This window comes from Sarcophilus harrisii, chromosome 2, assembly GCF_902635505.1.
Source record: "Sarcophilus harrisii chromosome 2, mSarHar1.11, whole genome shotgun sequence".
Classification (NCBI taxonomy): domain Eukaryota; kingdom Metazoa; phylum Chordata; class Mammalia; order Dasyuromorphia; family Dasyuridae; genus Sarcophilus; species Sarcophilus harrisii.
Window position 1 is genome coordinate 19,153,228 of NC_045427.1, and position 139,644 is coordinate 19,292,871.

Here is a 139,644-nt window from a genome sequence, read left to right on the forward strand (position 1 = left end):
TCTAAGTTTTTCTATTTCCACAGAAATGGTTGGAGCTCGTGTTCAAGTGATGGTGCCTCAAACAGGTCGGGGTTAGGTCCCGAGCTTCGGTGAGACATACGGCTAGTCTTTGTTGGAAGTCTACCACTCGGGGGGCACCTCATAGCTATTTAACTGGAGAGGGTTAGAAGAAGGGGGATAAAGGATTGGAGAAAGAGGATTCATCAGGAGGTGGGAAGGAGGGAGAGCATTATTTGGAAGAAAAAGAAGAAAGGAAGAGAAGGATGGAGGAGGAGGGTGAAAGTGATTGAGAGAATGGCAGTGAAGCTGGTCAAAGCTGAAGTGGGGGGGGAAACATAGGAGGGAAGGGGGAAAGGAGGGGCCAAGGACAAGGAGAAACGGGAGGAGGAAGAGGAGGAGGAGGAGGAAGAGGAAGGCAGCCAAGAGCCCAGGAAGCAAAAGAGAAACCTGCTGAGGTTTGTAAAGAGCACAGCTCAGGAGAGCTGGGTCTCTGTGGTTCTCTTTGTCCGCCTATCTGTCTCCGGCTTTATATTTCTCTTTGTCTCAGCTATTTCTTTCTGCGGATGTGTTAAATATCTCTCTGTCTCTGCATCTCTCTCTCTTCCTATCTCTGGCTTTATTCCTCAGTGTCTCTGGCTCTCTGACACACACTAGGTAGGTTTTAAGATAAACACTTTTAGAGCCAGAGTTTCCATAACAACCAAGCGAAAGCTGCTTGTCTGTGAGACATGGCGTGGGCATGCAAACAAACAAACAAACACACACACACACACACACACACACACACAATGCACACAAATACGTAAACACATACAGAAATACACACAAGCAGATACACTGAAAACACACAAAAATAGATAGTTGCAAATACGGACATGCAAACACACCCAGAGTTCACAGGGACTTGGAGACAGTTGCACACAAATCAAATGCACACAGATATGGCCACATGGAACCTTGCAAACCCACCAAGGCACATACAGAGATCCACCCAATCACACAGAGACACAAAGACACACCCATTGTGCACAAATACGGGCACACAGGTATACACTGATAAACCCGGCAGAGATAAACCCGAGAAACACAGCGATTCACCCAAGAAACACAGCGATTCACAGGAACACGTAGATCCATGACAACAGAGGGAAGGTAGACAAACAGGTTGAATTATAAACAAAGAACCAGTTCGACAAACGTTTATTTGACAAACATTTAAACAAGATATAAATCAATATCAGATCAATCGGTTGATTAATTTGGCCGATCAAAACTGGCCTTTACGTTACAGCCAAGATAAGGGTAAATATTTTTGGAGAAATCAAATTTAGACAGGACCTTCACTTTTGGAAACCATGAGGTCCTTGAAGCCATTTCTTTTTCAACTAGTCCAGGGACACTTCTTAGAGGAAGGTAAAAATATCAGTTTGCGAGACAAGGGGCCATTATCCTTGGGTGTATACTGTGTGGGTCCTAAGAACTAAGCCAGGGTAAGTAGGAATCAAAATGTCCCGATGGGCCAGATGTTGCCAGATCTTATGGCAGCCAGATGTAATGATGGAAGCAGAAATTGTCTTGTCTCCAAATCCTGGCAAGATCTAAGCCTTGGGTTTACTTGGCAGGAGGAAGAAGTGTTTATTGCATGAAAGCAAAAACCAGGAGTGAGCATGTCCTGTCACTGAGTGAAGTCGGTGTAGAACACGAGGGAGTGGGGGGTGGAGAGAAGGGGATCAAGTACACATCTGCCATGTGTAGTATGTGAGGAAGGAAGGCCGTGTGGATGTGGCTTCTCAGAGCTCATTCAGTGTCAGACACGGGGCAGAGGGGGTTTGAGGACCAGTCAGGAGCTGGCTACCTCTTACTGTGGAATTGGCTAGACAGATTATGGGAGCCTTGCCTTCCAAAGCCGATCCCCATTTGGAGAACACAATAAGGAAAGAGCCTTAGGCGTCTCCAAGTGGGAAAGGAGCACTCAAGGAAAAATCAATGTCCCTACTCTGGACGTGAAAGCCATTGGCAACAAGTGGCACCTACCTGTATAAGTGTGTACATGCACATACATATTTGATGGGGAAAATTGCACAACATCAGAAAGAATCTACAGATCTAAGTTCTAATCCTGCCTGCGTGATCTTGGGGCAGATGATCTCAAAGGTCCTGTGTCTAGCTCTAAATTGATCATCTGAAAAAGCAGGACTTCCCAGCCTTTTGGGGATCCTGATCCCCCTTAGTAGTGACTGGAAAAGTCCATAAACCGTGTTTTTAACTGCATAACAAACTTCCCAGGATTACAACTGAAAAACAACTATCAATTTTTAAAAACTCATTTTCCGGGAGGGACCCCAAATTAAGACTCCCTGCTGTAAAGAAGGGCAACAAAAAATGATAAAATAAAAAGTTTGGCCTCATACTGGAAGAATAGCATCAGGAACACTAAAGCTATGAATGGGTTGAGGATGGCAATCAATCAAAGGACAAAACAAAACAAAACAAATAAGGAATCCTTTTATCTAGAGTGAGAAAAGCAGAACTGGACTACTGCCCCAGGGAGAAGGGGGGGGAGCAGTAAATAAAGGATGATGGGAAGAAGATAGAATCACTGGATTCTTATTCACTTCCACTTTCTCTAGCAAAGAGATCGGTCTTTGGACTGGAAAGGACAGGACAAAGATGGTAGTCAGGGAGACAAAACCCAAGATAAGAAGAGTAAGAAGAAAATCTCTATCTATGTCCTTGAAGAATTCAAACCCTTTGTCCAAGATAAATCTTCTTTATAATTCATAAATGTCTGTTGAAAAGTGCCTGCTAGGTCCAGAATCCATATTTAGCATTAGAAAGAAAGGGCATTTAGAGAGAGTACACAATCCTTGACCATGGAGCTTGGATAGTAATGAAAGATGACATTGATATAGCACATGGAGTTGAGAAAATGCCTTACTTGCATTTTCCTTGCACTTGATCCTTAGATCCAAACATAGTCTTTCTTACTTAGGAAGCTCCAGTGACTCCCAATGGCCTCCAAGATATGAGAAAAAGAAAGAGAGAGAGAGAGAGAGAGAGAGAGAGAGAGAGAGAGAGAGAGAGAGGAATGAATATATTATGAATAAATCAATGAATACACAAAAAGAACAAATGAATGGTTAAATGAGCAAGTAAAGAAGTGAATGAATAGGTGAATCAGTAAATAGATGAATGAATAGCTAAATACATATGTAGTTGAATGGACAGCTAAATGAATAAATGATTTAATTAATTAACTAGTTAATTAAAAACCAAGCTCCCCAGTTTGGCACTTAGAGCCCATCAGAATTGAACTCCAGAGCACTTCCCCAGATTTGAAACACCTTCACCACTTTCTATATATCCTGGTCTCTTTGTGTTATTCCTAATAGTCCATCTCTAGTCTCCATACCTATACTCAAATTGTTATCACTCATTCCAGCCTGAAATGCCCTCACCCCATCTGGGCTGCTTAGAATCCCCCATTTCCTCCATGGTTCTGCTCCAATGCCATGGCACACACATACAGGTCTGGCCTACTTTCTCCTCATTCCAAATTCTGCTGTATTTACACTGAGTTTATTTCTCTGGTTCACATTGTTTCCCCCTTAGAATATAAACATCTTGCAGACAGGACTCATGATGGTTCTGCCTTTATATTTTCAGCACCTGGCATGTGCCTAGCATATAATGGGTGCTCAATACATTCTTTGACTGAATTGAATGTATAAATAATAATAAAAATCAAATTTCTATCATACTTTCAGCTTTGAAAAACACTTTTCTCAAAATTCAGTGAGTTGCTTTAGATGAGAATTAGTATTCTTATACAGGTGAGGAGAGAGGATTTGGAGGTAAAGGGACTTACTCACTATTCATTTTTTTGGCTGCCTTTCTGGAAGAACTGGGGGCAGGTGTCATTGCTGAGACACTGTTAGTGGGCTTTGGAAGAATATATAAAATGGGAAGAGGGGCCCTCGAACTGGAAAAGGGCAAACATCCCTGACTTCAGAAGCAAAAAGGGTAGAACCTGCAATCTGAGCTGGACTTAAACTCCTGCTAAAATTCTAGAATGTCTTATTAGAGGAAAGAAACATGAGCATCTAGAAGCAGTGACCACAAAGAGCCAAGATGGCTCCATCAAGAGCAAGTCATGCAAAATTCACCATGGTTTCTTTCCTGATGGGGTAACTAGGCTGGCATATGAAGGCAATCCTACAAATAGAATGTTCCTGCTACTTAGCAAAGTATTTGGAAAATTCACTTAAGTTTGATCTTTAACATTTTTCAATTTAAAATTTAAATTTTTTTAATTGATGAAAATCTATTTTCTCTCCCTCCCATTAAAAATAAGAAAGAAAAACAAAAAGCAATTGTTCTGTTATTCTTTTAGAAAAGATGGAGTCTGTTTAGGGCAGCTAGATGACCCTACAGGGGATAGAGCACCCACCCTGAATCAGGAGAACCTGAGTACAAATCAGATCTCAAACACTTCACTCTTACTAACTGTGTGACCCTGAGCAAATCACTTAACCCCAATACCTCCCGATAATATGGAGACATGTGATCTAGACAAGAGTAGAAATCTGATTGGATGACTGGCCTCAAACCATACCAGAGTCCCTTTGGATCTGTGCTTGACCCCACAGTGTTTGCCATTTTTATCAAAGACCTGGCCCAGCTGGCAAAATGTTCAAGTCCACAGGTGTCAAACTTTCAGGAGAGAAAGCTACATGCTGGATGACCAAATCAAGAGTCCCCAAAATCACACAAACTAGAATTGAGTCAATCTAACAAAATCTAAGAGACGAGCGTAAAGTCCGATGGACGGCTTCAAAAAATCAAGCTCCCAAGTAGAAGATAGAAGAGGCGTAGCCAGTGGCCAGGTTGTCTGAAGGGGATCTAAGGGTTTGACAGATTGCAGACTGCATATGAGGGAGAGGTTTGCTATGGTAGCCACTGTGGCAGCTGAGCCGAGTACCCAGGCTGTGGGAGATAATCTGCGTGGGATGCCCTGGTTAGACCACGTCTAGGACATAAGGTTCGTGGGAACATTTTAGAATGAATATGTATGGAGATCATACATAGGAGAGAGCCAGGTTTGATAAGAAGCCCTCAGTCCAGACCACAAAAGTATCCATGGAAAGAACTAGGGGTGTTTAGCCTGAGGAAGAAAAAGGAAGAGAAGACCTAAGGGGGCGCACAATATCGGTCCTTAAGAACGTGAAAGACTGTCCCATGTTTTTCTTGCGCAGCAAGATATGTACACATATGTTGGATGTAACATATACTTTAACATATTTAACGTGCATGGGACTGCCTGCCATCTGGGGGAGAGGGTGGGGGGAAGGAGGGGAAAAGTGGGAACAGAAGGTTTTGCAAGGGTCAAGTTGAAAAATTACCCAGGCAGATGTTTTGTAAATAAAAAGCTATTTAAAAAAAAAAGACCATCATATGGAAGAGTTAGCTTTGTTCTGCCTGGTCCAAGAGGACAGAACTTGTAGCTACGGGAGGAAGTTAAAAAGAGGTCTTTGTAGGCACCATATTGGAAAAAACCATCCTAACAGTGAGAGCTGTCTAAAAGTAGAATGCGTTGTTTTGGGAAGTAGACAGCACCTCCTTCTTAGCGCAGGGATTGGGCGGTCGTCTGTTGGTGTTGTAGAGAGAGTCCTTGGTCTGGGACAGGCCAAACGAGATGTCCTCGGAGATTCCAAGATTCTGTTAACATCCAACACACGGGGAACGAAACACATTGGGCCGAGAAAAGAGTTTTCCAAACTCACCAGGCAAAAGAGGAGATTTTTCCAAATGTGGACTGTGAAGGAACATTATTCTGGCAGTTGACTCGGAGGTGGGAGGCAGGGAAGGGCACTAAAAGCGTCAGGAAAAAGAAGCTGAGGAAGGGAAGCAGCAGTGGGAATACTGGAAAATATCAGCTTATATGCTTATAGCCAACATAAAGAGCATAGAATCAGGAAAGCAGAGAACAAAGAACCTAGAATAGCATCTAGAGGACCCCAGGATAGGCAGCGTTCGTTCACACGGCGCTTTTAAGGTTGCCTAAGTGAATTCAATCGATCCTCACAAGAACCCTGGAGAGCCAGAGCTATTATCCCCATTTCACAGATGAGAAAACTGAGGCAAACAGCAATTAGCCGAAGTCAGGCTAAAACTCAGGTCTTCCCGTCTCGGGCAAAGCACTCTATTCACTTTTCCACCTCGTTGACTGCATTTACAGGATCAATGGGAGACTTATTTTATTTAAAATAATGGAGGAAATGGCCCCAAAACTTAGACACGTTCTATGTTCCCATCATCCCACGTGCCGGCTATTAACGCATCACTTGCTGCCTGTCCCCTGTAAGGATGCGGCTTTAGGAAGCCCAGCCATTTCCTCCCAGTTTGGCCCTGATGTGTTGCTCGGTGGTTTCCCGTGAAACCATGTTTTTATCTGTGCATTTGAAAGCGCTGCTCCGGGAAGGGTCCCCGGGCTCCAGGGGAGGGGGTTCGGGGGCGCCAGGCTGGAGCCCCCAGCTGGCCCCGCCTCCCTCGCCCACAGAGATGGTGTCAGGGAGGTTCCACAGGCGGAGCCAAGTCTGAAAGCCCCAGCCCGGGGGCCCGGGGGCCTCGCTGCCTGCCCGGCTCACACCTGGGGGCGCCTGGGAGCGCTCAGAAGGCAGGGGGGCTCCGGCTGGCAGCAGCGGCGCCCTTTGCCCTTTGCCCTTTGCCCCGTCCCCCTCTTCGGGGTGACGGGGCACCACAGGGGGGCCTCCCTGCTGCCCGCCCCGCCGGCCCCCAAACACCCACCCCCCGGAACGGAGGGCCCAGGCCCACTTATAAAGAGCCTACTCTGTGCCGAGCACCGGGGGAGTGCTCCCGGACAGCTTGTCCCGCACCAAGCCTTGCCTCGGGCGCCCTCTGATGGTCACGGAGGGGCGCCGGCCCCGCGGCGGCAGGCTCGGCAGAGTCCTCCACGCGGGCCCGGGGGGTCGCCTCACGCCCTCCGCGGCTTCCCAGGCAGTCCCGGCAAACGGGGGATGGGCCGGGAGCGGGAGGGGGAGGGGGAGAGAGAGGACGGGTCTCCCCGCCCCGCCCCCGGCGTTAAGCACACCTGTACCCGCCGCCGGCAGGAAGGCGGGGTCCGGAAGCGCGCGGGGCCTGGCTGGGGCCCGGTCTGGGACCCGGGCCGGCTCAGCCAGATGACCGGCCCAGACTCCCCGTCCCAGAGGGGGCGGGTGCCGGGGCCCGCCGTACAGAGCCCCGCCGCGCCGGCCTGCGCCGCTTCCTCCGCCGGGGGCGGTAAAGAAGGGGTTCCTGGCTTGGGGGGGAGGGGCGGAGGAGAAACAGACCCGCGCAAGGAAACGAGGCCGTGTGAGATTCTGGTGACGGTCCCTAACGGGGGGCGGCGCAGGGGTCCACATCTGGGGCTGCCCGGGCGCGGGAGAGGGGGCAAGGTGGGGGGGGGTCCCGAAGGAGGAGGAGCTAAGCGGGCTCGGAGCGCCTGCGGGGGCGCAGCCTCCATCCCTCCCCGCCCACCTGCCTCACACCCCACTGGTGTCGGCCCTCCTCCTCCCCTCTCCCCCTCCCCCCGCGGCCTGGCTCTCCCGCGCTGCCCACCTGGGAAGAGGATGTGGGCTATGGCGGCGCGGAGCCGGGCCGAGCCGAACCCTGTGCTGGGAGGAGCTGAGCTGGAGGGTCGGCGGTGATGGAGGCGGCGGCGGCGGCGGCTGCAGGGCGGGTTGGGCGAGGGAGGGGGAGGGGGTTCCGAGCGCCCTGCCCCCCGCAGCCCTGACTCCGCCCCTTCGCCCCACTCCTGGCACATTCCTCCCTCCCATCCTCCTCCTCTTCTCCATCCCTCCTCCCTCCTCCATCCTCCTCCATCCTCCCTGTTTCACCCCCCTCCTCCCCGGCGGCGCATCTGTCTGGGCGTCCCTCCCTCCCCCGGTGCAGCCCCCGGCGGCGGTGGCGGCGCGGTCCGCTGCGGCTCCGCTCGCTGAGAGGACAGGCTCGGCCGCCTGCTCTCCCGGAGGGAAGGGAGGTAGAGGCAGGAGCGGCGGCCGGGGACCTGAGCAGGGCAGGGCGGGCGCAGGCACCGGCCCCGAGAGGTGAGTGAGGGGGAGCCGGCGGCTGCGGAGCGGGAGGGCGGGGGACCCAAGCCCACCCGCGCCTCTTCCTCGAGATCCCCCCGGCGCCGGAGCCGCGGGGCCTGGCGCGACCCGCTGCTCTCGGGAGGCTGGAAGCTGGGGACGGGCCTGGCCGTGCGGGAGGGAAGGGTTAATGCTCCCGGGGGAGGACGCGGGAACGGTCAGCCCAGAGGGGCCTCCTCCCCCGGCCCCGGGCCGACGATGGGGAGGGGACACAGACCGGCATTGGGAGGGGGCGAGATTTGGGGATGGAGGAGGGGCAGAGCCGGGCCCATCCCAGGGCCCTGAAGCCGCCGAAGCGGAGAGGGGAAGGTTGAGGCCGCGCGGGAGAGGTCAGCTCCATTCCTCCCCACCCAGCGGTCCTCCTGGTCTTCCCCCACCCCAACCTGCTTCTAGAACGGAGGGGGAGGGGCCGAGCCGGGCTCGGCACCTGTGTGTGCGCATCCGAGTGCGGGGGCATCGGCGCCGGGGGGAGGTTCCTCGGGGCTTGCCCCAGCGGGCGGGATGAGTGCACGTGTGGGGGTCGGGCCGGTCCCGGGCACCCGGGCAGCGCCCGTCTCCTGGCTCTGGGGGCGTCCCGGAGCAGGGCCGCTGGTGGGAGGCAGCGGGGAGCGGGCCCTGCCGGGGGGCGGGCTGGGTGTGTGGGGGGATACACGCTCCACCCACACCCCCGGGAGAGGGACCCCTGGGGGCAGGGACTGGAGAAGCTGGCCCAGGGGCCTTGCAGGGACACAGGATCTTTGTCCAGGCCGGTGCTCCAGCAAGGAAACGGGGCTTGCAAAAGGCTGCCGGCCGGGACCCCTCGAGGCCGGCCCCCGTCTGTGGCGGGAGCTGAAAAGCGCGTGGATTGGGACAGAATTCTGGTGCCAGCCGTCGGTCCGGAGCGTTTGGGAAGGATTTGCTGTTCTCAGGACACGGGCCCATCTCTGGGGCGCAAAGTGAGGCGACTCTCGAGGCCCTCCCGGAGTGTCCAGTCTGACGGAGAGCGGGGTTCCGATTGCTCTGCCCGAGGGACAGGGCTCTGAGAGCCAGGCTGGGAGAGGGGAAGCAGCGAAGGTGGAGGGGAGCCGGGGCAACCAAGGGCAGGTGTCCAGAGAGCCCCCCAGGACAGGTGCCAGGAGAGCCACCCAGGACAAATGCAGGGAGAGCCACCCAGGACAGGTGCCGGGAGAGCCACCCAGGACAAATGCAGGAGAGCCACCCAGTGACAGGTGCCGGGAGAGCCCACCCAGACAGGTGCAGGGAGAGCCGCCCAGGACAGGTGCCCGGAGAGCCACCCAGGACAGGTGCCGGGAGAGCCACCCAGGACAGGTGCAGGGAGAGTCACCCAGGACAAGTGCAGGGAGAGCCACCCAGGACAGGTGCCCGGAGAGCCACCCAGGACAGGTGCAGGGAGAGCCGCCCAGGACAGGTGCCGGGAGAGCCACCCAGGACAGGTGCAGGGAGAGCCGCCCAGGACAGGTGCCCGGAGAGCCACCCAGGACAGGTGCAGGGAGAGCCACCCAGGACAGGTGCAGGGAGAGCCACCCAGGACAGGTGCCCGGAGAGCCGCCCAGGACAGGTGCCCGGAGAGCCACCCAGGACAGGTGCAGGGAGAGCCGCCCAGGACAGGTGCAGGGAGAGTCACCCAGGACAAGTGCAGGGAGAGCCACCCAGGACAGGTGCAGGGAGAGCCACCCAGGACAGGTGCCCGGAGAGCCGCCCAGGACAGGTGCCCCGGAGAGCCACCCAGGACAGGTGCAGGGAGAGCCCCAGGACAGGTGCAGGAGAGCACCCAGGACAAGGCAGGAGAGCCACCAGGACAGGTCCGGAGAGCCACCCAGGACAGGTGCAGGGAGAGCCCCAGGACAGGGCAGGGAGAGTCACCCAGGACAGGTGTCCCTGGAGAGCCGCCCAGGACAGGTGCCCGGAGGAGCCACCCAGGACAGGTGCAGGGAGAGCTGCCCAGGACAGTGGGAGCCACCCAGGACAAGTGCGGAGAGCCACCCAGGACAGGTGCAGGGAGAGCCCCCCAGGACAGGTGCCCGAGAGCCCAGGACAGGGCCCGGAGAGCCACCCAGGACAGGTGCAGGAGAGGCCAGGACAGGTGCAGGGAGTCACCCAGGACAAGGCAGGAGAGCCACCCAGGACAGGTGCAGGGAGGCCACCCAGCCAGGGGTCAGGGAGAGCCGCCCAGGACAGGTGCAGGGAGAGCCACCCAGGACAAGTGCAGGGAGAGCCACCCAGGACAGGTGCCGGAGAGCCACCCAGACAGTGCAGGGAGAGCGCCAGGACAGGTGCAGGGAGAGTCACCCAGGCAGGTGCCCGGAGAGCCCAGGACAGGTGTCTGAGAGCCACCCAGGAGGGCAGGGAGAGCCAGGACAGGTGCAGGGAGAGTCACCCAGGACAACAGGGGAGCCACCCAGGACAGGTGCAGGGGAGTCACCCAGGACAAGGCAGGGAGAGCCACCCAGGACAGGTGGGAGGCCACCCAGGACAGGGCAGGGAGGGGCCCAGACAGGGCAAGATACCCAGGACAATAGGGAGGCCACCCAGGACAGGTGCCCGGAAACCACCCGGAAGGGCAGGAGAGCCCCGGGACAGGGCAGGGAACCCCAGGAAGGTGCCCGGAGACCCGGGACAGGTGCCGGGAGACCACCCAGGACAGGTGCAGGGAGAGCCCCAGGACAGGGGGAGGTCACCCAGGACAAGGAGGGACCACCCAGGGGGGTGTGCAGGAGGCCGGGAAGTGCCGGAGCCCAACCCAGGACCCCAAAGTGGGAGGGAGAGCCCCCAGGACAGGCAGGGAGAACCCAGGACAAGGTGGGAGGCCCCCAGGACAGGTGCCCGGAGGCCCACCCAGACAGGTGGGAGGCCAGGACAGGTGCGGAGGCACCCAGGACAGTCCCGGAGGCCCCCAACGGTGGGAGCCACCCGGAAAGGGGGGCCCAGGACAGGCAGGGAGAGCACCCGACAATGGGGGAGAGCCACCCAGGACAGGGGGAGCCCCGGACAGGTGCCCGGGAGGCCCAGGACAGGCCCGGGAGCCACCCAGGACAGGGCAGGGAGGTCCCGACGGGAGGGAAACCCCCAGGACAAGTGCAGGGGAGCACCCAGGAAGGTGCGGAGAGCCACCCAGGACAGGTGCCTGGAGAGCCGCCCAGGACAGGTGCCTGGAGAGTTACCCAGGACAGGTGCAGGGAGAGCCGCCCAGGACAGATGCAGGGAGAGCCGCCCAGGACAGATGCAGGGAGAGCCGCCCAGGACAGGTGCCTGGAGAGTCACCCAGGACAGGTGCCGGGAGAGCGACCCAGGACAGGTGCCGGGAGAGCCGCCCAGGACAGGTGCCGGGAGAGCCGCCCAGGACAGGTGCCTGGAGAGCCGCCCAGGACAGGTGCCTGGAGAGTTACCAGACAGGTGCAGGAGGCCAGGACAGATGCAGGGAGAGCCGCCCAGGACAGGTGCCTGGAGAGCCACCCAGGACAGGTGCAGGGAGAGCCACCCAGGACAGGTGCAGGGAGAGCCACCCAGGACAGGTGCAGGGAGAGCCACACAGGACAGATGCCGGGAGTCCAGAGGCAGACGGTTGCACTTCAGGACCAACAGCAGAGGCCACATCGCAGAATGAACGGAAGGAAGAAAGCAGAAAGCAAAAAGATTAGAAAAGGGAGCAAGGAGCCAGGGTGGGAAGAGCATTCAATAAATTGATCCCGGAGGAAGAGGGAGCCCCAGAACCTCACTGAGCAAGGGGCCGACGGGGTGAAATGTATGATCTAGAGAACTTCCTTGGCAGCTAAATGGAGAATGAGTCGGGGCGTTAATAGTAAGGATGAAGAGAGTTTGGTTCCTTGGGGTTTCCTGCGGGACAGACACTGTGCTGAGCCCCCTATGTTGTATCTCATTTGATTAGGAAGTGATGAGCCAGGAACAATAGTCAGAAAACCCTTGGAACCTCGTCAAGAGGTGATGAGGTGACTGTGAGTAGGAAAAAAGGGGGAAGAATGCAGGAGATATTATGAAGGTGGAAATGACAAGAATTGGCAAAGAGATGGGACATAATGAGCGAGGACCAACGGGGAGTCCAGACGTGGTTAACTAATAAGATGGGGGTGCCTTCAACAATCAAGCAGGAAGAGGGGAGGGTACAAGTGGAAAGAACGAGTTTGGGTTTGGACAAGTTGGGCTTAAGATTAGGACAATTTGAGATTGATATCCAGCTGGGGGGTGTGGGACTGGAACTCAGAGGAGGGATTGGCGGTGGGTCTATAGCTCTGGGAAGTCTGCATAGAGAGGTTATTGAACCCGGATGACCAAGTGAGAGAGTATACAGAGAAAAGAGCCTTTGGGGAAATACCCATTGGTTTAGTGGGCTTGACCTAGATGAAGGTCTAGCACAAGGAGCTTTCACAGAGGTAGGAGGGAAGCTAAGAGAGAAAAAACCTAGACTGGAGAGTCTCCAGGAGGAGATGATGCTGGACAGTGTACAAGGAGCCAAGAGATGGAGAAGATTGAGGATGGAGAAAAAGCCATTAGAAAATCATCGAGAGCTTTGGAGAGAGCTCTTTTAGTTGTTGAGGTCAGTGGGAAGAGAAAGCGGACACACCTTGTTGGTCTCATGGGTTTTGTCTAAAATGAAATGGAAGTTTGTGCTCTCTTGCCGAACACTAAGCCCAGCATACAGTAGGTGTTTAGTAAATATTGAATTTATATCAGAAATTAGTAGGACCTAATGGAGTTGAATTTAGGGGGCAGCACCACTCCTGGAAGGACCCTGGCCTCCAAATCTCCCGCCTTCAATTCAGTTTCCCATTTATTAAGCCCCTACTGTATGGGAGGTCCTCTGCCATCTAGTAGGGGAGATAGGGATTCAGGAAGGACAGAACTTTGCCCTAAAGGGCATTGTTCTCTAGTAAGAGGGACTGGACACAAATGTGACTGATTATTGTATGAAAGAAACCTAAGTGCTAAAAGCAGGGCTTTCTGAGGATACCATCATAAAGGGTACCAGGGAAGCAGGAGCTACAGAGGCCTCATGTCCAAAACTCGGGCAGCTGGTCGCCAAGAATGCTTAACTTGGAGTTAGGAAAACCAGCCTGAGCTCTGCCAGCTGCTTGATTCTGGCCAGGTCACTTATATTTCTCAGCCTCAGTTTACTTTTCTATAAAATATAAAAATGTCACCTACCTCTCAGGGCATTTACAAAGACCAAGTAATATTTTTTTGCAAACCTTCACTAACAATAGCTAGCATTGACACGGGGTCTGAAGGTTTGCAGAATTGACACATTTCCATGTTTCCTCAGTTGGTCCCCACAACCTTGACAGGTAGGTGCTACTATAGTGCCTTGAAGAGCCATATATATTGGCTATTGAGAGAAGTAAGAAGAATCCAGAATGTGGTCCTTAGTGAGCCCGTGTCGACTTGGGTTGAAGTGGATAGACAGCCACTGGTAGCATCATGGTATCAAGAGAAGTCAAGAAAGGCCCTCAGCATCTTGGCTGGATCAGACGTGATGGACTTGCCCAGAATGGACAGTGGGATGGGGAGGGAACACCTGAATCTCACGACTGCAGATCCACTGGAGTAGGCTTGGAGGGAGGTCTCTGATTGAGTACTTAAGGAAACTAACATGGCCTTAAGGTTTTGTTTTGTTTTTTTTTTTTCATTTTATTTTTTATCAGAAACTTAAATAAAGACAATAGAGGGCACATTATCAAAGTTTCAGGTGACTCGAGAGTGAAGGAATAAACAATATATTGGGTGACTGTCAGTTTCCAAAGAGATCTCACCTGTCCAGGTGATTCAGGCTAGAGCAACAGGACAGGTCTACTTTTCAATGTAAAGTTCTACATTGGGTTCAAGAAATGATTTTCACCAAATCAAATTTAATGGGATCTCAGGTTTAATAGCTGGGCTAGGGCAGGGAGTGAGATTTTAAAGATAATTCGATCACATCTCCTCATTTTAGAGAAGAGGAATTTAAGACCAAGAGAGTCCATAAGATTTGAACTCGGGTTCATGGACTACACAGTTGGGGCATTTTCCAGACACTGAGTAACCTCCCACATAGGAGAAGCCTGGCAGCCAAGGAGCTCATGGCCTTTTCAGCTGCATTCACAAAAACCTGTCGAGGTGGTCCGGTGGATAGAACATGAGAGCTGGAACCAGAAGACGTGAGTTCAAATGCAGCTTCAGATATTTACTAGCTGTGTGACCTAATTTCTATCTACCTCGGTTTCTCTATCTGTAAAATAAGGATAATAATCACACCCACCTCCCAGGATTGTTGTGAGGCTAAAACCAGATCCTATTTCTATATGTGTGTATGTGTCTTAGCACACAGTAGGTATGTTTCCTTTCTTCCTACTGTGTGCCAAGCACTGTGCTTATTGCTGTAGATATAAAGAAAGGCAAAAGTAATTTCTCCCCCCAAGAGTTTACATTCTAATGAGGGACATATACAAACAAATATATTGTACATATATATATATACAAACATACAGAATAAAGGGGTGATAATTGAAGGAGAGAAGGTGCTGGAAGAAAGAAGGGTAAGGGAAGGGTCTCATTCTGTCCACTAGAACTTGTGCCTACAGCTCTGGCCCCTCCAAACCTATTGCCCAGAAGCTCCTGGTCATGTGTTGGCCCAGAAGGTGGATGGGGAGGTGAGCTTGAGAGTTTAAATGTCCATGACATAATAAGAGGTAAGGGGTTTGAAAGGCAGGTGCTACTGGATGACAGACGGAAGAACTGGGAAGGTGCTAAGTTAATATGGGAAAATTTGGCCCTTTCACAATAAAGATTTGGGAAATTAGAGGAAGCACCCATACTATAGACTGTGGAAATATCTCTGTCCAATATTAATAAAGGAGAAGTAATGTGGCTTTGAAGTGAGAGCACCTGGGTGCAGATCTCAGCCTGGGCACTGTCTGAGTGACCTTTGAGCAAGTTGACTCGCCTCCCAGGGTCTCAGTTTTCTAATGAAGGAATAGACTTCTCAGGAGCTGGTTTGTGAGGTGCCCTCTGGCTCCAGATCCATGCTTCTCATCTCCATCTTCATCAAGGATTCTGTCTTTTTTGGTTCCTCCTCCTCCATGTCCCTGCCCCTCTCTGCCTGTGCCCCAGGCTCCGGGCATCCGCCTCGTGCCCGCTCCGTGTCCCTGCCTCTGTGTGTGCCTCGGTCTCTCTGGCTTCCATGTTCCCACCCACTTTGGACATCTGCCTTTTCCTTCCTTCCTTTCTCCTCTCCCATCTCAGCTGATCTCAGGCAGCTGGGCCTCCCAGAGAGATGTGTAAAATCCTGACCGAAATATCCTGAAGGATGATTCATAGTCATTCACTATCCATCCATCCTTCAGCAAAGGGGAGGGAGGGCTTAGGCTTGCTCTGCTTGGTCTCAGAGGCCAGGACCAGAAGCAAAGGGCGGAGGAGGCTCCACGGGAAGAAAACTTCCAATAATTGGCTCTGATGGAGAGTGGGAAGACTTCTCCTCCTCGGAGCTCTGCAAGCAGAGACTTAGCAGGGACACTAACAGGTTGATTAGAATGGGGATTTTCAGGGACAGGGAGATGACACTAGTTCAAGTACCTTCCCTGAAGTCAGGAGGACCTGAGTTCAAATGTTTCAGACCCCTGACATACACCAGCTTTATAAATCACTTAAATCCACTGCTTTGAAAGAGTGGGAGTTCCTTTGGTGTGGGCCTTTTCTCCACCCCTGCAACTCCCCTTGGACTATTGTCTTCCTCATTGAAATGGAAGCTCCTTGAAGGCAAGGACTGACACCTAATACAGAGTAAGTGCTTCATAAGTCCTTTATTTAGGAACCTCTTAGGACTGCTAAAGAAGGAACCTTAGTGATCAATGAAAAGAACTTATTTTATCCATAGGTAAACTGAGACCCCAAAAGGTGAAATGATTGCCCCAAAGTACAAAGAGTAAATAGCAGAAGACTTCAAATCTAGTCTTCTTTCCTTTATACCTTTTTATCCTATCATCTACAAGTATTAATTAAGCACCTGCTGTGTGCATTGTGATAGGTAAGATGGTTGTTGTTGAATTATACATGTCATTTCTGACTCTGTGACCCCATTTGGGGTTTACTTGGCAAAGAGACTGGAGTGGTTGGCCATTTCCTCCTAAAGGAGGAGGCTGAAGCATATAAGATTAAGTGACTTGCCCAGCATGAGACCCCTAGGAAATGTCCGAGGGTGGATCTGAGCTCACGAAGATGATTCTTCTTGGTTCCAAGCCCGGTGCTCTGTCTACTTTACTCCATAGCTGCCTGCTAGGCAAGATCACTCCTCCATATGTCTGAGGCCCTTCTCCGTGGTAGGAGCCATGTCTGGACATGGGCTAAGCTGGGAGCCAAACCACCGTAAATATCTTTCAGCATCTGGGGGCTCCCTGTCTCCCCTGACAAGTTCCATTTTGAACCTGAGCTTCATGGGGCAACCAAGATGGCAACCAGAAATGTGCTCTATCTAGGAAATCAGATAACCTAAAATAAGCACACACACACACACTCTCTCTCTCTCATTCTCCAATAGCTGTGTTCCTGAATGGTTTCATATAAACTAAATGTTTATCGGGATAAATCCTGGATTTTAGGGAATATCCTGTATTCACTCATTGAATTGGCAGTCAATAAGTATGTATTAAGCATTTTCCACATGTTGTACTAAGAGTTGAGGATACAAAGTCAAAAACAGTCGTTTATTAATTGCTTACTGGGAACGGAGCAAAATTTAAATGGAGAATGCGCTTGCCTGTTAGTGTTTAGCCTAGGAGGGAGCTAAAACACAAACTGTATCTGACATTCTATGCTATTGTGTTAGAGCGGCACAGATCGTACTGTTCTGTAAGGATTTGGGGTAAGCTGTTCTTAGCAATGGGGAAAATTGGAAGAAATCTTCCTGGAGAAGGGAGCGTCTGAGGTGGATTTTAAAGGACGGGTTTTCAGCGGAAGGAAACAAACTTTTATTAAGCACCTATTATGTGTCAGACACCGCTAAGCCCTTTACATCTATTATCTCATTTGATTTAGAAAGTAAAAAGATGGCGTTTTTGGCAGAGGGGGGTACGTGAGTAAAGAAGGGGGACATCAGCAGGTGAAAGTTCAGGGGGGGAAGGGAGGCAGGTTCTGGACTTCACTCACTAGATGGCAGAAAGAAGCTTGTTAGTTAGAAAAGCAACATGATCAGATTTCAAGCACCATAGAGTTAGATTTGGAAGTGACCCTTTAGGTCAGGTGTTCCTAAACTGGAATAAGTGAATTGTGGAGTTTTAATGAATATCTTGTTTTTTATTTAAATATAATTGATTTTCTGTGTAGTCCCATAGATTCTATTTTATGCATTTGGAAACATTATTCTGAGAAAGGTCCGTGGGCTTCACCAGCTGCCAAAAGTGTGTCTGGGAGTGCCGTGGTGCAGAGGGCATTGAGCCAGACTTCTCTTTCCCCATTGACTCAGTTTCCTCATCTGTAAAATGAGCTGGAGAAGGAAGTGGCCAAACGCTCAGTATCTGCCAAAAAATCCAAACGGAGTCATGAACAATTGGATGCAACTGAAAACGACTGTGCTATTTATAAATGAGGAAACTCAGGCCCAATGGGGTGGACTAAGTTGCCCAAAGTCATCCAAGGAGGGAATGGAAAGAGTTAGATTAGGGGTGACTGGATGATGCAGTGGGAAGAGCACCAGCCCTTACGTCAGGAGGAGCCGAGTGCAAATCCAGCCTCAGACACTTGACATTTCTGGCTGTGTGATCCTGGGCAAGTCACTTAACCCCAACTGCCTCAGGAAAGAAAGAAAAGAAAAAGTGAGATTGGCACTCGGTCCCTTTGGCTCCAAACCATCCGTTTTCCTGCTTGAATTTGAGACGGAGGGAGTGGGAGGGGAGGGGGATGTCAGGAGGACCTGGAAGGGGCCCTGGGGAGTGCAGGCAGGTCTGTTCTTGGGGACCCCATGGGATGGGATCCGAGCGGCGGAGGAGGGAGAGGAGCCGTTCCAGCTCCGTAGCAGGGAGAGCTCCCTCACGCTGTCCAACAATAGCCTTGGCTGCCTCCGCGGGCTCTCTCTGCGGAGGATGCTGTCCCCAGTGCCTAGAATGCATCGCTGCGTCACCTCTCCCCCTGGGAACGGGAGGCCGCCCCCCCCCAACCGCTCACAGGCTGTGGAGCCCCAATTAGCCGAGGGCCCCCCCAATCACTGGCTATTTTAACCATACGTGGGCATTGTGTGTGTGGTTATTGTGGGCGTGTGAGTAGGCGTGTGCACATACATGCGAGTGCATTACACGTGAGTGCTGTACATGTGTGTGGTTAGTGGGTTGTGGGAGTGCCTGAGCACATGCGTGTGGGTCTATTACACGCATGTGCGTGTTGCGCGCCCCCCTTGGAGCAGCGTTCTAGCCCCGGGGAGCTGTCTCTCCACAGAAGCCTCAGGGGTCCCAGGCGGCTGGGGGAGGGGAGGCATCGGGGAGGAGGGTCCAGGGCCGGAGGATGGAGGCCGGGGAAGTCCCAGCCAGGAGGGGCTGACTGAGTGCCCTTGCAGACAGCGGCCGGGCCTGCAGGCGGGGAGGAAGCACTTCTCCACCACAAGGTGCAGAGGCTTCCTCGGGCCGTGGCCAGGAGGCAGGAGGTGAAAGGAAGGACAGAGGCCGGAGGGGCTGAGGGATGCTGGTGCTGTGAGGAGGGGGGTGGGACAGTGCTGGCACCGTGCGGGGGGATCTCGGGGTGCTCCCTTCGGAGCCGGGGGTCGGCCTGGGCTCCCTGGGCGGGGCAAAGGGAAGCTTTTGGGGGAAAACAAGAGTTCCCACAGACTTGACAGTGGGTGAGTGGGAGGCAGATGTGAAAGGCGCTATATTTGGAGTCAGGGCCGGACTCACATCCAGGACACATTATTTTGCCTCTGACTCCGGGCCTCAGTTTCCCCTTTGTAAAAAGGAAGAATTGGTGAGGGCCTGCCCAAGCACATCCGCCGTCTCTTACAAACCGAGACCACGGCATCAGGACAAGAGTCCTGGTCCGGGAGACAGGAGAACCCGGATTTGAATCCCACCCAGATACTCTGTGTCTGTGTCTATGCCTTAGCCCCCTACCCTAAGGAGGCCACTGTGAGGTGCTGTGCACAAAGGGCCCTGCAGACTTTGGAGCATTTGCTGCTTGGGCAGACGGGCCTGTGTGGGCTTTCCCCGGGAGCCGGGAAGGGGCTGGCAGGGCCCCAGGGCAGGGGAGGTGGTGGGGACCCTCCCAGAATCCCCCATTCCTCCTTAAGGAGGCTCTAGAGGAGCCTCGGGCCTCCATCAGCCTCGGAGAGGGGTCAGGGCCGCAGGAGAACACTGCTAATTCTGCTTTTTCTCTTCCAGCCGCTCTGCCCGGAAGCCGGCCCGATGCCCTGCGCCCGGCCGGCCCTTCCTGCTGGGGTGCCCTAGCCACCGCCATGACCGTGCCCTGAGCCTGCCCCGGCCCTGCGGCTGACAGGGCGGGGCTGGGGGCAGAGGGGCTCCCCCAGGGTCGGGGTCATGGCCTCTCTGGACCTGCCTTACCGCTGCCCCCGCTGCGGGGAGCACAAGCGCTTCCGGAGCCTGTCCTCCCTCCGGGCCCACCTGGAGTACAGCCACACCTACGAGACCCTCTACATCCTCTCCAAGACCAACAGCATCTGTGACGCGGCCGCTGCTGCCGCTGCCGCCGTCTTCCCCCTGGCGCCCGATCCCACCGCCATGTTGGCCGTGCCCGGCGCGCGCCGGGATGTCTTTGAGAGCACCTCCTTCCAAGGCAAAGAGCAGGGGGTGGGGCCCCCGGCCCAGTCCGCCCACCACCTGCACCACCACCACCACCACTCCCCCCTCCCTCGCTTCCCCGGAGACCTGGTGCCCGCGGGGGTGTCCTGTGAGGACCTGGGGGAGCCCGGCCTGGTGCCCACCACGGCCCGCTATGCCCTGCGCGAGATCGAGATCCCACTGGGCGAGCTGTTCGCCCGCAAGTCCGTGGCCTCCTCGGCCTCCTCCACGCCACCCCCTGGCTCCGGCCCCGGCCCTGGTCAGGCCTCGGCCTCCCCAGCCTCCCCGTCCCCGGCCGACATGGCCTACGAGGAGGGCCTGGCCCGGCTGAAGATCCGGGCGCTGGAGAAGCTGGAGGTGGACAAGAGGCTGGAGCGCCTGAGCGAAGAAGTGGAGCAGAAGATCGCCGGGCAGGTGGGCCGGCTGCAGGCCGAGCTGGAGAGGAAGGCGGCCGAGCTGGAGAAGGCGCGGCAGGAGAGCGCAAGGCTCGGCCGTGAGAAGGAGGAGCTGGAGGAGCGGGCCTCCGAGCTGTCGCGCCAGGTGGACGTCAGCGTGGAGCTGCTCGCCTCGCTCAAGCAGGACCTGGTGCGCAAGGAGCAGGAGCTGACCAGGAAGCAGCAGTGAGTGAGCCTGGCGTGTGCACCTCTGGGAAGCTCAGAGGTGTTCTGGAGTTTCTCGGGTGTTCTGGGGCATTCTTGGGTGTCCTTGAGCATCCTTGAGGCTCTGGAGTGTTCTGGAGGTTCTCCAGCATCCTCAAGCTTCTCGAGCATTCTGGAGGTTCTCCAGCATCCTCAAGGTTATTGGGGGGGGGGAGGTTCTTGGGTGTTTTGGAGTTTCTCAGGCATTCTGGAGATTCTGAAGCATCCTCGAGATTCTCCAACACATGGCTAACTGTTATGGGCCAGAACTCTGAACTAAATTAAGGCTGCCTCCAGACACCCCAAGGAAACCTCAACAGAGAAAATTACATTTCAGAGAAGAATATTATATTTTGGCGCCCAATATCTCCCGCTTTCTTTTGTTTTAGAACATAGGTAGTCATGACCTTCCTGACTTCTCAAGGAGGTGAGAACTCCGAAAAGGTGATCATGCCTTCCCTGACTGCTCAAAAAAGGGGTGAAAACACCATAAAAAGAAGGGGATCACGCCCTCCCTGACATCTCAGGAAGGGAGATGAAAACACCAAAGGAAATGGGAAATCAAATCAGATTAGTTGGTTCCTAAAGGGGCTCACTTGAAACGGGTATACATAAATCCATCAATATGGGAGACATTACACATAATTACATAAAATACATAAGCTCGTAGCAATATAACACAGGCTTGTAGTAATCTAACAAAAATGTAACAAATAACATGAATCAACATGAGAATTTATACATGTCCATAAGTCCTAGAAATAGTCCAAAAGAGATCCATTGTCCATTAGTTCATGTACCAGGAATCCAATAATTCCTGCAAATTTTGAAGTCCTGCTATAGTCTCATCCTGTGTTAGGGAATCCAATGATTCCTGAAGATTTTGTTCTTAGATCTTCTCCTTTGTTTCCAGGTTTTTCTCCTTTTTTCTCTCCGATGGACAATGTGAATACAACTCGTTGGCATCCATCTGATTCCTTCTCCATCTGTAGGGATACAAGCAAACCCTCTCTCCCAGGCGGTTAACCTCTCTGGTCCCTTCTATATACCACTTTCTAGATTTTGCCTCTTCATCTAGCAATTATATTGAAGCTGCTAGCACTGCTCTGTTGGGTTAAAAGCCTGTATTCTCCCCAGTTGTTGTAATCCCTTTCTGTCATCTGACTGCTTTTTGGCTGATAGAAAACTCAGAGTCCTGAACGTCTAAGGGTGTAACCTTAGCTGCCATCATGCCCCACTTGTATTTTGTATGATATCTTGGAGCTGGGCCCTGCCTCTCATTTCCCTGGGTCAATCAATATTCTGAGGCCCAGTGGAAGCCTCGGTTGCATTTTGGACATGGGGTTTGAGGTTTTCTTTCACCCTGTCCTCTTACTCCCTCTCTATATCTACACTGACCTCTAAGATGTCCAACTTTTCCACACTGAAAGCATCGACGAGTTTCTCTAGAAGTCCCTTGCCAAGAGGGACCCTGTCTTCCCATGTTCCCATCTTCCCATAATAAGCATTTGTGCCCACTATGGCACAGCGTCTTATGATCTCCTCTAAAGGAGCATCTTTGTCTAGTCCCCATATCATTCTTCTGCAAACCTCATTGGCATTTTCCTTAGCCAGATGTCTGGTCATTATTTCTATGGCAGCTTTATCTCCAATGGTTCTGATTACAGCTGTTTGCGAACGTCCCACAAAATCTGCAAAAGGTTCATTGGGACCTTGCTCTATTTTTGTGGAGGCTTCCCCTCTATCTTTCTGTCAGGGAGGGAACCCCAAGCTTTTATAGCTGCAGTTGCGATCTGCTCATAAGCTGTTGTGGGGCAATTAATCTGTTCTGAATTCTCTCCATACTGACCTTCACCCGCTATTTGGTCAAAGGTGATTTGTACATTAACTCCTGTTTGCCTATTGTGTCTGGCTGGAATCCTACATAATTCATGATGCTCTGAAAGGCACAACAAGTTTTGTCCAGATTCTAAACATGTCCTTGCTATGGATTTCCAATCACTGGGGTTTATGATTTCATAAGCCAAACTATCTAGTAACATCTTAATGTAAAATGATGCAGCCCCATAAAGAGTGCAACCCTTTTTCAGATCCTTAATTTTTTCCAGATCAAAAGGAGTGTATCTTCTTTTTTGACCTGAAGAGCCAAGCTCTTCAATCACAGGGTATGCATGTATTAAACCAGATACATCCTGTCCTTCATTTTTTGCCTTAACTAGCACCTTTTGCAATCTCGTCATATTCTGCTTCATAGGTGGAGCTGATTGTGTTACTGCCTCTCCCCCTCCTCCTCCCTCCACCCATGAAGAGTTAATTGAGGGGGGAAGTCATGAGATGGGGAATGACCTAATGGCTTCTGCTGTGAAGCAGCACACTCAGAATTGTACTTAACTCCATTCTTATCTGATTCTTCATCCTTTTCACCTAGTTTATTTGGCTCCTCCCCCTCCTGCTCTTTCTTCTTTTTCCTTATTCTAATACTTATATAATTTCCTGAAGCCAGTTGTATTAAATTATATGTATTAAATGTGTCTTTGGAAATTGAGTCAGGTCCATTATCTTTGTAGAATTGATATCGTTGCTCTCCTACTAATTTCCACTCATCTAGATCCAATTCTTTTTCCATAGAGAACCAAGGAGATGTAAACTGTACAGTTTCTAAAAGTTCAGTGATCTGCTCCCAAATTATAATCAAACCTTGGCTTTTCATAACCCTGACAATGCTCTACACATTTTCCTTGAATTGGAAAAGAAGGCTGTTTTCCCATTTCAGCTGAAGTTTCCTTGTCTATTTTTGTACTCACCCTAATTTTTGGGTCGAGGAGACTTCCACTGAGATCAGGATCGTGTCTGCCCCACATTGGGCGCCAAAAAATAATATTCTTCTCTAAAATGTAATTTTCTCTGTTGAGGTTTCCTTGGGGATCTCTGGGGACAACCTTCCTTTCAGTTCAGAGTTCTGACGCATAACAGCCAACAGACTCATGCATGTGTCTGAGTGACCCCGTGGCTGCCACACCTCCTCATAGGGGGGCATGGGCTCAGAAAGGGGGGCTGGATCGAATGAGATGAAACGGAGGACAGAGAGTCAGTGTGTTCAAAAAGCATTAATGAAGCGCCGGCTGTGTGCCTCACTAAAACGGCCCCGGCCTCCCAGGGCCAGGAGATCCTGCACAGGTCGCTAGGCACTAGATAATAGGCAGCTGGAGGGGCGGTCCTCTCAGAGGAAAGGCTTTAGCAGGACTCTTAAAGCAGATGGCTGTGGAGAAAGGGCCCAGTGGGAGAGGAGAGCTGGGTGCGGATCCTGCCCCTGACCCGTCCTGGCTTGTGCCCTCCAGGGCAGGTAGGGCCCATTGGCAGGGAGTGCAGGGGCTGCTCCAGGTCCAAGTGCAGGCTGAGGGAGGAGCAGGCGTCCGTGAGCCCGCGTGAGGCCCCGGGGATGGGAAGGAGGCTGTGAGCTGCAGGGCCGCCGCCTTCCCCAGCCACTGAGGGGGACCAGCCCCCAGAGGGGGACCAGGAGCAGGGGGTGGGGGGTGCATTTCAGTGAAAGGGCCCCCAGACGGGGAAGGGGCGCTTCTCAAAGCCAGAGAGGGATGGCTGGTTCTGGCCAGACCCCGAGGCCTCTTCCTGCCCGGAAGCGCTGGGGGAGGAGCCATGTGGGGGTGAGTACATGGGGGTATTTCCCCCCAGTTGCCACAGATCCCCTCACAGGACAGTTGGGGCTGACTAACACAGAGCAGGGGTTCTGAACACCAGGGTTCGGGACTTCAGAGGGAACATCCCAGGATGGGCGAGTGGGCTCAATTCAGCCGGACCGAGCCCCCACTAGCTCTTCCCCCCACCTGTGGCCCCAGGGATCTCCCAGGCCGCTTGGGCCGGGGTCACAGGAGGGAGGTACAAGGGCCCTTGGGGACTCTCCCGGCCAGTTTGGACCCTGGAGAAGCCCCCTTGCTACATGAGCGCTTTGGTTATGCAGCCTGTGAAGGAAGGAAGCCCCCTGCCCCCCAGCAGGGAGAAGGAAGGGCCCCCGCCCCCCCCCCCATAAGAGAGCTTTTCCTGACATAAGTGCCAAGAAACCGGCCCCTGGCGATCTGCGCAGTTGCTCCGGCTACGGCCTCCGGACACTGTGATCATGGATGCGCTTCCTGAGCTGAGCGCAGCCCTTCCCTTGGGGGTGTTGGGGGGAGCCAGGGGTCGGAGGCAAAGGGACTTGGGGGGCCATGGAGGCAGGTGAGGCCCCCGGGAGCGAGGGGATTTCCCAGGGTCACAGATGTGGAGGATCCTGGGGGGCCACAGGGGAGGGAATCCCTGAGGTCCGAGTGAGAGAGCAGCCAGAGGCCGGGGGGGTTCCCGGGGTCCCCTCGGGAGTGGGGAGGGCATCCAGCGCCTTCCTCGCCCCCAGGGAGGTGGTTCAGATCGACCAGTTCCTGAAGGAGACGGCGGCACGGGAGGCCAACGCCAAGGTGCGCCTGCAGCAGTTCATTGAGGAGCTCCTGGACCGCGCCGACCGCGCCGAGAAGCAGCTGCAGATCATCAGCAGCAGCTGCGGCACCACGCCCAATGCCAGCCTGGGCCGCAGCAGCGTGCCCGGGACCAAGGGCACCGGCAGGATGGTGAGTGCCCGGGCTCCCGGCGCAGGGACAGGAGCGGCCCCAAGTCCCCAGCGGCCTTCTGAGGCGGGGCGCCCAGCGGGCACCACGGGGTCCCTGAGCCCGGCCAGTACCCGGGGGGTCCCCGAGCCCTGCCACCACCCCCGGGGGTCCCCAAGCCCAGTGGGCCCCCCGGGGGTCCCTGAGCCCAGCCAGGGATGCCCACAGTTCCGGCTGAAGCTCTGGGTTGGCTGCTCCCTCTGGCCTCCCAAATCCTGGGGCCCAAGAGAAGGAAGCGCCGCCTAGTGTTTGTGCAGCGTTTTAAGGGTCAGCTCCATTTACGGGGGGGGGGGGGGACTGAGGCAAGGAGGGAGGCTGAGTGACTTGCGGGGCCCCCCAGGCTCTGAGAGTGCCCCCTGTGGGAGCCTCCCTCGCCCCAGCCCCCAGAGGGTGGGCAGCCGTGTGGGGGCAGACCCAGGGACAGGCACCCCCCCCCCAGCAGAGAGAGCTGGGAGGGCCAGGACAGGGAGGGCCTCCTACAGACAGAGACAGAGGCAGGGGGGCGCACACCCACTCACACAGCCCTAAACCAGGAGCTGGGACTGGCTCAGGTCAGAGCAAGTGGGAGCAGGCCCGGGGTCATGTTCCGTCTCCCCCTTTCTCTGCGCGCTGAGAGAAGCTGGGGGGGAGACAGGAGGGGGAGGGGCCGTCCCACAGGCTCCCCTTTCTCTGAGGGGTCTGAAACCTCCCCCTCGGGCTCCCCTTTCCCTCAGGGGCGGCCTGTCCCCCCCAGCAGTGCCCCCGGGACCAGGAGCGGCTCCCTCTGTGGGGCCTCTCCCGGGCAGCCCAGGCCCAGGTGGGCCAGGAAGGGGGGGCTGAAGGCCCTTGTGGGACCCGGCCCAGGACAAGAGCAGGCACCCCAAGAATTTGTTGTGGACTGGGGTCCCTGTCTCTGGGTCCCCATCTCTGGGGTCTCTGGGGTCCCCATCTCTGGGTCCCCATCTCAGGAGTCCCCGTCTCTGGGGTCTCTGTCTCTGGGGTCACCATCTCTGGGGTCCTCCCTTCCCTCAAGGAAGAGGCTGAGCAAGGCCCACCCCAACCTCCTAGAGCTCAGGGTAGTGAGGGATGGGCTGGGGAAGTGGGGGCGGGGGGGAGAAAGGGAGCACACCGTGGGGGGAGGTCCAAAGACATGGCTGGGCCAGTGGCCTGGGAGGATTTCATGGAGTCTCTCTGGGTCTGTGTGTCTGTCTTCCTCTTCTTTCCCTCTCCCTCTTCATCCTTCTGTTCTCTTCCGTTCCCTCCTTGGACCTCACCTTTCTCTTCGTTCTTCTGTTCCTCCCTCCTTCCTTCCGTATTTTTCTCCCCATTCCTCTCAATTCTCCCTTTCTCTCCTTTCTTCCTCTTTTCTTCAATTATTCTGTCTTTTTCTCCCTTTTTTCCTCCCCCTCCTTCCTTTCTTCTCTCCCTCCTTCCTCTCTCCTTCTCTCCCTCTTTTCTTTCTCCTTCTCTTCCTCTTTTCTTTCTCCTTCTCTCCCTCCTTCCTCTCTCCTTCTCTCCCCTTTCCCTCTGCCATTTACTCTCCCTCCTCTCTTCCCTTCTTGTTCTCTCTCTCTATCCCCCCCACCTCCCACTTCTCCCTCCTACCCCTGTACCCCCCCACCCTACCCTCTGCCCCCCCCCCACAGCGGGACCGGCACTCGGGTCCCATCATGCACAACACGTACGCCGTGTCCAATCACCGCTCCTCCTCCAGCACAGGGTAAGCTCTTGTGACCCCAGCCCCCACCGGCCCTTGAGTGCCCTCCCCGCCATTCCCACCCAGCTTTTCCCCCAGGAAGAGCTACTGACCCCCACCCCCCCTTCCTCAGCCGTCCTGGCACAGCCTGCGCTGCCCCATCTGCTCCTCTCTGCCCAGTCTGGGAAGGCTTCCTGCAGGAGGGGACGGGGAAGACGTTGGCGCAGCGGCTCACGCCGCCTGCTCTGGCCTTTCCTGCCCCCACCAGGGCCTCCAGCCGTGTGAAGGCCTTGTCCCAGAGCTCGGGCTGCTATGACAGCGACACTGCGGACCCCTACCCCCCGGAGGAGGCGGCGGCTGGGGACGGGGCCGGCGGCGCGGGGGCCCGGGCTGAGGGCGGCGTGGGCTTTGAGAGGCCCCAGGCGCCCCGGAGCTCGGGCCTGAGACGCCAGGCCATCCAGAACTGGCAGCGGAGGCCTCGCCGGCACAGCACCGAAGGGGAGGAGGGCGACGTCTCGGACGTGGGCTCCCGGACCACCGAGTCCGAGGCCGAGGGGCCCTCAGAAGCCTCGGCCTCCGGCCCCACACCCCCCCGGGCCCTCAGCAGCTGCCGTCTGTCCGGTGAGTGCAGACGCCCTCGGGGGCCCCGTTTCCTGCCCTGCCCCTGGGGCTGCTTGGGGTACAGTGCAGAGATTCCGGGGGGCTCTCAGGCCTGCGTTTGTGTCCCACTCCTGACCCCTCCCACTGTATGACAGGGGCCAAGTGCTCCCAGGGCCTCGGTTTCCCCATCCCTAAAGTAAGGGGACCGCCCTAGATGGCTCCAAGGGGCCTCCAGGCCCCTCCCCCACCCCCAGGAGACGGGCCAGTCTCGGCTCCTCATCACCCGGCAGAGAGATGGCTGCTCCCATTTTACGGAAGGGGGAAAGGGACATGAGAAAGTGGGGGACAAAACCTGGCTCCTGCCAGTCATTTAGGTTCCAAAATCAGACTGCAAAGAGACCTCCTCAGCCAGGGGGCTCAACGTTTCTTGGCCCTGGCGGTCCTTCCTCCCCACTCCCGCCTCCAAGTAAAGGTCCCCAGAGGGAGCGGGATCTCCTCCCTTCCTGCCAGCGCCCTACCCAAGCCCTCCAGGGGCGTCCACAGCCCAGTCCCTTCCTCCCCCAGCACCTGATGTGCCCCTCCTGTTCCCGCCCAGCTCCCCTCCTTGCCTTCTCCTCCCCAACCCTGTGCCTCAGTTTCCCCACCGTGCACCCTGCTGACACTGTGTTAGGTCCTGCAGCCCGCTCAGAGGGGGGCAGTGGGCGGGGCCGGCAGGCTGACAGCGGCAGCCCCTCACGCTCCAACGAAGTCATCAGCCCGGAGATCCTGAAGATGCGGGCGGCCCTCTTCTGCATCTTCACCTACCTGGACACCCGGACCCTCCTGCACGCCGCCGAGGTCTGCAAGGACTGGAGGTTCGTGGCCCGGCACCCCGCCGTCTGGACCCGCGTGCTGCTGGAGAACGCCCGCGTCTGCTCCAAGGTATGGCCCGCCCCCCGCTCCCCTCGCTCTCCCCTCCCAGCCCCCGCTGCCCTTTATGTCATCTCCGTGTTCAGGGGACAGTGGCCACCAAGCCAGCTCCACTTTAGTCCTCATCATTCAGCTGTTTCTGATCCCTTGCTCTATGCAAAGCAATGCACCTACTATGTGTAAGTCCTTCTGCTTATTCAGCTGTTTCTAATCCCTTGCTGTATACAGAGCAATGCACCAACTGTGTGTAAGGCCTTCTGCTTATTCTGCTGTTTCTGATCCCTTGCTGTATACAGAACAATGCACCTACTGTGTGTAAAGCCTTCTGCTTATTCAGCTGTTTCTGATCCCTTGCTGTATACAAAGCAATGCACGTACTGTGTGTAAGGCCTTCTGCTTATTCAGCTATTTCTGATCCCTTACTGTATACAGAACAATGCACCTACTGTGTGTAAAGCCTTCTGCTTATTCTGCTGTTTCTGATCCCTTGCTGTGTACAGAGCAATGCACCAACTGTGTGTAAGGCCTTCTGCTTATTCTGCTGTTTCTGATCTCTTGCTGTATACAAAGCAATGCACGTACTGTGTGTAATGCCTTCTGCTTATTCAGCTGTTTCTGATCCCTTGCTGTATACAGAACAATGCACTTACTGTGTGTAAAGCCTTCTGCTTATTCAGCTATTTCTGATCCCTTACTGTATACAGAACAATGCACCTACTGTGTGTAAAGCCTTCTGCTTATTCAGCTATTTCTGATCCCTTGCTGTATACAGAACAATGCACTTACTGTGTGTAAGGCCTTCTGCTTATTCAGCTATTTCTGATCCCTTACTGTATACAGAACAATGCACCTACTGTGCGTAAGGCCTTCTGCTTATTCAGCTATTTCTGATCCCTTACTGTATACAGAACAATGCACCTACTGTGTGTAAAGCCTTCTGCTTATTCAGCTGTTTCTGATCCCTTGCTGTGTACAGAGCAATGCACCAACTGTGTGTAAGGCCTTCTGCTTATTCTGCTGTTTCTGATCCCTTGCTGTATACAGAACAATGCACCTACTGTGTGTAAAGCCTTCATTATTCAGCTGTTTCTGATCCCTTGCTGTATATAAAGCAATGCTCGGTAAGGCCTTCTTTATTCAGCTATTTTGATCCTTATCAAAGGAAAATGCACCCATTGTGTGTAAACCTTCTGTTATTCAAGCTGTTTTGATCCCTTTGTTACAGAAAATGCACCAACTGTGTTAAGGCCTCTGCTTATTCCCTTTGTTTCTGATCCTTGTTATACAGAAAATGCACCTACTGTGTGTAAACCTTCGCTTATTCAGCTGTTTCTGATCCTTGCTGTTAAAAGCAATGTACCTGTGTAAAGCCTTCTGCTTATTAGCTATTTCTGATCCCTTACTGTATAAGAACAATGCACCTACTTGTGTAAGGCCTTCTGTTATTCAGCTATTTGATCCCTTATAAGAAAATGACCCTGTGTTAAAGCCTTCTGCTTATTCAGCTGTTTCTGATCCCTTGCTGTATACAGAACAATGCACGTACTGTGTGTAAAGCCTTCTGCTTATTCAGCTATTTCTGATCCCTTACTGTATACAGAACAATGCACTGCACAGGGAAGGGATGGAGAGGGAGATACAAAGTCCATTCAGGTCACTGTTGTTAAGAACCTACTGTGTGTAAGGCATTCTGCTAAGCCGTCTAATGGTGGGATTGGACACTGACAAAGTCACTCTAATATCCATTACTTACACAAAGTTCCCAAAAAGCGACAACTGAGCAAACAGCTCTCGCTCGGGAGCCCCTAAAATCCTCGAGGATAATATTCACACACGTCTAAGGCGTCCTCGTCGCAAGGCTTGAGAAACGGGCCAACTTTGGTTACCAAAGCCCTGCAGCAGGCCACATTTTTATGGTAACCCAGTTGCCTAAAAGGCCCAGGTGTACAACATCCCACCGTGTCTCGCTGCTCCTGAACTATTTTTACAAAAGCCCTTGATTCAGAAGAACAAGATTCTCCAAGATGGCGTTTCCCGTGGATACAGCAAAATCACCTTGAGAGATCTGACGGCAAAGATCCTTTGGGGCCACCTTCTAATTATCACTATCATGAGATAGTTATTGCCGTCACCGCAGAGACATCTAACCAAGGCGAGCTCCCTGCAGGTGGGGAGGGTCTCCAGAGGCTCCCATTTGCAGAGGAAATTGTCCCGGATGAGCCAATGGCAAGAACGTGAGGTGGAGCTTGATCTACTACACACCCAGGAAACACCAAGTGGATAAAAACCGCCTGTCATCCATGTGTGTTATGTCTAACGGGCGTTCAGTCCAACTGGCGCTTGCCCGTCAGAACCTGCCCCATAAATAAACTCGGCTTAAGGGCAAGGAGGCAGGCTCGTAGTTGGAAACATGACACTGGGCCATATTGTCTTTGCCAGTTTTCAAACAATGGCTCAGCACTTTCACTGACCAAAAGTTCCTCCATAAAGTAAAGAACCGTCTCTTTCATTTCGTTATTGTTCTGTGGGTGCTACGTGGCTTTGGATCATGGGATGCCTCGGTCTCTGAAGAGCTAACGCTTTGTGCGTGTAACGTTTACAAACTCTGGGGACCCTCTCTCAACTTCCCGCTCCCGTTGCTGAAATGGTCCCCCAGGACGAAGGTTGGCTGTAGCCCCCCTCACAGGCGGTTAATGGTGCTCTTGAGGGGCAATGGAGTGATAGAGCTGACAGCTTGAGCCCCCATTCTGGGTGAAACACATGAAGCTTTATCATTTAACCACTTCAGAACCCTTTGAGAAAGGGATATTTTATGAGAATTTCTAGGGCGTTTCTCCCTAGAGCCAGGGGCGGGCTAATTAATGCCTTTCCTGCCTCAGTCTCTGGGAGGAGAGGGCCCGGCTTAAAGTAGCTGCTCTGTGCATTTGCCCCCTCAAGAGCATTTCTGCAGAACGAATGGGCTTGGCTCTTGCAGCTGATGCTCCAACGGGTCCCAAATGCCCCCAGACTTGGAGAGGTCCGCTCTCCCGGCCTTCCCAGCCCATGACATCGCGCCTCTTTCTAGTATTCCCCCACCTCCAAGCGAGAGAAAATAAACACAGAGATGGCCACGTTTGGGGCCACATGTAGACTCAGGTGGGGAGACTAAAGTCTGAGATCTCACTCCCCTCCCAGGGGCTTAGAGCACATCTCCCCTTAATTGCAGCCAAACAGGAAGGAGGACGAGAGCCGCCCTCTCCAGAAATAGTGGCTTTCCTCTCGCTTCCAGTTCGGCAGCTAATCAAAAGGCTTTTTCCTCACCTATGGTTAGTGGTCCAGAAAGCAGATGTGATACTCAAGGCTCCACCAAAATCACGAGCCAAATACTCAGTAAAGGCCGGGATTGGCCAAGTTCCCATTGTTGGGAAAGAGAAAAACTTGTGCACAAACAAAATTAATGCAGCTGAGAAGGGAAGGAGTCAACTGGGAAAAAATCCTGCTTTGTATGTCTTTGATATGCGATACCACAGTTATGCAGGATTGTATGGATGTGATATGTGGATATTATATAGATATATATGTGTCATAGAGCAGGGGTCCTCAAACTTTTTAAATAGGGGGCCAGTTCACTGCCTCTCAGACTGCTGGAGGGCCGGATTATAGTAAAAACAAAAACTTTGTTTTGTGGACCTTTAAATAAAGAAACTTCATAGCCCTGGGGGAGGGGGATAAATGTCCTTAGCTGCCGCCTCTGGCCCGCGGGCTGTAGTTTGAGGACCCCTGTCAGAGCTATTATGTATATGTGATATCGCAGCTATATAGGGATGTTTAGACCATTAACATCAATACAGTTCTATGGACAGCTAACGTAAATATACGGTGCAGTAGATAGAGCATTGAGCTTGGAATCAGGTCAGATCCATCCTCAGACAGTTAACTTGCTCGTTGTGTGACCCTGAACAAGTCACTTAACCCTGTTTACCTCAGTTTCCTCATTCATAAAATGAGCTGTAGGAAAAAAACGGAGAGCCACTTTAGTATCTTTGTCCCCCCAGCCCCAGATGGGGTCAAAGAGATGCAAACTACGACTTGAACAGCAGCATTAACGTAGAACTCCGAAGCCATCCTCCAATAGATAAGGGGTCAAAGGGTGTCAACAGTTCTGAAGAGAATTACAAAGTCTGGACAACCACAGGAAAGGATGCTCCAAGTCACCAATTGGGAAACGCACATTAATGCAGCTGGGAAGTCTCACTCACACGCAGCAAACTGGTAAAGAGAAAAGAGTCCCGTTGGTGGAGCTGGATCTGGCCCCTCCTGAAAGCAGTTTGGACTAAAAGCCGGTCTCCTTTGAGCCAGAGGTTCCACTCTGATGAGGGCGTCCATACAAAGGAGAGATTCACACACACTGGGATATTTACGGCAACGGTTTTCTTGTTGGCAAAGGTGGGAGACAAAGGAGATGTCTGTTGACTGTGGAGGGGCTGAATGCGTTGTGGGCCGTGGATGGAGGGACTGTTGCTACTCTGTAATTAAGGGCGCTTGTGATGGAGACGGAGAGCCACGGAAAGACCTACGTGAAGTGATGAAGAGTTAAGGCAGCAGAGCCGGGAAGGCAAATGACTTTCAGGAACTCGAATCGGTTAAGGCCAGATGTTCTTCCCGGCTGTGTGGCCCTGGGCAAGTCACTTAACCCCAATTGCCAGAAAGAAAAGTTGCAATGCGGGAGGGAGCATTATGGGTGGGGAATGCTACAGAGGATCCCAGACTTTTTCAACGGAATAATAATTTGAATGTTTTTTTTTCTTTTTGAAAATTCTTTGTCATGAGAAATGGCTCTCTACAAGCAGATGGGACAGTGGACAGAGGGACAGGAGTCAGAAGGACCTGCATTTAAATTCAGGTGCTTTCTGGTTGTGTGACCCTGGATGAGTCACTTAATGGCTTGGCTGCCTCCATTTACTCTTCTGTAAAACGGGGTAAGAGAGAAGGAAGGAGGAAGCAGTGGGAAGTCTAGATATCCTAAAAAAAAAAAAAAAAAAAAAAAAAGATTTTAAGAAAATTGAGAAAGAAATTAAAACCTTTAACCTTTGCCTGTTCTTGAAAGGCCAGCATAATTCCCATAATTCCTCACCGGTCCCAAATCTCCTGCCTCCCCTCCTCCGTCTGGCCTGTCCAGCTGAGATTCTCTATCATTCTCCGTCTCCTGTGCGGGAGGAAAGCTTCTGTCTCCAAGTAGACTTGGAGTTGGAAACTTCTTCCTAATTTTGGGTCTGAGCACACAGTAGGTGCTTGATCAGCGTCTGGGAGTGGACCGGTTTTCCCACCTTCCTCTGCCTTCGGCCTCCATTAGCCGGCAGTGGGTGTGTCCGGGCCCCCAATGTGGGACTCTTCTTCTCGCCCCCAGTTCCTGGCGATGCTGTCCCAGTGGTGCACCCAGACGCACTCCCTGACGCTGCAGAACCTGAAGCCCCGGCAGCGGGGAAAGAAGGAGGGCAAGGAGGAGTACCTGAGGAGCACCAGGTGGGGCCGGGGGCAGGGCCTGAGGGGAGGGGCCTGTCAGAGGGCCCTGGTTGTCCAAGTAATGATGGAATTGGGGGGGGGGGGCACATCTTCAGTCTAATCCAACAGAGCATTTATTAAGCACTTGGTGTGTGCAAGGAACTGTGCCAAGTGCACAAAATGTGTCACTACTCTTACATTCGACTGGGAGGATAGAATAGGGGAGATAGGAAGGCCCGAGTTCAAATCTTGCTGGTGTGGGACCCTGAGCAAGTTACTAAAGTTCTCGGTTTCTCCATCTGAAGAATGGGATAATGATGGCACCTACTGGGCAGAATTGGGGGGAGACCAGATGAGGTAACTGCTTTATAAGCCTAAGCCCTGGATAAGTTCCGGTTATCACCATCAGGACCTTCACAGGGAGCGTCTCCTGAGGACCCAGGTCTGGCCCATTGCCACATTCTCTCCTTCGCATTGCCCAGCCTCGTTCGCCCACCTCCAGTGTGGCGCGTGTGGCCAGGCCGGCCGAGCTTTAGGTCCCCTCCCGCCCAAGTCCACGAGCCTCTGATTTCCTCCCTGTAGAATTCAGCTCCTTGGGTGGGAACCGCTTTTTTTGGCCCTTGGCGCTCCGGCACCTTGCGCACTGAGGAGACTTGATAAGTACTTGCTGGGCGGGCCCCCGGAACTGGTGGGGGGCGCCCGGGGGGCCGCTGACCCGGCCGCTGTTCCAGGGGCTGCCTGGAGGCCGGGCTGGAGTCCCTGCTCAAAGCTGCCGGCGGGAACCTGCTGATCCTGCGCATCTCCCACTGCCCCAACGTCCTCACCGACCGCTCCCTCTGGCTGGCCAGCTGCTACTGCCGGGCCCTGCAGGCGGTCACCTACAGGTGGGTCCCCGGAGGCCGTCTCTCTGAGCCCTGACCCCAGCTGACCCGGCTTACCCTCGGTGGTGCGGGGAGAGGCGACGGGCTCGGAGGCAGGAGCCACCCTGGTCGGGCGGCTTGGCCCTTCTGGGCTTCGGTCTGTGTGTCTGTGAAAGGGAACGGCGATGTTTGTGCAGCTTTCTCCGTGGGATCGCGGTGAGGAAAGTCTGAACGTTTTCACACTCACACAGACAACCTGGCCTCCTCCCGTCTTGGCAGAGGTGGGGACCTATGGGTGTGGAATGGGGCATTTGCAGAAAGCGTTTGCTAGCTTGTGAATTACTTTTCCAAGTTTTTCTATCCTGAGTTACAAGAGGAAGACTCCCTGGGGAGGAGGAGAAAATGAAAGGGAAATAAATACAGAAGGCAGAGTGACAGCCTGAAAACCTTCGCCCATCTGCAGCCTCCAAGGGGAGACGGGTGGAGGCACTGGGTGAAGGCGGCCTCAGCTGTGGGGGCCTCCTGGGACCCTCACTCTCCTCCTCTTCCCTACAGGAGCGCGACGGATCCCGTTGGCCACGAGGTCATCTGGGCCCTGGGGGCTGGCTGTAGGGAGATCATCTCTTTGCAAGTGGCCCCTCTTCACCCCTGGTGAGTGGGGCCGGGGGCTGCGGGGGCTCGGGCAGCTGAAAGCCCAAGGTGGCTCCTCAGAAATGGGGGGAAGGGAGCTAGCACAGACCCTGATGCCCGGGCCTGGCTCGGGCCCCAAGCCACTGGGTCTTCTGGGTCCGGCCATTGATTCATGGCAATGGCCCGGCTTGTGCTGTTGGGGTCCTTGTGGAACAGAGACTGAAGGAGGAGCGGCCGGGGGATCATCCCGGGAGGCACCGAGGGGTCCCCCTGAAAGGGAGGCCCCGGGAGGACTGGGGAGGACTCCCACGGCCCCACTGACCTCCCTTCTCGCTCCCCACCTTCGCTCCCCCCACCCTGTCTTCTAGCCAGCAGCCCACACGCTTCAGTAACCGGTGCCTGCAGATGATCGGGCGCTGCTGGCCCCACCTCAGAGCCCTGGGGGTAGGAGGAGCGGGCTGTGGTGTGCAGGGCCTGGCCTCCCTGGGTGAGTCCCCCCCCCCAGGACCCCTGGGGGCCCTGCTTCCAGTGCAGGGCTGTGCGAGCCCGGTCTGGGCCAGAGGGAGGGTCTGCGGGGGGCCAGGGGTGACCCTCGGAGCGGGAGCGCCGAGGCCGTGGAGACCAAGGCCGTGGCTTAGCAAGGTGGGAGAGAGGGGACCGGGGAGAGCCTGGTGGCTCCTTCCCAAGGGAGAACCGGCTGGGGGGGGAGAGCCCCTTACTGAGAGGCTGGAGACCGGCCCGGCCAGGGAAGGGAAGCTGCCGAGTCCCCCAAGTGGGGGGGCTGGGCTGGCCAGGGGAGCCGGGAGCCACACTAGCCGGGGGAGCTGGGGGCCGGGCTGGCCGGGGGAGCCGGGAGCTGCCGCTCAGCCCGGACCTTCCTCGGCCTCTCCCCCCCAGCCCGGAACTGCATGAGGCTGCAGGTGCTGGAGCTGGACCACGTGGCGGAGATCACCCAGGAGGTGGCGGCCGAGGTCTGCAGGGAGGGGCTGAAGGGCCTGGAGATGCTGGTGCTCACGGCCACCCCGGTCACCCCCAAGGCCCTGCTGCACTTCAACAGTGAGTCTCCGGGACCCCCGTCAGCCCCCCCCTCCCCCCGCGCTAGTCCAGGCACAGCCCCTGCCAGCCAGTCATGGGTGGGGGAGAGCCGGGGGCGGGGGAGAAGTGGGGGGGCCAGGGCTGGTGGGGATTAGCAAGCTCCGTCTCACAGCGCTTTGTGCCTGGGGGGGCTTTGGGTTTGATAGATGAATGGACAGGTCAGTGAAGGAGGGAGGGGGGGGATGGAGGGTCGCACTGGTGAATGGAAGGATGGCCGGCTGATTAATGACTGACTGGAATGATCGATGGATTAATGAATGACAAGATGGGGGATTAGTGAATGAGGGGGTTGATAAGCGGGTGGTTGGTAGATGAACGATGGGAAGGGCAGATTAGTGAATGGGTGGCTGGAGGGATTAAGGGCCGGAGGAAAAGAAGAACAAACGCGCCACTTGCCAGCCCTCCCTTAGCCCCCACACAAACCCCCCACCCTCCTTGGCGTCTAAGTCTGGGCGACGGCCGTAAGGGCGCAGGTGGCTCCTGACGCCTGAGAGCAACACCCCCCCATTCCCCAGGCTCTGGGACAGGCCCAGCCAAGAACTGCCTCGTCCTCTCTCCGCCCCAGGTGTCTGCCGGAACCTCAAGTCCATCGTGGTTCAGATTGGGATCGTGGACTACTTCAAAGAACCAGGGAGCCCCGAAGCCCGGAAGCTGTTTGAGGAAATGGTGACCAAGCTCCAGGTGGGGAACTGGGAGACCTCTGACCCCCCCCCAAGCCATTTTCTCTAATACGGCTGGCACCGAGCTCGCTTCTGGCCGGGGGCCTGTAAAGGCCTGATCCCTCAAATGGCAGGAGCAGTGGGGATAGGACAGAGCTGGGGGACAAGTCCCGGAAGAACCCACCCCTCGTTTTTCAGCGAGTGGGATGGGACGGCCTCATCTGAGGGCAGTCTGAGGTTCCAGAGCCTTCCAGACTAGTGGGGAGGCTAAAATCGGCCAGGGGCCTCTATAAACTCCCAGAGGGGAAGCCCTCAGGGAGGGACACACCTTCCATCCCCAAACCTGACCCAAAGGCCAGGGGCCTCAGGGAGCAGCCGTGTTTAGAGCATGGCGAGATGATGGGATGATGGGGCAAAAAAAAGGATGGGAAGGGCAGGGGGGAAGTGAGGAGGATAGTGGGGGCAGCTGGAAACAAGGGTAGGGACACTTCCTGGACCCCCCCCATGGGCGTCAGCACTGTGAGGTACTCCGGACCCCACGTCCTGCACCCGAGGGCTCGCTCCCCTCCCCCACCTGTTCCTCCACTCTTGTCACTGTATCATCCTGTAGACAGGTGGAGGGGGGGGGTCACCAGTGACCTCCTGGTCGCCAGGTCCAGCGGATTTTTTCCCGACCATCTGCGGTCTTTGCCATTCACGGCCCATACCCCGGCCTTAGTACCCTTTCCGTCCCTTTGGCCACAAACCCATAAGTGGGCATCCAGCCCTTGACTGAAGGTGGCGGAGGAGGAGGAAGCCGTCCCCTGCTCCCTCACCCCCAGAGGCAGCCATTCTCCTTTGCATCAGCTCTTTTCGTTAGCAAGTTTTTCCTCCCACCAGCCATTGCTCCTCCTCTACCCCCCGGACCAGAGCAAACACACCGTCAGGGGGGGATTCTGACAAGTCACTTAACACTCCAGTCCTTCATTTGTTCATCTATAAAAAGGGAGGGTTGAACTAGCTGGCTTCTGAAAACCCCCCAGATGTATGACCTTCCAGGGCCTCCCAGCTCTACTCGAGGTTCCTGCAAACCTGCAGATCCAGTGCGTATCACTGACTCTTACTTCTGGCCAAAATACGTTCTCTTCTTTTTCTTTAGATCCTAAAATTATTTACATCTTCCTTCCCACTTCCGTGTAATTCTCTGTATCACAGCCGCCTCATGGTTTCCCATGATTTCTGGGTTACAGCCACGTAGCACGACGAGAAGACTGGTCTGTTCCAGGCTTTGCTGGCAGGGAAAAACAAGGTCGCGGTTCCCCAAATCAAACCTGTTTTCTCCTCTTGTTCGTTCCTGAAGCCAGCTCCTTGTGCACTAACAGTGTATATTTGTCAATATATTTGTAATAAGAGCTAACACTTACACAATGCCTACTGTGTGCCAGGCACTGTGCTGAGTGCTTTTTTTACAATTATCTCACTTTATCCTCAAAAGATCTCTGATGTGTGCTATTGTTATCCCCATTTTACAAATGAGGAAACTGAGGTAAACAAGTGATACACATACATATATATACACATAAATGTTGTAGAATATACACATGCTCACTTACAAAAATGTCCATATAGATATGCAGATGGATGGAGAGAGAGAAAGAGAGAGAGAGAGAGAGAAAGAAGGATGGATGGATGGAGAGAGAGAAAGAAGGATGGATGGATAGATGGAAGGATGGAAGGAGGGAGAGAGAGAGAAAGAAGGATGGATGGATAGATGGAAGGATGGATGGAAGGATGCATGGATGTATGGATGGATAGAAAGAAATAGAACTAGAGAGTTAGATAGACAGACAAGAGAGCAAAGACTCCTCTTTTTTGGTCTTTGCACCCCCAGCATCTCACAGAGGGCCCGGCACAGAGTATGACCCAGAGCCGTGCTGGGGCAGCTATTTAACAAGGACCCACTGATTGGCAGATCGGCTCCTCTATACCATCATCAGATAGTTCATGTGCCCTGTGCCACTGAAATATGACTGGTTCCCTTAACATTCTCTGGGGCCTACTATCAAAATGTTGGGCAGATAAATGTCTTCTCCTTGTTCTGGAGACGTGAAATTCTGAATTTGAATCCTGCCTGAGAACTCACTGTGTGACCCTGGATAACTATTCTGTCTGCCTCAGTTTCTTTATCTGTAAAATATGGCTATTAATAGCACTCACTTCACTAGGTTGTTGTAACAATCAAATGAGACATCTGTAAGGCATTTTGCAAACAATGCATGTGTTCCTATTTCTTTCTTCCTTTTTTCCAATAACAAAAACCACCAGCTGCCTACCAGCCTAGGGCACCTTGAACTCGAGGCATGGGAGACCAATCCCCTTCCATCCTTTCATTCAGTGCCTCGATATTCCCAGACTTTCCCCATTCCACCCCCAACTGTGAGATTCTCGGATGGCTCCATCAGCTCATACTTCTCTTAGCTGGTCCTTCAGCTCCTCCATGTCCCAGAAGGCATTTTTCTAAGGTCAATCTTGCCATGGTTTTGATTTGTTGAAGCAGACCTAAGTTGAACATCGCTCTTTGGGGTACAGAACCCCCTCACCCAGGCTGGGATGCTGCACCAGCACCGACCATGAGCTTCTTCCATTCTCCAGGTCCTGGAGCCACTTCAGCTTCCCCAGCTTCACTGTCAAAGTAGAGGAGCCCGTGCTCCCCCCAATATCTGCCATCCCCACTGGCTTCTGTCTTTCTTCCATCTTCCAACATGAAGTGCAAATTGCCAGCTTTGAGCCCCAACTTAATTCTCCTAAGATTTTGCCCCAAAAGTTGGTCCAGTTGATACTGACTGATAGCGAATCACAGAATTCAGAGTTGGAAGGAGCCTTTGCAGCCATAAATTAAAGGAACCTGTCCTAACATATCAATCCAGTGGCCGTCTGGCCGGGGTTCGTACCAGAGACGGTCGCTGGCTCTGGATATCACAGAGCCACGTCCACGTGCTCGTTAGGGACCTTCAGACTCCCCTGACCCCAATATGGGCAGTCCTTCATACCTGTCCCATTTGCCCCCCCACCCCAATATACTGATAAGGCATCTTTTGCCCATCTCACAGAATGACTAAAACAGTTTTCGCTGGGATAAACCAGTCAACGCAGAAGGACATTCGACATCGTCGGTCTTAGTGTTCTCTATTGAGCCCTATGAGTTAATAGAAAAGACTCGGGAAGAGTGGTCGGACACGGCTTGGTTTTGAAGTCTGAGATGGCCTCTCCCCAAGCCCTAAGTATCTCATGCTGGTGGTCTAGCAGATCTGTTTCTGGTGGCCATTCAATGCCCAATTCTCCTTTTGAAGGAACCAGTTCCATATAATGGGGAAGGGGGAAATAAATTATCAAATAATTTTAAAAAATATTGGACTAGAGATACATAGGGCCATCCAGTTCACATTTTGTACCCGGCTCGGCTGGGTGAGTCTCTATTTGCTTCTGCGGTTCCTCTTCTTGCATCAGGATGCTCGGAAATCCTTTTTCCCTTCCCCCCAATCCTTTTTGGGGGGAGCCCAAAGAGATGACTTTTTACTCGTGGCTTTCCCCATACTAACACATTGGCTTTCTAGCAGCCAAGTTCCCATTTATTCGACAAGCGGCATTAATGGTTCTATGAGTAAGCTTATGGCTTGGTAGATTTGGGCGCTTTCCCAGATACCGGGTTTTTGTTTGGGTGATGCTAAAATCCTAGATTTTCCTATTTGTGTCTTCCCTCCTACTGATACCTTAAAAACCGGTCTCTTGATGTCCTCAAAATTGGGTTGTGCCCAGAACAAACTTCTGTTGGCTCTTCTTAGTCTAGACTTGTCTTTTCTTTAATAACGATTTCATTTCCCTTCTGGGGACGAATGAGACTGTGATGAGAGGGTCCGAATGGGATCTCTCCACTTTTCCTTGATGGCAAAAGTACTTTCTCATAAAAATCTTTCCAGTTTTTTTCTGTTTCTTATCCTCCTTTGGTGGTCCTCAAGTCCGATCTTTCACCATATGGTTTCAACAGAGCTCATATACTCTTTCTTTCTCTGTAAGATTTTACAGATGTGCTTGTTTCTCTGATTTCTACTCCAGTTCTAAGCCCTGGAGGTTCAAAGAAAGGAAAAAAAACAATTATTTCCCTTAAGGAGTTTCTATTCTAATGAGGGAGACAACACAGATGGAGTAGTGTAGGGAAGGGAATCACAGAGGGAACAGCAGCAGCACCCACTGAGATCCAAAACTGCCCAGGGTCACACAGCTAGTAAGTGTTAAGTGTCTGAGGCCAGATTTGAACTCAGGTCGTCCTGACATCAGGGCTGGTGCTCTATCCACCACGCCACTAGCTGCCCCGAACACTTCCTAAGCAGGCCTGGGATCCTTCAGTAATTACCCATGTTTTTCTGTGTCAGTCCCATACCCCCTTCTCATAACTGGGCTATGTGTTCCAGCCAGGACTCAGAGGGTCCCTCAGGGCTCCCCTGGAAATCTTTCCCTCTTGGGTCCACTTTATTAGAATAGTGCCCTGCCTCGGTGCCTTTCACCAATGACTCTGTATCTGTATTTGCTGGAGTCGACGCTTTTACCGTATTATGATCCGAGGAAGATGATTCCTGAACTGCTCCAGGTGAGGGCCAGGTTTGTGAGTTTGAACGAGGGCTTGTCCTGGGTTCAAATCCCAGCTCTTCTGCTTACTGTGTGATTCTGGGTAAATCACTCACATTTCCGACCCTTCATTTTCTTCATCTGAAAAACGAGGTTTGGGGAACAGTTGGCTTCCGAGGCCCCTTCCGCCTCAAGATCTACGTGGGGCCCTTTGAAATTCTTCTAGCAAACATGGCCTTTGTTCATCTCTTCCTTCACCTTCCTTGTGAGTAAGTCCCGGTCACATTCGCCGTTATGGAGTTTGCCAAAAGAATTCCTAAATAGCGGTTACCAGTTCTTCCCATGGGACTGTCCTGCTGTTCCAAGCACAGACACACACATATATACACACACACACACATACATACATATATACGTATATGTGTGTGTGCATATATATACATATATATATATGCACACACACACATATATATAGTACTGTTACTCTCTCCAACCATAGATTCCACAGCTTATATTTTTCACCTCCCCCCATCACTCATTTCATTCCAGCACATCATTGTCATCTTAATGAAATGTCACAAAGTGACATAAATGTCCTATTTGTCACAAATGACATAAAAATGTCAATCCTAATGAAAATGAAAAGTCCCTTCCCCGAGCTCAGTAACACGGCAGGCCCCCGCAGCCGAGGCGGCCCCTTCCCACTGTAAGCCGGCCGTTCCGTGGGGGAGATAAACTGCCCGAGTGTTTCCCGCACTGCACTGTCGCGAGCTGTTTTCAGTAGCGGGTCCCCTCGGAAAGCCTCCTGCTCATTCGTGGGCCTCCACTGGAAGCCTGCACTGAACAGGGTGAACCAAATGGAGCTTCCAGACAGTGCAGCACACCCCCCCCCCCGCAGGCAGCACCCCCAGAAATCTCTACTCAGTTCGGCTTCTACTCAAACCCCCAACCAGAAGCCCCCACCGACGGCGCCTCGCATTGTGACTGGGCAGAGGACAAAGTCAGGGAAAGGGGTGAGGAAATCAGTTCACGGGAAAAGTGACCGGGGAACATTTCTCCGGCTCCTTCCCCGCCGGGAGGAGCACTAGGCAGCAAGCGTGGCTGGAGCGACCCCCAGGCAGCCCCGGGATGTCCCGGAACGGCTCAAGGCTTGCACTCTACCCTTCCCTCTGCCGGGCCTTGGGCCTGCGCCCGGGAGCCCCTTCCTACCCGTCCCTCTTGGGGGAGGTCATATTGTCGCTGCTTCCACTTGGGAATTTTCTGAAGTTTTTACCTCGGGCTCTCGCCCAGAGCCTTCCTTCTTGTAGCCTGGCCCCAGAGTCTGGCCGCGGCTCTTTTACAAAGTCAGGGCCATCCCTTCCCCACCAGCCATGGCTGGGACAGGCAACGCGGCCCTCTGATCTTCATAAGGGGAGACACGTGTCGGCTCCCACACACCTGACCTTCCAGGAGCCCAGGCCGGGCAGCCACTTACAGCCCCCAGCCATTAGTCTGTGTTTGAACCCTCCCAGAAGGACCTTGAGGACCCCCCCTACTGAAATGCAGTTGTCAAAATAGTAAAAGTAACAGAAAAATAGTAAGACGGAATCCAAGTAAACTGAAACAGTTATCGAAATAATGATAAAAAGTAAATAGACATGGAAAAACAGGAGGATCTAAGCCTGCAACATGGTTCTCGAAATAAAAATAGAAAACAGTAAAAAAGGAAGCCAAGGAGACTGGGAGTTATTGGAATAGTAAAAAGTCAATAGGCATTGAAAAATAATAAAAAGAAATAGTCGAAAGGGAATCCAAGCGGACGAATAATGTTACTGGGATGGTAAGAAGAGTAGAGGAACCGGGGAAAGGAATGCCAGCGGCCGGAACCGTTAGGAAGGGGTAGGAGCCTAGCTGCGGGAGCTCTGGGAGGGCCTCGGAGCTTTGGGTGAGGAGGTTTCTGGGAGGCAGAGAAGGCCCCTGCCCCAGCCGCATCCTCGGGAGCCCCCCTGCCCGGGCGCCCTTGGGCCGGACCGCCCCGAGGCTCGGGACCTCCCGGGGGCAGAAATGACGGGGCCTCTCTCCCTCCCCAGGCGCTGCGGCGGCGGCCCGGATTCTCCAAGATCTTACACATCAAGGTGGAAGGCGGCTGCTAACCCGGGGCGGGGGGGCCCGCGGGCACCCCTCCCACCCCCCACCGGAGGCCTCGGGCAGCACCCAAGGGACGCAGGTTTGGACTTGCCTCGGGGCAGCCGGCGGACCGGGCCCGGGCCGGGAGCTCCCCTCGGAACTCTGGCCGCCCCGCCCCCCATCCATGCGCCGGGAGCCGGCGCCCCCCGCCTACGCCTGCGCCCCCACCGGCCGCTGCCTCCCCTCGGAGGGCTCCGGGCCCGAAGCCGCCGCCTCTCTCCTCGGGCCCCGCACGGGGAGCTCAGTCACCAGCAGAGGCCGCCCCGACCCCGTCCTGGCTCCTCCCTTCAGGAGCTCCTGCAATAAACCCCCCCTGTCCCTCCGAGCCCCCCCAGGGCCGCCCCCTGTAGCTGATGTGCCCGGGCGGGCCGGGGCCCCCGGTCCTGCTCAGAGCCGAGGGGCGGGGCCGGGCCCGAGGGAGGGGCCGCTCCGGGCCCCGCCCGCCTCCCCACGGCCCCCTGCCGCGTGAGGCTGGGGCGGCCAGGCAGGGATGACAGAGTATTTATTTCTGTAAGAAGAGACGATGCAGAGATTTTAAAGCAGAGTTATATAGTGTGCATGTTTCTGAGCTCTCCGCTCTAGACCCCGGCCCTGCCCTTGACCTTGACCCGAGGCCCCCACCACACACAGACCCCTCCCAGGGGGCTCCTGACTCAGCGAGGCCCCGGGGTCTGCAGGAAGGGGGGCCTGGGCAGGAAGCTGCTGAGACACCCCCCTCCGTGCACCCTGGGGAGGGGCACCCGTGAATCGGCTGTTTGGGGAAATGGCGCAGGGAGAGGCAGAGGGGGCCCTGGAGGAGCTCCGCCCCAGCCGCCCACACCCGGGCCCTGGCGGGGAATGGGGCGCTGGGCCCTAGGCACTGTCCGTCTTCTGTCCCGTCTCTCCTTTGTGTCCCTGTCTCTGTCGCCATCTCCCCTCCCCCCATGTCTCCATCTCCCCTTCCCCCATGTCTCCATCTCCCCTCCCCCCATGTCTCCATCTCCCCTCCCCCCATGTCTCCATCTCCCCTCCCCCCATGTCTCCATCTCCCCTCCCCCCATGTCTCCATCTCCCCTCCCCCCATGTCTCCATCTCCCCTCCCCCCATGTCTCCATCTCCATCCCCCGCCCCCCGCTGGGGGAGAGGTCAGGCCGCGGGCTCCAGGCGCACTTGTTCCTCGGCGCAGCGGGGAGAAATCCTGGGCTTCGGCCCCCATTCTCCATCGCTGTGACCGGACAAGTCCGTGCCTCTGGGCCCGTTTCCCCGCTTGCGGAGGGGCCAGGAGCGAAGGCAAGCCCCGGCTTCAGGAGGTGTTTCCGATTCTCGCGGGGCCCTCCCCGGGGCTCGGGGGACAAGGGAGGGTCCCAGCAGCCCCTGGGGTCCGGGACCCCGGCCTCCGCCCCCACTTTCTGGCCGCCCGGCCCGGCCCGGCGTCCGCTGCGGGGAGCCTCCAGGCCCCCTCTGGTCCTTCCCCTGCCTCAGTTTCCCCGCCCACCCCTCCCTCCGTGTGTCCGTCACCGCCCTCCGCTCTGCCCGCCTCTCCCTGCGCCCCTCCCGGAGGCGGGGACTGGGGGGGCGTTTCCCTCACCGTCCCTGGCCTGCTTCCCCCCTCTCCCAGAGAGGAACCCCCAGGAGGCGCCGCCCCAACCTTCCCGGGCTGCGGGGAGAAAGCACAAGCTCCCGAGGCCCCGCCCCTGCCGGGGGGGGGAGGGGTCCCCCGGCCGGCCTCTAGAACCGACCCCCCTCCCCCCCCCCCACGAGATGGCCTAGGAGCTCCTGGCCGCTGGTTGGGGGTCGGAGGTTGGGGCCCGGCGGGACCTGGCAAAGCCTCCGACTCGGTTTCTTCATCTGGGAGACGAAGGAAGCTGGACCTGGGGGGCGCCGGGGGCCCTTCCCACTTCCCTCCTGGCCCCCGGAAAAGCACAAGGGAGGGGGGCCTCCTCCCACAGCCCGGCCAGAGAGGCCCCTCCTCAAGTGTGTGTTCTGTGTTCCCCTGGATGGCCCATCCCCCGCCCCGTGTCCCCTCCCGCCCCCCCCCCGCCTAGGGGCGTCCCCACAGGCCCCAGGGGTCGGCCCTCCGCCAGCCCTCACCACCTTTGGCACCCCTCCCTGGAGCGGCCTGCCTCCCCTCGGCCCTGGGCCCGCCCCTCCTGCCGGGCCCGGCGCCCCCTCCCGGCCCAGGCCTCCCTCCCAGCCCAGGCCGGAGCGTTCGCCTTTGACAATCAGAGTTGGGAGTTTGGGCTGGGCCCGGAGCGCGCAGCGAGCCCCGTCCTGTTCCCATCCCCCCAGGGCCCGGGCGGGGCCCGTCCTGTTCCCCAGGGGCCGGGCGGGTCCTGTTCCCATCCCCCCCCAGGGCCCGGGCGGGGCCCGACCACACTGGGTCAGCAGTCCCTCCCTCGGGGTGTCGGCCTGCAGCACTTTATTTCGGCCCCCCCGAGCTGCCTTCCCAGCGGCGAGGGGTCTCCTAGGACACCAGGGGCCACACGGGTCCCCCACGTGACACGGGGCGTCTCGCCTCATCTCCGGGGCAGAAGGGAGCCGGGCGGGAAGCGGGCGGCTCCCGGGTCAGCTTTTGTCCCACTTGCCCACTTCGGTTCGGTTGAACTCAGCAGAACAATTAAGTCCCACCCGCCTCCCCTAGTTCCGAGCCCCCCACCTTTTGGGGCTCCCCAAAGAGCTAATGGACTCAAGGAGTTGGGGGGTGGCAGACCCCAGGCACTCCAGAAACTCGGGGGGAGGGCATTGTACCCAGAAGGAGGGCCCTCCCCAGCCAGCCTTGCCCCCAGGAGGGGTCGCGAGCAGCCGCCCTGCCTCGGCCCAGGGCCTCCACCCTGTATCCACTTCTGTACGGAGCCTGTATATATTATTTATTATGAATAAACTTATTGGTCCTCGGTCTCCCCCAGGCAAGCAGGGAGGGGGACCCAAGGAAGTGAACTCCTGGGGCCAGAGCAGAAAGCTTCTTGCAAGCCCTCCCCCTCCTCCTGGTCTCCTCCGTGGGGGGAGGGGGGTGTCCCCCTCCAACTAGGGCCTCTGACAATCAGGCCAGGTCTGGTCTCCCCAGTCCCGCAGCTTGACTTGTGGGGGGTTCTTGGGGTAGGAGGCCCCTCTCCCGACTGCCCATCGTGGTCCCCTTTCCCCCATCATTGCTCCTTCCAACAGGGGAGCGTCCTCCCCAAATAAGGACAGCACAGCACCCCCTCCCCCAGGCTGGAGCCAGAACACCAAAGGTTCCCTCCCCCACACCAGGCAGGATGGGGGCCTTTGGGGTCTCCCTGTGCTCCACCCCTCCCCAGGGCCCCGCTCCCACATCACCCATAGGTGCACTTTGGTGTCGTTGCTTCGTACCCTTTGCCGAATGTATTCTGAGCGTGTCTGTATCTCTGAGGGTCTGGGGGCGGCCCGGGGCCTGGGCGCCCAATAAAGATTCTGAAAACTGACTGTGGTTCCCTGGGGCTCCAGAGGGAGGGAGGACCCTTTCCACCATGAGATGGGAGGTGGGGTCACAAGCATCTGGGGGGGTACACAGTAGACATCAAAAAAATGCTGGAGAGCCAAAGGCACCAGGTGCATCTGCAAGGTGGGAGGAGGCGCAAGGTGCTTTCTGCTCTGCTCCCACCCCAGCCCCCTTAGTGGAAACAGAAGGGGCCAAGGGCTCTGCTCCAGGTGGAGCTCCCCCCTCCCCCCCCTTCTGGCCCACTAATTCTACCAGTAAAATAGGCCAACTCCTGCCAGGCCTGAATTTGGGGGTGGGGGCCTGGGCCCAGCTGGATTTCTGGTTTGGGCTCTAAGGGTGGCTGGGGTGGCCAGCCAGGTGGGGGTGGGGGATGGGGGATGACAACAGGGGGCATTGCAGGCCCACAAGGTAGTCACATGGCACCAGGCCCAAAGAATCCTCAACAATGACCCAGGCCTCGAGTTTTATTTAAATAACTTCCAGAACAGAGCCGGGCCCCTATGTCCCCTCTGGGCCCTCAACACCCACTAAGCATGCCCGCCCTGCAGACAGTGGGGGGCAGAAGGCCTTCAGTGCATGTGGGGTCGGCCCCGGCCCCGGCCCCGGCCCATGGGCGGCCCGTCCACGGTGGAGCGCGGGTTCTTGATGGTCTCATCCACAGACACGATGAGGCAGGCGGCCTCCGAAGCAGCCGTCAGGGCATTGATGCGGACCATGGCCGGCTCCCACACGAAGGCCTCAAAGTTGTCTGCGATGTCCTCGTTGTTGATGTCCACGCCGTACCACAAGCCACCCTGCGACAGACGGCACAGACCAAGGTCAGCTCAGGTGGGACAAACACCCCCAAGAGGTGCCTGGGCCTGTCAGCTGGGTCAGACTTCCGGTGGCCTTCGAGGAGAGACCCTCCCCAAGGGATGGCTCTGAGGCTGTAGGGGGAGGAAGGCCCAGGGGCCCTGCCGGGCACCCACCTGTGCGTGCTTGGCCCGGAGCTTGTTGAGGATGTTGGTGGCGTCAAAGCCCGCATTGTCGCACAGCTGCCGGGGGATGATCTCCAGGGCCTTGGCGTAGGCCCCGATCAGCAGCTGCTGCTTGCCCGGGATGGTCCTTGAGTAGTCCCGCAAGTACTTGGAAAGCTCCATCTCGATGGCCCCGCCTCCTGCCACCACCGAATCATTCTGGCGAGAGACCAGAGGCCACGGTGGGCCGGGATGCCCACAGAGGCTGCCAGGCCCGGGCCTCCACAAGAAGGACAGCCGCAGAACTCGGGACCCCGACACCACCCGACCCCGAGGGAAGCACGAAGCCGGCCACATCACCGTCCCCTCAGGAGCAGCCCGACCGAGCAGTCGCCCTCCCCCTCATTCTCGCAGGGCCCGGCCGCCGGCCAGCCACGCACCTTGATGGCTCTGCGGACGATCATGATGGCGTCATGGAGGGAACGCTCCGTCTCTTCCATAAACTGCTCGGCACCTCCTCGAAGGATGATGGTGCAGGTTTTGGCCTTGGGGCAGCCGGTGAAGAAGTTATACCTGGTGGGGGAGAGAGCCCAGATGAGCCCCGGTAATTTCCCTCTGGCCCACCCAGGCCTCCCAGCAGCAGGGCTGGGCCAGCTCTCCTGTTCCCAGCTCTCTCTGCCCCCAAGTCCCAAAGGCTTCCTGCTGACCCAGACATGCCCACATCGGTGCTACGGACCTCCCAAAGAAGGTTCTGCGATGGCAGCCAGCAGCCCCATGCCTAATGAGCCCCATGCCCACTCTGTGCCCTGCACCTCACCTTGCCATTGTCCCTCAATACCCGCCCCCCTCCCCACCTCTGCCGACTGGAGCAGCTGAGTGAGTAGCGCTTTCCACCCCAAGCCCCGCTGGAAGACATGCTCACCTCTCGCCTCCGATCTGTGTCTCCTCAAAAAGCTGGCAGCTGCCCAGCACTTCTGGGGTCAGGGCATTGACACTGGTCTGGATGGAGCCCCCGCAGGCCTGGGGAGGGGAAGAGGCAAACCTCATCACGGGGGCATGACCACCCACTCACCTGTGCCTCATCCACCCCCTCAGAGGGCCCTCTCCTGCTCACCCACCCCGTGCCCACCAGGCCCCCGTCTAAAGAACAGCAGCAGCAGCCATGATGCAGATATCTCCACCGCTGGAAGAGCCCAATAAAAGATTACCCAGAGGCCCCTGAGAAATACTTGCTGGGCACACTTGGTGGGGGCAGCTGCTTGGCTGCTCAGAGGACCAACGAAGCTCTCTGGGAAAGGCAAGAGGAGCAGCCAGCTCGAGGCTCCCTCCACCAATAGCAGGAGAACCTGGCACAAGGCTTAGGCAGAGGAGTTCCTTAGGGTTTTAGGGAGCAGCAGACGCCCCTCCCTAATTATGTCTTGCTTCAGAGGAGAAAACAAGCTCTTATTTCCAGGGCCCACACTTGAGACTGAAAGAGGGCAGCAGCAGGGAGCATGCTGGGGGCTCGGTGATTGACCCTCAGACTCGGTGGGCACAAGGGGAACAGAGTGAGCCTGGGCTCCACCCCACCAGCACGCGGGGGGCCCAGACTTACCATCATGGTCCTCCGCAGATCCTCCTCCGGGACACGGCCAGCACAGAACATGTCCCGGTCAGCAAAATACTGAGTGGCCACATCCCCGATGGGAAGCTTGGACAAGACAACTTTGGCCCCGGAGCTGTAAATCTTCTCTAACTTGTCATATAAGATGTTCCACTCCGCGTCCACAATGGCTTGGTAGTCCTGCCCAGGTGAGAGCAGAGATCAGAATGGAGGAGGGCGGATCTCCCCACACCAGCTGTGGGAAGGGCCAGATCTTCTCCTCCACCTTCCCCCTCAGAGAGTGGTCTCTGCCCCCAGGTGGGAGAGCCTGGGGGCCAACGAGACAGGCTTTAGGCCTGCACAGGCCTGTGCCCCGTTGCGGGGGCGGGCCAGCAGGGCCAGAGTCCCCGGGGCTCACCTCCACAGTGTGCACGCGCACTTCGGCGTTGTCCTTCTCGGCCTTCAGCTCCAGCTCCACATTCAGCAAGGCGATGGTGGGGTTGGTGTACTTCTTGGGCTGCATCTCAAACCCAGCATAAGAGAAGGTTTTCTTGAAAGCAACACCAGCCACCAACTGGGACTCCTGGAGACAAAGTTACCGGGTTAGGTCAGCGGGGATTTGTGCCCCTGGGGATTGGGCTGGGCAAGAGAAGCCTGAGGGTAGAGGCTCTCAAGACCAGCTGTAACACGCTAAATAACATGGGGGGGGGGAGGGTTCCCCCTCTGTCCATTCGGGACAGCCCGTCCCATGACCCAAATGGGCAGGAAGCCCCTGACGCCACACACAAATGTGAGTCTCTGCAATGTCTCTGCACTGCCCCAACAAGGACCCCAAGGCTCTTCATCTAAACCCATCAGCTTCTCAATGTCCTTCCTAAAACACGGCGCCCCAAAACACCCCACCGGGCAGACGTAGCCTGAGCCGCCACAGCTAAGGGAACCTGGCTAAGATTGCCAGGCCCCCGCTAAGGGGACCCACACTACCTGTCAGCACGCCAGGGTCTCAGGCTGGCCTTGACAGTCACACCTGATCATCTTTCTCCTTGAAGTGTAAGACAGCCTTAATTAGGAAAACATCAATGACTGACTTCTCTTTAGAAATTTATTTTATAAAACATTATTTCATTAATTTATTCATGTTTCCATGAAAAGTATCTCTCATTAGAATTTCATTTGATATTTTTTTCATTTAGAAACAAAAGCCATCAGCCACTGAAGTTCTCCCAAGTAAGCATTTCTCTCTTTAAAATAGACAAAAAATAAAATCTCATTTTTTCCACCTGAACCGTTGCCTTGGGCCCAGAAACACATGTGACTCGGGGTATTGCTGGTAGGTCTCCCCATCCGCACTCCCTCCCATGGGCACCCATTCTTTTCAGAGCTATAACTCCCATTCCACAGCCATTGAGCAAGTTGATCGAGCGCAAGTTCCTGGTTTTACTTCCTTTAGAACTCACTGGAGCACCTGAGGCATCCATAAGCCTCTGGGCAGACCAACCAAAGCCCATTATCAACTCCCTAAGCTCAACATGAGAAAGGTGTGGCCAGTCCCCGGCCCTAGAGGAGGCCTGACTCCCTTCCTCGGCCTTTTTCGGCCCTCTCAAACCCCTCCTCCACATTTTTTGGGCTCTCCTCTACATAGGAGGGATGGAGCTGAAGGACTAAAGAGCACAGGCCAGAACTTATTTCCTCCTCTTTCTCTCTCTCTCTCTGGATCTGGCTAATGCAGAAATCTCTTCTAGATAACACTAATCTCTGTAATGGCCTCTGTTACTCTTGCCTTCTCCTTGGGGAGGGGAAGAGAATTCAGAGCTGAAAATAAAATGGCATCCCAAAAAACAAACAAACAAACAAACAAAAAAAAAAGCCCCAAGCTGCCCAGAGCCACCCGTGGGGAAGTTGAGACTAAGGGAACTCCTAGGGAAACGCAGGGTCTCAAAGGGAAGTGGCCAGCAATCCTCTGCCTGGTCACTTGGGGCCCACCAGGAAAGCCCCCTGGCAAGGACACAAGGAGACTCCTCTGCCATCTGCAGGTCATAAAATGCGGGATCACAGGACATCCCCTCCAAGGTCACTCCAGGAGGCAGAAACCGCTTTTTCTCCCCTCACAAGCCACCAACGCCCTTCTCTGATGAAAGGAATCTCATCCGCAGGTGACCTCTGGTGGCTCGCCACCCTCCCCCCAAAAACCCCCCTTCATAGAAGGCCTCCGGCTGTCTGGGTCCAAGGACTCTAGCACTGTCACTTCAAGTTCGGGATGAGTCAGGTGATGTGACATGGCAAACTCCTTCACAGACGGAGCCAACAACGGCACAGCCATTAGAAATCAGAGTCCCCTTGGTTTCCCTTGGCCCTGCATCTCTCAAGTGGGCCAAGTCCAGTTAGAAATGATCCAGAATTCTCTGTTCCCTAAAACCAAGACTGGCATCCTGGCCAAAAACCTGTCCTGGACAGGTATCAAAACACACCTAATACTCGGCAACACTTCCAAATGCAGCCAAGTAAGAGGGCCCCGAGGACCCCGCTCGGGAGGGAGGCTTCCCAGAGATCGGGCTGCAGGCAGGAGCTGGGGGGGGGGGGGGGGGGGGGGGGGGGGGGGCTGGTAGTAGCACTCACCTCCAGGGCACCACCCTGAACCTTCTTGATGCCAATCATCTTGAGCTGCAGCAGATCATCGAGCATCATAACAGCGTCCACCACCATGATGGCAAAGGCAGCCTTCTGCTGGGAAATCAGCTTGGAGCTCAGCGCAGTCATGGCACACTTCTCAAGCAGCCTCCTCTGCTCCCTGGCACACACAGGCAGTCAGTGCCTCGGCCTCCGGGGCCATCTTCCCGCGGAGGCCCTGCCCCTCCTCCCTGCCAATCCCTTCTACTTTCAAACATATTACCAGAGACAGATGGTGCCTTGGGCCCCAGAGTCCCCAGGACGCCCATTAACTAAAGCCCATGTATTGGCACTTGGGTTGGGCCGGCCTTCCTCCTAGGGTAACACAGGAGCTGAAAGGCCTCGGGCCCACGAGCTGCTTACAACATGTTTCTGCATCTGACCCGCCAGGAGGAGTCTGGGACTTCGGGCACCAAGGAAACTTACTCTTTGTCTTCATTCTTTACAGTCACAGCAATCTCCTTGATCTTGTTAACTGCCTGCCAAGAGGGAAAAAAGCCGCGTCCTTTGGAGCTGCAGGAGGCCCTGGTTCCCCCAATGGCCCGAGGTATGAGTGTGAAAGCTGCTTCTCCCCAGCCCCCATGAGTGAAGGGCCTTGAAGGCCCTGGCCCTGCCCCATTTCCTGTGGAGGAGGCCAAAGGCTGACACATGGCCGGGAACTTCCAGGGAGGGATCAGTCAGAGGTTCTGAATTTACCTCAAAGAACATGTAGTTTGACATGTCTCACGCAGGCCTTTAATTCACCCTCACAATCTTGTCTCAGCTCCAGAAGGGAGCTGACAGGCTTGCCCCAGGCCCTACAGAGTTCAGGCCCATGTCACAGTCTCCTGGCTCCCCCCACTCATGTTCCACCTTTCTACCATTTCCCAGGAGTCCCGGTCTCTGGGGTGGGGAGACATGACCCAGGCTTCACCTACCAACTGTGTGGCTGTGCGGAAAGCCCGGATGATGATCTGGGGGTGCAAGCCTTCCTCTACATAGGATTTCACTTGCTTCAGGAATTCTGCTGCCAACAATGTCACTGAGGTGGTCCCATCGCCAACCTGCAGTCAAAAAATGGGTTAATTCCAAAAGCTCAGGAGCGACCTGCCCCAGTCACTCCGTCCAGTCAGGGCCCCAGAACAAAGGCTCGACTAGCTTAACCCCGGGGTGTGGAAGGACCCTGGAGATCATATGGTCCAAGTTCCTCATGTGACCCAGAGAGAGCAACTTGTACAGAGCCACAGGCAGTAGATGGCCCAGGTAGGATTTGAATCCTGATGCAGGCATCGGTGCTAATCAATTGTTAACAAACAATGCCTTTTAAAAGAAACAATTTGCAGGCACAAAGCAGCTAACCTACAGGCAGGAGGAAGAACTTTCCAGGCCCCAAGATGGGTCCTTCCTTCATCGGCTCAGTGCTAGGCACACAGTAGATATTTAATAACTGCCTGTCCATTGATGGATTCATCCAGAATTTAGATCCAGGGGGTTACTGCCCTCCCAGTCCTTCCTCAATCCCCACCTCAGCATCCTGTGACTTAGCGATGTCCACAAGAGTCTTGGCAGCAGGATGAACAACATCAAGGAGCTTCAAGATGGTAGCACCGTCATTGGAAATTGTTGCTTTTCCTGTAAGGAATACCGGTGGATTTCAGCTATTTTCTTTCATTATGTTCAGGCCACGCAGACAACCTGGGTTCTCCTTGTCCGGGAGAACTGCCAGGTCCGGCAGCAGACACAGGAAGGCCTCCATTTGTCAATCACAGGCTCCTGACGAGAAGGACTGAAGCCTTCCTGCCCTGTCCACACAGCTTCCCACAGAGTGAGAACACTAATGGAGCTTTGGTTATAAGCTCTCCCTTACTCCCCCCCACACAATCACCGCCACACTGTATAGAACCCAGGCTGTGCCATCATCATCTCTCTAAACTGACCTTTCCTACAGCAACTTCTCTCTGCCTCTTACAGTGCAGAGAGTAACATCACCAAGCAAGGAAGGAGCATGCCCTAAGCTCCACGCAGGATTCCCAAAGAGGAGCTGGACTATCCCCACCACACACCACAGTGGGGAGGACTAGAAGGTCTGGGCTCAAATCCTACCTCTAACCCTTACTAGCTGTAAAACCCCAAGCAAGTAACTTCATCCCCATCTGCCTGTTTCCTCCTCTGAAAATGGTCATTAACATCCTTTCCAGCTCTAAATCTGTGCTGATCCAGGGCCCAGAGAAGTGCCTCCAACTGGTAAAAAAAAAAAACACAGCCCTGCCCTCCACGTGTACAAAGGGCCAGCCAGCCCTGCAGCTGAAAAGCAGAGGGTCCCAAGAAAGCTCTCCCTTTCCCTGGATCAGGGCGGCCACACCTGTGGCTGCAAAGTCCTCGCCTCAGTGCCCTGGGGGTGCCCCCACCCAGATGGGCCACAAACAGCTACCACTGTCGGCCAACAGAGCCCTGAAAAGACACACAGCAGAGCTGATGCCCACTTTACCCTTCCCACCTGGAAGTACTGGACCCAATCACGAGTCATCAAGTCCTAGGTTCGAATTCTACCTCGGCCGCATAATTAACGACTCCAGACAAATCACTAACCTTCTCAGCCTTAGCTTCCTCACCTATAAAATGAGAAGATTGGGCTTGACGGTCTCTAAGGTCCCTTTCAGTCAGTCAACAAGCATTTATTAAGCACTTACTACGTACCATGCAATGCCCTAGGAAATGGGAACATAAAAAAAGCAAAAACAGTCTCTACCCAAGGGAATTCCCATTCTGATGGCAGAGACACAACATGTAAACAACACATACAGGATACAGAAAGGATGCAAAGTCAGTGAACCCTTGGGAGATGGACAGCTGAAACAGACCACATGGGACAGAGCTGAAACTGACCCCATGGGACAGAGGTGAAACTGACCCCATGGGACAGAGGTGAAACTGACCCCATGGGACAGAGGTGAAACTGACCAGAGACCAGCTGAAACTGAGCAGAGCTGCTGCTGGGGTGAAACTGACCGGCCAGGAACCACACTGGCTCTGGAGGGATGTGAGAGAGACTGAGGAGTCCAGGGTGACTCCCAGGGACTGAGGGAGTATAGGAGCCACCAAAAGGAAGGTATGGGGGGGAGTGGAAGGGGGAGGGGAGTGGAAGAGAGGGGGGAATGGAAGGGAGGGGAAAAGATCAGGAGGTCAGTTTTAGACAGAAGCAGTTGAAGGTTTCTCCTGATCATCCAATTTAAAATGTCTAAAAAGCAAGTGGAGATGCCAGATGGGGGGTCAGCACAAAGCTTGGGGCAAGATGGGTAGGCTGGAGAATCATTAGCAGAGGAACTCCATGGGAGCCGATGAGATCACGGAGGAAAATTGTATATGGAAACAAAGACAGGCCAGGGCAGAGCCTTGCGTGTGACCCGAAGGAATTCCACACCAAGGATTCCAGCTCTGAAAGGAGGATCCTGTGGCCTCTTCAAACCAGTACGGGTCTGACAGGCAGCAGAAGGCCCTTTCCCAATTCCTGCTGCCTCTGCTCTCTGCCATTAATGGAGCAGGCTTCTCTCTGTCCCCTATACCATCCCTGCTCATTCCTGCCCATCCTCCCATGTGATTTAGAGAGACCTTCCCTGCTGTTTTCAGTCAAGTGAAACACTGCCTTTCTTTGCAGGCCCAGCTCAGGCCCCACCTTCTCCAAGAAGCTTTCCCAGATTCTCTCCCCAACACCCACTTTCCTGTTCTGGGAAGATTCCCTCAACCCTCATCTGTCTGTAGCCCCATACGGGTGCACTGTCTGACCAATTTTATTTCCTCTGTGCAGGGCTCTGGTCCTTTCTATCCTCCACCGTCCTCCTCCAAAGCAGCCTGATGAAATGACCTCTACCTGCCCCCTGAGAACGTAGGTGCCCGATGGCTCCCACTCACCTCCACAAGCCAAGAAAGGAGCACAGCCCAGACTCACCTCTGCCATCGACGATGAGCTTGTCCATCCCTCGGGGCCCCAGCGTGGTTCGGACAGCCTCTGCAATCACCTGGCAGGCGCTGATATTGCTGACAAGCTGAGGGATCCCTTGGGAGCTGTCCGTCCCCTCCTTCAGGAGGATAACTGGTGTGGGCTGGAAGGGAGAGAACAACCCAGGGCTGATTTTCAACGATTCATTTCAACATATGTAAGCGTACTCGGCCAAAACAGCAAATACAATGACTATACTTATCGTGATGGTTGCTTTTCTTGCCTTCCCAATGGATGAGGAAGGGAGAGAATTTCGAACTGAAATTTTTTGAGCTAAACTTTAAAATCATTTTTTAAAAGACTTAATACAACCCTTCACCCCCTCCATCCCTTCCCCCAGTTAAAGGAGTCCAACTCAGACAGCCAAAACTGCCTTCAGGAAGAATCAGGCCATTCAAAATGGGATGAAGTAGAAAGAAGGAGGCTCTGTCCCTTCAGGTCCCTGGAGTGAACAGTCACTTGTCTGGGCATCACAGCTCAATCAGAAGAGCAGATGGAGCCCTAGTGGGAGCCTTCAGTGCCAAGTGCTTCAGGTGTGATGTTTAGACAGCATGGCCTCGACAAGGCCAAAGAAGGGAAACCAGTTGGCAGTGACAGGGTGGGGGTGGGAGATGGCAAACATCGACCCACTTCTAGCTCAGTGCCTTTGCTCAAACCCTCTCAGTCTCGATGCCACGCAAGCTGACACCATTGTAAGCATCTCCTAATTGCTGGCCAAACCCATTCTACATTTCCTACAGATGAGAATAACCAAAAAGTTACTGGCGTCCCCAAAGTCCAAATCACAGTAACACCCCAGCACTGGGGATGTCAAGGTTTTCCCCACAAGGCACTTGTGTCCCAGCAAAACAAGGCCTCCCAGCGACTTAAAGCAGCAAGAGTCCTGAGAAATTCATTTAACAAGCATTCATTAAACACTGCTTACTACGTGACAAGAGAGGCAATGCAGCCTCAAAGGCACAAGATTCAAATCCTGCCTGACACATGCAGACCACAGCTCTCCAAAATCCCTTCACCCTCAGTGTTCCAGGCAGCTCTGAACAAAAAGAAAAAAGCTGCCGTGACGAGGGAGAGTCGTCATCCAGGACTACCCAATACCAGTGAAATCACGAGTAATGTCCCCAACCGCGATGTGCCGGGCAGCAGAGACACCAGGTTCTAGGAATAATCCCTTCTGATGTTCTAACAAAAAAAAGAGCCTTGTTTTACCCCAGAAAAGGCTTGAGCCCAGGTTCTCAAGCCCAAGTCTTTGGGCTAGACAGCTTTCTCTACTGCCCCTCGCTGTTGTTTTCTGGCTTGTGATTGGTCATCGACACCATGAACTCCATGGTGCCTCAAGCACAGCAAGCACTGAGTAAATCTCATGGTGACATCCCGTCAGCTCCACGGTCAGCAACGATCTTAGCTTCTGTCCCATCTCCTAGTGATCCCAAGTCAAACCTCTAGAGTGCCACCCTTGGCTACCAGAAAAAGCTGCCCCTACCCTACAACTGGTTCTGGCCTTGGGCTGGCGGGGGAAAAGAGCCACAGGGAAAGGCCAGAAATCCCAGCCTTCTCCTTCCCCTCTGCAATCACCTACGTCAACAGCAAAGAATGGGTCAAAGCTAAGTGGAACAAAGATGGTCAGGTCAATAGTGAAGCAGCCAATGGAGAAAGTAGGGATGGAGAACAACAGAATGCCCCAAAATCTAAAGCTGCCAGTTCCTCAGGCTCTCCTTGGCCGCCATACCCTGGAAGAAATAGGAGAGTCTTGGGAGATGGAAGCAAGACAGGCCAAGAGGGAAGGCAACATCCATAGGGCCTTCTAGACATTGTCCAGATGTGGCAATCAAAGAGGAAGAAGAGGAGGAGAGAAAGGCCAGTGTAAGCTATCCTTCAGCCAGTTCCTGGGCTGGAGCTCATGGCTTATGATGCTTAGTTCTTTCTCCTAGAGAACTCCCTGTAATCAGAAGAACAGGGCTCTCCACCCAACTCTGGGACAAGAGCAGATCTTAAACAAATCAGAAAATCACAGACTCTTTGAATTAGAAAAACTGCCAGGGGCCATGTGGTTCAATGCACCCTGGACAAAGTAATTCTCTCTGCATCCTGTCTCGAGAGAAGGGTGGCCTGCAAGTCTTCTACATCGCGTCGTACATTTGGCATCAAATCTGCCTCCATCCCAGGCTAAACCTCCCTTTCAATCACGGTCTCCAGATCAGTGTCCTGATCACAATGTGAGACTCAGGTCCCACTGGTGCCCAAGGTGGACTGGCAAAGGCCCTGCATTTCGGGATCTGCTTAACATTGTTTTCCTTCATATTAAGATCAGACAAGGGTTCCCACCACCTGGAGAATGAGGGGGGCTGTCTTTTTAATAACCTAAAATGTTAACGCCTTCCACCCAAGTCAATGTTTCAGTGATATCTTAACGGAGAAAATACATGATGACAAAGAGCTAGGCTGAATTTCCTAACTTGTAAATGAACTGGTATTTTATTGATCACAACATCCAACCCATTTTAAAAAGCCAGGCACGTATTTGTTAGACATGATTTGGTCTGTAAATGGAGGGTAGGTTTGCTGCATACCTGGATCTGGCCCAGACCCGTGGGGGTGACTACAAACACAGAGCCCTTGACATTCTAAGCTCTGATGGCCCACTACCTCCCGCTGTAGTTCTGTGGCTTCTACAAACCAAGAACCTGGGGCCTCTTACCCAATCATCAGGACAGAAAAATCCAACTATTAAGCATATTCGGGCAGCTATGGGTTCAAGGTGCTTAGGATCTAAAACAAACAGGCCAGACAAGATAAAAGCCACACCAACATACACCCCAAGTGTGTGCCATTGAAGCCGAGGGAAAGTGAAGCCAGGAAATATAGGCAGAGCACTTTCCCTCATCCTGACTAGTTCTTTAAAATTAGTACCTATGTTAATTTAACCAAAGCCTAATGAGAATGCCATTTATCAATGCAGCATAATTCTAATGGTCAGCTCCAGCTAGTCTGAGAACCGGATCTTCCCTCCCTTCACTGCAATATGGCTGGGGGCAGAGGACACAGAGCATTAGCCCCAAGGAATTGATGGAGCACGTGCAGATATATATGGTTTTGCTGAATTACTTTTTTCTTTCTTTTTACATCTATTACAAGAAATGGCTCAGTGGGAAAGAAAGAAGAAAATACTTGAAACCAAATGGCCAGAAATACAAGCATGACCAATTAAAAAAAAAGGCTAACTTTTTAAAGTATCCTGTCTGTTTCTATTTTTCCTGAATTTTTCCTCTTAACCTTGTTAATCTTAAGGTTAACAAAAAAAAAAAAGATCACCCCTCTACTAAGTCAAAGATGCATGTTCCTATTTCATTTTCCTGTCAATAAACAAAGGCTGTTTTGGGCAGGAGGCTTTTGGGTACTGGAAGACCACAAGTAATCAGAAGGAAAAAGAGAGGAGAGGTCAGACTGGGAGCTTTAGTGAAAGAGCTAAGTCCTACAGGAAGGTCAGGATCTTAAACGATCAGATACTTCATACAATCTATTATCATTCTTCCCAATTCAGATGGTGAGTTCTACAAGCACCTAGGATCTACTTTGTAATTACCAATGCCTTTATATTTAAAGAGGCAGCTGGGTGACATCTATACTGGCCAGAATATGTATTTATAGGAGGCAACACCACCGGTTTATGAGGTCTATTAGAGGGAGCTCTGTGGATTGGATTCCTAGTCTCCACTTAACCACTAACTCAGTTTCTCTACCTGTAAAATGGGATAATGACAGCAAACTTCCTGGAGCCCTTGTGATAAAGGGAGACAGCAGGTGTAAAACTCTCCTGGGACCTCATTCTATGCACGTTACACAGGCACGCTCCTGGAGGACTGCATTTTCCTAGCCTAGCAGGCCGCATGAAATAGGAGCTTGGGGGGAGGGGGGTTGGAGGAAGGAGAGCTGGATCTGAAGATCTGGGAATCATCTCCAATAAAGATAAACAAATCCAAGTGGGAAGGCAAAGAAACGGGGAGTAAGGAAAAATCGTGAGGAATACCTCTGTTCAGAAGCCAGGAAATGGATGATGAACCAAAAAGGAGACTTAAGGGGGCCCAAAGAAGGAAACTGAGGGAGAGAAAGGGAATTTGAGAGGGCGAAGAAGAAAAAAGGAACAAAGGGAGAGAAGAGAAATTAAGAAAAAGGCGGGGACACAAGGAAATGGAGAGAACCAGAATTATCAAAGCGGGGCTGGTGTCAACATCCATCATCTTTATTCTGGCAAAATGAGATTTTTCCCGGGCACAGCGACCCGAGGACAAGGACCGTCCGAACAAGGGCAGGGGCCGTTTTGCGCCTCTCTGGGCGCCCCGGGGCTGAGCGCACTCCGGCACACAGTAGGCACGCTATAGATTCTGACTGGATGGAGGCGGCGGCCCATTGGAACCTCGGCACCGACGGGGTCCGCCGACTCCTGTTGGGGAAGAATTCCAACGAGCAGCCGGAGAGGCCAGTGTTCCTCGGGCCTGGGAGTGAAGGCCAGGCACTGTCCTAGCGGGGGTGAGGTGGGGCCGGCGCCCTCGCCTCCCTCCCGGAGCCTCAGTTTCCTCAACGAGCTCTGGGAGCTCTCCGACTTCCCTCAGCTCCAGCACAATTAGCTCTTTAATGACCCTCGTGGAGCCCATGCCGCTGGCCCGCCCGGACTACAACTCCCAGCATGCACCACGCGCGGAGCCCAGCGGCTCCTCCGAGGTTAGACCCCGAGGCATGCCGGGAATCCGAGTCCCGCGCCGGCCCCGGGTGCGCTCCGCCCCTGCCGGGCCTGCTCTCCCTCAGCACCGGTACCGCGCGGCCGCCCTACGCCCGCCCCACGCCCGCCGGGCCCAGCCCCGGCCCGGCTCGAGAGACTGCGCCAGGCCCCAGGCCGCGAGTGGGCCCTGAGCGCGACTGTGGCGCCAGCGGCAGCCCCGGCCCCGCTCCAACGGCCCCGAAAGTCGCCTTGGGGCGCGGCGGGGTTCGCGGAGACGAGGCTCGGGCGCTCGCCAGGTTCCCCGAGGCGGATGGCGACGGATGGAGCCGGTGGCCACTCACCATCATCTTGGACTGCGAATCAGGAGCCCTCCGGTGGCCCGCTCCTCTACCCACTCTGGAAGCCTCCAGCGGCCCACAATGCCTCGCGCGCGCGCTCGGCCCAGAACCTTCGGCGCGGAGCCGTTAGACGCGCTGAGGCAAGGGGCGGGGCAGTCATAGAGTCCTCGAGAGAGGGAGAGAAGGGCTCGAAGGGCCTCCGGGCGTGCGCCCCCTTCAGCTAGGGAGGGAGAGTGTCCTCAAACAAACTGCGCTCGCTGGGAATCGGTTTCCTAAACTTAAATGTGCAAAAAGAGACTCCGTTTTTGGACGTGGCCTTTTATGAGACTTTGATTGTACTTATTTGTTACAAGGGTTTTGTGTTTCTTTTCTGTGAGGAGCGGTGAGAAGGGGGAAAATTAATGAAAACTGAAGAGAAAAAAACTTCAATAAATCAATGATCATTTATTAAATTTATTCAAATGTATGTTCCGGGCACTGTGCTGAGCGCTGGGGATACAAAAAGAAGCGAACGACAGGCCCTAGCCCCAATCTAATCTAAATCTAAAGAGAGGGCTAGAATTAGGAGAGATCGGGAAAGTTTAAACTATAAGGACATGCACACATATATTGTATCTCACATATTTAACATGTATTGGTCCTCCTGCCACCCGGGGATGGGGGGAAGGAGGGGAAAAATTGGAACGGAAGGTTTGGCAACTGTCAAGGCTGAAAAAAATTACCCATGCAGATAGCTTGTCAATTAAAAGCTATAATAAAATAAAATAAATTTTAAAACGTTTGTTTAGCTGCAGCATGATTTATGCAGCTCATAGAGCGGGACTAAGAAGAGCTCGCTCTGAGCGTGGCCTCTGTATGTAATAAGTTATGTGACCATGGCTAAAGCCAGCTCACTTTTCTGAACCTCAGTCTTTTTCATCTGTAACATGGAGAAAAGAAGAGCTTTCAGGATTGTTGCAAAGTTTGAAAAGTTTTTGAATCTCTTAAGCATTAAATAAAGGGGAGCCATCATTTACTTAGAAAAGCATAGACATAAAGAAGGGGTTCTCTTAAAAAAAATTTTATCGCTAGGTTTTGTTTTTAACATTGTCCAAATTGACCCCTTTACCCCTATTTCTATCTCCCCCCCCCCCCAGAGAACCATCCCTTATAACAAAAAATAACTAATTTTTAAGGAAAAAGAGGGGGGAAAGAAAAAGACAAAACGGGTCAAAAAAGAAACATTATACAACTTTTCATACCCACAGATTTGCCTTACAGATATCTTCCTTCTCCTTGGAAGCCTTGCTTGTTCTTTGTTATTTTGTAGTATTCATTTTCTATTCTTTCATTGTTATTGTGCTTCCCCTCTACATTGTAACCATTATATGTATTGTTTGCTTGGCTCTGCTAAATTCACTCTACATCACTTTGGGTTAAGTCTTCCCATGTTTCTCTGTATTTCCATATGCATCATTTCTTACATCACAATACTATTCCATTACATTTGTGCACCACAATTTGTTAAAGTTATTGTTATTATTCTTGTTCTTAACCTGGGTCATCAAAAAAACATTTTTTTTTTTTTTGCTACTTCCTTAACTCTTATTTCAATATAATTGATTTCCTTTGTGGTCTTAGGTGTTTTATTTTACCCATTTAAAAATATGATTCTGAGAAGGGGTCCACAGACTTCACCAAATTGCCTGAAGGGGTCAGGAACCAAAAAAAGATTAGGAACCTCTGATCTGAGCATAATGTAGTTGAATTCCTTATATTTAAAGATGAAACTGAGACTAAAAAAGGCAAAAGTAATCTACCCAATAATACGACATAGTGGATGTCAGAAAAAAAAAAATTTAGCCTATGGCTGCTTAACTCCAAAGCTGGCACCGTTCCCACATGATGTCCTGCGTGTTTTAGACGTTACTGCCTTTATTGTCTTAATCTCAAGAGGTCCAGTTTCAAGCTGTACCTCTAGAACATGCTAACTATGGGACCCTGGACAAGTCAGGTCATCTTCCAAAGACTTCAATTCTTCATCTGTAAAATGGTCATCATGAGATTCAAATGAGATAATGTATCTCCATACATTGGAGAGAAACAGAGAGAGACAGACAGACAGAGAGACAGAGAGGAAAAGAAGAGAGAAGGAGAGACAGACACAGAGAGAGACAGACAGAGAGAGAGATAGAGAAACAGAGAGAGAGAGACAGAGAGAGAGAGGAAAGACAGAGACAGAGAGAGACAGAGAAACAGTGAGAGACAGACAGACAGAGAGACAGAGAGGAAAAGAAGAGAGAAGGAGGGACAGACAGAGACAGAGAGAGAGACAGAGAGGAAAAGAAGAGAGAAGGAGAGACAGACAGAGACAGAGAGAGACAGAGAGAGAGACAGAGAAACAGAGAGAGACAGAGGGATAGAGACAGAGAGAGAGAGGAGAGACAGAGACAGAGACAGAAACAGAGAGAGACAGACAGACAGATATTTTGCAACCTTTAAAGTGCTATATAAAAATATAAAGTGGTTAAAAATGTTGATTACTCTTAGAATTTGGGGAGTGATTACTATGGTGACTAACCAAGGCTAACCCTGTAAGTCTAAAGCCTTCTCAATACACCCTAATCAATACATAAACCAAGCCAGAAAGCATTGACATGGGCTAGGACGTGGGAATACAGAGACAGAAGGAAAATAGTGTCTACCCACAAGGAGATTGCAGGCTAAAGGAAAAGACAACCTGTACATATTTAGATCTGTACATAACATATATAAAAGAGATAAATGGGAGATTACCTTAGACGGAAGGCATTATATTCTGGGGGTGGGGAGAGGAGGTATTTAATCTGAGTTCTGAAGGAGGCCAGGAAAACCAAGAGGCAGAGAGAGAAGAAAGAAGAGAGCAGAGAGGAGAGAGAGAGAGAGAGAGAGAGAGAGAGAGAGAGAGAGACAGAGAGAGACAGAGAGACAGAGAGGAAAAGAAGAGAGAAAGGAGAGACAGACAGAGACAAGAGAGAGATAGAGATAGAGAAACAGAGAGAGAGAGAGAAAGAGAGACAGAGACAGAGAGGAGAGACAGAGACAGAGAGGAGAGACAGAGAGACAGAGAGAGACAGAGACAGAGAGAGACAGAGACAAAGAGACAGAGAGAGACAGAGAGAGAGACAGAGACAGAGAGAGACAGAGAGACAGAGAGAGAGCAAGCACATTCCAGGCAAGGGAGTCCGCAGGGTATTAGCTCAGTGGAATTGATGAGATGATGGGTTATACTAGATTTAAAGAATACCGACAGACGGGACGCAAGTTCTAGCTCGGTAGATACCGGGAGACTCAGGTGCTGACGTCACGGTCCTTTCCCCCCCCGGTGGCGTGAGACGTAACTGTAAGAGGGCATAAGGGCTGCCGGGAGGGGAAGAGGGAGGCATTCCGACCATGCTGGCGGCTCTCGGGCCTCCTCCCCTAAGACCAAGGACTCGGGCATCCCGAGACCCTCCACAAAGCGAGCCCGGACATCACCACCAGGTGGCTCCATTTTCTCTCCTCCCACTCTCAGCCCCTTAAACTCTAACCCACCCACCAATACCGCTCTCTGCAAAGGCGCCAGCGGCCTCGCTCTCAGCCTGTAACTCTGGGGCCTGCTCCCCCCCAGCCCCAGGGCTGGCTCCTGCGGGGGAGGGGCGGAGGCCGGGGGGGGGGAGGGGCGGAGGCCGGGGGGGGAGGGGCGGCCAGTCCAGGAGCACGCGGGCTCCCAGGCCGTGCCGGGGAAAGGGCCGCTCCGGCTCGGACCTTCTCTCCGGGCTTTGCGGGCGCCGTCTCCTCAGCAAGCTTCCCTTGTCAGGGTTCGCTGGCGTCACTCGGGCCGTAACGGTGCAGAGAACACACCAGAGGGGGGATTGCGGCCCATAGCATTAGAAAAACACCCCGATCCCCCAGGGATACCCCTAGAACCCTAAGGGGAAGACGTAGCCACGCCCTGGGGACCAACTTGTCAGTGGAATAGGGGTTGGGGGTGGGGTTGGCGGGAAAGGACGCTCGGTTTTCTGGTCCGTACAATGGGTGCGTAGCGGACACGGGCCAGGCGGAAGGAGGAAGTGCACGTGCCCGTAGTCAACAGCTCGCACTCTAGGCCTTCGGTCCTCCGAAACTCGTTGACCCAAGGGGGAACCGCTCAGGTGACTCCCCGCCCCCTCGGCAGACGGCTCGATGCTGGAGGAGCCTTAAAGTGCAGAAGAGACGCAGTTGGCGGAGCTAGGCCCCAAGCTCTCCCCGCGGACCCCCAGCTCAATTTCCTGTTTCCCCTTTATTCGGGATGGGTTGGTAATTCCGAACAAAGTTGAAGAGGCGGGGGGGGGGGGCGGAGCCAGTGCGCGACTTAGACCCAATCGGATCTTAACTCCGCTCCCCTTCCCCAATGGCTCCGGGCAGCGGCCCAGGGAGGCTCCGAAAGCACCAATTATGGACTGCGATGTCCACCAATAGCTTCTCACCCACGCTCCTCCTTCCCACCAATGAGCGTAGGGCATAGAAGATCGGAGAAAGAAGGCGGGGGCGGGAGGCGGGGGTCAGAGGAGAGCGAAAGGCATTAGATCCAATCAGTCCTAGGCGCCTTCTTCACTAGCCAATGAAGTAAAGGAGGCGGTCTATCGGCGGGCGCATCTCCCAACCAGATCTCGGCTACGGCTCTCCAATGAGTGTGGGCAGCGGGGGCCGGGGGCGGGCCGAGCGGAGCAGCTGTCAGGGGGCGCGCGGTCCGGAGCAGGAGGCGGCGGCGGCGGCGGCCCCGGGAGCGAGTGTCCCTCGGCCGGCCCGAGATGGTCCGGGGCGTCGTGGGCTGGGGCTGCTTGTGGCTGTGGTGCTCCGCGTGCGTGCTGGCCCACGGTGAGCCGGGGCGGGCGGGGACGGAGGCCAGCCGCGTCAGATGCGCCGGCGGGAGGGGGGCGGGGGGCAGGCTGACCCCTGACCCCATAGGAGACCGGGACTCCCGAGCGACGCGGGCCGGGCCGCAGTTTCCCCGCCTGTCACGTGCCCGGTCGCGGGAGCAGAGGCCCGACCCCCCTCCCGTCGCTGACTCCCGAGAACGCCTGGGACGGGTCCCGGGATCCTCCTCGGGCCGGGCGCCTCAACTAGCTTGCCCCTGTGACCTTGGACTCGGGGCGCCGGGCCCCGAGCCTCGTCTCAGCCTCCCCCGAGAGGAAGGGCCCCTGCGGCCTTTTGCGGCTCTGGCACCTGTGGCCTGAAAGGTCGCCCGTTTCCCTCCCTGCGGGACTCTCGCCCCTTCTAGCCGCCCGTCCCCGACGGTTTCCTCCCTGTAGACCAAGGGAAGAGCGGCTCCCGAGGCTTGGGGACCCGCGGCCGAGTCCGGGACAGTGGGCGCCAGCTTGTTGAGGGGCTCCCTTCCCTCCCGGGGGGCGGACCTTCCTGACCTTTGAAGGGTAGCCCGGGGTTGGGGGGAAAGGACGGACCCTCGGTCTCCTGGGCAGAGGCAGCTGATGCTGTGAGTCGCCTGGGGAGGCCGGGCCGAGGAGACACAGGTCAGAGAACGGGCTTCTCCCGGCGTGAGGCTGGGAATGGGGAGCTCCGAGGCTGGGAGCCGCTGGAGGCCCCTCCGCCCCCCACCCTCCGAGTCCGCTCCCTTCCTCCCCTACTGGTCTGGGCCCCAATGGGCCCAGCGGGAGGGCTTTGCCGTCCTTTGCTGCTCATTGGACAGATGAGGCAGCCGGGTGCCTGACTTGCCAAGCTCAGCCTTTGGGAATTGTGGGCCGGCCCTCTGCCAGGCCGGGTCCCCTGGGAGGCTGGGGCCGCCCTCGGGCCTCCCAAGGTCCCTCCCAGCTTTCTTGGGGGAGGTGGGCGCCAGCCTTCACTTTGTGTCTCTGCCCTCCCAGGCTAGGACGCCCGACCTGTTTGTGTGGGTGACACTGAGCCCCAAAGGTTTATCTTGGCAACCTCCAAGTGCTTCCTCTTCTGGAAAAGGCGGAGTCGGAGCAGCTTTGGCTCCGGCACCCTAAGGATCTGGGCCCAGCTTTGGCCCGGGCTCCGCCGGTGCCGCCCGCCCAGGCCCTGCCCTCCTGAGGTTCCCATAGTAGTGTGGAGATGCCAGGGGTCCTGGCCCCCAAACCCTCATGTGGCCCATGGCGCAGGCCCAAGTCTGGCTCTTGTCCCCAACCTGGGCCAGACTCCCCTAGCGGCACCAAGGGCCCGGCAGCAGCGCCTCAGGGGGCAGGGGCCTGCTTGGCTGGGCCCCACCTCTCCTCCCCCAAAGGTTTCCACAGGAACTGAATCCAGGCTGGAAACCCGGCACCTCCCCTACCCGCACTGCCGGCTTGGGGGTCATGGGCTCCCCCAGGCCCCCACCTCCTTTGGGGATCCAAGATCACCCCAATCTACCAGGGCACGCTTTCTTCCTTAGGGGTTTTGGGGCCTCAAAGGCAGGTAGGGGAGGCCCCCTCCCTTGGGTCCAAAATAAACCCCACCCCAGGCCCCCTCCTGCTCATGGCCGTGGGGGGACCCCTCCGGCCCAGCCAATTTTTGGCCTCGGGGGAAGGCCATTTGGCCCTTTGGGCCTTGGCCCCGCCTTGGGTGAGGATGGCCCCGGACCCCTGCCCCCCTGGGCTTTTCCTGGGGAGCTCCACGGCCTGTCTTCATATTTTCCAGCACACCCGGTACGAGCAGATCCAGCTTGTCCCGGCTGACCCCCCGGAGGCCTGTGGATCACTGAACAACGGGTTTTTCATCCAGGACCAGATTGCCTTGGTGGAGCGGGGGTGAGGGCCTGGGGGTCACAGGGCTGGGGGCTGTCAGACGGGGGGGGGGGCCCAGGGGTTTTACAGCGGCTCTGGGTCAACATCCACTTTGGGCTTTCTTCTTGGCGCCCCAGCACTCGCTGGGGCTCTTCCTGCCTCCTGATGGGCTCGTCTCTCTCTGCCAGGGGCTGTTCCTTCCTCTCCAAGACGAGGGTGGTACAGGAACACGGGGGCCGGGCAGTGATCATCTCTGACAACGCGGCCGACAATGACAGCTTCTACGTGGAGATGATCCAGGACAGCAGCCACCGCACAGCCGACATCCCGGCTCTCTTCCTGCTGGGCAGAGATGGGTGAGGGCCCGGGAGGGGGGGCAGGAGGCCAGCTGGGACGGGGGAGAGCCAGCCTTCCCCTCCAGGTCTTCTTAAGGGCAGCTCTCTCTCCCTTCTCAGCTACATGATCCGCCGCTCCCTGGAACAGCACGGGCTACCCTGGGCCATCATCTCCATCCCGGTCAACGTCACCAGCATCCCCACGTTTGAACTGTTGCAGCCACCTTGGACATTTTGGTAGAAGATGCCGGGCCCCCCCAGCCTCCAGATTCTGGACTGAGGGAAAGGAGGCACCCGAACCCTGGCCTCTGGTTGAGGCTGGACAGCCCCAGAAGCTGGGGTTAGGCTGAGCGAGGGGGGGGGGGGCTCCCATCCATCACTTTGGCTAAGCCATGCATCACCCCCTGCCTCGCCCAAGGGCCCACACCTCTGGGAGACGGTGCCCAGAGCTAGGCTAGTCACAGGCTGGGGCACAGGGACCAGGGAGGGGCACGGGGGCAAGCCCCTTCTCTGGCCCCCTGCATCAAGCACAATAAAGCCTTGAGAGATTTTTAGTGATGTCCTCAGTTACCTGCCAGAGCTCTGATGCTCTAAGAGGAAGAGGGATGTGCCCACAGTACCCAGGGTGGTGGGGTGGCAGCCAGGAGGCTGCAGCGGGGGTTCCAAAACCAGGCTCCATGAACTTGGTTAAAAAACAAACTTTTGTTTTTCAATGTGATGTGGAAGCCTTCCCCAGGGAAGGGCCTCCCCAGGGCTTGTGCCCAGGGAGCCAGGACAAACAAGAGGGAAGACTCGGCTGCTGGAGCTGACTCCCAGACACAGACGAGCGGCTTGGGCACCAGCAAAGGGGCCCGTCGGCCTTGGCTTCCTCGTCTGTAAAAACCTCAGAGGGCAGCGGGCGGGCTGTGGAGACGGGGCGGCCAGTGTGGGAGGAGAACCTCTCAGGACACAGGGGGCTCAGGGCGGGAGTCACCGGGACTGGGTCCCCATCTGAAGGGGGAACAAGGTGGCCGTAAGGCACAAACACCATCCCATACCAGAAGCACTTGGTGAACCCCACAATGCTCTGCTGCTGCTGTGATTTCTATCACAGCCCCCCAGCCTCTAGGAAGAAGCCGAGGGAGGGAGATGGGGGCTACAGAAAGGCCCAACAGAAGGCTGCAGGACCCCCCCCTTCCCCAAATACTGCAGCTCAGTTCACTTGGAGCCCACACCCCCGGAATCTCTCCCATCCATACAGAGGGATCTGTTCACCAGTCACTGTTTATTGAGAACACTGAACGGTCGGGTAGGACGGTGGTCTGTGCGGAGCACCAGACCACCAGGAGGAGGGAGGACGTGGGCCGCATCCCCGGGGTGTGGAGGGGGACAGAGCAAGCGTATCCATCACATGAGCCCTGGGGCCTCCTGGGGAGGCTGGGTTCTCTACACTGCCTGGGAGGGGAAGGCCTGGCAACAGGGGGCGGGCCCCACGGAGCCGCTCTGCCCCTTGGCTGGCTCCCATCTCTCTCCGGGGCCCCAAGAGGGCCCTGGGCTCCCTGGTCCCCACTGCTCCCAAGAGCACCAGAGGAGGGAAGGAGAGGAAAGAAGGAATGGCCTGGCGAGAAAGGGCCCCCGAAGCTGCTGGGGTGAGAGGAGAACAGATACAGCCTGGTCAGATGGCCTCCAATCAAGAGGGGTGGGAGCAGGCAAGTGGGGGATCCCCCAAAGGAGACCTAGTCTCACCCCAAATGATCCAGGACAAAGAGCAAATGCCCGGCCCCCTAGTCAGGGCTGGCCCCCACTCTTCCTGGGAGAGATGCCCCTCCCCCCAGAGCCCAGGAGGCTCCAATCACCAGCTCTCCCCAGACAGGGAAGAAAAGGCACAAGATGAGATTCCAAGGGCTCGGGGAAGGAGCGTCTGCCTGCCTTGGTGGCCGAGGAGCCCCAGATACAAGGGAGGCAGAAGGGGCCCTGAGGTGGGCACAGGGCCTTCTGTGAACCAACACAGACTGAGCAGCTGGGAAGCGCCAGGAAGGCGGGTGAGGCCGACTGATGCTTCCTCGGGGGTAGCCCCCACACTCTGCTCCGTACTTTGTTCCCAAAATAAATAAATCCATAACAGGCCGGGGCAGGTGGGAGCTCCGAAAGACTGTGGCCAGTCCTGGCCCCCAACGTGAATCCTCTCAAGGGGGGAGCTCCCGGGGGGTGAGGAATGAGGGGCCCCGGCTCCCCACCTGGGCTGCACCTCCACATTTTCCACACAAGGCTCCTGGTCTGGCTGGGTCCAGGCTCGTGCCCATGGCCCACTCCCTGGGCAGCCAGACTAGGGAGGGGGGAGGTCAGACGCTCCTCTTGGGGTGGGCAATGAGGCTGGGGGGGCGGCTCCCTTTTCCTGCAGGAGGAAGTCAGGGCCGGGACGTCAAACATCAGTCATCTCGTCCTCCAGCTCGGCGTCCTCCGGCTCGCCCTCCTCTTCCTCTTCCTCCTCTTCCTCATCGGAGGTCACACTGGGATCCTCAGCCTCGGCCAGGCATTTGGGGCAGGAGCAGACGAACAGGTAGTTCTCCCTGCAGGGCAGAGGGCCGGGCGCTCAGGAGCTGGCAGTCCCTGGGCCCCAGAGGCCCCCTCCCCGACCTCCCCCATCCGGGTACCTGAGAATCTTGTGCCGGCTGTATCGGCTGCGCTCGCGCTGGCAGCAGTCCAGGTAGCTGATGCAGATTTCCTAGGGGCAGGAGCAGCCACTTCAGGACTTGGGTGGGGGGCACCCACTGCCCCGCGCCCAACATCCGTGTCCCTCAGCCTCCCTAGGGGACTGGGCTGCTGTGCCAGCCAAGGACCAGCCGGGGAGGGGGCGAGCCAGGAGCCAGGCCCAGAGCTTCCAAGCTGGAAAGGGGATTTGTCCCGGCCACCTGGGGGGAGGGGGGCAGAGGAGAGCCAGGGGCTGCCCTACAAGGGGCCTGAGGAGCAGTTTGGGGAGATGGAAGGAGAGAAGGTGGGGAGACATCTAACATGGGAACCCAGGGCCCAGGCCCCCCCCCCCTACCTCCCCAGGTTTGATGTCCTCAAGGGCTGTGACGTGCAGAAGGAAATTGTTTTCTGGGAAGGAGGTCTCCGCGTTGGGGACACAGCTGTGGTTGCCTGAGAAATGAGGGGGGTCACTAGCCAAGTCCCCCACAGCTTCCTGCAGGGGGTCACTGACCCTCCAGAGCCAGGGCTCATGCCACAGACAGAGCAAAGGCTCTCAAGGGCAGGAAAGGCTTCACTGTCGAGGGTCCCCAGGGCCTAGCACAGTGTCTGGGACACAGAAGGTGCCTAATAAATGCTTGCTGCTTCACTGATACCCAAAGCCCAGCCCAGCTCTATCTGGAACTTGTGATTATCAGGGCCAGGAGGCTCCTGGGCACACCCATGGCATGGGCAGCCTGGGTCCCTACCACCTTCTACACCGTACCCTGAGACAAGGGCTCTGGACCTGGGACCGTGGCCCCCCAGAGAGATGGTGGGGTCCCTTTTCCCTGAAATGGAGCTTTTCTGTCACTTTACTTTTTACAAAACCATCTTTCTGGGGAGGGTCTCACTGCTTGGGCACACAGCCCACGAGCCAGCCCCAACACCCCCCAAGGTGCATGGCCCCAGGGGCAGTCAGGGAGGACCCATCCCTCCCAGGCCCACATCCGTGGGCTCAGCCCCACGGACTACTCACAGCAGCTCTGAAGCACGAAGAGCCCAGACCCCTCACAGTTGAGGAACTCGCCGCTGGCTGTAAGGCAGACAGACAGAAGGTGTGGCAGCTACTGGGGCAGCAGGCACACAGGGGCAGCGGGCACGGCTCCACTGAAGCTGGCTTGTCTGAGGCTCAAGCTCGGCTCCTCCGAGAACCCCCGCCCAACAGTGCCCGTCCACCACCTCAGCCCCTCACATTTTGTGCCCGTTTCCAAGGACGGTCTGGGGGAGAGGGAGCCAAAGAAGCAGCCGCTGCCCGGCCAGCAGGACACCCTCCCTCCGCCCCACCCACCTCTCTCGATGTCCTTGTACAGCTGATCGATGAACGCATCCAGCTGCTCCCGTTCCTGGGGCTTCAGGTCAAGGGCGTCACAACCATGGACCCACTGACTCAGGGAACTGGGGGGGAGAGAGCAAGCCAAGCACTAAAAAGGGCCCCCCAGCTGAAGCTTGATTGGAGGAGCAAAACTGACCCAGGCAGCCCCATTTAGCACCTGGAGCTGGCCCGTGGGAATGGACAGAGCCTCAAATACCCACCCCACCCCACCCCTCCCGTCTTCAAAGCTAGCTATTCTGGTCATGAACCTCACAGTGGGCGGGAGGGAGGGTTCTTCACTGGCCAGCTCCAGTTCAGGGCCCTTCACCCCTTGTCAGAGCATAGAGGTGACCCCTCGCCTGTCCTCGGTCCCCCAAGTCCAGCTCAGGCTCTGCCCACAGGACATGCTCAGAGGGGCCGACCCACTTTCTTCTTCCCACTGCTCCAGAGACATCTCCTTACCTGGTCCCAATTCCTTGACCATTTGTCCCAACAAGAGCAAAGAGAGACCGAAATCCATCAGGCGTAAACCACTGCACGTAAACCCAGAGGGAGAGAGCGATGAGAGGCATGTCATGGGCTCATGGGCGCCCCCAAGCTGCCCCGGCTGATCCCTGCCCGCTCTCCCTATTGGGGTCTCAAGCCCACCACCGCCCACCACTCAGGCACGTTGACTCTCCACCAAGACTTTCCAAGTTCCACAAACAAGGGGATTTTAAACCCTGCAGTCAGAAGGGAGGTGGGCGGTCCTCAGGTACCCAAAGGGATGGCCATATGCCTTTAATACATATTATTTATATATAATATGTATTATATACACATATATAGTATTAATATATAATATAAAAAAATATATTTTTTCCTTGTTTGCTTTTTTATGCTTCTTTTGAGTCTTATATTTTGAAGATAAAAGTTTTCTATTTCTTCCTAGTCTTTTCATTGGAAATGACTGAAAAGTCCCCTGTTCCACTCAAAGATTTCCCCCTAAAAGATTATGCTCAGTTTTGCTGGATAGTTGATTCAGCGTTGTAGTTCAAGCTCCTTTGCCTTCCAGAGTATCATATTCCAATCTTTTAATATAGAAGCTGCTAAATTCTGATCACGACTTCTTGATATATGAATTGCTTCTTTCTGACTGCTTGCAATAGTTTCTCCTTCACTTGCTAAGCTTGTGTGCACACCCTTTAATCCAGCAGTGTTTCTACTGGCCTGTATCCCAAAGAGATCCTAAAGAAGGGAAAGGGACCGACACGTGAAAGAATGTTTGTGGCAGCCCTGTTTGTAGTGGCTAAAAACTGGAAACTGAGTGGGTGCCCATCAGTTGGAGAATGGCTGAATAAATTGTGGTATATGAATGTTATGGAATATTATTGCTCTGTAAGAAATGACCAACAGGATGATTTCAGAAAAGCCTGGAGAGATTTACATGAACTGATGCTGAGTGAAATGAGCAGGACCAGGAGATCATTATATACTTCAACAAGATTATATGATGATCAATTCTGATTGGACGTGGCCATCCTCAGCAATGAGATGAACCAAATCAGTTCCAATAGAGTAATAACGAACTGAACCAGCTACACCCCGTGAAAGAATTCTGGGAGATGACTATGAACCTCTACATAGAATTCCCAATCCCTCTATTTTTGTCTGCCTGCATTTTTGATTTCCTTCACAGGCTAATCGTACACTATTTCAAAGTCCAGTTCTTTTTGTACAACAAAATAACTGTTTGGACATGTATACATATGTTGTATTTAACTTATACCTCAAGATACTTAACATGTTTTGGTCAACCTGCCAGCTGGGGAAGGGGGTGGGGGAAAAGAAGGAAAAAATTGGAACAGAAGGTTTGGCAATTGTCAGTGCTGAAAAATTACCCATGCATAGAACTTGTAAATAAAAAACTATTATTTAAAAAAAAAGAAAAATGAATGCTAAAAACTATCTTTACAAGTAATTGGAAAAGCGAAATACTATTAAAAAAAATAACTTTTGAAAAGTTAACCTGATCTTGCATCCTCCTCCTAGCAATCAACAGAAGTTGGTTGATGAGTTCTGAGATCACTTTCTTGATAAAATTTTCCTTTTGGTAAAAAGAACACGTTGAATTTAAAGTCAGAAAACCTGAGTTAAAATATCAGCTCTGTAATTTACTAGCTATGTAACCCTGAATGATTTTTTTGACCTTTCTTGGCCATCATTTCCTAATCTATAAAAGTAGGAGGTTGGACTAGATCAAAGCTTCTTAAACTATGGATTAGGACCCCATAACTGAATGAGGGGAAAGGGTCGGGGGCGGGGGGGCCCAAAAAATTTGGCAATGTCAAAAGGTATTGAATATTCCACCAAGATTAAATTCTATATGTAAAGATGAACAAGCCCATCCATTTCATTAGTATGCAAATTTGCTTCCATCTTTTCTTTAACAAGTAGTAAAATTATATGTATACCAAAGAACTGTTTAAAAAAAAGAAAGAAAGTAGTCCGCTTCCACCTATATTAAGTCTCTATGGTCCTTTGTCTAGATGTGGATGGCCATTTTCCAATGTCATAGATCACATATTATGAGAAGAGCGAAGTCCATCAAAGCTGATCATTGTACAGTGTTGTTACCGCGTACAATATTTTCCTGATTCTGCTCAATTCACTCAGCCTCAGCTCATAAGTCTACATGAAATCTGCCTGCTCGTCATTTCTTATAGAACAATAATATTCCATTACATTCATATACCACAACTTGTTCAGCCATTCTCCAATTGATTTCCCTCAGTTTCTAAGTCTTTGCTACCACAAGGAGAGCTGCTATAAAAACTTTATACATATGAGTCCTTTTCCCTTTTTTATCTCTTTGGGATAGATCTAGTGGTGGTATCACTACATCAAAGAGTACATAAACTTTTACATCCCTTTGTAGTCCAATAATTCTCAAATTCTCTCTTCAGAATTTTTTTCTCTCGGTTGTTTTTTCAATAAATATTTTGCAGTTTTCTAATTTTTCATTCTTTTGATTTTGTTTGGATTGATCCTCAACGTCTCAGTTATTGGCTTTCAATCAGTTCTAAAAATCATTTTAATGATTAAAAATCATTCTAATTTTTTTCTTATCTATTTTTTTTTCCCCATTGGAGCTTTTTATTTTCAAAACATATGCAACAATAATTTTTCACCGCTGACCCTTGCAAAACCTTATGTTCCAATTTCCCTCCCCTAGATGGCAAGGAATCCAAGATATGTTAAACAATCATTCTAATTTTTAAAGAACAATTTTCTATAGTTAGTTTTTGTAACTCCTTTTTCCATTGGGCAACTGTATTTTTTAAGGAATTGTTTTCTTTTGTCAATTTTTGTTGTTCCTTTTCTAAGCTGCTGATTCTCTCTTGGGTGCCTCTCATTTCTTTTCTGATTTTTCTTCTACCTCTTATTTGACTTAAAATCTTTTTTGGACCTTTTAAGTAAGTAGATTCTGTTGCTTTAGAATCCATTCAGAAGCTTGATTTAATGTTTACTCTGAAACGGGGGGGGGGGGGGGGAGAGCTCAGGTGATTTTCTGGCTTCTTGCCGGGATGTCTTCCTCATTACTCTTGACAGAAACGTCCTGCTGGCCAGAGAGTAACTTAAAAGGCAGCCAGTGGTGCCGTGCTTAGAGCACTGGCCCGGGGTTGGGAAGATCAAATTCAAATCCCACCTGACACGACTAGTTGTGTGGCCCTGGGTGCCTCAGTTTCCCCACCTGTCAGATGAGCTGGAGAAGGAAAGGGGAGACCGCTCCAGGATCTCTGCTGAGAAATCCCCAGACGGGGTCCTGGAAGGACTCACCCGGCTGAGCTGTTCTTCGTACAGAGCCTCCGTGAAGAGTCGCCTCAGAAGTTCCAACTGGCCCTGATGGAAAAGGGGCACAAGTCAGGAGGCTCCTGAGGACCCCAGCCCAGGCCCACCCCCCCAGGATCAGAGGCCGGCTGAGTACCCGTCCCTATACCTGCCCTCCAGGAGGAGCCCCCGGGGGCCCATCCACACAAACCTCCTCACCTAAGGGAGAAAAGAGGGAGGGGCTATAGGTGGCCCCAGGCCTGGAGACTGAGACCTCTTTGCCCCAGCTGCCCCTCTGGAAGAAAGCCCCCAGTCCAAGCCGGCTGGGCTCCCCAGTCAAGGCAAGGCCTGTGGGGAGGAGGGAGCCAGGACTAACCTTAAACTTGTCTCCGAGGAGCTTATGGACGATCTCTTCCTCCTCATTGGCCGTTTTATTACAGAACTGGGAGAAGAGTTTGATCCAGCGTTCCTTATCCTTTGCCTAGAATGCACACAGAGTCATGTAGCCCCTCAGTAACATGTACCCCCAAGATGGGATCTCCTGCCCCAGCCCCGGGCCCCACGGCACCTGCACTGTCCCGCCCCCATCCTGGGCCCCCATGGCAGCTGCGTCCCCTGGAGGAGCAGGAGGGGGAGCGGACACTCACCTGCTTCACAGTGGCCACCATGCGGGCCATCAGCATGATGCTGGCAGTCTCGGGAGGGTAGTGGACGCTCCTGGGGGATGAACAGGTCTGGGTCAGGAACTCCTCCCCAAAGGCACGGTCCCCAATGGGGCCTGGGGATGACTCCTGCTGCACCCCCTGCTCCCCCACAGCACCCAGGGAGAACTGCTGACTCTCAGGACATCATTCTTGGGGGATAGAGACAGGCCCCTGCTGCCCTGCTAACCAGGAACTGCTGGCGGGCTGGAGAAGAGCCCGGCAGAGCAGGCCTCTGGGGGACTCCGGGCCCAAAGGGGGCTCGGCCCTCCTGCCTGGGCCAATTTCCTGAGCCGGCAGGGCAAGGGCCACCCAGACTTGGGCTGTGGCAAAGGGCTCTGGGAAATGGATTCCCAGGGAAAGTGGGGGACAGGGGATGAGGCCGACCTCCAGGCTTCCTGAAGCTTGTTGAGAGGATGCGCAGGGTCATTCTGGGAGGGGCCCAGGCACAGGGCTCGGTGGTACTGCTCCAAAGCCGCCTGGCGACACTCCGCGCTGCAATACGCCACCTGCCCACCAGAGGGGAGGGTCCATGAGAGTCCGGGGGAATGATCATGGACTTAACAAGTAAGCCCTGACCACTGGGCTAGGAGAGGGAAGGAAACGGGGAGGGGACAAAGAACGACCCGGCCTGCCCTCGGGGAGCTCGTAGTCTGTGACTTCCACGGCTTCAGCCATTTGTCCACAGCCTCCTCACTGACAGAGCGGGGAGGCTTCCCTGGGATTCCTGACAAAGGCCCATCAAATGAGTTGTTACCATCATGACCACCCTCCATGCTGGCGGTCAAGGATCCTGCTTCTAACCCTTCTAAGGACAGAAGCTGGAGGCAGAAAACTCTGGAGGGCCCGAGCCCCAGTCCCTGAGCCCCATTCCCCCAGACCTGAGCCCCATTCCCCCACGGCACAAGCCCAAGCCCCAGCCCCCGAGCCCCAGCCCAGCCGAGTCTCACCTGGCAGTGGGGGCACAGCTGGTGGAGCTCCTTCCGGATGCTGCACTGCTCGGGGTGAGGCAGAGCGCCGCAGGTCCTCCCCGACAGCCTCTGGGCGTTCTCCTCGGCGGTCTCCAAGGCCCGCAGGCAGTGGTCACAGGCTGGGGCGGGAGCCACACGGAGCAGCTCAGCCCCAGGCTCGGGCCCCCCCCTTCCCCACTTTCCCTGGCCCCTCCTCCCACCCCCAGTCTCTGAACCTGCTGGGCTGGGACTCAAGGATCCTTCTCCCCGATTTTTCTCTCCCTGGTCTCCCCCTTGGACTGTGGCTCTCGGGGGGAGGGATCACTTTCCGAAACTAGAGCAGGGGTGCTCCCAAATCCCTCTTCTTCCTTCTCCTCTTCCCACCACTGAAGCCTCTGAGCTGGGGCAATGGAAGCTGCTCATGGGACGTCCCTGCTGCCCAGGCCCCACAAGCAGCAGCCGGCACGGCCCGGCCTCCCCTGGGGTTTGGGCCCTGAAACGCTGCCAGCTCTGCACCCCAGAACCGACTCCGCCACCCTTAAACAAGGAGCTCTGGGCTCCTGAAGGGCGAGCTGGAGGGCGGCCGCAGAGCAGGCGCCGGCTGTGGGGCCACAATTACTCCCTGAGCCTCCCCCACTCCCAGGGGCCTGGGAGAAGTCAGGGAGGTGGGTCAGCAGTTCTAGCCCCGGGGCTCCAGGAAGGACCACACGGCCCTGGCCTCAGGGCCGGCCCCGGCCCGGTCCCATCACTAGTCCCGAGTCTCACTGACAGACCAGGGCAGGGGGCTGTGACTCGCTGCCCGCGCTCACCTCTATAGCGGTAAAGGGCGTTCCAGAGGAACTGGGAGGCCACCAGAGGCCTCTCCACGAAGATGGTCTCCCCTTTCTGGACTGGCCGCGTAGCAAAGAGCCCCTTCCCCTGCAGAGCAAGAGGACCAGGGCTTCCTGACTCCCGCGGCTTAGCTGGTGCCCCCAGAGAGCATCCCGGGCCCCCCTGCACACACGCCTGGGGCAAAGCTCTGGGGACAGGAGGACACAGCAGGGGCTGTCCTCCAAAGGCCCGTTACTGGGGGGGGGGGGGGGGGAATGGGGGGCAAGGCAGTGCTGGGCCGTCTCCTCCTCTAGCTCATCCTACAGATGAGTAAACTGAGGCAGGCGGGGAGGGGATGTTCTGCGCAAGCGTCAGACTGCAGAGTCTCCCCGGGCAGCGCCCGGCCCGGCTCACCCGCGGCCCGTCGGCCCCCCCTGCTTGCGAGCTGCCAGGCAGACACCAAAGGCAGAGGAGCGGCCCTGCCCCCACACCCTGGGAACGGCCGGGCCGCAGACCCCGCCCCCGCTGGCCTCAGCTTCCCCATCTGCGGGGGCAGCCGGAGGAGGAGACGCCACGCCCCGCAGCGTCTCTGCCACCCCCCCACCCCCCGCCCCGGGTGCGTCCCCAGCAGGGAAGATGCCCGCGGGGCTGCGGGGAGGGGCCGGGCACGGATGATGGGGGAGGGGGACCCGCTGCCCAGCGGTCTGGGGAGGGGCAAAGGCTCTGGGAGATGCTGGCAGGAAGTCCTCCCCGGGGCGCTCCGATCTGGCCCCGATGAGGTCACCAGGATGCCAGTGACCCATTAACAACGCGGCCGAGGGAGGGATGGGGGGATTCTCCGCACCTGCGGAGGGGGCGGGGCCAAGAGTGGCGGTGAGGCCGCGGTTATAAATCACTGGGGGGGGGGGCCCGCGATCACACAGTCCCAGCCCGCCCCGGGCCCGCACAGCCGGCGGGGAGGGGGCGGTGCGGGGGGCGCAGGGGCCGCGGTGATACAATCACACCTCCGGCCCGGGGTGCAGGGGGAGGGGGCCAGGGGCCGCGGTCACACAGTCACACCTCCGGGGCCGGGGTGCAGGGGGAGGGGGCCAGGGGCCGCGGTCACACAGTCACACCTCCGGGGCCGGGGTGCAGGGGGAGGGGGCCAGGGGCCGCGGTCACACAGTCACACCTCCGGCCCGGGGTGCAGGGATCGCGCACCGGGGGAACGTGCCCGTCTCCATCCCCCCGCCCCCAGACGTGGGCGGGATCATGGGCACATCTGGGGCCTGCCGGACTTGGCCGAATCCCACCGCGGCCGCCTCTGTGAGGGGGGGGGGGCGGTCTCTCTCCCCCAGGCCGCAGCGGAGGGGCGAAATCTGGGCGGCGGCCTTAGCCCCGGGGCCCCTGGGCCACATTCTGGGTAGGAGAACGGCCCGGGGAAAGGCCCGGAGCCCAGCGGCCCGGAGCCGCTCCTCAGGCCCGGGAGAGGCCTGCAGACGGCCGGCAGCGGGGACCAGGGGCGGGGACGGGCAGGGCGGAAGAGTGTGCCCGGGCGGGGAGCCCCAGGCAGCCGCGGGCCGGCGGGCGCGCGGCTCCGACGCCGTCACAGCCCGGACCCAAAGCTCGGCCCCGCAGCAGGGGGCCGGCGGCAGCGGAAGTGGGGGAAGGGCTGAGGCGGGAGCCAGATGGGGGTCCCCGGAGGGGGCGGCGGGGCTCTGGGCCCGCCTCACCTTAGCGCTGCTTACGAATCGGACCTCCACGGGCCCCCGGACCGGGCCCGCCGCGCCCACGCAGAAGGAGAACATGTCGCACATGGAGGCCGCCATCTTGGAGGGGCGCTGGCACCGCCCTCTGACACTTAACCCCGCGCCGGGCAGCTCTCCTTGCGCATGCGCAGCTCTGCTCCCGACTCCGCGTACTCGAGGGCCCAAGGGCCTGGCCCCGCCCCCCACTCTCATTCGGTCTCTCCCCGACCCTGCCCACCCTTCGCACCGAGTTCCCCACCCTCTTCCCCCTTCCCCATGGCTCCTCCTTCCCCTTCTTTGGCTCCGCTCTCTCGCCCACTTCGCTTTCTAGCTCTAGCTCTCATTCTCTTGTCTCTTTCTCGCTTCGCCTAGCCCTAGCCCCGCCCTCTCCAGCTTTCTGGCCCCTCCCTCTTGTTCCCTAGTTTCCTGGTCCTATGGCCACACACCCCCTTCCCGTTCCTAACCTCCCCCCTCCCTCATCTCTGGCCCCGCCCTCCTCAGTCCTGTGATAACGCCCCTCTCTAAATCCTGCCTCCTTCGGCTTTCTGGCCCGCCCCTCCAGCTCTGTGGCCCCGCCCCTCCTCAGTCCTGTGATAACGCCCCTCTCTAAATCCTGCCTCCTTCGGCTTTCTGGCCCGCCCCTCCAGCTCTGTGGCCCCGCCCCTCCTCAGTCCTGTGATAACGCCCCTCTCTAAATCCCCCGGCTTTCTGGCCCCCCCTCAGCTCTGGCCCCGCCCCTCCTCAGTCCTGTGATAACTCCCCCTTCCTGCCCTTCGGCTTTCTGGGCCCCCCCTCCAGCTCTGGCCCCCCGCCCTCCCTCAGTCCTTGGATGCCCCTCTCTAAATCCTGCCTCCTTCGGCTTTCTGGCCCGCCCCTCCAGCTCTGTGGCCGCCCCTCCTCAGTCCTGTGATAACGCCCCTCTCTAAATCCTGCCCCCTTCGGCTTTCTGGCCCGCCCCTCCAGCTCTGTGGCCCCGCCCCTCCTCAGTCCTGTGATAACGCCCCTCTCTAAATCCTGCCTCCTTCGGCTTTCTGGCCCGCCCCTCCAGCTCTGTGGCCCCGCCCCTCAGTCCCTCACTCACGCCAGCTCTCTGGCCCGCCTCTCTCCCATGGCCACGCCCCCTCTTCGGTCATTAACATGAGAGGGCGGGTATCTCACGGGATCCTGCACCTCAGCATCCCCAGTAGCAGCACCTGTGTAACCCCCTCCTCTCTCTCTTGTCCTTCCCTCTCTCCTCCCCAGCTAGCGTCCTCCGAGGGAGAGGGGGCTTCTGCCTCCAAAGCTAACAGCTACGGGATCTTCTCTCTGGTCCCTTCCTCCCACAGCCCCCTCCCCACTCTGGAGGACCCCAGGCGGCCCCTCGGGAGATCCTCCCAGACATTCTGAATGGAGGGGCCCGCGAGCCCCCCACCTGCATGGAAACCATCCCCTTCTCTGGCGCCCTGGACTCTCCGCTCCAGGGGCGGTGTCCTAAGTTTCAGGGCCAAAACACTTCCCCAAAGGTCACCTCCTCCTCTGGGCCCTCCCAAAACGCATGACTCCTCAAGTGAACCATTCCTTGTCTCCCTGTTGAACAAAAATTTGACAAAATTACCTGTCCTGGGAACTTCATTTTAATTTTTTAAACAAAACTTACTTAAACCTTGATTTCCTCAGCTTCTTTCCAAACTCAGACCAGATCCATTCTAGATCTCCCCCTTTAGAATGAAATCTTTGAGCTATCTTTCCCTTGTCAGGTCTTTACAAAGTGCTTGTACATAGTAAGAACTTAATAAAGGCTTGTGGACGGGGATTAAGAGACTCGATCAAACTGAGAATAAGAAGTCAGTAATTTTATAAATACTATTTAATCCTCAGAGCAACTCATCAAGGTAGTTGGTATTATTAGTCCCATTTTACAAAGGAGATAACTGATGCACACAGCCATTAACTATCGTTTGTTGACCTTCTTGGAATTGTGACTTTTCCCTTTGGAAAGCAGATATAGTAGGGTCATTACAGAAATATCCTCCTAAACCAGGAATTTTACACACACACAGAGTACAACAGGAGTTTGCTCACACTTAACCCATGTGGCCAAAGGGAAAAGTTGAAAAATCTACTTTGGATAGAGCCTTTTTTTTTTGAAAATTTTATTTTATTTTAGTCTTTCTAGATTTCATAATTTAGCAAAAAAAAAAACGTTGAAAATCCAGGACAAACAAGTTACAATTTACTATAAACGGATCTAGAGCAACATCCTTATTTTCATCCCACTGGCAGGCCTGGTTCCCAGAACATGACTACTTCTCTCCTCTAGGTTCCAAGGGGCACACCTGAGGGACTGGGGGCTTTCAAGTACTACTGCTCAGGAACCACCTGGCAGAACAAGGTTCTGGCTCTTGTCAGAGTGTAGAGGAGAGGCGATGGGGGAGGGGGGCACAGTCTGAGTGAGGAGAAGGGGACATAGGAGACAGGGTGTGAAGGTGGGCAGGACCAAGAGCCGGCAGGAGATGGAATATGTGGGATGACTGCCAGTGTCCGGGAATCAAGAAGGCCCAACAATGAACAACAGATCGGTTTGGAAAGAGGGAGGGACTTTTGGACAAGTTCAGCTTGAGATACAACAAGGGTCCCCCAGGCCATCTGTGATCGGAGGCAAGAGGAGCAGGGCTGGATCATAGCTTGGGGTGAGGGTGTGAACATGGCCAGAGGAGTGGAAGGGAGCACCCAGATCACCTAGCAGTGAAGACTCTTTACATTTCCTTATCTACAGACACATCCGCCCCTCCCACTTCCTCTTCACTAGCCCCCAACCCCAGGAGAAAGCTTCAGCAGGGCAGGAGCCTTGTGGAGAGCTTGATGTTGTGTACACAGAGCCTGGCAGCTTTCTCATTCCAACCAGTGATTCATCAAAGGGAGGGTCTCCCGTGCCGGATGACAGGAAGATCTTTATCTTTGGGAGCTGCCGGAGTCACTGGCCCGCAACCATTAATGTCAGTGGAGACTCAGCAGTGTCTCCATCCAGATCATAAGCACTTAATGTTTGTGGCAGGGGACTGCTGAAGATGCTTGGCCGAGAGGACCAGTGTGGCCAGTCCGGCTTTGAAAGGCTTCCCTTGGAGCTCTGCAGAGCCCACCGTGCCTCCCCGCGGCCCTTCCCGGGGGACCGAGGCCTTTGAAGCACAGCCTTCGTCTCGGAGACTCCCAGGGAGGCTGGGGGCTACGCGGGATTCGCAAGGCCGAGGCCCCGCCGTCGGGAGGACGGGACAAGGATAACTGCCGGCCGTTCTGGAAGGCGCAGATTCCTGCGGGCATCCTAAAAATACAGCATCAGTTATTGTACAATTCTACATCTCCATAAACGAGCCCCAGCCCGCCCAAAGCAAGGCGGTGAAATGAGAACAGGAGAACAGCTTCTCCCTGAGCAGCCTTCCACCTTGGAGGCTGACTCAGTTCCTGGCTATTCCCTTGCCCTTCTCTAAACTGGGGTTTGCAGTAAATCCTTGAGCTTTTAGGAAGGAGGGAAGATGGGATCTGGGGGAGAAGGAGGGAGAAAAATGGCCCAGTCAAGAACGGGTTAAATGCTTCTCTCCTTCCCTCCGAGCTGGGGGGGGCCAGCCTTTAGCTGGAGAGGCCAAGTCCAGAGGCCTTCGCCCAGCCCAGGGGACCAATAGACACACCTGCAGTCTGAGCCAGCAGCAGGCCCCTTTCCTTTCTCCACCTGCATTTTCCAGGGACTCCACGGGAATTAACCCTTAGAGAGGACAGGCCTCAGCCCCACTCCCCAACACAGTCCTTAAGGACAAGAAGCTCTTCCCCTCTGACAAGGGCCGAAGGTGGGAACCCAAATGAGAGACCCTCAGAGGGCATCTCCTGCTAACCCCATTTTACAGCTGAAGAAACTGAGCCCTGAGAGTCACAGAATCAAGCTAGGTGGTGGCTTGAAGTCAGGAAAAGCAAAGTTCAAATCCAGCCTCAGGCACTTGCTAGTTGCATGATTCTGGGCAAATTGCCTAAACCTATTTGCCTCAGTTTCCTCATCTGTAAAATGGGAAAATTAGACTCTGTCTCCTTCCTCGGCCTGCTTGGGAGATCTAAGCTCCCAAATATAAAGACACCCAGAGGGCATCTTCTCCCTTCTTTGCATTTGAGGAAACCGAGGCCTGAGCAAGTTAAAATGATCTGTCCCAGGTTCTGGTATCGAGCATTCTGGAACTATGACCCGCTGCCCGGACCATCAGCCTCACTTAGGGGGATACAGGTGGCAAAAACTGGGTCTGGCAGATGAGAGATGGGGACAGTGTGAGGCAGGAGAAAAGATAGGAAGTGAGGCATACTATAAGTGCTCAATACTTGCTGGACGTCATTTCCCACTTCCTGCTCTTTGCCAGACCTGAGGCAGACAAACTTTCCATTTCCCAGGAAGGGACACAGAAATGAAATTTAAAGGCAGGGGAAAGGCCCCAGTGGCTGAGGGTTACCCCAAAGAGGGGCAGGGGAGGGAGAGAAGGGAAGGAGACTCAGCCAGACCCCCGGAGCCCCCGCACACTGGGACATAACTAAGGAACCAAAGAGGGGATCTTTCAGCTGGCAGTGTAGGCGTACCGTCTTTGTCTTCGCTGCTGCTGCTGGGCTCCTGGGGCGACATGGGCGGGGACAAGGGCGCCGTGGGCAGCTTTTTTTTCTTCTGTTCCAGGCTTTGCTTACGCCCCTTGATCCTGCGGTTCTGGAACCACACTTTCACCTGTGTCGGAGGAGAGTAGCCCCAGGTCACAGACTGAACCCCCAGCTCTCCGTGGGGCAGGAGCTCGGGTCACCCTCACAGAGGAGCAGGGGCGGCTGGGGTCCGGTCACCCTCGCAGAGGGGAAGCAGGGGCAGCTGGGGCGCAGGTTCTTGGACAACCAGACGCAGGGATGGGGAGCAGTGATTCAGGCCCGGCTCTGGGAGGTGTCCTGGAATTACCAGCGTTGGAGGCTCAGAACGGCCCTGCCACCTTCTCTCTCCCAATTTCCCAGCATCCGTCTTCCCCTGGCCTTTCCTGCACTGCGAGCCCCCTCTGGAAGTCCCTTTCATAAGGAGGCTGCTGGCTCTACAAGGGAACAGTGCGGGCGTGGGGCGATCGCTGACCGAGAGGGCGACAGACCCTCGGGGACCAGCTCAGCTCCGGGAGGGCCCGAGAAGTTCTGGGGTCGCACACACAAGCCCGTCCCCCACCAAGGCAAGGCAGGAAGGCCGGGGGACAGGGGGGCCTCGCACCTGGGTCTCGGAGAGATGCAGCTGCTTGGCGAGCTGGGTCCTCTCCATCCCCACCAGGTAGGGCTGCTTCAGGAAGGCCTTCTCCAGCTCGTCCAGCTGCTCGGCGCTGAACACCGTCCGGCTCCTCTTGCGGCTTGGCTTGGGGCTGCTGTCCATCTTCCTCAGATAGTCAGCCTGGCCCCAGGTCAGGGGGCCTCGCAGGGCGGCGCAGTCCGGCAGCTCCAGGCCTAGGAGAGGGAATCAGGCACCCGTGAGCCGCCACAGCATCTTCCCCCAGCCGTCACCCTCCTGGGCACCGCAAGCACTTATTAAGTCCCTACTGTTTCCCAAACAGTCTCCTATGCTAGGGACGGATAAAAAGCCAGGTCCCTGCCCCGAGAGCTTGCCTTCTACATCCTTCGTTTAAAGCTAATCACTCGCTCTACTGGCCACGAAGGAGGTCCTGAAACCCACGTCCCTCTCCCTGGATGTGGCTTCGCACACCTGGAGCAACGCCGGCTCTCCCTCTGGCCCCGACTGACTGGTCCTTCTGGACCCTTCCGGGTCCTCTCAGCTCTTAGTGCATCCCCCCTCTGAGATTACCTTCCATCTACTTGCATGTCTCAGAGACCCAAGTAGCCCCCTGAGGGCAGGGACTGACTTAGTTTATGCCCTCAGTTTGAGGCACATAATACTTAATAAATGTTTGTTGACTAAGAAATTAAAAAATTAAACTTGTGCAAAATAATCACCAAGGAACTTGGGGGTTCCCTAACAATATGACCGAGGGGAGGAGCCAGTCCTTGAACCAGGACTTTGAAAAAGCAGGAATTCTGAAGTGCAAAGGGGCCGGGAGAAGGTGCTACTGCCATCACTGAACTTGGGCGAGGAAAAGGAGAGCGAGAGATCCCACTGGTCCTCAATCCGAGGGATCTGGTAGTCCCTGCCAAGGACCGAGACCCAGGGGAAATCCTTTCATCATTCGATAAACCAATCAAACACACACACCTTGAGCAGTCTACTTAAATACAGATGAAGCAGCCTACTGTGTGCAAAGCTCTAACCTAGGCTCAGTATCCCTTTTAGAAGGCTCCAGGCTGGAGATTCCCTAAAAGCCAAAATGGAGAAATCAGAAACTCTCTTCCTGGACTTCCAGAGACTTGGGCCTCAGCCCCAGCCTTCAGCCTGAAAAGCAGGTGTTGCTAAAGGAACCAACCTGAACTAATTGGGTTTTCCCCCTGTTCTCTCAAGTGGCCCCACACCAGGGAAATCCCAGAGGGCGTCTTGGGGCAGCTGACCAGGAAGATTTAACTAGCTCCTACCTCCAGATGTTTGGAGAGCAAGGAGATATTTGTTAAAAGGCTGGAGTGCTTAATTAAGATAGCTGTGGCCGGGCAGAAAAGAGAGGGGGGAAGTGGCCCGCCGAATGGGGAACCAGGCCAACGGATCCCCAAACTCCAGGACGGACCCAGGAGTCCGAGGGAAGGGGAGAGAAGCTTTCTAGAATGGGCAACTGAACAGATTAGAAATAATCTGCCTAAGAAAACATTTCAAAGTCTAATTTGAATTAGACTTTGCTTAATAATAGGCCTTATTGAAGGAATTACTGACAGATTTATATGGCACTTTAAAGTTTGCAAAGTGCTTTACCTGTGATCTCATTTCATCCTCACAACACAATGAGTCTCCCAGTAGACGCAATTTTAACAGATTAGAAAATAAGATTGTTTACTAATCTGCCCTAGAAAACTTTTAAAAGCCTAATTGGAATTAGGTTTTGTTTAACAATAGCATTAATGAAGCAATTACTAATGGCATTTATTTATAAGGCACTTTATCTATGATCTCATTTCACCCACGCAACACAATGAGGGTTAACAGGATGCGTTTGTAGTGGAGCGGTAAGCATTTATTAAGCACCTACTATATACTAGCCATTATGCTAGCAATTGGAGAGTGATGCAGGACCCAAAACTCCCTCTAGGCATAGGGAGATAGCTCTCCAATGCTCTAGCCTGGTCAGGCTGGATTTACAGGGTCATCTTTAGTCCTGGCTTTCACCAATTTCCAAATGCTGTCAAAGAAGGATTTTGTGGCCAGGAAAAAAAAAAAAGACTTGAGAAATTTGGAAGAGGGATCAGACTTAATCAGCCAATGAGCATTTATTATGCCCTAAGGGATGGAAATTGAAACAGTGCCTGTCCTCAGGGAGCTTACCACTCCAGGAAGCTTGGGTTTCTTAGGGTTGTACCCACACAAGGGGATAATAAAAATAAGGTAATGAGAGAAGGAAAGTTCAGGAAATGCTTCCCCCATATAGAGTAGAGGGGCTTGAGCCAAACTTTGAAGGAGAAAAAGGCTTCTAAGAGACAGAGAAAGGAGGGCATGGGGGTGGAGGGGTCAGACACGTACAATGGCTTGGGGGTGGAAATGGAGGAGAGACAAAAGCAGAGAGAAAATGAGAGTAACAAGAAGGGAAGACAAAGACAGAGAGAGAGACAGAAAGGAAGGGAAGGGGAGGAGACGAAGGAAAAAGGAGGAGGAGAGAAGGTAAGGGGTTGGTAGAGAAAAAGGAGAGGAAGAAAATGAGAGTATTACAGAGAAAGAGAAAGAGGGAAGGTGGAAGAGAAAGGAGAAAGAGGAAGGAGGGAGGAAAAAGGGAGAGAAAGAGGGAAAAAGAGAAGGAAGGAAGGAGAGAAAGAAAATTAGAGAAAGAGCAGGAGGAAGGAGGGAGAAAAGGAGGGAAGAGGAAGAGGAAAGAGAGGAAGAAAAGAGGGAGTGAGAGAAAATGAGAGAATATTGTAGAGAAAGAGAAAGGGGAGAGAGACTAGACAGAGTGAGAGATCAAGAAGATACAACCCTAGAAAAACAGACAAGAGGAAGCAGGGAAAAGCCTGGGAAAACAAGGTTTGCATGAGAGACTACACAAGTTTTGTGTCTAGTGATAGACTTGCCTTGTTTGCTCCAGGATAACAGAATCAGCCCTTATGGTACCAAGAATCAAGTTGCTGATGACTATCAGGAAAACTCGCTAACCATCAGAGCTCCCAGAATTGGAGGGGGCCCACTTTAGGATTCCTCGGGATTAAACCTTCAAGGTCCCTTCCAACTCCTTCCATGAAGTGAAGCTGTTCTGATCCTGGAGGATTTTCCAAGAGACAATCCGGCCATTCCTCTTGGGGGCTGCTAGATCCCCTCCCCGCTGGGGCAGACTCCCCCTACAAATGCAGATCGTCCGCCAGGGAAGTCCTACAGCGTGGCTGGAGGGACACAAAGGTTAATTAACTTGCCCAGGATCACAGTCAGTAAGCAGGGGGTGCGGGTGGGAGGGGAACTGAGCCTCCCATTCCAGACTCCAAGCTCCCAGTTCCATAATAAAAGCTAACAACACGTTTGGAGCACTTTAAAGATACCAAACCCTTTACAGGTATTGTCCCCAGGGGGTCTTTGAATAAAACATTCCACCTTGCAAGTCTTGGCGTTTTCCCTGCCAGCCTCCCAGGCTTGTGACCCAGACCCTCCAGCCTCAACAAAAACCTAACTTCAGGCAGGAAGCCCCCTAAATGCTAGGGACGCCCCTCAGAGATGACATCCAACCCTCCAGCCTCAACTAAAATCTAAATTGGGCAGGAAGCCCCCTAAGTGCTAGGGATGCCCTCAGAGATGACATCCAACCCTCCAGCCTCAACTAAAATCTAAATTGGGCAGGAAGCCCCCTAAGTGCTAGGGATGCCCTCAGAGATGACATCCAACTTATCCTGTCTCTATCTCGCTTCGGCCTAGTTATTCCCATGCAGTCTTCCCCATTAGACCGTGACCTTCCTGAGACTGAATTTGCCTTTCTTTGTATCCTCGGGGCTTAATGCAGGCAAACAGTAGGTGCTCAATAAATGCTCATGGACTTGAAGTATCTCATTTGAACTTCACAAGATGTCACTGTGGTTTCCTTTTTGCAGGGAGGAAACTGGAGCAGACGGTTTAAGCCATCGGCTCAGGATCACCCAGCTTAGTATCTTTGGTTCGATTTAAATTCAGGATTTAAGATCGGGATGAAAACAAAATCGCTTCTAGGTTGGAGGCCCTAGTTTAGACTAAGTGGGTGGGGAAGGAGGGGCCTGGGGCCCCCACAGGCTGGGCAATCACTGCCCGCTTCAGGGTCAGTCAGACTGGACATAAGCTTTGAAGTCAACAGCTCGCAGGGCTTAGAAATGTTCTAGAAGGAAGGGAAGTGGGGGGGGGGGGCGTTGGAGATGTAACAAGAAGGGAAAAGGGGGGGGGGAGTGAATAGAAAAAACTATTATTACTAAGATCACCAGGAGGGAACCTTGGAGGGTTCCCAGAGGGTTTGGGACTGACGGAGCTGCCAGCTGGGTGACATAAGGACTGGAGCTCTGGGCCCAGAGTCAGGAAGTCCTTAGGAAAATTCCTAGAGGAATATTCCAAGCCAGTAGAAGACACTCAACAGTCCCGTGACCCTGGGCAAGTCCTTTCACTTCTGCCCGCCTCCGTCTCCCCACCTGTAAATGGGGGTGATGTCAGCATCTACCTCCCAGGTTTGGTGTGGAGATTTAAGAGAAAAGGGGGCTACGGCTGCTCTGGAGCACTGCGGGATTTAACCTGGGAAGGCGGAGACGGCGGGGGTCGGCTCCGACTCCGCGAGCCCTGGCGCTGGAGCGGACCCGGAGCACGCGGGTCTCCCTGGCTCTGCGTGGGGGGGAGGACAGGGAGAGACCGAGCCCTCCGGAGAAGGGGGGGGGGGGGGCAGACGCCGCCACGGGCAGGGGATGGGGAGCCTGACTAGAGACGATTTCTAAGCTGATTCTCCAAAGCTGCGAGAAGCCTTCCCCAGCGCTCTGACAGGATCGAGTCCCGGTCATCCCCGTCCCTCCTCCCTCGGACGGCTGTGTGGGAGACTCCTCCATCTCCCCGGCTTCCTCCTCGGGCCCCCCTTTCCCCCCTCCTCACCGGGCCGACGCCCCCTGACAGCCCGCCCGCCGTCCTGCTCCCTCCGGGGACCCGAGGGCAGTGGGCGCCGAGTTCCGCGGCCGGCTCCGGCCCGAAGCGGGGATAACGCACGGGAAAGACGCGGGACGGGGCGGCCGCCGGGGGCCGCGGGGGCAGGGCCGGCCCTTACCTGCGGTGGGGCAGACGGGGCGCGGGCCGCGGGCCGCCGACAGCGAGGCGGTGGGAGAAGCCCCCCACAGGTAAACGCCGGCAAAGGGGGGCATCCAGCCCGCGGCGTGATCTCCGGGCAGCTGCCAGCGGGGGCCGAGCGGGGGGGCCCAGCCCAGGAGCCCCGGGTCCCGAGGGGACCCCCGAGGCTGCGGGCCAGCCTTGGACAGGATGGCGTCGATGGAGAAGGGCAGCTTGGCGGGATCCGCGGGCCTCTGGGGGTAGGAGGCACGTCGGCCTTCCTCGTGCTGGGTCATGTCGGGGAGTCCTGGGGAGGCCGGCCCGGGGAGTCCTGGGGAGGCCGGCCCGGGGAGTCCTGGGGAGGCCGGCCCGGGGAGTCCTGGGGAGGCCGGCCCGGGGAGTCCTGGGGAGGCCGGCCCGGGGAGTCCTGGGGAGGCCGGTCCGGGGAGCGCTCGGGAGCCGGGGGCGCAGCGCAGCCAAGGTCGGAGCCTAGCGACACAGAGAGAAACGCGGATTAGAAGGAAGGGGCTGGGGAGGAGAGGGGAGCTGCGGAGCCGGGAGGCGGAGGGAGCCCCTCACCCGTCCGGCGGGGCCGGGGCCGTCTGAGCCGCGGGACAGAGCGCCGGGGTCCGCCGGGGTCTCCGCGCCGCCCGGAGGGGAGGTGCCGGGAGCAGGTGCTGGCGCGGGCCGGACCTGGGACGGAGCCGAGGAGGCGGCTCCCCGCTTCTGCTCCTTCCCTCGCAGCACAGAGCAGGGAGCGCAGTCCAGGGAGCCAGAAGCCGGTCTGGGAGTCGGGGGCGGGCCCGAGGCTTTATAAGGCGACCACCCCCCACCCCCGCTTACCAGCTCCCAGCAAAATGAATCATTCATAGGAAATGGGCGGTGTTCTTGGGCTCGGAAAGCCCGGGCCCCTCTCCCCGCCGGCCTCCCAAAGCTCGGCCGGCGGCCCTGTAGGCCGAGGAGGGGCTGGGAGCCTCGGGCCCCGGGAGTCTGGGATGTCCCGGAGCCCCAAAACCCGAGCGGCTCCCTCCCCTCTCCCCCAAACCAACACGCCCACTTCCGCGTCTCCCCCCCCCCCTCCCCGGGCCAGAAGAAGGGGTGGGTCCTGGGAGATCCAAGCCCGAGTCTGAGGAGACCGGAGAGGGGAGGCGTCCTCGCCACCCACCGCTTTTCTTCCTCACCGCCCCCACGTCCCACCAAAAACAAAGTATCTCCAGCTCTTAGTCCGGCGTCTGGCACACAGTCTGCGCTCAGTAAATGTATTAACTGAACTCCACTAAGTTTCCAAGGATGAGGAAAGGGGGCAGCCGGAAAACACGATACATTTGCCCCTTCTAACCGCTCAATAAATATTTTACTTTTCCAATTAAATGTTCTTCTTCTATAATGTAGTTTCTCCCCTCCCACCTTCCCCCAAACAACAACAAAACTAACAATTTGTTACAAATACGCTTAGTCAAGAAAAGCGAATTCCCCCGTGAGCCGCTTCCAAGAATAAGGGCTTTCTGTTGCCCCCCGAGTCCATCACTTCTCCCACAAGTGGCTGGGACTTTTCCTCCTTTATCTTCTGCACTCGGGCTGATCTCTGGTCGGTCAGTTCTTATGCCTCCCAAAACGATTTCTTTTTGCAAGTGAACGTCATAGTAGAACGTTTTCTCCTAAACAATCTTCCTCAGACCCCAGTGGCTTCTTATGTCTCACAGTTCTATTATCCCACATGTTAGGTTAGTATCGGCCACCTGCAAGCCCGTGGCATCTTTGCTTTTAATCGATTATTGATTTTAGAAAATGTTGAAAAGTATAAAGTCAAGGCTGCGTCCGGCAAGACCTGTATTTTCTGCTTTTTCCTCCCTTTCTTGGTTTACAGCAGAGCAGATTCTCAACAAACCCGGTTCGACTTTTAAAACTAGAGTCCCGCTAATTTTAGAAATGATAGATGCTAAAAATCCTCATTTCCCCCAAATCTTGTTAATTGGCTCAGTCTAATCCTGACTCAGTTTCACAACAGTTGTGTGATTTTAGGCAAGTCATTTCACTCTTAGCTGTGAACCACTCCAGGATCCCCATTGGGGTCTCAAAGATCAGGCACAAGTGAAATAAATGAACAACAATATTGGGGGTGGGAGGATTAAGTGAAATTAAGTATAAAACATTATACAAACACTGTCGCGAGCAAACTCCTTCAGAATAGCAGGGACTAGGTTTTACCCAGAAGCTAACCAGGAGCTTTTCTTGGCTGGAAGGGACCTCTTAGACGCAGTGGTCCTCAAACTTTTGTTCTCAATATCTTTATCCTATTTAAAATGATTGAGGATCTGTCCAAAGAGTGTTTGTTTATGTGGTTTATAGTTATAGTTATTGATCACATTAAAAATAAAAACTAATTGTGAATTTGTAGACTATTCCCAGGATGCTCTGGACCAGACTTTGAGAACCACTGTTTAGAGTAACCAGTCAAACCAACCCACCATGAAAGTATCTTCAGATAAATTGCTTTTAAAACAATAACTTCAGCAGCTAGTGAATAGAGCACCAGCCTTGAAGTCAAGAGGACTTGAGTTCAAATTTGATCTCAGACACTTAACACTTCCTGGCTATGTGATTCTGGGCAAGTCACTTAACCCCAACTGCCTCAGCAAAAAATAAATAAATAAAAACTTCTTTTTAAGAGAACTTTATTTTTTAGAAATTCTGAACTTAACAAATACCAAGTAAAGTGAACATATCCATATGCATAGTAGAACAGAAAAGGGATTGTAAATGACAATGCATATTTTTATTATTGTATTATGTACAGTTTACTGTTTCTTTAAAGTGTATAATAAAATGAACAGCTTTCAAAGCTATCCTAATTGTCTGGGCTTCTTCCTGGATTTTTGATTTCTTCAGTATTCTTTTCAAAATTTTTTTGATCATCTTCCTTTTCAAATTTTAATTTAATTTAAAATTTTAATTTTATTTTAATTTCCCTCGTTCTAATGCCTTTTTTCTTTCAATTCATCCCATCCTTGACAATGAAAAAAAGAAAAGAAAAAAGGAAGCCCTATAACAAATATTCATAGTCAAAAATGCCATTGACATCCAGAGATGGATGACTGAATATGGATCAAAAACTTTTTGTTTGTTTCTCATAGGTTTTCCCCTTTAGGTCTGATTTTTTTTTATTTTTGGCAGCACATGACAAATATGAAAATATGTTTAAAATAATTGCACATATTTAACCTGTATCAGACAGGGTAGAAGATAAGAGAGGAAAGGAGAAAAATTTGGAACACAAAATCTTACCAAAAAACAAATGTTGAAAACTATCTTTACATGTATTTGGAAAATAAAATACTATTGAAAAGTAAAAACAAAAAAATTATGTATAGTCAAGAAAAATATTTTCCTGCATTAGACACATCTAAAAATGTATCTCATTTGGCATCTTGAGTCCATTTACTTCTCTGTCAGGAGGTGAATAGCATGATTTAGCATGTCTTCTGGAATAATAATGATAATAGCTAACATTTATGTAGGACTTAAGATTTGCAAGCACTTTACAAATATTATCTCATTGAATTCTCACAAAAATCCCAGGACTTGAGGGCCATTACTCCTATCTTAAAGATAAGGGAATTGAGGAAGACTGAGATTAAATGTCTTGTCCAGAGTAACAGCAAATAAATGTCAGAAGCTGAATTTGAATTTAGGTTTTTAAAATTTTAGATCCAGTCAGATCTTCTGAGCCACAGCCTAGTGGAACTGCAATTACTCATTTTGTTTTTAATTCTTGGTTACCCTTTTAGTCTTGAGTTCTTAAAGCAAAGATCTCAATGAAAACAAACAGGATCCAGTTGTTGAAGTAAAAATAATGGGAACTTTGGGAGTAAACATTTTAACACAAAACTCATGTTAAGTAAAGGGGAAAAGTTGTATCCTAGATTTGGGGAAAATAGATTTCAAAGAAAAAGTAAGTGGGATCCCATGGTCTAAAATGGCATAGAACTTGATGCCAGGAACACAAATGATTCTATGGCAGAAGAAAAGGGAAAGTCATTCATTCAAAGAGACAGATGTGTATGCTAGGAAACTCTGGCCAATTTAAATTTTTTCTTCCCATTTAAGTAGGAGCCTAATGGAATTGTCCTCTAAGCTTCCTCAATTATAATATAAAAGGGTTGGATTAGGTGATCTCTACAACTTTTCTGGGCTTAAATTTACAATTCTATAATTACAAATAGGAAAATATGGCTACTTACAAAAAAAAAAAAAAAGGGGGAGACAGCATAAGCTTTCCATTATAAGTCAAGGAGCTTGACTTCAATTCCCAGTAAAATTCTAGGATATATCATGAAAGGAATGGTTGATAGATATACAGAAAAGGAAACAGTGTCAAAAATACTCAGTGTGACTTCATTTAGACCAAGCCATGAAGTGCTAATGTTATTTTCTCTTTTTGACAGGTTTCCTAGACAAGCAGATTAGGAGAATTCTCTAGATTGATACTCTACCACGCTAACCTTGTGAGCAAGATGGAGAAATATGGACCACATGAGAGCATCCTCAGGTAGATTCAGAACTGGTTGAAAGATCAAACCTGAAGCAATCATAATGGTGGTCAACGGCAGTCGGTTTGGAAGGAGATCTCCATGAAATCTTTTTATTGGTCCTGGGAAATTTACCTTTTTGATCTCAGTGACTTGGATGAAGGCAAAGATTAAATTTACAGATTCATGTATTTATCAGAGATGAAGGTAAAGAAGAGAGGAATCATAAATGACTAAGATTTCAAACACAGCTCTTGGGAGACCCTCTTAGCAAACGTGTAGTGAGGGCATTGGAAAAATGGTAGAATTTAGGTTCCGTACTCGCCACTCATCCCCTCGTTAGATGTGTGATCCCCTGGCCAATCACTTTACCTTTTAAAGTGTCTTCTGTAGTATGAGGGAAATAGAAACCTATGATTGTATGAACATTTTAATAGGACAGAGTCTGTAAGGAGGTTTTGGTCAATGAGATTAGTTGATGTCTAGTATGAGAGACCAAGTCAGAGTTTAGGAGAGAGGTGGGGGGGGGGGGGGGGGGGGGGGGGGGGGGGGGGGGGGGGGGGGGGGGGGGGGGGGGGGGGGGGGGCGGATCATAGATCGCAAGTGGAAGGATCCTTACTGAATTTTACAAATAAGGAAACAGAACCAGGGAAGAGAGGTCCAGGAGCACACAATATGTTAGATGGGATCTGAATTGAGGTCCCTACTAATTAAGGGTGACAACAAAGGGGGAAACATTTGACTGGGAGGGCACTTTTCTAGTTGAGGACTTTGACCCTAAATGATGATTTCAAAGAAGATCTGAGTCTCTCCACCTGCAGGGGATGGGCCCAAGAACAGGTGTCACGGGTGGGAGGAGAGGGTGAAGGGCAAGGGAATCATATTCAAGAGTCTGGGTAAGCAGCTAAGGAGAAGAGAAGAGAATTGGATGGAGAAGGAAGAAGAAGTGGAGGTTTTGGGGGGCAAGGGTCACGTGGGAACGAGGAGGGGACCCTAGATGAAAGTTCTGAGAACTGCCCCCCCCTTCTACCCTGAAGTGTCCTTTGCACCGACACAGTCAAGACTCATTTCCTAAGGGGGAGCTGGGAAGCCCCATCCCCTCCCCCCTCACTTCTCCCTCCATAACACCCCCCTCCACAGGCCACCCTGCTGGGCTCTTTTTCCTTTCCTGGGAAATCTCACACCTCCGTGTTTTGCAGACCAGGCTGCCATCCCTCCCCCTCACACCTGAGACTAATCACCTCCAGCCACCACCACCCGTAGTGGGCCGAGCAAGGAGTCCTGCCTGAAGAGCGGCTCACATCTGGCAAGACTGGCCGGGCTCCTGGGTTCTGGAAGCCTTAAACGCAGGATGCCCCTGACCGGGTAGGGCCCCTGGTCCCGGAGCTCCCCTCCCAACACTCACACCTCTGTCTGCGCCCATCAGCCTCCATCTCCCTCCTTCTCTTTGCCTTTTTTCTAGCTTTCTCTCCGGCTTTCCTTTGCCTCTCCATCCTTCTTCCTTTCATACAGTCCATAAAAGGGACTTCACAGGTGATCTACCCACAGCCAGTCATTTTACAGAGGAGGAAACTGAGGCTTCATGGAGGTCAATGACTGCTAGGAAGTGGTGGAACTGAGTCTGCTCCTCTAAAACACAGGGTATCTTTTCATCCATCTGTCTATCTATCTATCTATCCTATCTACCATATCTTTCTAATATACCATTTGCCTGTCTATCTATGCCTATCTATCTATCCTATGTACCATCTCTATCTAATCTACTATTTGTCTATCTTTCTATTTATCTACCATTTATCTATCTACTATCTATTTACCCTATCCACCATCTCTTGGTGTCTAACTTACCATCTATCTGTCTGTCTGTCTGTGTGTCTATCTATCTTTTTAGGTTTCTATTTATCTATCCCAACTCTCTGGCCTCGTCCCACTCTCCCCCCCTCCTCCTGACAACCTCCCAGATCCCACAATCCCTCCCTCCTCAGGAGGAGTCCAAGTCGGGTGGGGAAGATGTGAATGACTCTGTCCTCATTGAAAATTTTATCCTTAATTGGGGTTTTAGCCAACTTAATCACATCCTTCAGATAGTTGTCAGGGAGAAAATGGAGGCGCAATTGACTTGTTCCTTTTACCCCAAGCTGACTTTGGTTGTGTTTTGTTTTGTTTTGTTTTAATATAATTAATATTTTTTCCCAATTACATAAAGACAATTTTCCACAGTCACCTTTTTAAATAAGATTTTGAATTACAAATTTTTCTCCCTCTTCCTCCCTTACACCCCCCTGAAGAGGACAAGCAATCTGATGTAGGTTGTACAAGCTGGCTTTACATGGATCTTTCTCTTAGAGCAGCTGCAGTGCTAGGGAGCCAGTAGAACACCAGCTTTGGAAAAATGGAAAGGAGAACCTCAGATTCCTCTCCTTTGGCCATTCTCCAGCCCTTTTGTTTGGTCAACTCTGGAGCCAGCCCCAAGCTCAGTCTTATCCTCTCTGAACCGCTGGCCTAAGCCTGGACACATCAAACTGCCCGACTCACTCAGGCTGGCAAAGAAGGTGAAAAGAGCATCTTTCCTCCATTGGCATTAGCTTCTTGTAAAAATTCAACATTATCCAGAGGCTGTAGGTCCAGACTATGGATTATCCAAAGCCCTCTTTTTTTGTCCTTTCCCCTCCCCAGGGAAATTCTGCCAGCTCCTTTTAGGTCCTCTGAATTTCTTAGTCTTAGAATCTGAGAGAGAGAAAGAGAGAGAGAGAGAGAGAGAGAGAGAGAGAGAGAGACAGAGACAGAGACAGAGAGACAGAGAGACAGAGAGACAGAGAGACAGAGAGACAGAGAGAGACAGAGAAGATAGGAAGATACCTTGTGCTTTAGGGGAGCAGTTCAGCAAAATTATTCATATCCACTTAGACATTTGCTCTTTCACATTCACAACCTCTTGAATCGCAAAGAGAGAGATGCTTATTTTTATCTCTTCTCAAAGGATCCAGCTTGATTGTCCCAAGCACAAAACATTCTGTTTCATTCTTCTTTCCTTTGCATTCACCTTTTGTATATCATTTCTTGATTCTGAGGGGTTATCAAGCCTTCCTTCTTCCCTGCTTCCCTCCAGCTCCCACCTTCTCCTCCACAGAGTTTACTATCTTGGTGCTGGAAGGAAGGGATTTTGGAGAATTTCTAGTTCACTCTTTAATCCTTTTATTTAATAGAGGTGGATACTGAGGATCAGTCAATCAATCAATAATTGATAACCAATCAATAATATCAATCAATGAACAGGAGTAACTTGACAGGTGAGCATTAGACAGTAGTGCTGGCTCTGGAACCCGAGACCCCTGACCCTAACGCACAGCTGAGTCCTCTGACCTTCTGTGGGGCTGGCTCTCGGGTAGATCTCGGTCTTTCAGGGACGCTTCTCTCTGTGTCTGTTTCTCTCTACCCACAGACCCGGCTTTTCCAGTCGACTCTCCCTAGGATCTCCCTCATTGAATCCCAAACCACTGAAGTGCCCAGCCCATCCGCATCCCCCTGGGGTTCGCACACAAAAACATTAGCAGACAATGACGGTAGCCACTGCCTCCGAGGCATGGGCAGTATATTTGGGGAGACCGGATACACACAGCAAGACCCATGGGCCCAAATCCCAGGATGAGCTTGTGCCAAAACTTTCCACAAAGGCCCGAGGGACTGGGACAAATGAAGCTAGTCTGGGAGGTCTTCCTGGAGGGGGCAGAGGGATGTGAATCCTTTTGTTTCAGTGAAAGAGTTTGCTGGGAGAAAGCAGGAACAAATAGGATAAAATGAGGTTGGAGAGTTAGCCTAGTGACCAGTCCTCAATACATCCTCTCAATAGTCTAAAACTGTGGTTTTAGGGGCTCTCAGTTTCCTCATCTGATCAATGGGGCTAAGGATAGCTAAATGCCCTTTCCTCAAGCTGCTGTAAGAATCAAAGGAGATGATGACAGATTAGAGATTTAATTTGCTTTATAACCTGAAAGTGGCAGCTATTGGGAAGTGGCTGCTTAGTATTCCTTCATTCTGGACTCATGTCCAGAGACATCAAATAATGAAGCTTCTCACCGTTGTGGAGTTCATTTATAACGGCAAGACATAGCCAAGAAACAGGAAGGCGTCCAAAGCTGAGGACCATGGGAGGGGAGTCTATGGAAATAAGGAAAAGCAAAAACAGTCTCTGCCCTTAAGGAAGATACAGTCCAGTGGGGGACACAACCTGCAAATAGCTATGGACAGACAAGATAAATTAGAGATCGTCTCAGAGGAAATGTACCAGCCCCAAGGGACTGACCTCTGCTCACATTTTTCTATTCAGTTGTTTTCTTGGCAAAAACACTGGAGTCCTTTGCCATCCTTCTCTGACTCATTTTATAGATGGGTAAACCGAGGCAAACAAAAGGAAATGACTTGCCCAGAGTCACACAGTTAGAAAGTGTCTAAGGCTGGGTTTGGACTAAGACTGGCAGCCTGTCCATGGTGCCGGTCTGTCCCTCTGTTCATATAGAAACATGAAAATAGTATGAAATAAAAGTGACCGGATTAATGATGAGGTGGTCCTTACTGAGGTGACTTTGGGCTTATTGAGGGCGGTTTCTTCTTCTAAAACATTGGGATTAGGATTAGCTGATGTCCCACATTCCCTTTTAAACTCCTATAATCTTAATAATTAAAGGGACAAAATAGGGCGGACCAGAGGTTTCAATTCAAGCAAGCATTCACTAAACACCTGTTGTGCACAAGGTTCGGCACAAGAAAGACTTCCCAGAGGACCCAGGGCTTGAGTCAAAGTCAACAAACATTCATTAAGTGCTCACTGATAAACACTGACAACATTGACAAAAAGAAATGCAAAAACATGGCCCTTGTTCTCCAGGAGCCGGACCTCTAATGGGGGAGATAGCCTGAAACACACAAGTTATATGGAGGGCAAATGAAAGATAATATTAAATAATATAATAATATTAAATATAAAACAATATCAATCAATATTAATAATTTAATAATATTAAATTAAATTAATAAAATAATATTTAATAATATTAAATACATACCAAACACAGTGCAAATGGAGATCTGCCTTATCTTTATAAATATCTGAGTTTCGTGATTTGTTCCTTTAATGGATTCTTCCAAACGCCTTTCTTGGTAACCCCATTGCTCTCTCAAATCTACTTCACATTTACCACCCCTGGTCCCCATTTTACCTCTTCATTTTGTCTATAACCTTTTCTCCTGAATAAACCTACCTTTTGTCAAAGAACAAACAAATAAACAAATAACTTTTTCTGGGAAGATTCAATTCCATTTTTCTGGATCAGGAGCTCTAGTGAGTCCTTGAGTTAGCAAGATAAAAACTAAATCATCCTTGACTCCATTCTACAGGAGGTGGATGGTTAGGGTGGAGAACAACTTGTTTTAAGTAAAAATATGATGTATGTAGTCATTGGTGTGGGGTGCATGAACCACTGGGGCAGGAGGCCCCAGGAAAGTCTCGGTAGATTGTAAACTGCATGAGGGCGTGGACAAAATCTGTACCCCAAGAGCCTGGTGCTCGTCTTGGGGCCTTGATGAACTAATGGGAATCCGTCATGTAACCTGCAGCAAATAACAGCTTGATCAGCCTTCCCTCTCCCTGCCCCCTTCCTTCTCCTTCCCCAGTCCTCCTCCCACAGCCTATTCTCTCCTCATTGACCTCCTCCTGGGGAGAGAAGGGAGAAAATAGGGGGTTTATCAAGTGCTAATGAGAGCCAAGTCTCATTTCCCAGGATTAAGCAGACAAAGGGAGCCTGCCCAGTGCTGAGGTGTCCGATAGGAATTGTCTGGGTTCTGGGAAAGCTCTGCTAATAGCCTGGCTTCTACCTGCTGGCTCCTTGCCTCAGTATCCCCTTCTCTTCACACGGAGGAGGCGAAGAGAAGAAAAAATTGAGGGGTCCTCAAACTATGGCCCACGGGCCAGATGTGGCAGCTAAGGATAATTATCCCCCTCACTCAGGGCTATGAAGTTTCTTTATTTAAAGGCCCACAAGACAAAGTTTTTGTTTTTACTCTAGTCCGGCCCTCCAATAGTCTGAGGGGCAGTGAATGACTTTTGCCCCCTATTTAAAAAGTTTGAGGACCCCTGCTTTAGAGACTGGCACAACCCTGGGTCTAATGGGAGAGATGTTCAGTTCCATTCAAGAAACGTGTATTAAACATATGCTGTACTCTGAGCACTCAGCCTAGGCCCTGCGGGAAGATACAAACTTTAAATGATCTCTGTTAGAGAGATAGGAGTCAAAGATTACAGATTTAAAACTGAACGGGGCCTGACATGCCCCCCCAGGAACCTAATCTTCTCTTTTTACAAATGAGGAAACTGAGTCCTACAGAGAGCAGTGATTGAAGCCTTTATCTCCCTCTCCCCTCCCCAAATAATTAAAGATGGGACCAGAGATTAAAGAGGGAGCGGGAGGTAACTCCGGGCAATACCAAGTAATTGGTATTGATTAGGCCTTTAGATGTAGAAGTAAAGTTCTGTGTGTGAGAGTATCAGGAAGTCTTAATGGAGGGAGCATTATGGGATCACAGACTATTAGAGGTCGTCTCTAAAGACCAAAGAAAACCTAAAGAAAAATAACCTAAAGAAAAGATACAAGAACACGCTCTTTCCTTCTTTCTTTGCAGAGGTGGGGGAACTATGTACAGAACACTCTGGGTATGATGTCAGACTTGACCAATATGTGGGTTAGATTTACAGAATTAGCTTTTTTTTTTTTTTTTTTTTAATCCTCTTTTATTCTTGGTTTTTTAGGGGCAGTTCTCTAGGAAAGGGGAAAAGCACTTAAGGAAACAAAATATAGCTATTAAAAAATTGAATTAAAAGCAGAATGGAAGGGATGTCAGCCACCATCCTATTTACCCCTCCCACTACTACTCACTAATGAGGAAACTGAGGGAAATTTGGTGAAATGTCTTGAGTCTCACAGCAACAAAGTCAGAAGACGGAATTTAAGCTTCTAAGGATGAGTAGATTTCAGGTGAGTGATGGGAGCCCCCATAGGGCCCAGGAGGAGAAAAGGCAGGAGACAGCCCACCTGACTTTATGAGAGTGACTTTAGACTGAACCAGTCCTCCGTAGTGATCCTCGGGGTGTCAGAAACAGCCTTTCTCAGAGATGGGGAGCTTTGAGCCAATGCTTCTTACTTAGGTCTCTCTGCCCCCAAATTATGGTCTGGGAAATCCTAAGGGCCGACGTTTGTTTACATGGCATTTGCTCTGAATGTGTGTTACCGTGTTAGAGGTACATGGAGAGGTAACTCCCTAAACGTGGCTTTCTCCTGAGCTTCCCAGAAGCCCCACAAGGTAGGTTCGACAGGTGTTCGAGTGATGAAGTGGAGGCTTGGAGATATTAAGTGATTTGCCCATGTGGTCACAGGTTCTTCACTATCAGAGGCAAGTCTGGGGAAAAGCAGCCTGGATGAGGATGGGAGAAGCTGGGAGGAGGGATGGGGCATGGTCAGCTGGGATGTGTCTGCAGCTTTCTGGGAGGAGACAGGACTGGAAGTGGTTTTTGAAAGATGGCTAAGATTGAGTCAAGTGGAGAAGAAAGGGGAAAAGATACCCAGGCATTCCAGGCTGAGGAACAGGGTGAGCAAAGGTCCAAAGGCAGAGATGATTATGGAAATGGGAATCAACCAATAGGAACATGATCCTCAAGTCAATCAATCAATTTGTAAACATTTATTAAGTACCTACTATGCGCCAGGCACTGAGCTAAATGCTGCCACAAACATTTTGGCACTTACAGGTCCCTTTCCCTTCTTCAGTATCTTTTTGGGGTATAAGCCCAGTAGTAGCACTGCTGGATCATAGGGTATGCACCGTTTGATAACTTTTTGAGCATAGTTCCAAACTACTCTCCAGAATGGTTGGATGCATTCACAACTCCACCAACAATGTATTAGTATCCCTGTTTTCCACATCCCCTCCAACATTCATCATTATTTTTTCCTGTCATCTTAACCAATCTGACAGGTGTGTAGTGGTATCTCAGAGTTGTCTTAATTTGCATTTCTCTGATTAATCATGACTTGCAGCATCTTTTCATATGACTAGAAATAGTTTCAATTTCATCATCTGAAAATTGTCTGTTCATATCCTTTGACCATTTATCAATTGGAGAATGGCCAAGCATACTACTTTGATTTGATTTTTCTTCTTTGTGGTTTCCCCTCCTTCTGATTTTTCTCTCATAACACGATCAATATGGAAATATATTTTAAATGTGTAACCTATATCAATTTGCTAGCTGTTTTGGAGAGAAGGGGGAAGGAGGGAGGTAGAAAAAAATTGGAACTCAAAATCTTACAAAAATGAATGCTGAAAATCATCTTTACATGTAAATGGGGGGAAAAAATGAAACACTAATAATTAAAAAAAAAAAAATCTAACGGAGGAGCCATTTAGTCCAAGATAGGAAAACTGAGGCCCAGGGAGTTGTGATTTCTCCAAAATCATATCTGAGGCAGATGTGTAGAACATTTTGAGAGTTCTAGGGAGGGAGCCCAAAGACCAGCTCATAGAGCAAAGCAGATTTTATACTGGGAGCAAAAGGGAGCTATTGAAGATTCTAGTGAGGCATAGAAAGCAGGGTGGCAGGACAGATTAGGGCTAGGAAGCACTGGACTTGGAGATAAGGCAATACTCCATCCAGTAGGTATCTGAAGAAAGCAAGGAATTGCTAACAATAAGAAAAAGAGATTAGGCTCAGGATTTACAAAGTGTTTTCCTCACAACTATCTTTTCGAGGGGGCTCAGATTTAGAGCTGGAAGGGACCATAGAGATCATTTCATCTCGCCCTCCTGACATTTAATAGATGGGGAACAGAGAGGTTGACTGAGTTCAGGGTAACACATCCCAGAAATCTCTGAGGAGGAATTAGGTATTATTTGGTGGACACCTAGGTTCAGAAAGAGAGTCAGGCAATTAATTACACCTTTCCTTGCTCTCCTGTCCCTTACTCCATGGCATCCCAGGCAGGGATGTGACCACTGACCGACTTTCCTCAATCCTCTCAAGCCGGGGCTAACTGCCTTTCAGGGGGCTCTTAGGACAATGGGATCAAGTGTGGAATCCCCCAGTTCCGATCCCCTGGGAAGCAGCAGAGCCAGAGCCTGGCCCACAGGCCATTCCTAAGCCCAGGGCTGCCCAGTCAGAATCCCCAACTGGGGAGATGAGATACCCAGCTCTTGGGCTGAGGAAATGGGCTCAGCCAGTCTCCTTGGAACCTATCCAGGTCCCCTCCCCACAAACTGTGTTCCAACCTTTCCTGCTCAGTCTGGTTCCCTCCCACCTTCCCTAAATTTCTTTCCTCTCAGCTTCGTAAAATCACCTGGCCTGGGGCACAGGCTGGGGGTGACTTGGGGGAAATTTTAGACCATCCTTTTTTTCTTTTTCTCTAACTTCCTTTCTTCTTGGGTCCCCTCAGGACTAAGAAGAGCTCATAGAGCCGTGACATTTGGAGCTGGAAGACATTAGAATTCATTTATTTACAGAAGAGGAAACTGCCCATTATCTCCCATTTATCCTGGATCTACCTTTTCTGTATAACATTGCTGGCTCCTTGAGGGCAGGAAGGGGCTTCTTTTTCCTTTCTTAGTATCCCTAGCACTTAGCACAGTGTCTGGCACTCAGATTCTATATAACAAATTTTTCATTCATTTATTAAATACAGAATTATTTTTGAGTTTATATTAAATTACTTCATTGTTAGTTTACTAACTGACTGATTTGCCCTGGCCACCCATCATATTCAGGATACACTCCCTCTTTCATTGCTAGTGACTCACAATCTCTTCCCCCAGAATACAGCTCATGCATTACTTTCTATGTGAATAAAGCCTTTCATGTTTATATGTACAACACATGCATGTAGATGAGTGCACATAGGTGCTGTATGTACACGTGTTGTGTGGATATGTGTATGTACATGTGTGTATTGTTGTTGAGTCTTTTCTGTCCTGCTTGTGGTCATTCCTTTTGAACACCCTCTCCATTCCTGATTGTTTCTCTATCAAGTTTGATGAATTCTTCATCTAATTCTGTGTGTTTAACTCTTCTCCATCTCCCTTCCTCAGTACCCTTCTTCCAAGTCTCAGATTGTGAAAAACAACAAATTCTATTTCTTCTTCCTCTTTTCTATCCCACTGGATTCATTGTACCCACTTTTTCTCTTCTTCATATCCTCAGAACAGAGCCTACCCAATCATCCAGTCGACTCTTGGGACCTCTGGTTTCTTTTTTATGTGCCTCAGTACCTTTTGAAAGATTTAAGACTCAGAACGAAGACTTATTTTTTCTCTCCCTGTTAGAACGTTAGCATTAGATCATCCTCCATTTTCTTCCCGTGCCCTCATCCTGTGCTCTATGAACAAAGCAGAATTGAGTCAGTTCAGAAGAAACCCAAGATACTCAAAGTTAGGGAATCCAAAAGTTCACGTGGACACTTTGGGTCTGCTCTGTGGCAAAGCCTTCTGGGTTCTCAGCTGCAGCCCCATTGTGACTCGTCTCTAAAATAGCAATGTCATTTTGACCTTGTTCAAGAATGAAAGTCAACAACCAACCAACCAATTGCTCAAATAAATATATTTCTGAGTTTCTTTGGATCTTTATATTTATATTTCAGAACTACGCATCTATGACATTTTCATTAGGAAGATTATGCTTTAATAAATAACATTAACCAGGGAGCTTTGGATCTAGGCTATGGCATTGCTGGGGCTTTCTTTCAGGTAGTGATTGGAAGATTCTTTTATACCTTTACTCTGTCCTGTGGTTCTAAAAGATTTCTTGACATGTAGAAATACAATGTCTAGGATCCTTCCACCACTTTCCTTTTTCAAGGTTTTCAGGAAACTCCATATCCTTAATTATCTCTCCTTAATCTGTTTTCCAAATCATTAAAAAAATATATGTCAAATCTTCCGAAAGATTTCTTCTACTTTCCAGTTTTTTTTTATTTTGTTCTAATATTTCTTGCTGTCTTATAGTCATCGATTTCCTAAAGCTCAGATCAGATGTCATTCCCCCCTTATTGAATAAATCCCAATGGCTTCCTATCACCTCCAGAATCAAATAAATGTTCTCTTTGACATGACCTCATCACCCAGCCCCCTCCTCCCTTTTCAGTCTTCCTACATCTTTCTCCCTCCATAAATACTCTCTGCCCCATTGACATTGGCCTCTGCTGTTCCCCAAACATCTCCAGACATTTTTGGAAGCCACTGGGGTTAAGCGGCTTGCCTAGGACCACATAACTAGTAAGGGTCTGAGGCCAAATTTGAGCTCAGGTCCTTTTGACACTAGGGCAGGTGCTCTGTTTCTTTTGTCATCTACCTGTCCTGACCTCAGATTTTTGAATGACTGAGCTCCTGCCTGGAAGGGTCTCCCTTTTCCTCTTCACCTTCTTTCAAATCCCAGCTTAAATCCCAGCATTTTCCCCGTTAATATTAGTGCCTTCCCTCCACTGATTATCTCCAATTTATCCAGTCTGTGTGTGCTTGCACAGAGTTGTTTGCGTGTTGTCTCTCTCCCCTCTCTGAGCTCTCTGAGGACAGGCTGGTCTTTTGCTTTTTTATTTTTTTGTGCTTAGCCCAGTGCCGGACACATACCCAGCCCCAGTGGATAATTCTTAGTTTAGCATGACTTCCAGGTTTTTATCCCAGGTCTTTCCTCTCATTCAGTCAGTAACGAGTTTAAATATAAATAGTCACTGATTTCATTTCACAGGCATTCATTAAGTACCTCACTGAATACCTTTGACTTTTGTCCTGGAAGAAGATTTAAAGACAAAACCTAAACAGAACTGGCTTTTAAGGAATTTACATTTTCCTTGGAAAGGAAAAAGAGAAAACTTGAATAAACATAATTAGAGAGAGTGCTGAATTAGCAATGACAGGAACTCCCATTTATTGCCAGTAGTTAGGACAGAACCCATGATGTCACCAAGTGATGTCTTAATTTGCCCATGAATTGGATTTAAGGAGAGCAGAATTGCACAAAATCTTCAGCCTCACTCTCTCCCCATGAGTCACTGAAGTCCAGTGGCAGGACCAAAGTCGGGGTGACTGGTGATGGTTCAGGATACGGTGGATGACCCTGGGGTCTTTTGTGTCTGACCAAGCTCTAAGTGCTCTCCAGTGCCTGCTTTAGCTGCCTCCGTGGCTGATGGAAGAAACTGTCCTCATCCATCCATTCTGGGGGAGGACTTGAACATTTCTCTCAACATTCAGCAAACTGTCTAAAGAGGGCAAATCATTGGGAGAAGGTTTCTTGGAAGATACGCACACTCTATCCCTTCATCCCACCCCGGTGTTTCCTATTTTCAGCCAAATGATATAGACCAAGTTTTGTCTTAGAGGTTGTTTTTCTCCAGTGGGGAAACTAAGGATTGGGAATTTGGATGGGAATCACTGCTCTTCCCCTCTCCTTTTCTTTAAACTGTCTAGTCAGCAGAATTCTGAACAATTTTTAAAATTCTTAATTGAAAGAAATATTACATTTCAGTTAGAGGTTAGGGAAAATAGAGATGTAATTCTCCATTCAGGTTCAAAGACTTCCAGAACCCAGATTAGAGACCTCCATTTTATGGGTTTGAAAACCTAGTTGGACATCTGGTGATGCAGAGAACAGAAAGAAAAGACCACCCCTCTTCTATCGCAGGATTCTGGAGTAGGGGGGTGGGGATGGAAGACAGAGATGGAGGTTGCAGTTCTGTTTGAGATTCAGGAAAGTTAGGGGACTAGAAACTGACAAACTATAAAAGTGATCTCCACCTCCAATAAAATTATTTTTTCACAGATTCTCTTCTTTCCTGTTCACATTATTCCTATCCTTTCATCTTTAGACCTGTCTCTTCTCCCTTTCTCCCCTTATTTCCCTTTCTCTTTCTCCCTGTCTCACCTACTCCCCCATCTATACCCCTTTCTTTTCTTTCTTCTATTCTTATTTCCTACTTATTTCCCTCTTTTTTCTCTAATCGCTCTTTCCTTCTCTCCTTTTTCCCCATCTCTCCCTTTTTCTTTCTCCCCCATACTCCTCTCTCTTTTCCTTTTCTCCCCTCTCTTTAATCTACAGCCTCCTTTTATCTCTTCCCTTCTCCTGCTCCCCTTTTCTCAGTCTAGAGCCCTCTCTCCTCTTTGCTCTCTCTCCTTCCACTCTCCTCCCTTGCTTTCTCTTCTCCTTCCTCACCCCTCCTCTTACTCTCTCTTCTCTGTCCAGTTTTTCCCATCTCCACTTATCTCCCCCCTCTTCCCAATCTAAACCCTCCCTCCCTTCATTTTGTTCCCTCTCTTCCTGTCCCTTCCTTCTCTACCTCCACCTGTTCCTCCTTTCTCCATTCCCTCCCCCTTCCTCCAGCTAAGGCTTTTAGGCCCCCCAAGAGAACCTTCATTAGAAGCTCTTAATGAGTTACCGCAGGCTGAGATTACAGGGAGCAGGAAATGGGGGAGGGAGGGCTTTCTCCCAGGCCCCTTTCCCTCCCAAGGTGCCACAAGCCCTGTGTGTGTGCAGACTTCGGGAGGGGTCCTACACCTCCCAGCTCCACGGTCCCAGCTTCAGTTAGACACCTGTTTTCCCCTTCCCCTCCCCAACCTGACACCCCAGTGCTGCTGGGGAAGAACAAACACAGCCGGGTTTGCAGAAAAGTACAAAGCCCTGGGTGGGTTGCCTCCTCAGTCAGTAAGAAGGGGAGAATATGATCCCACTTTCCCCCTTCTCCCTTGGCCCCCCTCCCCCCCCAGTTCCTGCTCCCCACCTCTGCTCTCTAGAAAAGGGCATCTAGACAATTGCTCAGGAATTGTTATCAGAATCATAAGGAATGATAATTATAACATTTTAACAGCACTTTAAAATTAGCAAAGGGCTTCCCGGACAATGCCCCGAATTCATTTACAAGCATTCAGAAAGATGGGGGGCGGAGAGTAATCATTTTACAGATGAATAAACTGAAGCCCAGAGGCTCATTTGTGAGCCTAAAGGCAGCATTTGAACTCTGGTTTTCCCTAAAACTAGTCAATGAATCTTCCCACATCAAAGCAGAGCTGTCTCATACATTTATTCTGACTTGGTTAAATGCAGAGATTAAGATGTAAATCCCATCAGAAATTTTAAACCCTCATTATCTACCCTGGAAAATTTTAAAAGAAAGGTAATTAGTGAATTGCCAGCGAAACAAGACTTTTATTCCATTCACCCCTTTTTTGCTTAGAATGATTTCCTAAATGTTTAGAAAACAATTGGTTTCGGACATCTAAGGAGAGAAAGTGGGTCTTTTAAATCACACTAAAAAATAACCATGGAGAAAAGTGTTTCTGATAGCCAAGGAGGACAGGTTCTGCTACGTATAAGTGAATATATAAAGGGAGAGAAAGTAACCATGAGTCCATCTTCAGAGTTAACACAAAATAGGGGCATTTACCAATTAGCTCTGTTATAGCAATCCACATGAAAATGACCAACTGATTGTTCCCTACCAACCCATGCCAGGATTCTTGCTTGGAGTTAGAGACCAGGCTTGGGGATGGTTCAATCTTGGAGTGATTTGCATGTTACCCTTTAGGCAAGACTCCTAATTTGGGGGAGAAAGTGGGGAGATCACCCATTTTCACTCAGGTATTTTCAGGACTGGGGAAGACTCTAGGTGAGTTACCTTCCACTTTTTTCAGTTCCACTAAGAATAGACTGTTTTACCTTTGTATAGTTTTATTGCATTCTAAAATGTAAAAACTATTCTGACTGCACTTGCTCTACATCCCCACTCAATTCCCCTAAAAAGCAGTGGCTGATTTTGCTCTAGACCAGTTTGCTATTCTCTAATAGACTACAAAATGCCCAAGAGTGGGAGCCATGAAGGGCCATCTTACTCTATTCTCCACCACAGTTTGATGACCTCTGTGTCTAATCTGTAAAGCTTCTCCTATCTCTGTTTGTTCTATTCCCGGACAAGCAAAATTATTGATATTTACTACATGTGATTTTTGTGTATATAGTATCTGGTGATGGGAAGGGACCTAGTCTATGGATGTAATCTTGGAGTTACTGAACTCAAAAAGTGATGCAGCTCTAGACCAGCAATATTTTTGGACCAAGGCAAGAATCATAGTCTATCTTGGCAAAGAGTGAGTATGAATCCATAGGTATCTGTCTATTTCCCTCCCTGCTCCCTACCCACTGCCGGTTTAAGTATGAGCAGAACACATTTATATTTACATTTCTATAAAGATTTACATAGCCCTTTCTTTGAAAATCCTTGAAATTACTTTGCAACTATGAGTCATATTATCTCTATACTGAAGCATATAGGCTCCTTGAGGCTCTGGGTTCATTGGGGAGCGATTAACCCAGGGCCTAGAACCTTACAAGGGGAGAGAAAAGGGGACCATATTGCAAGGTCTTGCAATATGAAGTGGAAACACTCTATGAACCAGACCATTCTCTGGAGAGGTGGGTAGACGAGCACTAAGAGCTTCTTTGGAAAGAAGAAAGATTCAGAGACACAGCACAGTAAGTTAGCAATATTATAATGACCCTAACAACAAGCTTCCTAAGGGTTATTGTCTAATAAACAAGGAGGAAGTACCCAAGTGGGGGTTTGTGAATGAATGATAGTACTAGAAAGATGCTCTCAGAGTTATCCCTAGAACTCTCAGGGTTGGCCAGTCTGCTAGCATGAATGGCGTTTGGCATTGTAGCGCTAAAGCCTGTACTATCCTTATGATTATGTGTTGCATTTAATTGCATTACCTCTTGTCCAGACCTGTCTTTGACCTCCTGCTGTACCTCCATTCCCTAATCTTTCTTTTTGCTATTATTAGATCCTATTCTTACTTAGGTCCCAAATTAGTAGCATGTCAGAGCAAGGAGAAATGAATGTCAGAGCCCCAAAAACAGAGCATTAGAGTTGAGAGGGACTTCAAAACATAGGATGTTGGAGATATGGTGGGATACCCCAGAATACCAAATGTTAGAGCTGGGAGGATCCTAAAGATTACCTACTTCAAATTCCCTATTTTGTCCATGGGACACTCAGAGTTCTAGAGAGATGGGGGGAAGAAGGGAGTAGACCATTCCCACTTAGAAAATCATAATATTATTACTTGTAAAGGACCTTGGAGGCATCACATTTTACAGAAAAGGAACTAGAGGGACAGCATGGCATAGAGGAGAGGGAACTGGGACTTGGAATTTGGAAGAGCTGGATTCAAATGCTGCTTCAGATACTTGCTAGGTCTGTGACTTTGCCCTAACCCTAAAACAAGGAGTTGGACTTGACAGTCTCTAAAGATCCCTTCTAGTTTTAAAACTTGTCAAGGGGAAGTGGCCCTAAAGTCAGACAGCTGGAACCCAGAACAGAATGTTTGAATCTAAGAATTCAGCTTCAAACTCAGGGTCTTCTCTGTCAGCTAAGAAATAAACCTTTGGGGCTACACCAACCAGAGCAGGGGCTGGTCTCCAGCAGAGACCCCTCTTCAGAGATCCATGTGAGCCCTGGAGGCAGGAATAAGTCCCAGTAACCTATTTAATTGCCAAAGTTATTTTCCTAAAACTCTGGTCCAATCATATCACCCTGCTCCCCCTCCTCAATAACTCACTTAATGGTCCTTCTTCCCAAAGTCTTGCCCCCCTCCACTCCATCTTCCACTCAGTTGTCAGAATAACCTTTCCAACATGCAGTTCCGACCATGTGCTCCCTAGAATCCTCAGGATCAAAGTCAAAATCTTCCCTTTGGCATTCCAAGTCCTTTATATCCCAGTGTCCTCCTACCTTTCTTTCTGTCTTTTAAAGCTTTTTATTTTCAAAACATATGCATAGATAGTTTTCAACATTCACTCTTGCAAACTCTTAGTTCTAATTTTTTTCTCCATCCCTCTCTTCCTAAACAGCAAGTATTCAATATATGTTAAACATGTGCAGTTCTTCTAGATGTATTTCCACAATTATCAGGTTGCACAAGAAAAATCAGATCAAAAAAATCAGGGAAAAATAAGAAAGAAAACAAAATGCAAGCAAACAACAACAAAAATAGTGAAAATACTACGTTGTGATCTATGTTCAATCCCAATGGTTCTCTCTCTAGATGCAAATGGCTCTTTTCATCATAAGACCATCGGAACTGACCTGAATGATAAATGTAGGAGGGGATGTGCGAAAACTGGGACACTGATACATTGTTGGTGGAACTGTGATTCAACCATTCAGGAGAGCAATTTGGAACTATGCTCAAAGGGTGATCAAACTGTACACACCCTTTGATCCAGCAGTGTTCCTACTGGGCCTGTATCCCAGAAAGATCTTAAAGGAGGAAAAGGATCCCACATGTACGAAAATATTGTTGAAAAGAGTCAAATTAATCACAGTTGATCATCCCATAATGGTTTTTGTTACTATGTACGATGTTCTCTTGGTTCTACTCACTTCACTCAGCATCAATTCCTGTTAATTTTTCCAGGCCTTTCTGAAATCATTCTGTTGGTCATTTCTTACCAAACAATAATATTCCATAATATTCATATGCCACAATTTATTTAGCCATTCCCCTAATGACGGGCATCCACTCAGTTTCCAGTTTCTGGCCACTACAAACAGAGCTGCCACAAACATTTGTGCCCATCCAGGTCCCTTTCCCTTCCTTAAGATCTCTTTGGGATATAAGGCCAGTAATAACACTGCTGGATCAAAGGGTATGCACAGTTTGGTAGCCCTTGCAAATTGCTCTTCATAATGGTTGGATCAGTTCATAATTCCCTCCCCCCCTTTTTTTTCGCTGAGGCAATTGAAGTTAAGTGACTTGACCAGGGTCACACAGCCAGGAAGTGTTAAGTGTCTGAGACCAGATTTGAACTCAGGTCCCCCTGACTTTAGGGCTGGTTCTCTATCCACTGTGCCACCTAACTGTCCCTATCAGTTCACAACTCCACCAACAATGTATTAGTGTCCCAGTTTTCCCACATCTCCTCCTACATTTATCATTATCTTTTCCTTAGACAATCTGAGAGGTGTGTAGTCCCTCCCACCTTTCCAATCTTCTTATACTCCACACTTCCATTGTACTTCTTGACACTGGCCTCCTCGTTGCTCTATGAAGAAGACCCCCAACCTCTAGACTCTGGGTATTTTCTATAGCCATCCCCCATACCTGGAATGCTCCCCTTCATCTCTGCCTTCTGGCTCCTCCGACTTCTTTCCTCAAGCTTCCAATGTGATCATATCACTTCTCTCCTTAATAAACTCTAGTATGGCCCCAATGTACCTTCCAGTCAGTCAAGAATAAAGTATAATGTCCCTACTATGTGCCAGGACTTATGCTAAGGGCTGGAAACACAAAAAGAAACAAGAAACAGGTTTTGCCCTCAAGGAGCTTACAATCTAATGGGGGGCCCACATACAAACTCAGCACAAATGAGATAAAGACTAGACCAATTGGTGATGGCCTCAGAGGGAAGGCACAAGGTTTCCAAGATTGGGAAAGATTTCCTGTAGAAGGGGGGAGGGAGTATTAACTGGAACTCAGAGGAATCCAGGAATGCTGGGAGGTGGAGATGAGAAGGGTAGCCCTTCCAGGAATGGGGAATACCTATGCCCAGAGGTAGAAGATAGAGTGTCTTGGGTGAAGGAGCCGGGTCACTAGATCATAGAATCCTTGGAGGGAAGAAGGACTAAAAAGCCTGGAAAGGTTTTTGATCTGATTATTTTTGGCAGCATGGTAAATGTGGAAGTGTATTTAGAAGAATTGTACATGTTTAACCTATATTGGATTACCTGCTGTCTAAGGGAGGAGGGAGGGAGGAAGGAGGGAGAAAAATATGGAGCACAAGGCTTTCAAGAGTAAATACTGAAAACTATATTTATATGTATTTTGAAAAATAAAAAAGTTTGGAAAGGTAGGAGGAAGTTTTAGAGTTTTAAAGCCAAACAAGATTCTCTTTTTGTTCTTGGAGGAACATTTTGACAACTGAATGGAAGATGAAAGAGAGGGGGCAAGACTTTGGGCAGAGAGACCATCCAGTGAGTTATTAGAGTAGTCCAAGCAGGAGGTAGGGATGACAAGGCCCGAGAAAAGAAGAAGAATATAGGAGAAACATTACCCAAGTAGAAATAACAGGATTTGGCAATAGATCAAATAGGGAAAGTAAGAAAGAGGAGAAGTTAGGAAAGGAGGAAAGGGAACAAATTCCCTTTATTGAAGGGAAAGATAATGAATTCTGCTTTGGGCATGTTGAGTTTAAGCTGCCTACTGGACATCCAGTTCAAGACATCCAAAAGGCAATTGGGGATGGGAGACTAAAGGTCAGAAGAGATAGTAAAGCTTGAAAAATGGAGCGGAGGATTATCTGAATAGAAGTGATGATAGAAAAGGAGGTAAACGGGTTCACATATTGGGCAAAATTTAATAAAGGGAAAATTAATAGATATAAATCCTTACAATTCACTTAATAGTATTTTGCTTTTTCCAGTGACATGTAAAGATAGTTTCCAACCTTCATTTTTGTAAGATTTACAATTGTATTTCAAACATTCAACTTTAAAAGTATAAGACTGAAGAGTGATCGCCAAATGGCAGTTCATGGATCTGGCCGGTCCAATATTAGCCAATGTTACGGCTTGTTCTTTGTTCTCGAAGAGGAGCGTGAGGTCAGGGAGGTGATACTATAACATGCAAGTAGATGAGATCTAAGAGTGATGTGGCAGCCAAAATAATAGAACAGGATCTTAGGCTTTGCTAATAATTGCTTAGCATCCAGAACAAGAAAGTCCTGGTCCTGTATCCCTTCTCCTAGTCAGTCCCTATCTGGAGTGTTTAATTCATTCCAGTCTTAGGAATGGGACAAGTTGGGACTTGTTCTCAAAGGAGGGCAGCCTAGATAAAAGAGGAGACAAAGGGAGTAACTGAGAATATTTAGCCTGGAGGAGAGAGGATGGTGGATGGAGGGGTTGTGACCTTGAAGTATTTGAACTTGGGAGCGGGATTGCTCAGCTTCAGAGGGACGAGCCAGGAATGGTAGTTACAGAAAGGCAGATTCCTGGTCATTGTAGAGAAGGATTTCTTTTCAATTAGAGCTGTCCCAAAGCGGAATGGGCTACCACAGTGGTTCTCCAACTTTTGTTTTCAGTATCTTTATCCTGTTAAAAATGATTGAGGCTCTCTCCAAAGCCTTTTTGTTTATCTGGATTATATTTATAGACATTTACCATATTGGAAATAAAAACTATTTTTGAATTTGTAGACCCTCTAAAAGGGTTTCAGAGATCCCCAGGATTCTCTAGACCATACTTTGAGAACCACTGGGCTACCACCTTAGAAGTAGTGAGCTCACTGTCACTAGAGCTCTTCAAGAAGGTTGTATGCTCTGTGGGGAGAAGATTCTTGTTGATCTGGACAAGATGGCCTCTGAGCTTCTTCCCAACTCCAACAAGGGCCATAGATGGAAGAGAGAGAAGTGTGTGTGTGTGTGTGTGTGTGTGTGTGTGTAGGGATGGGGAGATTGGACACATATGCAGTTTCTTTCTTCTTTAAGTTAATTCCCCTCCAGTCATTAAAGATATTCATAAAGAAGGATGAGCTTCCATCCCTTGCTCCACTGAATGTAGTCACCAAAGGGCCCAAATCTCTGCAGCTGAAACAAAGTACAAATGAGGTGGGAATAAATTCTTAATCAAGTTGAAAGTATTGTAATTTTTTTTGCTTTTCCCTGAGACAATCAGGGTTAAGTGACTTGCCCAAGGTCACCCAGCTGAGAAGTGTTAAGTGTCTGAGACCAGATTTGAACTCATATCCTCCCGACTTTAGGGCTGGTGCTCTACCCACTGTGCCACCCAGCTGCCCCGTATTGTAATTTTCTTATAAATGTTATCATTCAGTCAAGTCCAAGTCTCTGGGACCCCATTTGGAGTGGTTTAGATACTGGAATGGTTTGTGATTTCCTTCTCTAGTTCATTTTACAGATGAGGAAACTGAGGCATATAGGGTTAAGTGACTTGCCCAGGATCACACAGCTAGTGAGTATCTGAGATGGGATTTGACAGTTGAATAAACATCTTGAGATAGACATCTATAAAAATAGCAGCCATTCAAGTAGTGGTGGACCTCTTCTTCTGGGTAGAAAAGTCTAGTTTAAAGGATTCCATTTTGAGAGGTGGAGCTGGGCCCTAGAGGGGAAATCCCTCTTGGGGGGTGGGAAATCTCTCAGGATACTGACTCCAGCTCTCATACTCGGATACAGCAAATTGGGACTCTCCTACCACTAGACTCCCAACCATTGGCCAATTCTAAACCGGCTTACTGGGTTTTTATCTGGCCCAAGTGGTGTGGTTTGACCTTCTCAGCCAAGAGGCCTCCTGGGTGACATCATTGGCTTTTTATCGGGTGGTCCAAAGTCTGTAATGATTAAGGATTTTTTCCCAGCCAACCTGCAATTTCATTCATTGGGTTGGGGTGAAACACTGTCTTTACTCATAGTCCTTCCATCTTCTGGATGAACGAGTTTTCCAACATCCTTTCTAAAATCTGCTGCCCAGAACTGAACCAGACACTCCAGGGATGCTCTGACCAGGGCAGAATGCAACGGAGCCATCAGGAGACATGTCTCGACCAAGACGTCTCCCCTGCTCTGGCAGAGAGGTCCGAGAGAATAGGACAGAGTGAGACAGATTTGTCATCAGAGTGAAATCCTGGTTCTGACCTTTACTAGCTGAATGGTATTGAGCAATTTCGGGAACCTCCAGAGGGAACCTTTGTCCTTCTCTGTTGGGAAATAAAGAATTTGGTTTAGGTAAATCACCTAAAGAAGATTTGTGCCATCTCAGAAATCGATACCTGGCTCATAGGAGACCCCCTAATGATACTTGTTAATCGATTGCTTTCTAGAGTCTAGGTTAGGGCCATCTAGGTGGTAGCACCAGTCCTGGATGCAAGATTTGTTCAAATCTGGTCTCAGGGACTTACTAGCTGTGTGATTCTGGGCAAGTCACTTAACCCTAAATGCCTACAAAGACAGAAGAGGAGGAGGAGGAGGAGGAGGAGGAGGAGGAGGAGGAGGAGGAGGAGGAGGAGGAAAAGAAAAGAAAGAGAGAAGGAAGAAGAGGAAAAGTAAGGGGAAGGGGAAGGGGAAGAGAAAGAGGAAGAGGAAGAAGAAGAAGAAGGAAAAGAAGAAGAAAGAAAGAAAGAAAAAAGAAGTCTTTTAGGTTGGAAGAGGAAGAGGAAGAGGAAGAAGAAGGAAAAGAAGAAGAAAGAAAGAAAGAAAAAAGAAGTCTTTTAGGTTGGAGGAGGAAGAGGAAGAAGAAGAAAAAGAAGAAGAAAAGAAAAAGAAAGAAGAAAAGAAGAAAAAAGAATAAAGAAGAAGAGAAGAAGAAGAAGAAGAAGAAGAAGCCTTCTAGGTTGGAGGGGTTTCTTGGATGGACAATGTCCATTTCTTGATTTTTCCCTTGCTTTACCCCCAGAACAGGTCTGAAGACCTTGTTGTCACAGCGTATGGAAGAGAGGACTCAGTGGCAGGAATAGATTGCACCGAGAAACTCCTTCCTATCCCACAGCAGGTTGGCTTGAAGGGCGAGCAGCTGGGGCTTGCTCCATGTTTGCCAACTGGATGAAGATCCTGTCCGGAAATAATTCTTGTTTGTTTCTAACCTGCCTCTGTTTGCGGTTCACACTTGCAGGGAAACCTGCCTCCCTCTGGGGGCTGGCTTCAAACAGACCACCCCTGGTAGGCCTCTATTTCCCCAGCCCAGCCCAGGGCCACGGCAATGATGCAGCCCCCCAGGAGGTCAGGCAGAAGCCCAGGTGGACAGCCAGGGGTGGAATCCTCATGTGTAAAATCCTTATGGGGATCCATAAAAAAAAAGCCTCTGATGCTTAAGCAGCTCCAGCTCACTCAGAGATGGTTGCACCTTAATTTTCCTACCAATTCCAAGTATTCCATGTTAAATCCTGGGATTCTTTTATCTGCTCCCAAACTTTTATCATCCATTTTTCCTTTTGCCTTTTTGTCCTTCACTTAGTTAGTTCTTCATCCCCAAAGCAACCTCTGCTCTCTCAGTTCCCCAGTTCTTCCCCATCCTACCTTGCACAGACTTTTCCTGACTCCTCATCTTGATGCCTCTAAGAACCAGCTCAGTGCCACACTGCCTTCAGCTAATTCCTTGTCCCCTCTCTCTCCCTCCAACCGACCTTGCCCAACACAGTTCGACCCTGGATCGCTTCCACCGTCTTCCACATGTGGGTGAATGGAGCTGGAGGAAATAACGAGACCTCACTGATCTGGTACTTTATAATTGGTATTTCAACCTAATTTCAATCATTCCACTGCTCCCTAATTGATGGCTGACCCATTGGCTGAGGCGGCTGTTCCAAATCTTCTTGTGCTTCCTTCAGCCTCCCCTTGGCCTCTTTCCACCAATTCTCTTAACTGTGGACTCATACCCCCACACTGGGATCCTTCATTCCCCTTTCTCCCTCACTCAAACATCATCCTTTTCTGCCTCTTCCTTCGCTCCAGTCTCACATGAAAAGTAGGTCCTTTGGCTTGCTGAAATCAACCCCCCTATCTTGCCCCCATCCTCAGACTCCTTCTCATCTTCTCCATCTTTTCCCTGCCTTCTCTAATCCACAATCTCTCTATCTCTATTGGCTCCTTCCCTGCCACTTACAAACATGACCAGATCTCCTTCAGTCTGAAAAAATCCTTAATCTCTTAATTGCTAAATCCAATGGTCTTTTCTCAGTCCTTTGCCTTTGTAATCTTGCTGGAGCATTGATCGCTTCCTGGATTCCTTTTTCGCTCTTATTTTTCATAATACTCTCTGAGCTAGGTGGCTCAGTGGATAGAATAAGGACCTGGAGTTAGGAGGACCGAGTTCACATTTCAGTCTCAGATACTTACTAGTTGTGTGTTCCTGGTTATTTGGTCTGTGTTTTTGTGTCTCAAGGGTTGTTATAAGTAATAAACAAGGGAATAAAATGTTTTCGAGCAGTGCCTGGCACACAGTAGGTGCTTAATAAATGCTTATTTTCTTTCTTCTCCTCCTTCATGTCAGGTGATTCTTGTTGAGTCACCTTTTTAGTAAATCTAAGCACTTCCTCCAGGCCATTGCCTCTGAGGATATCCTCCTAAGACTCTATCCTCCACCCTCTTTTTGTCTTCAAAGCAATCTTTCTTCCTGCTCTCAAGGATTCACTTATCTTTTCTATGTGGATGATTCTCAGAGCTCAGGGGCTGTGGAGTCCAAATAATCAGTCCAGTCTGCTTCAGAATTCTCCCTCCCACTTTCCCAACAACTGGTTGCCCAGATTTTGCTGAAGACTCCAACTCAGGGGAATCCCCCGCCTTCTGTTAGCTCTCCCTTTGGACAACTCTAATTTTTGGCAAGTTTCTCCCCAAAGACAGAGTCTCTACTTGCTTCTTGGGACCACCATCCCATGCCAGCAGCTCCGCTCTCTGGGGCCAAGTAGAATAAAGTGCCCCCCCCAATACTGAACTCAGTTTTCATGACCCCCCCCCCCAAATCCTCTGTTCTCCAGGCTCAGAAACACCCTCTGATTCCCTAATTATTGCTCATGTATCAACCTCAAGGCCACCAGTCATTACTAGACACACTCCTCAGCCTAGCAGGGCTCTCCTTAATGAGGTCATGGCTTTCTCAGGTGATACCCGAGTGGGGAAAGACAAAGTAGGATCCTGCACCCATGTCTGCTTTCTGTAAGCTTAAGGAAATGCACTCAAGAATACGAGCTCCAAACTATCAAGTCTGGCTTGAGACGCTGGGGTCCAATCAAAGGCATAGAGTAAGATGAAAACATTTCAGGGGAAACAAGTTTGGGGGGATGGGTCCCCACTTAAGAGAGCTGATGGAAAGAGGGGATCGAATGGGAGGCTGAAGGAAGCACAAGAAAGTGGTCTGTGAGATTTCCTTATTTCCTCCAGTTCCATTCATCTATATGGGAAAGAAGGTGGAAGTCATCCAGGGTTTGAGAAACTTCTGGTAAGGAAGTTACCAGAGCAGACAGACAGACACCACTTGTGCATTTGGGTTTCAACGAATTACCCACGTCCTAAAGAGTGAAGTAGGTTTTCAAGGGTCTTCTGACCATTTATGTCAAAAAGGTGGGACTTGAATCAATCAACCAAGAAACATTTATTCCACTAGTATATCATTGTATTAAGCCCTGGAGATTAATATATATGTATATATACATATATATATTCTGGTCTCAGGGAGCTTACTAATTATGGCTTTAGCTAATATTTATTTACATAGTATTTTAAGGTTTTAAAAGTGGCTTACATATTTATTTCATTGGATTTTTACAATCACCTGGGACGGTAGACACTAATTATGTCTGCATTTTACATATGTGGAAACTGAGGCTAGGAGAGGTTACAGTTACTTGCCCCGGGTTGTCACATGGCTAATAAACATTGCTCACTCTGCCCCATCTGGCTTTCAGAGAGGATGTAGAGAAAGAAATGACCAAATTTGTGGGATGGTTGGATGTGTAGAAGGAATGAGGGAAAGGAGTCAAGAATGTCCCGGAGACTGAGAACTTGAACGGCTGGAATAATGAAGGGGAAGACTTTGGTTGGAAAGATAACAAATTCTGTTTTAGATATGTTGAGTCTGAGATGCCCTTGGGACACACAGCTCGAGAGAGACAAAGACTGGAGGTGAAAGTCTAGGAATCATTGGCAGAGAGAGGATGATAGAATTTCTGGGCACTGGTGAGATCCTTGAGTGGACAGACAGAGAAGAGGAGGGTCCAGGGCAGAACCCTCAAGGATATCCACAGTTAGCCAGCTCACCGTGGGACAAAAGACATCGAGGGGTGGAGACAACAGGGTCAAAGCTGCAGAGATGAGACCCGAGAAAGGGCCTTTAGATTGGGCCAGGAAAAAGATCATTGATAATTTTGGAGACAGACATTTCCATTGAAAAGGTCTTTAATAATAATAATAATGGACTAGAGGAATGAGAAAAAATTTTTTGGAAATTTTAAAAAATAAATTAATGTTAAAATTTGTTTTTACAGGTAATTAGGGGAAAATAAAATATTAAAATAAAAATGAATTAGCTAAAAAAAAGAAAAGGTCAAAAGTCAGATTGCAGATGATGTAGAGGGAGTGAGAAGAGAAGGTGGAAATAGATCACAAACGACTGTTTGGGGATGAGGGGTAGATAGTAGCCGCCATCGTGTGGATTAGGGAATAAGTTTCGATGGAAAGACTCTCAAAGGAGAAGACAGATTGCTGAGTGGAGGGAGAGTGTGGAAGTTGCCATGAGTAAAGTAGAAACTGATGTGAGTATGAATGATACACGTGGAATACATGTGTACGTGCGAATGCATGGGTCTATCCATACATGTATGCAGAGGTGTGTATGTGTGTTCTACCTATATGCTATACTTCCAAATTACTAAGGAAAAATTCATCCCTGCTCTTCACCCCTCTTCCCTGTTCTCAGTCATGGCTGTTATTTATTTATTTATTTATTATTACGCAGGCAATCCATCCAGGAGTCACACATTTTATTGAATGATAATACAAAGGACAGTAAACGATTTCCTTCTGAAGAGGCCATCTGCATCCAGAGAAAGAACTGATAAAGAGAAGTATATCTAGACTGATTTTACATATATATATATATATATTTGTGTTAAATGGTAGCCTTGAGTAAAAAAATTTACACGATCACTGCTATATATTTAAAAGGAATATCAAGTATATAATAGATATGCAGTTTCATGTACAATCAATTTTTATTTTTTAATTTAGGATTTTAAAAAAATAGCTTTTTATTTTCCAAATACATGCATGGTTTTCAACATTCACCCTTTTTATGTTTTGATCTTTTTATTAATATTTCTTATTTGCTTATTTATGTATTGAAGCTTTTTATTTTCACAACATATGCAGAGATAATTTTCAACCTTCATTTCTGCAAAACCTTGTGTTCCAGATTTTTTTCCTCTCTTTTCTCCCTTAGATGGCAAGTAATGCAGGGTAGGTTAAATGTGTGCAATTCCTTTATACATATTTCTACAATTATCGTGCTGCACAAGAAAAATCAGATCAAAAAGGAAAAAATGAGAAAGCAAACGAAAAGCAAGCAAAAAACAATTAAAAAAAAAAAAAAAAAACAAACCGTGTTGAGATCCACACTCAGTTCCCACAGTCCTCTCTCTGGATGCAGATGGCTCTCCATCACAAGACCATTGGAACCGGCCTGAACTTTACATTCACGGCTGCAAAAAGCTTGTGTTCCAAAGTTTTCTCCCTCCCTTCCCCCCACCCTCTCCCCTGGACAGCAAGTAATCCAATATATGTTAAGCACGTGTAAATCCTCTCCACACATTTCCACATTCATCATTCTGCTCAAGAAAATCAGATCAAAAGAAAAAAAAAAAAAACAAGCAAACAAGAAAAAAAGGTGAAAATGCTATGCTGTGATCCACATTCAGTTCCCATAGTTCTCTCTCTGGATGCAGATGGCTCTTCATCACAAAACTATTGGAACTGGCCTGGAGCACCTCACTGTTGAAAAGAGCCAAATGAATCACAGTTGATCATCACATAATAGTTTTTGTTGCTGTGTACAATGATTTCCTGGTTCTTCTCACTTCACTCAGCATCAGTTCCTGTCAGTCTCTCCAGCCTTTCTGAAATCCTCCTGCTGGTCATTTCTTACAGAACAATAATATTCCATAACATTCATATACCATAGTTTATTCGGCCATTTTCCAATTGATGGGCATCCATTCACTTTCCAATTTCTTACCACCAGAAAAAGGGCTGCCACAAACATTCGAGCACATCAGGTCCCTTTCCCTCCTTTAAGATCTCTTTGGGATATAAGCCCAGTTGTAACACTGCTGGATCAAAGGGTTTGCAAATTTTGATAGCCCTTTGGGTGTAGTTCTAAATTGTTCCCCAGAATGATTGGATCAGTTCACAGCTCTACCAACAATGTATTAGTGTCCCAGTTTCTCCATAGCCCCTCCAACATTACAATCAAAGTTAAAAAAAAAATTATTATATAATAAAATGCTACTTTTATTCTATAAATTAAAAATAAAATTAAAAAGTGATTTTAAAAAATACTATTTCCTTCCCCTAGACCATCTATTCTCAAACTCTCCTCCCCAGGATCCCTTTATATTCTTCAAAAGTATTGAACCCAAAGAAATTTTGCTTACATCACTTATATTTGTTGCTATTTATATTAAAAATAAAATTGGATAAATGTAACATCTATTAATTTTAAATAATGAGAAGCCCAATATATGTTATCATAAATGACATTTTTTAAAAAGTAAGTATATTACTTACATGAATCGATGCTGAATGAAGCTAGCAGAACCAGGAGAATATTGTACACAGTAACAAGATGATGATGATGATGATCAACTTTGATGGACTTGGCTCTTCTCAACAGTGAAGTAATTCAAGGCAATTCCATTAGACTTGAGATGGAAAATGCAATGTCCATTCAAGAGAACTATGGAAAGTGAATATGGATTTAAGCATAGTATTTTAATTTTCCTCTCTTGTTTTTTCCCCCTTTGGTCTGATTTTTCTTACATAACATGACAAATACAGAAATATGTTTAAAAGAATTGTACATATTTAACCTATATCAGATTGCTTGCTGTCTTGGGGAGGAGGCTAAGGGAAGAAGAAAGAAAAATTTGGAACATAAAATTATACAAAAATGAATATTGAAAACTCTCTTTACATGTATTTGAAAAAATAAAATGCTATCAAAAATTTTTTAAAAGAAAAGAAATTAACTATATTTTTCAAAACAAAAATTATTAGTGAGAAGAGGGACATTGTTTTCCATATTTCAGTATACTTTTTCAATACCTCTTTGGCTTAATAGAAAATACTTGAATCTCCTGTTGCTTCATGAGGTCTTGCATGTATGCTATTTTGTTTAGATTGTGAGCTCCTTGAGGGCTCGGAGTGTCCTCTGTCTCTTTTTATATCCCCAGTGATTAGCACTGAGCCTGGCACTTAGTAGGTATTTAATAAAACTTATTGACTGACTGGTTGAAGTGTATGAAGAAAATCCGACTTCATATAATTTTTTTGTATTAGGAAAAGAGAAGAATATTTGAGTAATCTTTTCAGATATTTGTCGACATTTTTCTTTGATACTATTCTAAGATGTGACTAATGGTATATAATATGGAATCAGGAAAACTCACTCTATAATTATAAGAGAATGAGTGTAAAAGACAAATAATGTCTTCATTTTATTATGAAAATGGTTTTGATCTCCAGGGGTATGAAGATCACACCTTGGAGATTATTATTTTGAGGAGGGGAGTGGAAGAGGCTAGTTGAGGTAGGGTGGGAGAACACTGAATCTTTTTGCTTTCTTACCTCAGTCTCAGTTTCCTCCTTTGTCAAAATAGTTAAGCTACTGCAACAGTTTTTAACCAGTGGATCCATGGATTCTCAAGTAGTCTAAGGATAGATTTTTGAAAGTTCATGGACTTGGAAGGGAAAAAAGTTGCATCTTAATCTTATTAAACTCTCACTGAAATTTAGCAAATCCTTCAATTATGAATTTAGAAAAAAGCCCTATTCCAAGAAGGTCCACAAATGCCAAAGGAGACCAGGACATGCAAAGAAGTTAAGAACCTCTGGGCTGGAGGGAATCTCTGGGGTTCCTTCTTAATTAGAAATCTAGGTATGTGAAGACTGGGATTTGGTTCCATCAATTAAATTCAGCATGCATTTATCATTCTGAGTCAATTACAATGACTAATTGATCTAAGCCTGTTAGCAGGACAGCTGGCAGCAGCTAGTTAGAGAACAGAAGGGACCTGTAAGGTGGGTGCCTCATTAATTAGGAACAAAATGGTGTTGCTGAGATTTTCCAGCAGGTTGCATCCACTTGGTCAGTGGGGTGATCTTTGGCTCATTGGGTGACTGGAATCTAGAGGATGGTTCGCAGAATCTTCGAGCTGGAAGGCACCCCAGAGAGCATCTATAATCTGTGCTTGAACAAGAGTCCCCGCCACAGCAAACTCAACAATCACCTAGAGTTTGCTTGAAAACTTACAGCAACCTCACAATCTGTTGCTTACAAGAAGCATATTTAAAAAAAAAAAAAAAAATCAAAGCCATCCACAGAATAAGAATGAGGGATTGGAATAAAATTAACTATTCATCAGGTGAATCCGAAAAAGCAGGAGTTATAATCATGTTATTAGACAAAGCAAAAATAAACATTCACAGAATAAAAAGAGATAAACAAGGAAACTACATTATGCTGAAAGGAACCATAAATAAACAACAAAACCATGTCAGTTTTAATTTGCATGCTCTCATGCCTTCGCATCTAAATTTAAAAAAGGAAAAATTTACTGAATTACAAAAAGACATAGACAGTAACATAGTCATATCAGGAGATTCCAATGTCCCTCTCTCAGCTTTGGATAAGTCTAACAGACAGATAAGCGCAGGGTTAAAAAGAGAATGGAACAAATAGCTGGAAAAGCCAGAGCTAAAAGACATAGCATATTCTAAACGGAACTGCTAAAGGGTATCCTTCCTTCTCAGTATCATTTGGAACTTTTACAAAATTGACCACGAATTAAGGCAATTCAATGGATTTGCGTGGATATTGCAAACAAATGTTAAAAGGCAGAAATAATAAATATGCCTTTTACTAACCATAATGAAAATTAAAAATGATCAGTCAACCCAAATGGAAACAGTGACATTCTAAGTAACGAGTCGTTTAAAAAACAAATAATAGAATAATTATGTGAAGAAAATGATAAAACTAAAATTTCTATGATTTAGCCAAAGCAATTCTTAAAGGAAAAAGTTAAATTTATACAAATATACATCAACCAAATGTAAAGAGAAAAGATTAGTACACCAAATGTGCATTTAAAAAAATTAGAAAGCCAGGGGCAGTTAGATGGTGCAGTGGATAGCACCCTGAGTTCAAATTTGACCTCAGACACTTCATACTCACTAGCTGTGTGACCCTGGGCAAGTCACTTAACCCCAACTGCCTAGCCCCCTCCACTAAAAATTCCAAAGCCTCCCTAAAATAAGCAAACCTAAAATAATCACAAAAAAGTAAGTATGAAAATGAGAAGAGAAAGCAGATAATCTGGACCACCACTCCCATGCTCCCCGGGGGAAAAAAAACCCTACAGAAATGATAAATAAAACTAAGAAGCTGGCTCTTTGAAAAGTAAATGAAAACTAATAAATTCTCAGTTAATCTGGTTAAAAGGAAGCGGGTAGAGAATCAAGTCAACAAAATATTAAAAAACCAAATGAAAAATAATTAGAATCTATTGTACATATTTATATATGGATAAAACTGAGAACAAAAAACTAAACTAGAATATCTTAAAAAATACAAAATACAGGGGCAGCTAGGTGGCGCAGTGGGTAGAGTATCAGCCCTGAAGTCAGGAGGACCTGAGTTCAAATGTGATCTCAGATACTTAACACGTCCCAGCTGTGTGACCCTGGGCAAGTCATTTAACCCCAATTGCCTCAGCCAAAAAAAAAAAAAAAAAAAAAAAAAAGAGCAAAATACTCAAATTAACAGAGGACAAAAAGAGATATTAAATAACCTAATGTAAGAAAAGAAAACAGAACTTGCAGCAAAGAAACTGCCAAAGAGAAAGAGGAGGCTTTCTTGGTCCTGACAGATTCACAGGAGAATTCTAACAAATTTTAAAAGAACAGTTAGTATTGTAGGGTTAACATTTCATACTATATCCTAAGCTAAACTCCATTTATATCATCTATGTATATCTATGTCTATATAGCTATAGATACATATGCACACACATATACATAGTGTAACATACATATATACACATGTACATATATCTTACACATATATCCAATGTAGCTTCAGATGTGCATCTAATCTGTGAACACACACATATGTATATCTATGTGTGCATATATACATATAGGTATATACCATGTGTGTATCTGTGTGTTATAAAATGAGAGGGACAAAGGGAAGGAAGCCTTTTGCAGCTGTGAATGGGGATAATTCTTGACCAAACAGGGATAGAGAGAATCACAGGAGATAAAATGGACAATTTTGATTGCAGAAATGGCACGTTACGGTTAGATGTACACACACATACATAACACGTGCACACCCAACCGTCATGGAATTCTCACGTGGAAGGCTCTAGCGAGCTACTTCTGGGAGAATACAGATGCTCCATTTCTGCTTCCGGGCAGCTAGATCCACACTGAAGAGGAGCAACTTTGACTGCATGTGGAGAAACTTGGGTTTCTCCTCTTGCCTCCTCACTTGACTAGACTTGAGCACACACAGGTGGGAATTAGGAGCCCCCTCAGTGGCCACTACAAATATGCCCTAATTTCTGGCCACAGAGCCAGTCAGAAGGTTGGCTGCCTGGAAGAATGGATTATGTTCTGTCTGAAATAGTTTCCTTATAGGTTATCACGATTATCCTGGAAGTAGCTCCCTTGAATCCTCCACAAGGAAATGATTTTGCAAGCTAATGGGTGTTCTGAGATATTTGTGTGTATGTGCATGTCTATACATACATATACGTATATGTATAAATATATACATACATATACATCTATGTATAAATATATACATATATATATACATTTACACATATATGTATATATATTTTAAAAGTCTAACATAGATGGTCACAGGGGTCCTCAAACTTCGGCCCACGGGGCAGATGCAGCAGCTGAGGACGTTTATCCCCCTCACCCAGGGCTAGGAAGTTTCTTTATTTAAAGACCCACAAAACAAAGGTTTTGTTTTTACTATAGTCCGGCCCTCCAACAGTCTGAGGGATAGTGAACTGGCCCCCTAGTTAAAAAGTTTGAGGACCCATGAATATGGTCCATTCTATTTCCAAGAAAGATTGTGATTTCTACCTTTGTGGGGCACAGAAACGGGGAGGAGCGTGACTGGGCACTAACTCTTTAAGAGGCTAGAATTTTATCTTTCTACCACATATCAAGTAGTTTTTGCCCCGGAGTACAAAGTTTTAAGGGATTCAGAATAAAAACCATTTCCCTTGGTTGCTTTAAAGGGGAAGATGATGTTTAGCTTACTGTCACTTAACTTAACTGTCTCCTGCCTCAACTTGATCCCCAATGAATGGATCCTAAAAAGAAATGAGTGATTTTTTTTAAAAATCAAGGTGAATGGCCTTAATATTCAAATATCTCTCAGCCAATGAAGAGTCATGTGTTTCTCCATGTACAAAGGGCAGAGTCACAGGGCTATCCTTCAGGGAAGCTGCCTTTCAGTATATGGATTTCGTTAAATCGAAAGGTTTTTAGCTGCCTGACTTTCTAAGACTATACTAGCAAAACATATGTTCTGCCCTGATCTACCATGTTGGAAAAAGTTTTCTAAATGCTAGGGAAAATTTTACAACCTAAGTAATTGAGCAAGTCTAGAGGATCAGTTTAGCTACTCAAGGAAAGGAACATCGCTGTCAGCCTGGCCATCTTGGGATGGAATTATTAGACTGTGGCAACCCATCAGACCGGGACAAATAGAAAATGACTCTCAGTTCTTGGTGGCCCCTTTACTTTGCAAAGGATTAAATCAGGGTGCGGAAACAAGCAGAGCTAAAGAAAACAACAAGATGTATCTTTGCAAAGACAGACTTAAAAATAAAGCAAATCCACACAATATCATCGGGTGCAGTTGTAAATCTTGATAATCGGCCTCCTGGTTAAATCACCGGTCAAAAGGTGGGAAAAGGTGAAGATGGGAAGAAATAGCTGGAAAAGTGTGGTTCAGAAAAAAGAAATAAGAAAAGAGGCAAATGACATGTAGACGATATAGAAAACTTCCTCATCTATCATGAAACCTTAAAAGAAAGATTCGGTATGCACTAAATGTCCTGAATATTTGAAAAAAAAATCAGAAAGAATGCCATTGTCTCCGTTTTAATAGACAGGAAAGGACCTACTGTGGACATGAGTGATCCCTGAATCACTCGTTTCTGCATAATCATAATAAATATATTACAATAAACAAATATATATTTAAATATATTAAATAAATAAATCTGTAATAAAGGCACATTTATGAAGCACCCTTTTTTGGGGTGCTTGTAACACTAGGATGAAAAAAAAAAGAAATTTTCCCAAGGAGTTATTGGGGAAAAACCCAAAAATTTATTAAAAAATTTGGAAGAATAAGTTGAATGATAACAGGGAACAAGAAAAGGGGGGCCTTTTAAAAAGGGGAATTTAAGAGCCGAAGGGGAGGCCGGGGGAGGGGAAAGGGGGAAAATGGCAAGGGAGGGGAACCTGGGGGAAAGTTTTGGCGGCGGGAGGGGGTATTCAAGATTGGGAGAAGGAAAAAGAAAAAGGTGGGGAAGACAAGGAAACAGAGAAGAGGAGAAAGAAAGAAAGAGACAAGGAGAGACAGAGAAGAACAGAGAAAAGAAAAGAAGAAACAAAAACAGAAAAAAAAAGGAAAAAAAAAAAGACAGAAGAACAGGAAAAAAAAAAAAAAGAAAGAAAAGAAAGGAGAAAAACAAAAAAAACAGAAAAAAAGAAAGACAGAAAACAAGAAAGAAAGAACAGAAGAAAAAAAGAAAACAAGAAAAAAAAAGAAAAAAGGAAAAAAAGGAAAAAAAGGGAAACCAAAAAAACAAAGGGAAAAAAAAGAAACGGGCGGGGGGGAAAAAAGGGGGAAACGAAAAAAAAAAAGGGGGGGGAAAGGGCAAAAAACCCCAAAAAACCCGAAAAACCCGAAAAGCGGGGCCCCCCAACTCCTTTTTTCCCAGGGGAAAAGGGAAAAGGGTGGGGAGGGAAAACCCCCCTAAGGCGGGCCCCCCGGGGAAAAGGGGGCCCCCAATTTTTCGGGCCCCGGGGAAAAACTTTTGCGGGCCCAAACCCCTTTTCGGGGGGGGAACCTTCCCCCCGGGGGGGGGGGAAAAAGGGGCCCAAAAAGGGGGGGGGCCCCCCCTGGGGGTTATTAAAAAAAAAGGGGGAAAAAAAAAAAAAAATTTTTTTTCCCCTTTTTTTTTTTTTTTTTCCCCCGGGGGGGAAAAGGGGGGGGGGGGAAAATTGGGTTTTCCCAGGGCCTTATCGGGGGAAAAAATTTTTTTTCCCTTTTCCCCCAAAAAAAAAACCCCTTTCCCCCCCCCCCCCCCCCCCCCCCCCCCCCCCAAACCCCCCCCCCCCCCCCCCCCCCCCCCCCCCCCCCCCCTTTTTCCCCCCCCCCCCCCCCCCCCTTTTTTCCCTTTTCCCCCCCCCGGCCCCCCCTTTTTTCCCCCCCCCCCTTTCCCCAAAACCCCCCTTCCCCTTCCCCTTTTCCCCCCCCCCTTTCCAAAAAGGGGGCCGCCACCCTCCCCTTTTTTCCCCCCCCCCCCCGGGGCCCCCCGGGGGCCCCCTTTTGGCCGCCCCCCTCCCCTTTTTTTTTTCCCAAACCCTTTTTTAACCCACTGGCCCCCCCCCCCCGGGGGCCCTTTTCGGGGGGGGGAAAACCCCAAGCACCCCCCCAGGGCCGGGGCCCCCCAAAACTTTCCCCAAACCTTTTCCCCCCCCCGCCCTTCCACCCTTTTCCCCCCCCAAAATTGGGGGGGGTTTCCCAAATTTTCCCCGGGGGGGCCGGGCCCCCTTTTAAAACACCCCCGCCCCCTTTTTCCCCCCTCGGGGGTTCCCCCTTTTTTAAAACCCCCCCCCATTTGCCCCGCCCCCCCCCCGGGGGCCCCCCCCCCTTTTTTTTTAATTTGGGGAAAAAGGGTAAAGGGGGGCCCCCTTTTTTCCCCTCTCCTCGGGCCCAAAAAACCCCAATTTCCCTTTAAAACCCAACCAAACCGGAAACCAACCAATTTTGATTTTTTTAAAAAAACTTTTTTTCAAAATTTCTGTTTTAACCCCCAAAACTTCCCCAACCCAACCCCTTTTTAAAGCCCCCACCCCCCCCATTTCATTTTAAAATTTTCCCCTTTCCCCTTTTAAATTTTAAAAGGGCCTTGGGTTGGCCTTAAAATAAACTCCGGGAAAAAACCAAATTCCCTTTCCCCACTCCCCCTTTCTTTGCTTTTCCCCAAACCCTAACCAAACTTTCCCCCCCTTTTCCCCCAAAAGGGGGAAACCCCCTTCCCTCCCCCCTTTTTTTTAAATACCAACCCCCTCCTTTCAAATTTTAAAAAGGGCCCTCCAAAATTTTTTCCCCCACTGGCTTTCCCCCCTAACCTTTTCCCCGGGGAACAAATTTTAAAATTTCCCCTTTACCTAAAGGGTTTTTAAAAATAAACCCAAAGTTTTTAAAAAAAAAATTTTTAATTTTTTTTAAATTAAATCCCAAATTTTTTTTTTTCCTTTCCTTTTTTCCCCCCCCTTTTTCCCCCTTTTTTTTTTTTTTTCCCCCAATTTTTTTTAAAAAATTTTCCCTTTCCCCTTTTAAATTTATTTGGCCATTCAATCTGGGGAGAATTGTGTGCCTGGTCTTCGGTGCCCCCTTTCAATTGGTTCTTATCACTTGGGTCACAACCTCTTGCTCTGTCTATGTTGGACAATCCCAACCCAAGCTGATACCACCAAATAACATACCTGAGGCCATTCCTATCTGAAAAGAGAGCCCATGTTCAGCCTTTGGGTCTTACATTGATACATTTAGTAGCCACAATGTGGGATACTAGTAATCATCGTGGATTTGAAATTAGGATTTATGTGTTCAAATTTGGACTCCACTACTTAGGACCTGTCTGATCGCAGGTAAATCATTTCGTCAGTTTTGTGTAAAATGAGGGGTTGGACCAAATGTCTTCCCTCCACTCCCCCCAAATCCCTTCTAGTTCTGGATTTATGAACCAATTGGTTTTAGTTCATCATTGAACTTCTCTAGGCCTCAATTTCCTCCTCTGTAAAATGAGGGGAATGGATTAGAACATCTCTAAGGTCCCTTCCAACCCTAGAGTAGGGGATTATGACTAAATAAACTAATGGTACCTTCTGGTTCCAAATTTGTGATGATGACCCAGTGGTCATCAGAAGTTGACTTGGGTTAGAGTTTCCAGTGAGCTACTTGGCCTTGGCCATGCCATTTACCTTGTCTGGGATAGAAGAGGAGGGGGAAACTCATTTTCCCCTTTAGTAAAATTGCCCCTACTCTCACAGAGTTGTTGGGATAAAATGAGATGAAATGCTGAAAGTTCTTTGCAAATGCAAAAGCACTCCATAGTTGTTACTACGACTACTACTATTTATTGTGCTTGAAATCAGTAATTCAAGATGACCATGTCAATTATTATTATTATCATCTCAATCGTTTCCTTTATGACCTTCATATAAAAAAAAATTTCAATTTATTCAGAAGGCAAAATGGGAAACCAGAGGTGACTGATACAGAGAGACAGATTCCAGCTTCATTATTTTAAAAAAGGAAAAACACGTTATTAGAGCTGTCCAAAAGTGGAACTGGGCTATCTTGGCAGGCAGTCAAATCACAATAAAGGTTAGATGGTCGTTTGCTGGGGATGTCACCGAGGATTCATGGTGAAGGATGGATTGGTCTAGATCATGAGATCTGAACCAAGGATCCATGAACTTTTAAAAACTATCTCTCGATAGCTGTATTTTAATATAATTGGTTTGTCATCCCTGCTATTCTATTTTGAGCATTTAAAAGTGATTCTAGGGAGGATGTATGAGCTTTACTAGATCCTGCCCAAGGGGACTAGGACACACAGAGAGCTGAGTAATCCCTGAACTACATGATCTCCGAGATGGTCCCTTGAGATCCTGTGATTTAAATAACAATAATAACTTGACATTTATGTTACAGCTTGGAGATCCCCCAAGTGAGTTAGGGACATAATGTCATCTGATCCTTACTATAGAGAAAGCTGTTATTACTGTATTATTATCCCGACATTTTGCAGATGTTCTGTGACTGTGAGTGATGGAGGAAACAGTTTGAAGAACTGAAAATGAGACTCATTCCCAGGGCAGGGGAAGAGGAAAATAGTGAGTGTGAATTACAGCTTAGCAACAAAGAATTCCGAAGGAGAGCCATGTTTCTTCGGGAAAGAAAATGGTCACATCTTGGAAGTGACTGGTGGGTTACTTATCAGCTCCACGGATCTCTTTGGAGGATCTCAGCGAGTTGGATCCATGCGTGGGCAGGCGTGGATCTCCCTCAGCGGAGAGATTTCCTACAGCGGAGATCCTCCAACCACATGAGGCTGTAGGGATGAGGAAACCGAGGCTCCCAGAGGTTAGGTGAATTGCCCAGGATGGCCCAGCCAGTGAGCGGCCTGGTTTGGAGATGAAAAGGCAGAGGGGCCTAGGCTCTCGGTCGGTGCCATTGACATCCCTAGCAATACTGGGCTCACAGCTGGGAAGGAGGCCACCTAGAGAGTAGGTCTATAGTGACCCCCCAGAAGCTCACTGGTCCCCATGTCTAGTTCCAGCAGCGTCGCTTCCTCCCGCCCGAACCCACATTTCTGTGCCCCTTGGCGGGCAGGGCGCATTTCCTGCTTCTGCCTTCTGGGTCAGGGAGGCGAGGGCCCCATCCTTCCGCTCCATTCCTTTTCTCTCTGTCTCGGACGCCGCTTTGAGATCTATGCTCTCCTTCGCACCCCCCACCCCCGGTGGGCTCTTAGAAGGACATCTGGGCTGCGAGGGAGACAGCTGGGGGTGGGGGGAGTGCCGCGCTTGACCCCGGCAGGAGGGGGTCGCAGCCGGACTCGGCAGCCGCCGGGCGGCCCTGGAATTGCAAAGGCACAGTCCCGGCCCAACGCAGCGGGCCCGGAATTGAGGCCAGGGGATTTCGGGGCGGGCGCTCTGTTTGTCAACAGCCCCGCTCCCCCGCCGCCGCTCCCCTAATCTCCGATACAGTTGCAAGTGGGACGCTGCCTCCCCGGAGGCCCCCCCGCCCGCGCGCCCGGCCGGCCCCGCGCCACCGCCTGGCCGCGTCCTCTAAGCCGCCGGCCGCCTAAGCCTCCCAGGAAGGCGCCGAACACGTCGGGCGGATTGGAAACCAATTGCCCTTCTCCTCCCTGTAATCCCCGGCTTGGGGCCCGGCCGGCCTCCCCCTCCGGAGGCCGCCCCCCCGCCCGGCCCGCGTCTCCGGATCGATCGGCTCCTTAGAAAGGCTAATAATGTAAATAGAATTAAGTCGGCGGCCCCGGGGAAGCCTGATGGCTTTGCTCCGGGGCGCCCTCCCCTCCCGCCTGCGCTCCGCGTCCCTCCGTCCCCTCGCAGCCTCCCGGTAATCACCTTCCCAGCATCCCCTTTATCCCCTTCGGCGCATCACGAGAGGAAGGGGCTCTCAGCGCCGGGAGGGACCCCGGAGGTCACATTGAGCCGAGCAGGCTCTGGCTGTGCCCGAAGCCTCTGGGGAAGGGACCTCGCTGCCGCCCCGGCGGACTCGGGGAGACTTTTGCTAGCGAGCGGGGAAGTTTCCGCTGCAGGAGCCGGGCTAGGCCAGGCCTCTGGAGCCAGTCAGGGGAAAACCGCTCCCTCCTGCCGGACCTTGGGCACTTGCAGGCAGCCCGTGCGCCGGATCCGCACGTTCCGCTTCCCAAGTTCAACTTGTGCTTTCTTCCACCAGCCCCCGCGCGGCCCGTCTTCCAAAGCCCCCAGCTTTCCGCTGCCCCTTCCTAACGTGGGACCAGGCACGGGCTCGGGGTTCCAGCTGTGCGCTGACTGGGACAAAGCAGGGCCGCACAAAGCACTAACACGGTCTCCCCGAGAGAGGGTTCACAGCCAGAAAGTGCCGGCCCTTGGATTTGAATCCCCTTCTTCCTAACTCCAAACCTCTCTCCTCTGCACGCAGCCACACGGGTGATCCCCAAAGGTCCTTTAAAGCTGGAAGGAGGCTATTCGAGGGCAAATCTCAGACCCCACTTTCCATTCTGGGGAGACCTCAAATTGGGGGGGTTCGGGGGAAGCCTGAAGAAGGAAATAGTCTTAGGGAAGACTGGGAGCAATCACAGAGCGGATAAATGCCCTCCTCACTGACAGAGGAAGAAAAGGGTCCAGAGAGAGGAACCGAACCATTTACAGTCACCCAGCTAGTCCACAGGGGGGCTGAATGAGAAGCGAGGTTTTTTGGAGTCCAGTTCTTTGGAGGCTTCCCTCCGCAGCCCCTCTCTGTGGAGAAGAGAACCCGGATGAGTCACAGAAGGGAGTCTGGGGTCTGCCTGGGAGGCTTTGTGAATATAGCATCATTCATTCATTTGTTTATTCAACAAATACAGAGATGTATTTAGCATCTGTAGGTATTCCTGACTCTCCATGTCCCATTAGATGAGCTAATCCAGGGTCATCATATTCTGCAGCATCCTCATCCACTAAAACCAGAGCTTGAGTCCCCATCAGTGTTTTACTCAGGTAAGAAACATAATTAGTTCAAAACAAAGGTATTTCTTAAAATGGAAGAGTCGTAATAGGAGATTTGATAGTTATTATCATTTAATTTTAATTTAGGTCCTAAAATTAAAAATAGGTCCTTAAAGTTTACAAGCCCTTGACACATTATCCCAATCTTTATAACAACCCCGTGAAGTCGGTTCTATGAATTTTTCCATTTTAAAGATGAGGAGATTGTGACTGAGCGATTATAAATGACTCGACCAAAGTCACCAGGCCAATAAACACCCAAAATTTGGCTCCAATTTACCTGCAGAATCTCATTTCCCATTCATTCCATCTCCAGGCCCACCTGGATTGTGTGTTCCAGTCAAACTGGACTCCTCACGGTTTCCCAAATAATCTAGTGCTTTTCTGTGTCCTGGGATGCTCCCATCTCTCTTTCTGTCTGTCAACATCTTGTCCATCAAACTCGCTTTGACAAAGAAGAGGCTAAAATAACTCTATCTGTGGATGATGTGAATTTAGATTTTGAAAACCCAACCAAGAAGTTAATTAAAGTCAGAAATAAATTTAGCAAGATAATGAGCTAGAAGGTAAATTTCGAACAACTATCTGCATCTTCCTTTAATATTCATTCTGCGGGGCAGCTCCTCCAGACCAGCAACCCTGCTTCCAATGCAGCCTGTCAGTCATCATCTGGGAAATAACTCCTGGAGAGGGGAGGCCAGCCATACTCACCAATTACCACCTGCAGCGCAGGGAGACCGGCTCAGCTGAAGCAACTAGCAGAGTCAAAGCACTTTGACCACCTTTCCCTCTTACGTGCTGATGGACCCTGGGCTTGAGCAAGAGCCTTGAGAACAGCAGTGTTCCCAACGCAGTGCCTTCAGCCGTCATCCTGGGAAGTGACCTCTAGAGAAATCAGCTTCTGCAGGGACTGCAGCCACAGCTACTGATGACCCAGGGAAGAAAACTCTGCTCACCAAGGTCTTTGGCCTAGCAAATAATTTAATAATAGAAAATGACATGGTTCTCACCAATGGAAATAATGCTGAGGAAGAGGACTGACCTCTGTTTTGATGCTGTGCTCCAAAGGCCTCCAAACTTTTGAGTCTGACTCACCTTCCAGATATGTTCTTTCCACCCCTCTCCCATCAGAATGAGAGCTCTCTGAGAGCTTGGACACAGTAAGTACTTCATAAATGCTTCATTCATTCAAAGTAATGGATGGAGTTCTGAGCCATTCCCCTGAGAAAAATGACTTCAAGTAGTAAAAATGACAATACTACCTAAATTAATCTACTTATTTAATGCCATACCAATCAAACTCCCAAGAAATTATTTTACAGAGCTAGAAAAAGTAGTGATAAAGTTCATCTGGAAGAACAAAGGGTCAAGAATTTCAAGGGAATTAATTAAAAAAAATAAATGAAGGTGGTCTAGCTGTACCTGATTTAAAACTACATTATAAAGCAGTGGTCATCAAAACCATTCGGTACTGGCTAAGAAATAGAGTAGTCCATCAGTGGAATAGGTAAGGTTCACAGGACAAAATAGTCAATGACTATAATAATCTAGTGTTTGACAAATTCAAAGACCCCAAATGATCTTTTGGAATAAGGACTCACTATTTGACAAAAACTGCTGGGAAAATGAGAAACTAGTATGGCCGAAAGTAGGCAATGACCCATACCTAACACCATATATCAAGATAAGGTTGAATTGGGTTCGTGATCTAAACATAAAGAATGAGATTATAAACAAATTGGAACATGGGATAGTTTACCTCTCAGATCTGTGGAGGAGGAAGGAATTTGTGACCCCAGAAGAACTGGAGATCATTATCGATCACAAAATAGATAATTTTGATTATATTAAGTTAAAAAGTTTTTGTACAAACAAAACTAATGCAGACAAGATTAGAAGGGAAGCAATAAACTGGGAAAACATTTTTATATTCTAAGGTTCTGATAAAGGCCTCATTTCTAAAATAGATAGAGAATTGACTCAAATTTATAAGAATTCAAGCCATTCTCCAATTGATAAATGGTCAAAGGATATGAACAGACAATTTTCAGATGAAGAAATTGAAACCATTCTTAGTTATATGAAAAGGTGTCCCAAATCACTATTGATCAGAGAAATGCAAATTAAAACAACTCTGAGATACCGCGAGACACCTGTCAGATTGACCAAGATGACAGGAAAAGATAATGATGAATGTTGGAGGGGATGTGGGAAAACTGGGCCATTAATACATTGTGGAGTTGTGAATGGATCCAACCATTCTGGAGAATAATCTGGAACTATGATCAAAAAGTTATCAAATTGTGCATATCCTGAGATCCGGCAGTGTTTTTACTGGGCTTATATCCCAAAGAGACCTTAAAAGAAGGAAAGGGACCCACATGTGCAAAATGTTTGTGGCAGCCCTGTTTGTAGTGGCTAGGAACTGGAAACTGAGTGGATGCCCATCAATTGGAGAATGGCTGAATAAATTGTGGTATATGAATATTGTGGAATATTATTATTGTGTAAGAAACGATAAACAGGATGATTTCAGAAAGGCCCGGAGAGACTTATGTGAATTGATGATAAGTGAAATGAGCAGAACCAGGAGATCAATGTGGCAACAACAAGATTATACGATGATCAATTCTGATGGATGTGGCTCTCTTCAACAATGAGATGATTCAGACCAATTCCAATGATCTTGTGATGAAGACAGCCATCTACACCCAGAGAGAGCACTGTGGGAAATGAATGTGGTTTACAACATGGCATTTTCACTCTTTTTGTTGTTGTTTGCTTGCATTTTATTTTCTTTCTCATTTTTTCTGGTTTGATTTGATTTTTCTTGTGTAGCAAGATAACTGTATAAATATGTCTGCATTTATTGCATTTAACATATATTTCTACCATGTTTAACATATATTGGACTACTTGCCATCTGGGGAGGGGCTGGGGGAAGGAGGGAAAATTGGAACACAAGGTTTTGCAAGGGTTAATGTTGAAGAATTATCCATGCATATGTTTTGAAAAAATAAAAAAAAAAACTTTAATAAATAAAATTTAAAAAAAAGAAAAATGACTTCAGGGTATCTCTCTTGCTAAGGCATACTGAGGTTATCTTTTATTGACTAATAACAATAATAGAGATATAGCTGAAACATGAGAGAGCCTCCTACTACTTCTCAAAATACTATTACTCACTTCTAGAGATTTATAAAGACAGGGGTGTCACTTCTAGAAGGAACTGAGTATTGGGAAGAAATACTTTAGGAATATATTTTCATCATAGCTACCCTTCAAAAAGCAAAGGAGTTAAAAGAGAAAAGCCATTTGGGAAGTGAACAAACACATGGTTAAGAAGATGTTGTCTGAAAATGTGATTTGGATTTCAAGACCATGACTTAAAATATAAAATGACAGTCTTTTGGCCAGGGATGGGGGGGACTGAACAAGGACTGGTGAGAATGTATTTGCCTAGCATCTTGCACAAGGGCTTTAGGAAGGGAGAAGGGAAGGGAAAGAGAGAAAACAGTCAGTACATGTCTATCAACCTAGATATCACAGAAAGTAGCTATATGTAGGGAGGACAAAATAGTAGTAGATATAAGAGACAAAATCTTACAAAGGAATAAGTAATAAAATATATAGTAATATATACATTATATTTATTACCCACATATTTCTATATTTTCAAATGCAAAAACTATGGGTAATAAGCAGAAGGAATGAAAGGCCCTGCAGCAAGGAGGGAAG

The 139,644-nt window shown here is 50.8% G+C and overlaps 5 protein-coding genes across 9 annotated transcripts; 2 read left to right on the plus strand and 3 right to left on the minus strand.

The window, feature by feature from the left end:
• Positions 1–6,299: 6,299 nt before the first annotated feature.
• On the plus strand, positions 6,300–44,810 carry FBXO41 (F-box protein 41). Of its 4 annotated transcripts, none has more exons than XM_031949699.1 (13): positions 6,300–7,371; positions 19,493–20,529; positions 24,950–25,160; positions 26,822–26,895; positions 27,140–27,492; positions 28,142–28,392; positions 33,767–33,882; positions 34,593–34,745; positions 35,277–35,372; positions 35,720–35,838; positions 36,249–36,407; positions 37,012–37,127; positions 43,777–44,810. In XM_031949699.1, exons 2-13 carry the CDS (start codon positions 19,649–19,651, stop codon positions 43,837–43,839), a joined length of 2,592 nt encoding a protein of 863 aa, XP_031805559.1. In that variant the 5' UTR covers positions 6,300–7,371; positions 19,493–19,648; the 3' UTR covers positions 43,840–44,810. The 4 variants fall into 4 exon arrangements, with proteins under 4 accessions (XP_031805559.1, XP_031805561.1, XP_031805558.1 ...); XM_031949701.1 differs by lacking the exon at positions 6,300–7,371 and adding an exon at positions 7,447–8,105 and having other exon boundaries at positions 36,962–37,127; positions 43,777–43,836; XM_031949698.1 differs by lacking the exon at positions 6,300–7,371 and adding an exon at positions 7,448–8,105.
• Positions 44,811–47,755: 2,945 nt separating this feature from the next.
• CCT7 (chaperonin containing TCP1 subunit 7) lies at positions 47,756–61,674 on the minus strand. Its single transcript, XM_031949702.1, has 12 exons — positions 61,549–61,674; positions 56,440–56,593; positions 54,019–54,125; positions 53,432–53,557; positions 52,941–52,993; positions 52,464–52,635; positions 50,266–50,430; positions 49,860–50,048; positions 49,188–49,285; positions 48,706–48,838; positions 48,278–48,484; positions 47,756–48,103 (listed from the first exon to the last, which is right to left on the minus strand). The coding sequence occupies exons 1-12, from the start codon at positions 61,552–61,554 to the stop codon at positions 47,879–47,881; spliced, it is 1,635 nt and encodes a 544-aa protein (XP_031805562.1). The 5' UTR covers positions 61,555–61,674; the 3' UTR covers positions 47,756–47,878.
• A 4,315-nt stretch (positions 61,675–65,989) lies between these two features.
• Positions 65,990–69,150, plus strand: PRADC1 (protease associated domain containing 1). The gene is made up of 5 exons (XM_031949202.1): positions 65,990–66,038; positions 66,143–66,402; positions 68,176–68,285; positions 68,450–68,617; positions 68,717–69,150. Exons 1-5 carry the CDS (start codon positions 65,990–65,992, stop codon positions 68,835–68,837), a joined length of 708 nt encoding a protein of 235 aa, XP_031805062.1. The 3' UTR covers positions 68,838–69,150.
• Positions 69,151–69,680: 530 nt separating this feature from the next.
• On the minus strand, positions 69,681–81,305 carry SMYD5 (SMYD family member 5). Of its 2 annotated transcripts, XM_031949703.1 has the most exons (14): positions 80,601–81,305; positions 78,888–78,996; positions 78,079–78,218; positions 77,516–77,637; positions 77,075–77,144; positions 76,804–76,908; positions 76,437–76,499; positions 74,626–74,703; positions 73,080–73,150; positions 72,594–72,700; positions 72,282–72,338; positions 71,622–71,716; positions 71,230–71,300; positions 69,681–71,145 (listed from the first exon to the last, which is right to left on the minus strand). In XM_031949703.1, the coding sequence occupies exons 1-14, from the start codon at positions 80,826–80,828 to the stop codon at positions 70,998–71,000; spliced, it is 1,464 nt and encodes a 487-aa protein (XP_031805563.1). In that variant the 5' UTR covers positions 80,829–81,305; the 3' UTR covers positions 69,681–70,997. The 2 variants fall into 2 exon arrangements, with proteins under 2 accessions (XP_031805563.1, XP_031805564.1); XM_031949704.1 differs by lacking the exon at positions 74,626–74,703 and having other exon boundaries at positions 69,682–71,145; positions 80,601–81,303.
• Positions 81,306–83,623: 2,318 nt separating this feature from the next.
• LOC116420946 (homeobox protein notochord-like) lies at positions 83,624–91,291 on the minus strand. The gene is made up of 4 exons (XM_031949203.1): positions 90,968–91,291; positions 85,855–86,090; positions 85,203–85,341; positions 83,624–83,913 (listed from the first exon to the last, which is right to left on the minus strand). The coding sequence occupies exons 1-4, from the start codon at positions 91,260–91,262 to the stop codon at positions 83,624–83,626; spliced, it is 960 nt and encodes a 319-aa protein (XP_031805063.1). The 5' UTR covers positions 91,263–91,291.
• Between the last annotated feature and the right edge of the window lie 48,353 nt (positions 91,292–139,644).

What these genes read in the sequence shown, in the direction of transcription:
- FBXO41 (XM_031949699.1), top strand. Translation starts at nt 19,649, where the DNA reads ATGGCCTCTCTGGACCTGCCTTACCGCTGCCCCCGCTGCGGGGAGCAC. An exon ending in GAGCTGACCAGGAAGCAGCA is followed by an intron (nt 20,530 to 24,949) that starts GTGAGTGAGCCT and finishes CCTCGCCCCCAG; the next exon opens with GGAGGTGGTTCAGATCGACC. An exon ending in GCAGGGCCTGGCCTCCCTGG is followed by an intron (nt 35,839 to 36,248) that starts GTGAGTCCCCCC and finishes TCTCCCCCCCAG; the next exon opens with CCCGGAACTGCATGAGGCTG.
- CCT7 (XM_031949702.1), bottom strand. An exon ending in GCTCATCGTCGATGGCAGAG is followed by an intron (nt 54,126 to 56,439) that starts GTGAGTCTGGGC and finishes TATTCCTTACAG; the next exon opens with GAAAAGCAACAATTTCCAAT. An exon ending in TCCGCACAGCCACACAGTTG is followed by an intron (nt 52,994 to 53,431) that starts GTAGGTGAAGCC and finishes CCCTCTTGGCAG; the next exon opens with GCAGTTAACAAGATCAAGGA.
- PRADC1 (XM_031949202.1), top strand. Translation starts at nt 65,990, where the DNA reads ATGTCCACCAATAGCTTCTCACCCACGCTCCTCCTTCCCACCAATGAG. An exon ending in CCTCCTTCCCACCAATGAGC is followed by an intron (nt 66,039 to 66,142) that starts GTAGGGCATAGA and finishes CTTCTTCACTAG; the next exon opens with CCAATGAAGTAAAGGAGGCG. An exon ending in CGCGTGCGTGCTGGCCCACG is followed by an intron (nt 66,403 to 68,175) that starts GTGAGCCGGGGC and finishes CATATTTTCCAG; the next exon opens with CACACCCGGTACGAGCAGAT.
- SMYD5 (XM_031949703.1), bottom strand. Translation starts at nt 80,828, where the DNA reads ATGAGAGTGGGGGGCGGGGCCAGGCCCTTGGGCCCTCGAGTACGCGGA. An exon ending in TGGTGGCCACTGTGAAGCAG is followed by an intron (nt 76,909 to 77,074) that starts GTGAGTGTCCGC and finishes TGTGCATTCTAG; the next exon opens with GCAAAGGATAAGGAACGCTG. An exon ending in GGTCAAGGAATTGGGACCAG is followed by an intron (nt 72,701 to 73,079) that starts GTAAGGAGATGT and finishes TCTCCCCCCCAG; the next exon opens with TTCCCTGAGTCAGTGGGTCC.
- LOC116420946 (XM_031949203.1), bottom strand. Translation starts at nt 91,262, where the DNA reads ATGACCCAGCACGAGGAAGGCCGACGTGCCTCCTACCCCCAGAGGCCC. An exon ending in TGCATCTCTCCGAGACCCAG is followed by an intron (nt 85,342 to 85,854) that starts GTGCGAGGCCCC and finishes CCTCCGACACAG; the next exon opens with GTGAAAGTGTGGTTCCAGAA. An exon ending in CAGCAGCGAAGACAAAGACG is followed by an intron (nt 83,914 to 85,202) that starts GTACGCCTACAC and finishes CTGTATTTTTAG; the next exon opens with GATGCCCGCAGGAATCTGCG.